The 110,007-nt window shown below is 43.3% G+C and overlaps 1 long non-coding RNA gene and 1 gene segment (V, D, J or C); one reads left to right on the top strand and one right to left on the bottom strand.

Moving 5' to 3' along the window:
* Window positions 1-33,285: 33,285 nt before the first annotated feature.
* Window positions 33,286-108,780, bottom strand: LOC125126689 (immunoglobulin kappa variable 2-28-like). The segment is given in 4 exon segments: window positions 33,286-33,807; window positions 37,609-37,643; window positions 107,971-108,280; window positions 108,665-108,780. Coding segments are annotated over 4 exon segments (723 nt in total).
* On the top strand, window positions 85,544-98,502 carry LOC125126699 (uncharacterized). The gene is made up of 2 exons (XR_007134755.1): window positions 85,544-85,653; window positions 98,172-98,502. It is a non-coding gene; the product is annotated as an uncharacterized LOC125126699 (long non-coding RNA).
* Window positions 108,781-110,007: the final 1,227 nt, after the last annotated feature.

The raw sequence follows: 110,007 nt of genomic DNA, 5'->3' as shown, positions 1-110,007 counted from the left end.
TTTAGGGATAAAGATAAACAACCAAGTTAAACTGGGTTTCTGAAAAACACCTGCACGCCCCACAGCACATGTAAATACTCAGCGGGTTTCATAGGCAGTCACTCCTGTGACCCAGTGCGGTTCCCTTAAGTGTGAATAGGAGGTTTTTCTTTTCTTGAAGAAAACAAAACACCTGCTGTGCTTTAGGCACACGTACAGCAGTTTGTTCTGGTGGTAAATTTTAAGTGTCCTCAATAAAACTTAGTAAATGTGATTTGTTGGAGGGACATAATTTATAGGCTTGTGGTCAGTCTGAGGGGCAGAGGGCAAGCTGCAATTTTGGTACTTGGAAAAGGTTTATAACCAAGTTAAGCTGCTACATTTCTGGGAGGCATTGAAGGGGAAAAATCACACGATTTGAATCATATCTTTTGAGTTTTGGTTTCAGCTAGAGCATGTCAAGGCTTGATACTCTTCTATCATCAAGTCTTTTCTGTGTCCCTATCATGTGCCAGTTCCTAGTAGGCTCTAGTGGAGGGGGCAGAGACAAGTAAGACACCTCCCATGCTCCAGATGCTTCCAGCCTTTTGGGCAAAACAGCGACCAAGATGTTGTCAGCACAGTGGGGGAGAGAGGCCACGAGGTGGGGAAAGTAGCAATCAGGTGACTGAGGACAGACCCTTACCTGTCATCACTTCTTGGGTGCCAGATGCCGTCCTGGGCCTTTGGCCAGTTATCTCACAGCAACTTTATGGCACCTACTCTCATCCTTTGCGAAGTGGGAGACAGGCTCAATTTAAGTTACTTGTTCAGGTCATACCCTGGAAAACAGGCCAGACTTCTCTGGTTTATTGAAATTCCAGGTGGTTGTAGGATTCTTGAAGGGTTTGTGTTTCTTAGTTGTATCCATCGTTTGTCACTTGAATTGCAAGTACCTGGTGTTTTGTTAAAGTACTGAGGTTAGAGGATTTATTGTTTGTGTGTGTTTGTGTATAGGCTCATGGGGAAATCCTGTAATGGGGAAATATTTATTTTCTAATGAGCTTTATTTTAGTGGGAGAAGGGAGCATTGGACAACCTAGGACTGGCCGGGGAAGGCCCTTGGTAGGGGTCTTACTGCCACCACTCATTTTCTCTCCTGTTCTTGTTTCTTTTCTCCCCTTCCCCAGCCCAGGGGTGTACCTGCAGTGGCAACCATAGGCACTGCTAGCCTGGGAAGGATGTTTATGGCTAAGGATTGTTAGTTCCCTGTAGCAGGAGACTCTTTAGAATACATAGTTGAACAGTTTTATTGATCCTTTGAATGAAGACGTCTCAGTCCAAGGCTGTTGGGACTTAGGCGATTTAGGCTTATGTCTGGGGCTTTGGAGGAAGGAAGGCTCAAGGAAGCAGGGCTCTGCTCTGGATTGGATGGGACCAGGAAGCAGGATTCTGTTATCAGGCATCTTACATTTTAACTGCGAAGAAGAATGGAGTGATGGAAGTTCCCATTGTGGCTCAAAAGGTTAAGAACACAACTAGTATCCATGAGAATGTGGGGTCGATCCCTGGCCTCACCGTGGGTTAAGGATCTGGCATTGTGAGCTATGGTGTAGGTCACAGATGTGGCTCAGATCTTGCATTGCTGTGGCTGTGCTGAGGCCCAGCAGCTGCAGCTCTGATTTGACCCCTAGCCTGGGAACTTCCATATGCCACACGTGAGGCTGTAAAATGCCAAAAGAAAAAGAAAAGAAAAAGCAAAAAAGAAGAATGGAGTGAGGCTAAAGCTGGGATTGGTGAGAAGCAGCCATCACCACTCAGTAGCTGGGGGATGGGGATAATCTGGTCCCATTTGTGGTTTGGACCATGTTCATGTTTTGTCTGTGTTTTATGGAGACAAAACAGGCATGGAGTCATCTGGTGTTTGTCATCGCAGTCACGGAGTGGCCTTGTCTGACTGTGTTCCATGAACTTGTTTATGATCCACAGGAGAACACAGCAGCCTCACTGTGGGTGCCAGGCCAGCTCGTGGCAACACCAAGACTGGGCTGTATAGACAGGCCAGTTCCTGGCTTGTCAGGGGCTGCATCTCTGATTTCTCAGGGTCTGCTGACCCCAGGACCCCGGGGACCTGAATGTTCTACGATCTACTCTTCTCTTCCCTTTGGTTAACAGGTATTGAGCACTTTCTGTGACCCGGGACTGGACTGGAAGAGTCAGATAGCCTATGCTGTGACTCCAGCCTTCAAAGACTTGACTGGTGCCATGACAACCACCTCTCAGGTCTTTCTTCTCAAATGCTTGAGTTCGCTCACTTCCTGTCCCACCTAGAAGCTGATGTGGCCAGATTTAGGATTGCATCAGCCTTCACCCTCCACTAACCCAGTAATCAGAGGATGTTTTTAACACAATTTCAGTGCCTTTGCTTTTTTAGTAACTGGGTTGTATTGCAAGACAGCAAAACACTCTAATATAGCCTCCCATTCAAATGTGCCCAAGTTGACTTCTGCGGAACAACATCTGTAATGATGCTTTGCGAGGGATGGATGTGCGATGGCTAACGTGGGCATGGGGTGGAACCCAGAGGGGCAGAGAAGGGTCTTCCCCGGAAAGTCTACCCCAGTCTTCTGCAGACAATGTGTTTTGCAGAGTGATGAATAAAATAAGTTGCGTGTTGAGAACTCCATTTTCTGGTTGGACCACTGAGCACACCTCTGCTCAGCTGCAAGATGGGAGAGGAAGTAGCATCTTCCCTGCATCTATGCATCTCTGTCAGCCTGGGACCCCCAGGCGGTAAGACCCCCTCACTTCTCCTGATGGCAGAAGGACACTGGAGAGGGTTCCCAGGCTCAGGGGTATTCCCAGCTGAGTTTCCAAGAGAGGTGCACTCATCTTAAAAGCTGTTCTTAGCGGAGCATTAGGCTGGTCTCTAGTGCCTGATGAGTTCCGAAGGTTCCAGAACTCTGACCTGAGGTTAGCTCTGCTTCGCCCATGTTCCTGTAGCAGTGGTGTTGCCTTGTGTTTTTTCAAGAACCCATGAGAAGTTTTCACAAGGAGAGAGTTCACAGGAGCTGGCACCCAGGGCAGCACTGCCCAATGGAAATGTGAGCCACATGTGTAGTTTTAAATGTTCTAGTAGCCATACAAAAAGGTAAAAAAAAACCTTTTTTTTTTCTTTTCTTTTTTAGGGCTGCACCTGTGGCTTATGGGAAGTTCCCAGGCTAAGGGGTGAATAGGAGCTACAGCTGCCAGCCTACACCACAGCCACAGCAGCGCTTAACCCACTGAGCGAGGCCAGGGATCGAACCAGCATCCTCATGGATACTAGTCAGGTTCATTAACCACTGAGCCACAATGGGAACTCTAAGAGCCAAATTAATTTGAATAAAGTATTTAACCCAACAGATCTAAAATATTACTATTTAAACATGTAGTTGATATTTTACATTTTTGGGGAGGTACTAAGTCTTTAAAATACAGTGTATATTTTATTTCAGTACATGTCATTTGGGACTACACACATTTCAAGTGCTCAATAGTGGCTATAGGATTAGAGAGCAAGATCCCAGAATTGAAGGGGAACTCTGGTGTTGTCCTTGCTCTGGCTTTTTTTTGGGGGGAGGGGGACGTGCTGTGCAGAAGTTTGCAGGCCAGGGATTGAATGCTTGCCACCACTGCAACCAGAGCCACAGCAATGACAGTGCCACATCCTTAACCCGCTGAGCCACTAGGAAACTCCATTCTGCTTTTTTAAAGGCCTGTTTGATTTCTTGGGGGAAGCCTGGGTTCTTTTTTGGCCCCACGGTGTTAAGTCAAATGAAGGCCTTCCCAGGATGGTGCACTCGGTTGCCTCAATTTGAACTGAGACCTTCTGCATCTCAAGCAGATGAACTTTTTGACCTAAGTGGCCTTCACTCCCGGTAAGAATACCATTCTTTTAGTGTCTAGGTTTGATGATCAATTGAGGTACACTATTTTTTTTCTGAGAGGAGTAAGTATGATTAAGATGGTAACCTTAGTTTGGGATTCCATTCTTTCGCTTACTAACTTTTGGACAAGTTATTTCACCTGTAAGCTTTGAGTTACAGAGTATAGAAAGGCTATGAAGGTGTTACCTTTTAGGGTAATTTTCAAGATTAAATAAACTAATTCATGCCACGTGCTTAGAGCAGTTACTGACACACAAAGCATTTAATAAGTGTTGTGTTTCTATTAGACTGCTGTAGACATATTTTCTAGATTCCTTGGGCCTCACAATGAAGAGCGTTGGGATGGGCAGAATAGCTTGCTGAAAAGAGTGTGGGGCGGTGGTAGATGGTGAGGCTTTGTGCTGAGTCCTAGCCTCACAGCTCTGAACTTTTGTGTATAGGATATTTCCTATAATAAAATTTTTCTTAAAATGACTTGCCAACATGTTTTTCCTGGAATTTGCGGAGAGAAATATTTGTAGCAATTATTTTAGATGCCCTTATGAAGTGCCATATAGGATTACTGAGATGTGTGCGTGCGTGCGTGCGTGCGTGTGTGTGTGTATTCTGCTTGGAGGAGTCATGAAAGCCTCATAGTGCAGGTGGTCATTTACCTGTATCTTAATTAATTTTTATGGCCGAACCTGAGGCAGACGAAGTTTCCAGGCTAGGGACTGAAGCTGAGCCACAGCTGTGACCTATGCCAAAGCTGTGGCAACGCTGGCTCCTTTAACCCACTGTGCCAGGCTGGGAGTTGAACCTACACCTCCATAGCAAACCTGAGCAGCTGTAGTCAGATTTTTAACCTGCTGCACCACAGCGGGAACTCCTGTGACTTTATTTTTTATGTATTTATGTTTATTTGTTTTTATTTTTTATGGCCATACCTGCGGCATATGGAAGTTCCAGGCCAGCTACGGCAACACCAGATCTGAACCACAGTTGTGAACTATGCCGCAGCTTGTTGCAACGATGAATCCTTAATCCACTGAGTGAGGCTAGGGAATCACACCCACATCGTTGGGACATCAGGTCCTTAACCCACTGAGCCACAATGGGAACTCCTAACTGTATCTTAAAAAAAAAGTTTTTTAATTTGTGTTTTTTTCAGCTTTACTGAGATATAATTCACATACCATACAATTCACTCACTTAAATTGTACAATTCAGTGGTTTTTAGATAATTCACAGAGTTGTGCAGCTGCTTTCACAGCTCTAACACATTTTCATCAATCCAAAGAGAAATCCTTTGTCCATTGGCATCTACTCCCCACTTGCCCCCAGTGCCTTCCACCCCCGTCCCCCAATCCTAGGCAACCGTGAATTCGCTTTTTGTCTCTAGATAGGCCTCTTCTGGAATTTCATATAAATGGAATCATACATATATGATCTCTTGTGTCTTATTTAGCATAATGATTTCAGTTTTCTTTCATTCTTGTAGCATGTATCAGTAAATCACTCTCTTTTATTGCTGAATAGTATTGTATAAATATGCCACATTTATTTACTCATCAGTTAATGGACATTTGAGTTGTTTACATTTTTATGAATAATGCTGCTATGAACACTGATGTACAAGTTTTTGTGTGGACATATATTTTCATTATCTTCTTGTCTGTTCCTCTTTTTTTTTTTTGTCTTTTTGTCTTTTTCAGGGCCGCACCTGTGACATGTGGAGGTTCCCAGGCTAGGAATCTATTCGGAACTACTGCTGCTGACCTATGCCAGAGCCACAGCAACGCCAAATTGGAGCTGCGTCTATGAGCTACACCACAGCTCATGGCAATGCCGGATCCTTAACCCACTGAGCGAGGCCAGAGATGGAACCCGAATCCTCATGGTTCCTAGTCAGATTTGTTTCCACTGCGCTATGACAGGAACTCCTCTTCTTTTGATTTAAATAAATTTTTTAATAGCATACTGTTCTAATTCCTGTTTTTTGTTTGTCTGTTTGTTTTGGATTTTTCTCTATTTTGGCCGCCCCATGGCATATAGAGTTCCCTGGCCAGGGATCAGATCCAAGCTGCAGTTGTAACCTACACTGCAGCTGCAGCAATGGCAGATCCTTTAACCCACTGTGGTAGGTTGGGGATCTAGCCTGTGTCCTGGCGCTGCAGAGATGCCACGGATCCCTTTATACCACTTTGGGAACTCCTGTTTTTTGTTTGTGTGTGGTTTTTTTTCCTAACTGTTCATATTTTAGTGACTTTTTAAAGTGGTTACTCTAGTTGCTGAATCTTGCAGGAAAAATAAAAGACCACCAGACAGGCAGTGGTGAGTGGGGGAGGCGTGATATAGAAAGAAGCAGTCCTCGGAGAGGGAAAAGGATGTGCAAAGGCAAAGGTTTGTGAGGACCTGGAGCTGCAGATAACCTCGAGGACCTGTGTATGGTGACCAGTAATGGTGACCTTGGGGAGGAGTTGAGAGAGGGCAAGGCAGGCAGCACTTACCAAAGGGCCATCCTACAGCTAAGGATTTAGCTTTTAATCCTGCCAGTGGGGGGTTTGGGCAGCAGAGAAGGATGAGTAGTCAGTGCTGGCTGCAGGGAGGAGGGTGGGAATGCCGAGTCTGGGCCAGGAAAACAGTTATGAGTTTATAGAAAAGGTTCACGAGGGCTTCGCGGTATATTTGAAGACTTTTTAACAAGGCTGGTAGGATGCTTTCTTTACAGTTTCAAGACACAGCAAGTCTGGGCTGTGTGAGATGCTTCCACTGCCAGGACACTCTCTCGTGTGGGCACTTATTTCTGAGGGTCACTGGTTATCCTGGGGGCAGCAACTTTGCAACTTACTAAATCCAGTTATATTTCTATTAAGATGATTTATTGTTTAGGAATCCCACAAACACAATAAGATATAAAGTGGAAGTAAGAAATAGAATTTGGGGGAGTTCCCCCATGGCACAATGGGTTAAGGATCTGGGCTGTCACTTCAGTGACTTGGGTCCCTGCTGTGGCATGGGTTCAATTCCTGGCCTGGGAACCTCATGCCTGTAGGTGTGGCCTTAAGAGAGAGAGAGAGAGAGAGAGAAATAGAATTCTTGGGAAGGAAACACAATTATCAGTATCTGTAGAATGAGATCGACATGAAAAAGGCAGGGAGTTCCCATTGTGGCACAGCAGGAATGAATCCGACTAGTAACCAGAGATTGCCAGTTCAATCCATGGACTTGCTCAGTGGGTTAAGCATCAGGTGTTGCCATGAGCTGTGGTGTATGTTGCAGATGCGGCTCAGATCCTACATTGCTGTGGCTGTGGCTGGCAGCTGTAGCTCCGATTTGACCCTAGCCTGGGAACCTCCATTTGTCACGGGTGTGGCCCCCAAAAGCAATATATGTATATATACATATATGGCAGATATATATATAGAGATACATAAAAGGCAGCTGCTGATTTTAACAGACTTTTTTTCCCCCCTTGCTCAGGGCATGTGGAAGTTCCAGGGCTAAGGATCAAACCCATACCGCAGCAGTGACCCAACTCACAGCTGCAACAATGCCAGATCCTTAACCCACTGAGCCACCAGGGAACTCTAACGGGCCTTGTCTTTTTCTTTTTTTTCTTCCTTCCTTTCTTTCTTTGGCTTCCTCTAGCATCTGAATCCCCTCCTACCTGGGGAATTCCTCACTGTGGGAACTTGCTGTGGGTGGGGTCAGTCTTTCTCTTTTCTACTGCAGCTAACATGTCCATTCTTCCTGCTTCCTGTCACCCAGGGCATGGACCTCCACTTGATCAGTTGGCAGTTCTTACTCAGGATCTGAACCTTAAGAGAGTATCCCAGTTATCTACTGCTGCACAGTAAACCACGTCAAAACACAGCAGCTTAAAATTAACCCCACCATTCCTTTGCTCACCGTCCTGCAAATTGAGCAGAGCTTGGTGGACGTGACTTGTCACTGTCGCACATGGCTTCCATGGGGGAAACTGGACGAGGCTGGAATGTCTGGAGGGGTCTGGGCCGCTCACTCTTCATGGGCCATCTTGGGCTTCCCCACAGCATGGCAGCTGGATTCTAAGAAGGAACATTTTGGTGGAAGCTGGTTGGAAGGAAATCTTTCTCAGAGATTATACAAGGACTCTCTCACTTACATTGCTCAAAGCAAGTCAAAATGCCAGCCCAGATTCAGAGATGGAGAAAGAGATACCATGTTCATGCTGCTGGTGGCATCCAGACTTCAGTGGTGGGTGGCAGCAATGCTGGAAATGACATTCAGAGTAGCAACATCAATACAGCATCTTATTCAGACCATTTTAGGGTGAGTCGTGGCCATCTTGCCAGTGTATCAGGCAACTTTGCTGTATTTTCTGAGCCCAATTTTTCAGCCTTCCCATCCATTTTGGAGCTGCTTTATATCCTTCAAATAAATACCATTTCAGCCTAATTTAGCCAGAACCAACTTCTCTTGTTTGCATCTAAGAAACCTGACTGATAGCCCAATCGATAAGAGAATCACAAAGGACTGTACAGTAAAATAGTAAAATAGATAATTGGCTGAAGTGGAAATACACATAGTTGGTCAACACCAGAGAAAGTTCTACCTCACTAACAATAAAACAAAACACATCCAATTTAAAACAATAATCACCAGATGCCTTTTTTTTTGGCCTATAAAATTAGCAAATAATGTAATCAGTGTTGCAGAGGGTAAGGTGAAACAAGCTCTCTTTAGATCTCTGGTAGAATTTGTACACTGATCTAATCTTTCTGGGGTTTGGGGGACAATATTTATCAAGAATGTTCAAATGAATCAATCCTTTTTAGTCACATCCAGGAATCTAGTCTGAGCAAATACTTAGAAGTCTAGGCAGAAATTTATGCACAGGAGTTCCTGTCGTGGCTCAGTGGTGAACAAACCCGACTAGTCTACTAGTATCCATAAGGATGCAGGTTTGATCCCTGGCCTCACTTAGTGGGTTAAGGATCCGGCGTTGCTGGGACTGTGGTGTAGCCAGCAGCTACAGCTCTGATTCAACCCCTAGCCTGGGAACCTCCCTATGCCACCCATGCAGCCCCAAAAAAGCACCCCCCTATGTGTATATTAAAACAATGTTAAACGTCATAGTTATTTTGCTGATGGAATTACATGACGTTTATTTTCCTGTATTTCTGGATTTACTAAAGGACCCAGACAATATTATTAAAACAGAAAGTAGCGAGTATGTGAGGGGGAGATGTCAAATAACATTTTTATGAAGATGATACGTATGTAAGGATGGATGTGATGCAACACACACGGAGTTTTAAGATCCTGGGTCTTTTTCATTAAGCCCTAGGCTTTAATGAGTGGCCCTCCAAGCGCTGAGTGTTCGCTCTTCACGGAGGCCAGCAGGGGGCGCTCCGGTCAAGCACTGGAGCCGCTGGGTTGCTCTAGGCAGCCTGTAACCCTACCTACAAGCTGGCAGATTAGGGTTTCCGGCAACCCATGGCGGGGAGATTGCCCTAGACGAGCCCTGGCCCCAAGAGATCTGTCCCTGTCAGTCTCCACCTCAGAGCTGCCCCTTACTACCATTTTGGACAAGCTATTGTCAGGTCTCATGGGAAAGTACCAGGGGAACTCGAGAGTCCTTCCTTGTCCCTCTGGGGTGTTTGGCGCATGTGTCCATTGAATCTTGAACTCCATGGTTCTGATGATGCTTGGCCTAAAGGAACTTGCCCAGAAGTGCCAGTGGTCACTGGTTACAGCATTCAGCCCTAGGTATCCTATAATAGTAAATGCCATTTAAATCCATCTTTGCTTTTTCCCTGAATAAGTACTTCAAATTGCTGTGTGCAAGGTTCCATATTTTGCAGCTTCTGCTGTTTCTGCAAACCATCTCACCTAAAGTGACTGATTCCAGTACATCAGCTTTTGGGCTAACTAACCAGCAAACATTAAGTAGATAGAGGTCTCTTTTTGCAGTCCAGACGTATACCTTGAGAATGAGGTACCTCTATTCACCCAACCCTTATAGTTGTCTGTCCCCCTGAATACACAAACCTTTTCCCATGGCTTAAAGTGCAGGCTGCTGGGCTGGGACTCCTGCCAGCCTGAAGCTTCTCCATGACTTCTTCAGGCAGATGATCTTCTGTGGATCCTCAGGGGTCACAGGAGATGATTCTAGGGAGAGGGGCAGTTTGCCATGGGGAGAAGATGTCAAACTCTCCATAGTGGACCTTGTGAAAATGTAGTGGGTCTCTGATCTTGAAGGCACCTGCAGCCCCATCAGGAGTGGCCCTGGGCTGCCTCTGGGGGTCCCACAGTGAGTACTGCCAGCCTGCTGCCTGTGCAAAAACTGTGGGGTGAGAGCTCTGTCCTGGCATCCCACCCAGGCTCTGTGTGTGTGTGTGTGTGTGTGTGTGTGTGTGTGTGTGTGTGTGTGTGTGTGTGTAAAATCCAAAGGGAGGTTCAGTGAGGTGGAAGCATAATTTCACGTAATTCTCCATTGTCTTTTCTAAGCATCCGCCTCTTTCCCTGCCCCAGCAAGTGGGTGTGCTTTCACTTGTGTGCCTTCCTTTCTCTCAATAAGTACAGAATGCTTTACAGCTTTATCTGTCTTGGGAAATGAGTTAAAACTTCTTTAAGGAAAAAGTTCTTGATGAAAGGTAAATAAAGAGAGTGTGTAAGCAACATACAATTAGCAAGGATGAAGAGGGTGATAGATGCAATTTTAATTGGGGGGAAAAAACACAGTTTCATCAAAGTAAACTGTCTTAGGCATGAAAAGTTGAGTTTCCAAATAAGCCTGAACCCAGGCTGAGAATACTTGTAAATGTCAATCTGGGGACATCTTGAGGTACTTGAAATAGCTGAGACCTGTGTCCTCTGGACTGACGGCTGAGATCAGCTTCTTTATCTTATGTACAATTTTCCTGTGTTTTATTTAATGCATTGCTTATTTTTTATTGAGGTATAATTCATATACAATAAAACTCACCACATGCATTCATATTCCTAAAATATTGATTGCTGTTACATAAGACGTGTGGTTGTAAGGAGTTTTACATTTACATTTAAAAGTTTTGCAGAGAGGAGTTCCTGTCATGAGCAGCGGAAATGAATCCGACCAGGAACCATGAGGGTTTGGGTTCTACCCCTGGCCTCGTTCAATGGGTTAAGAATCCAGCTTTCCCGTGAGCTGTGATGTAGGTCGCAGACTCGGTTTGGATCTGATGTTGCTGTGGCTCTGGGGTAGGCCAGCAGCTGTAGTTCCGATTAGAACCCTAGCCTGGGAACCTCCATATGCACGGCTGTGGCCCTAAAAAGCAAAAATAAATAAATAAATAAAAAATAAAAGTTTTGCAGAGAAAAGAGGAATGCTTCTTTCTCTAAGTCACTTTGTAATTTTTTTTTTGAATTATGACAAGAGCTTACTAATTATAAACTCATTTCATGGGACAAAATACATTTTATGCATGGCCTTTTCTAGAAATAATTTCTCATTTGGACTGTCTATCAGATATAAATAATGACAAAGAATAAATGACTGAATTCTGGAACTTATTTTTTAAAATACCTTTCTGTCATTAACATAATTGACACTTTGATAGCTTGAATTTTGTAATAAGGATAATTCTAAAAGAATTCCAAACGTTTGGGTTTCTCAAGTGGTTCAAGAATGACTTTGCTCTATACAGGGTATATCTCTTGAGTCTTGCTTCTTGTTATAGTTTTTGGTTTCACTTTTATTAAAACAACCAACTTTAGAACTACAATATTTTATTAAAAATTTCTCACTCTGGAGGACATGGCATAACAGAGAATTACTTCCCATGATTTTTCTTTTGTACTATTTGAATATTTAACCAAGTTCATGGATTACCTTTCTAAAAATTAAATGGAAACAATTTCAGTAGTCGAGCCAATAAAATATTTGATGCCCTTGAGTGTTTTTCATTAACCTATTTTTGCCTTTTTAAATACTTTCAAGAATAGAGAAATGGATGTGAGAAATTAGAAATGACTTAATTGACCAAGGCATACACCTCTCCCTAGACATACACTTGGTCATGTATTTTAGACAGTCGTCTAAATCTAAAGTCTTTTCAGTTCTTAATCCAGAATGGCTCAATTATTTTTATGGTTGGCTTGTCACTTGACAGTAAAAGATGATTTCTGATTCTGAAAAGCATTTTCTGTAACTCAGTGGAATTTAACCTTGCAAATCGCTTAGTTCAAACTATTAGGGAGCAGTAAGTGCTCACGTTTGTCTGGTTAAGTAACAGCACTTTATTTATTTTGGATGCTGGTGCAGGGTCTCCATGGCTGGGAAATGAACTCCCCAGGGCCTTCCACACAGCTTGTGTTCAGGAGGAATTCTCTCCAAATCTGAAAACAAGACATTGGTTTATTTCTGATTTCCATTATGCAATTTTGGCAATATTTTCCTGTTTCTGAATATTACTTTTGGAAAAACGATATCCTATTAACGTAGATTTCGAAGGATGAAAATTCACAATTTTGTACTTTAATGTTACAATCTTAGCATTTTGTCCATGTTTTCCTTCCAGCCTCTGTGCAGGCACATGCATTTTTCTGTAGAGCTAATTCTAAGGGAATTTGAATTAGAATTCCACTCTTTACAAATGCCTCATTAATTGAATTTTCCATGTTGCCACATAGACTTCAGAAGCCTCCTCTCAAATGACTGTAAGTCCATTGAATTGGCTTTCTGATATTTTCTTGACCACTTCTACTGTTGGGCATGTAAGATTTTTCTAATGCTTGATTTTGAGACTTCTTGAAATTATTGAGTTAAAGGGAATGAGATTTTAATGGGTTTTGATATATGTTACTAAATTTCTTTTCAATGATGATACTGATTTACAATGTCCAATAAGGATTTTACAAGTGCTATTTTTCAACCAAAATAAACAGAATTTTTTACAGCTCATTTATACACATCTATCTTTCTCTTCTACAGATAGCAACAAACTGGCTTGAGGGTGAAGTAGGACATACACGAATACCTGTATATTTCCTGAAAAGGTCTAAGCTTCCTAGTAAATTCTACAGATATTATCTCACTGAAAAATACAGAAACAACCCACTTGGCGCCAAGCCTCAAGCCTGGCGTTAGGTCCTTTTTTGATAGCCCAGTTCTGTAAGTTTTTTGGTTACAAACTCTGACCAGTTAAAAGTGGAAACTGAGTTTCTGTTTCTATGATAACGGGTGTCTCTCTAGAAAGGTCTTGAAGGAATTCGTTCCCACCAGTCTGGTTATGCAGGACTAAGTAATACTCAGCACGGAGGCAGTAAGGAGAGCAGACCTGTGAGCCTATCACATGTGGATAAGTCAGTTTCCTTTCATGTTGCTGGCAGAGCAGGAAATTGCGCCATGTTGCTTCTTATGAGCTGAGTTCTGTGTACCTCCCTGGGAGATGTTGTTCAGAGGGTTGTGTAAAATAAGCTTGCTAGGAGTTTTCTTGACTGTTTTCTTGACTATTGTTTGTATGACCATTATTCAGCATTGTTTAGGACATAGCAGGTGTTTTTTTTAAAATTATTCAATGAATTTTATTACATTTATAGGTGTGCAACAATCATCAAAACCCAATTTTATAGCATTTCCATCCCAAACCCTCAGTGCATCCCCCCACCCCCCAACCTGTCTCCTTTGGAAAACATAAGTTTTTTTTTTTGAAAGAGATTTATTTTTATTTTTATTTTTTTATTACTCAAATGAATTTATCATATCTGTAGTTGTATAATGATCCTAACAATCCAATTTCACAGGATTTCCATCCCACAGCCCAAGCACATCCCCCATCCCCAAACTGTCTTCTCCGGAGACTGTAAGTTTTTCAATGTCTGTGAGTCAGTATCTGTCCTGCAAAGAAGTTCATTGTGTCCTTTTTTTAGATTTCACATGTAAGTGATAGCATTTGATGCTGGTGTCTCATTTTCTGACTGACTTCACTTAGCATGATAATTTCTAAGTCCATCCATTTTGCTGCAACTGCTGTTATTTCTTTCCTTTTGATGGCTGAGTAATATTCTATTGTGTATATGTACCCCATCTTCTTGATCCACTCCTCTGTTGATGAGCATTTAGGTTGTTTCCATGTCTTAGCTATTGTGTATAGCATAAGCAGGTGTTTTTATCCTGAGGCTTATTTTATCTGGACTGAGTGATTCAGTCAGTATAACACAGGAGCAGAACCTGAGCCAAGTACAAGTCTGATTTCAAATCCTGTGCAGTTTTACTAGGTTTTATTTCCATCTTGAGTCAGTCATTTATACACATGCCATTTGAGGGTAGAAATCTCTCAGTCTGCACCTACAGCACACTAGGTCAGTTGCCTTGACAAGTTTGTCCAGTGTTGACTCATTGACAGGACACCCAAACCAGCATAGCCAGGGATTTCTAGATTTCATTTGTTTCCTTCTGACTGCATTGTTTGTATCATCTGGATAATCTCCTAATTTTAGTCTTGAGTTCTGTTGGCATATTCTCAGCATCCACGTGGGTGAACACATACTTGTGATGGTGAGCTCCTAAAGGTCTCTGGAGGCCTGGCACCAGGCCCACGCCTCAGGGGGTCCTTAGGTCAACCTCACGGTGGGCCCAGTCCATCCCTGGTGGAGCTGTTATCTTACCTTCTGTTTGGCCAGTTACCTTCCTCAGAGTGGTGCCTCTTTATATGCCTTTTTATCTGGCAATGCATAAAAAATCCTCTCTAAAAGGAATACTAAAAAACCTCTTTTTCATGTCAAAGTATTTATTTCTATTTTATACATAGCAGGTCAGGGTCAAAGAAAAGACCTTAAAAATTCTTCATATTGTCATGAAGGAGTCCTAGTATTTTACCATTAATTTTTTTTCTTTTTTGGCCTCTCCCTTGGCATATGGAATTCCTGGGCCAGGAATCAGATCTGAGCCGCAGTTATAGCCTACACTGCAGTTGCCACCTACCTGCAACTGTGGCAATGTGGGATCCTTTAACCCACTGTGCTGGGCTGGTGATGGAGTCCTGGTGCTGCAGAAATGCCTTTGATTCCGTTGTGCCCCAGCGGGAACTCCTGAATCATAGCATTTTAGAAGGAACCTTCACAGTCACCCAGTTCAACCCCCTCATCCCAAAGACTGGAAAACTAGGGCCTACTGACAGCTAGACTGTTGGCACAGTGGTGCCAAGGAGGGTCTCCAGCACATCTTTGGAGTCAGTCCACTGTTTTTAAAGACTTCATAGTGAGCACCAGATGTTTGCTCTTCTGCAGAATGAGAGCAGACCAAAAGAAAAAAAATGCCCTAGTTCAGAAATCAGAGGCATCCCATAGTCTCCATCACAGGAACCTCTTAAAACTGATGTCCTTTATTGTTTATAAAGCTCTTGCAACACTCAAGTATGACATTTATTTGATATTTTATGAAATAATTTCCTTCTTTTTTGGTCTTTTTGTCTTTTTAGGGCTGCAGCCATGGCATATGGAGGTTTCCAGGCTAGGGGTCTAATCGAAGCTGTTGCTGCTGGCCTATGCCACAGCTCACGGTAATGCTGGATCCTTAACCCACTGAGCAAGGCCAGGGATCGAACCTGCAACCTTGTGTTTCCTAGTCGGGTTCGTTAACCACTGAGCCACGACGGGAACTCCCGGTTTTGTGGATTTTGATAACTGCACACGACAGATTCTGAATCATCAAGTTTTGCTAGGACAAGGAGGTGTGATAACATGATTTACACTAACATTCAGAGAATCCTTTGACTCTGAATGTAGGTTCTTGGGAAGAGGAAGATGCTGAAGGGTGGCTGCTGTATCATTATCGGAGCTCTGAGGATGGGATTGATTGCTAATGTCCCAAAATGAAGAAACAGCAGTGAAGCATCTTGTCTAAGCTTGAAACTTGTAAATCCATACTTGCATGTAGGCTGATAAAAAGAGCAAGAGTAGTTGTTTTTACCTAGGCCCTCTGCTGGGTGCTTTCGTGGTGTCCCTGTCCTTAAGGTAACCTTCAAAGAGGAATTCTGTTATTATCTTAAAATTCCAGATGAGAAAACTAAGGTTTTGATAGTGTCATTCACTTGCTCAAGGCCAGTCACCCAAGTTACAAAGGAGCTACAGAGTCAGGTCTTTCTGTTCTAAAGTGTATAATTTTTTCATTGCACTGTTATTACTCTACTGAAGAAACTGTGATAAAAAAATATATATACACATATATTTTACTTTTCTTGGCAATTCCAAAGTTGAATGATTTCCTTTTTTTTTGGACATGTGTGGGGTCTTAACTCCTCTGCGTCTAACCTATGGCTGGGCCTTCTGTTTTCCATTCTTCCTGCTTAATCAGCACATTTAGGAGGGGTGCGTGTGGGGGACTCTGCATGAGACAGGGTTTTAGACAGTCCCTTTCTTGACTTGGCCTTGCTTTTCCCTTGGTGTTATGGGGACAAGCTCTGTAGTAGCTGAAATCAGGAATATTAGGAGGAAATATCCCACCCATGGGGGGAGCAACATCTGGCTCCTCTCTGGTGGCTTAAGCAACCTGTGACCTGGACCCTGATAGCAGCCCTGTAGTGAGAAAATTCTGTTTTCATTTCTTCTTTTGCCAAGCCCATCTGGATAGTGCAGGTGCAGGGCTGGGCTCTTAAAATAGCAACCTTTTTTCCTTGTGAGGTGGCTCTATGGAAACCCCCTTGCCTCTTCACCTGTTGTTCAGATGAAGGAAGTGATGAGGATCTGTTTTCCATCATGCTGTTTTCCCAACTTCTGGGGGACCTTTCCTCTGTCTGTTGACATTTCAGATTTCTTCCCTGGTAAAATACAGGACTGTTCTTGGTCACCTCAAGGATCCTTCCTATCTTTAATACTCTGTGTCCACGTTTCTGATTAAGGCTCAGAATGGTGAAACTCACCCTTGTTGAATTCTCCCTGCAATGTTATTCTAGCAGGAGTACCTGGGCCTAAAAGTGAGTCTTGATGGTTAGGGTATGACGTCCTACTAGTTCGATTTCCCATTTGCTCTGTATCAGCCACCCGCTCTAAAGTGAGTGTCAAGCACCGCTTAAACCCTTGAGTAAATCCCTGTGTATAAAATGAAAAAAGAAAAAAATCCCCATGTAAGGTGTCTGGCTAACTGGGACCAGCTGTATAGCACAGGGAACTCTACCCAATATTCTGTGATAAGCTATGTGGGAAACAAATCTGAAAGAGAATGGATGTGTGTACATGGATAACTGAATCACTTTGTTGTACAGCAGAAATGATCACAACCTTGTAAATCAACTCTACTTCAATAAAACTTTAAAAACAATAAAATCCCCAGGTATATGTGTGGGATCACAGAATACAATAGGTGATTTAATTTAACATCAGGGAGAGGCATTTCCAGGACAGCTGTTTTTCCTTTCTGGCTTAAGAATTAAGATTCCTCTCAAAAGTTCTAAGTTTTAAGATATTAGATTTCAAGAAATTGATTTTTTTTTTTGGTCTTTTTTGCCCTTTTAGGGCCGCACCCACAGCATATGGAGGTTTCCAGGCTAGGGCTCTAATCGGAGCTGTAGCCGCCGGCCTACACCACAGCCACAGCAACACCAGATCTGAGCCACGTCTGTGACCTACATCACAGCTCACGGCAACACCGGATCCTTAACCCACTGAGCAAGGCCAGAGATCGAACCCGCAACCTCATGGTTCCTAGTTGGATTTAGTTTCCACTGCGCCACGACGGGAACACCAGAAATCGATATTTATAAACTCCTCTGGCTTTGTTTTTTTCTCGTGATGATCAAAGCAATCTTTGAGTTTTATTCTCCTCTATTGTAAATTAGGAGTAGTAATACCTCCTTCATGGGGTTCTTCATGGGAATTAAATAAGAAAAAGAATGTGGCCTGCTTAACAAGTGTCTGACACATGTTAGGCACTCACTTGGTGTCAAATAATAAGTTCCATTTTTCTGCTCATGAGTGTTAGCTATTGGTTAGCTTTAGGGCTGAAAAAAATTAGCCCTGCGATCCCCCAAGAGTTTAATGAGACAACATAAACACACACTTGAAATAATTAGAGAACAGCTTAAGTTAGGACATGACCAGTTATTGTCCTGGGAACACGTTACCCCAAGCAAAGTAGGCAGACTCTTACAGTCATGGTGTCTGAGTCACATTTTCAAGGTGAGTAGTATGCCAGCATGGTGGACCATCCTCAGAGTCAAGACTACAGGTTACGTGTTCCAGCAATGAGGGAGAAGGCCAAGGAAAATGATGCCCTGTCCATAAGAGAAAATGACATGTATCTTTCAAAAAGATCAGTATAGTATCTAAGTCGAAAAGAGAAGTGCTGTGAGCAAACAGCAAGTGAAGGAAGTTGAACACAAAATTGTGGCGACTGTGTGAATTACCCCTGGGGCTATGAATGAAATACATAGGTAAACAGTAGGAAATAATATGGTGTGAGAAGTGGAAATAATTGCCATATTAGGGTTTTAGATTCATGGGTAATTTTTTTTTTTCCTTTTAGGATGTCAGTTCTCTCCAGATTTTTTCAATGAATTTTACTATATTTATAGTTGTACAACCATCATCACCACCTAATTTTACAGCGTTTCCATCCCACACCCCTAGTCCATCCCTGCCCCACACAACCTGTCTCCTTTGGTAATTGGTGGGTACATTTCTTTCTTTCTTTTTTTTTTTTTTGATGGGTACAGTTCAAAAACATTCTTTGTGGTAGACTTTCACTTTTGATAATCAACACAGACCAAATACTTTGAGTGATTTCATCCTGAATAATGACTTGGATTGAATATTATACCACTCTGTGGGTGAAGGTTCTATCCTTCTCTGGGGTAGGACTTCCTCTCTAATAGTCATTGACTGATTTTATTTTTTAAGAGAAAAAAGTACAAATCCAGTAGGTTATGGAGTCCTTTTCCATTTACATTCCTGTGGCTCTTCCTTCTCAAATTCTCAGCAACCTGATGATTGAATCCCAAGGAAAGGAGAGACCCTGGGGGCTCTGATTTTGAGTTTCAGGGATTTGTCCTGAACCAGAAGATGTCTGGTTCTCCTGAGGATCAATCAGCCCCAATAGAGGCTCATATCCCTTCAAGAAAAAAAATAGTCAACTTGGCAAATGAATAATTTATGTTTTATTTTGGAAGGCAGACCCTTCACTTTCAAAAAATTCCCCATTAATGTCCGTTAAAGAATATTGACTTTTGGGAGTTCCCATTGTTTTGGTGCATTGGAAGTGAATCTGACTAGTATCCATGAGGATGTGGGTTTTATCCCTGGTCTCGCTCAGTAGGCCAGGGGATCTGATGTTGCCATGAGCTGTGGTGTAGATCACAGATGAGGCTCGGATCCCATGTTGCTGTGGCTATGGTGTAGGCCGGCAGCTGCAGCTCCTATTCGAACCCTAGCCTGGGAACGTCCATACGCTGCGGGTATGGCCCTTAAGGGAAAAAAAAAAGGAATATTGACTTTTCAGGAACACATTGATTCCATGCAGTGACTTGCCTGGTAAGTCATGAATATATAGGGCTGGCTCTGCCATAGCTTGTTGGGTGGGTTCTTGTTAAAGGAAAGAAGCTGAGGAGAAACAATGCATCTGTGACCTTCAGTGGTCTTCCAGCTTTCAATTTGATTTAGGTCAAACTGATCCAACTCAGTGCAAGCTGGTCCAGTGCAAATGAGTCCAAGCTAACCAGTCCAATAACCACACGGGTGTTTGGGCCAGTGAATCTGAGGATCAGTCATTTCCCTTGTTAGAAGTTAACAAGGCAGCCTGGCCAGGGGCCCTCTGGTCTTTAATGCCATCAGGGAAATCCAGGGCTCTTTTTCACTCATTTCCCAAGGCCTGTGTTTGCTTGAGAACATAGGTTATAGGAAGGAGAAATGGACAGAGACTGGTTTCTAGTCTTGGCTCAACTTTAACTACTAATCTTTGGAGGTTAACAAGTTAACTACCTAGTCAACAACAAAGTGTTCAGTCAGTCAATCTCTTGAAGGCTTAGTCTCCTTATTTATTACAAAAAAGAGGCTAGGCTGACTTTTCTGGCCACTTCTCCTCAGCCCTCATAGTCTGTGAATTTTCACCTTCAGCTTGTATCCAACTTTTTCTTCTCCTTTTAATTAATTAATTAATTAATTAATTTTGGCTGCCCTGAGGCATATGGAACTCCTGGGCCAGGGATCATGTCCAAGCCACAACTGTGACGCACGCCACAGTTGCAACAATGCCAGACCCTTAACTCACTGTGCTGGCCAGGGATTGAACCTGCATCCCAGTGCACTGGAGACACCAGAGATCCCATTGCACCACAGTGGGAACTCTATCCAAACTTCTTGATTAATTCAGACCAAATCCCAATCCCACTGATACTTTTAGTTGACTCTTCCTGGGGTGATAGTGCCCACTTCAGCATTATTCTAATTTTCCCTTCTTTACACCCCCCTTTTGGGGGCAAGGATTATGTTTTATTTTCTGCACAGACTTCTTGAGGGTAGGGTCTGTGACTTCCATGTCCTTTTATCTCTTCCCAGTGACCTGAACTCTTAGGGCCATTGTCAAAGCAACATTTGATGATGCTAACCTTAACTTCTAGAGTCTCTCTCCTGTCTCTAAGACATTCTTAACAGCAAAAAGTTCTCAAAACTTTAAATGAATCCTGGAATTTTTATAGCTCCAGTATGTCTTTTTAGAATAAATGTTGGAAATAACTTAGTCACACACAAAATTTTTTAAAAGATTTATTAATATAACTAAATGAGATGATTTGGTAAATGTGTTTGGTGAGAAACACACATAAGCCTTTCCAGGTGTTGAAAGAGCAAAGCATCTCAGTCATTCTGTGCAAACAAGCAGGTCTTTCCTGTTGACTCTTCTTGCCTCTGGTCAAACCACATTACCCAAAGTGTATTTGTCCTTTCCACTCAGAGAGGAAGTGCCTATTGTGTGTGTACAGAGGTGGTGAGAATGGCCTTGGTGCTGGGTTGGGGGTGTTTTTGGTGGAGTTGGACTAGATTATCTGGGGTTGGGAGAAATGACACTTCATTGCTAGCTGGCTGGCTCCAAAAGGTGCCAATCTCCTACATGAACTGGAACTTACATTTGTTGGGATTGAAGGTAGCATATGCTGTACAAGGACAGAAAAGGAATAGGACAGAAAAGGAAGACCAATCCCTGAAGGTCACTTTTGTAAAGTGAATTCCAAGTGCAGCAGATTCTTTAGGAAGATCTGGATGATGATGTAACAGGGGTGGGGGCGGTTGTGTCGAACCGAAGGAGGAATCAGCTTGAAAACAGAGGGCAGGCATCTGAGAGCCGGCTTTTCCACTTGGGCAAGTCTCTTGATCTTTCTGGTTCTGTTTCTTCATCTGTAAACTGGGGTTTCCAAATAACAAACAAACACAACCATGCACACAGAAAAACAACCCCATAATAGTTCTACAAACATACATCAACCATCAACAATTCATTATTCATTCACTCATTTATTATTCAGCAAATGCTTGTACAACCGAGGCACTGTGCCTTGTGCTGAGCACTGCAAAAAGGGTAAAACTGAATAAAGGATTTGAACTAGATGCAAAAATTCTAGTTCAAATCCTTAATAAACCATAGATGAAGTATGAACTGAAGCATGGAAATAAAGTAACTCTCTGGTGGTTCACAGAACCAACAGGCTGGGTTATCACAGTGGATTTAGGAGACACTGTGTCTCCAAGCATTTACAGTCTTAAGAGAGTGGGGAGGGGGAAGGAATGTGAAGACAAACTCACACAAGGGCATGAAGCCTCAGACCCATCCAGCCCTTTGGCTGGGGTAGGGCTTTCTGCACTGTTGCTGCAATCTGGTCAGTAAAGTCAGTGGAGACCCTTTGCTCAATCACCATTGCTAGATTAAATTGCTAGATTGTCACCTAGCAGTGGAACCCTGGTACAGTGCGTGGCCTACCAGCTGACCCTCAGATCAATGCACAGCAGTTCGCAGAAGCCTCCAGCCTGGGCCGAGCCCTCAGAGGAAAGACCTGATTAGAACTCTCTGTACCTAGTTACTCTCTATTTCTTTGTCTTTTTATCTCTTTCCTTCTTGTTCCCATCTTTATTATCTTTTGTCTCTCTTCCAGCTCTCTTTATTTTCCTTTTCCCTCTAATCCTTTAAAAATTTACTTGAATTGAACACACTATGGAATTACTTTCTCTTTTTGATATTTCACTGTTAGTGTAAAGAAAGACAGCACATTTCTATACACTTATCTTGCATCCCGCCATCTTGCTGAATTCATTTAGACACTATGGAATTAAATTATAAACATTAGATTGCTAAATAAAATGCTACACACACACACATACACACAAAGTATTTTCTGTTTATTAAAACAGAATTTAAACAGCTCTATGGAATGTAAAAGTCTGGGGCAGATTATTTGTTTGGATTTGTGATTCTCAGTCTAGACTTTCCTCATGTCTAGGTTATTGTCTTTGGTCAACAGCAGAAGATAATATATATGGGAAGCCCAGTGGATCTTTGAGTCTGTGAAGAGAACAGAGAATTGAATGGAAGTAGGTAGGAGGTCCTCCTTTTATTCAGGTCCAGGGAACAGATTTCAGCTTCTGTTTAGTTACTGAGGATTTTAAAGGGCTCAAGATGAGGCTTTGTAGGTCGTGTTTCAGCCCCCCTCCAAGGACAGGGACTGCTGTGTCCTCCTCTTCACTGTGCATCTTCCCTCATCTACCTCTCAGCCCCCAGGGCACATGCTCCTCCATGTGCGTAGAATGAAAGAATCCAGGAGCAGGTGTTGGGGCAGAAGTTGTAAGAGAATGGGTTGAATATATGCTGATTCCCCAAGTCATTTCTCTGTTTATAGTCTTATTCTCTCTATCTGTGATGTTAGTTTTTTTCCTTGTTATGTGTCTCTTTCTAACAGGGATGGCCAAAAATCCATGTTCCAGTTGTCAGAGTTGTCAGAGAACTTCAGTAAAGGAACCATCGCTTCTCTGCCCATCAACCAAGTGGGTGGGCAGCCAGGTCTCAGCTGGCAGGTAGTCCAAGAAGAGTTCATGATGTCTTAGACTTGAGAGCTTCCTTTTCCACAAGGATGTAAGCACACTCTCAGCTCACCAACCTTCTGGCTAAGAAGACAGCTGAATGGTTGCACCACTTGAAACCACACACTCATGACTGGAGAGCCCATTTCTTTCTTTTTTTCCCCAGCATGAAATATTGGTGTTTTGGGAAATGCACCGTCCACCTTAATCCATCAACATTTTTATGTTCCATTATGGTGTCAGGCACTATGAATTGAGGGAAAATATGGCAAACTGAACTTGGTCCTCAGACCTGTGGGTGAGATACTGTAGTAAGAAATAGTTCCTTCACTTTGTGCCTAGTTCTCCATCTTTCAGATTGAGAGATTTGTCCTGCCTTTACATGTCAAATAAGTAAAGAAGACCAGAGGGACTGTGATATATTTCTGCAATTTGGGAGAAATTAAGGTTTCAGGCTAAACTTAAAAAAGCTTCCTAGTAGAATCACTGCAGGGAGATTGTCCACTGAGCTCAGCCTTGGAATCCAAGGTTATTATTACCTATTACAACATAGTATATTGGTAATTATTGTTATAATTATCATCTTATTATAATTTGTAATTATGAATTATCATAATTATTAAACCATTACTGTAAAATAATATTAATTATTACCTGTTACTAATTAAGGAGAAGAAGAGATCATAGGTGGATCACATACTCTGTGACTTGCCCTGTACTAAGTGGATTCTATATAATATTTCACTTGATACTGGGACAGAGTGATACTGGGACAGAGGTTTTATTTCTATATTCCATTATAGACAAAGCACTTAGAACCTAGAGTGGGTAAATGAGTTTGGAAGTGATGAGTTCCCGTGTCATAGCTTATTAACCTCTGGCTTCCCAGTCACAGGGCTGGAGCAATGGAGAGATCTATGAGGACACCCTTGGAGTCAGGCAAATCCCAGGTTGGCTAATGTTTGGGCAGTGGGGTGAAGGTCTGTCTCTCCCCAGACCTCCAACATATGTGCTGTTGCCCCTTCTGTGTGGTTTTATGGAGCTCTCTAGACACCCCACCCTCCGTCCCACTGCTCTGTGTGGAATTTCTGCTAACTCGTTTCTACACTAGGCTGGGAGCTCTTTGAGACTGAGAGCTCTGTCTTGTTCACTCTGTTATCTATGGAACGCAGTACGAGGCCAGGTACCGAAGATGCTCATCACAGTGTGTGGAAGGAATGAAGGTGGGTATCCACGTATCCCATCATACAAGCAGACATTTCCTATAGCAGTTAGGGTTGCTTGGTATAGAAGGGCAAACAACTAACCCTCTGAGTTGGGTAAGGGCTAATGCATGGCTGAATGGATGAGTGGATGGCTAGAGGCATGGATGGAAAGGGGAGATAGTAGCAGAGAAGGATTCTGACCTGGGTACTAGGAAATGTACTGAAATATGTTCTAAAATGTTGCTATGACTCCTCTCTATCCCTCCCAGCCATCTATCTCTGAGATGCCCAAACTATTTCACATGAATTGTATCTTGCTGCTCTCAAATACTTCCTGGACCTCCATGGGCCTATGAGGAACCTGATTGCTCACAACTTCTTTCTCATGTGCAGTGTCTTTGGGTTCTTTTATCACATCAGACCACTTGGAGGGTGCTTGACCATCTAGGTCATTGAGTTTTTCAAGTGGGAGAACTCTAAGACTGGAGATGGGGCAGTGAATTTAGATAGAACAGTATTAAACAAGGCCAGGGTCCATGTTACTTCCATCTCTGGGCTGGATGCTGACCTGGCCAGGTGCTGTGAGGTCCAGGTGCAGGGGGCCATGGAAACTACTGCAAGGGTGTGGAGAGCACCACCCAGCCTGCCAAAGGGGGATGGGGTGAAACTAGCAGATGTGCTCAAGGTTCTGTTTTCAGTTCCCCAAAAGGTCTGCTTCTTGACCAAAGCAGTGTGACCATTGCTATGACAGTTGCTATCTTGGTCCTTGGGGTAGTCCCCTGTAAGATGTCATTGCTTTTTTGATCTTCTCAGGCCAGTCATCATGAAACTTGGTAATAACCAGTCTGGGGCTGGGGTGATTGGGGCATGGTTGAGGCCTGAGCACTATGATGGTGGAAGACATTGGGGTGCTAAGAGGGGCATTTGGTTAGTGAGTTATTTTTCCAAATTAAACCAACACTCTTAGTTGTCTTAGATTTGTCTTTGGTTTTTGCTGAGGGTTGTGAATTCCTTCCCTGAGAGGTCTGTAATTAGCTCATTGATACATCTCGTAGAAACAAAACAGGTAGAAAGAACACTAGCCTTGAATCTCAATTCTGTCTTTAAGTGACCAGGCCATGCCCCGCTATTTAGTCTCCTCATCTATTACTGAGAGATTTGATATCTAAACTCATTCTATTGTAGGATTCAATGAGTCTTTGCCCCTGAAAGTGCAACTGTGAATAGTAGTTATTAAGGGACTGTGTTTTTAGAGTTTAGGCTCTTGATCAGGCTGCCTGAGTCTGAAAACTGATTTTGGCATTAACTCTGGGATCGTGGACAAAGTATTTATTCTAAGTCTTAGTTTCCTTATAATTCAAACTACCCATGAATTTTTGGAGGATTCAGTGACATGATCTCTGTCAGGGTTGAGACATTACTATCCATTCCTCTATCAAAGAATAAAAAGCTTTTACAACCTGGCCTGTGTTGGGCCACCCACAATATTATGGAGGGTCTTTACTGTGTATGTTTTGTTTCTTGCCTTCACTGACCATAAACATTTTGTTACGGTGTCATAGGTTGGAGGCTGTTTCTCATTTGCTCTTCAAGCCTATGATGAAATAAAAAGTTATGTATCTTCTTGAGAAAGATTCATAGAGAAAGAAGACCCTTTTTCACTGCCCAGTCTCACACTTTTGTTAGTATTAGAGGAGGTGATGGAGGCCTAACAAGTACTGTTACAAACCAATAATATTGAAAACCTACACAGTACCTGCCACGTGCCAGACTAGGAGAAAACCTGGTGGTTTGGGGTTGGTTACTGTGATTTTAGTCATGGTTCTACCTCTCTGCAATCCTTACCTTTCTTTTGCAGTCTTTCTTAGCCTCGGTTTCCTCTCCCATGAGGCAAGATGTCCATGGACACCCGCTTCTCTTCCTAGCTGAGGGTAACACCTCCACCTGTGTCCCCCCTTTCCCACCTCACCTACTCAGTGACATCTCTCCAGCGATTTTCTCTTCTATCTCCTGCAGCACCAGATCATTTTCCTCTACTGGGTGATTCTCATTTAGCATTTGTCAGGGTGGAAGAAATTTTCCTTCACTCTTCTAGGTTCTTTGGGCTGGTCTAAGAATGAAATGGGTGTGAATGAGACAGATGAACAGGAGAAAATCAAACACAGTCGAATAATGTGGATGAGGGGGAAAGACCCAGAACAACTGAGGAACTCGCCAAAGTGGCTGAAACTATCACCTTCAATACCATCTTCAGCTAAAGACAGAAGAGGATTTTGGGGGTGGTGGTTTGGGGCTTCAGAGGGGAAGAAGGCCATTCACGTGGAGATGGAAAAGTCAATGCTTGGTACATAAACATCCCTCTGATCTCTGAGGGTTTCCCCACCACACCTAGCCCTTAGCCTCTGTAGACAAGTCTGGCAATAGCTCTATTCTGGGAACAGGCCCTCAATCTAAATTTTTTAGCCTGTTGGGGGAAGGTCCACATTTTTTCTTGTGTTTTTTGGGCCTTAATTGTTTTCAACTCAAAATAATCCACATGCCTGAGAGACATTTCGGGGTGGCAAGTTTTGCTTCCTGGCACATTAAAAAATGCTGTCATTACTCAGGATTTCCCATTTTGGTTCAGTGGTAATGAACCCGACTAGTATCCATAAGGATATGGGTTCGATTTCTGGCCTCACTCAGTGGGTTAAGGATCCGGCGTTGCTGTGAGCTGTGGTGTAGGTCATGAACACAGCTTAGATCTGGCATTGCTATGGCTGTGGTGTAGGCTGGCAGCTATAGCTCTGATTAGACCCCTAACCTGGGAACCTCCATATGTTGCAGGGGCAGCCCTAAAAAGCAAAAATAAATAAAATAAAATAAAATAAAAAATTTCAAAAAATGCTGTCATTTCTCTCATGCTGTCGCGGCCTCATTTTCTTCCTTCCCTTTTCTACCTCTTTCCTTGAAAGGAATGGTCATGCACACTGTCTCAATTTTTTCCTCCCGTTTTCTTTAGAACCCATGCCAATCAGATGAGAATTTTGCCCCTGCCATTCTATAGAAGCTGCTCTTATCTATTCACCCATGACTCACTACATCCCTCTGTCCAATGGTCCATTTTCATCCCAATTGACGCAGTTGACAACTGATCAGTTTCTCCTCTTTGGAACATCTCTTCCCTTGGATTTCAGGACAGCACCATTTTCCTGATTTTCCTTCTTCTCTGATCAATCTTCTCAGTCCTTCATCTCACTAATCTCTTAATGTAGGAGCACCTCCCAGCTCAGTGCTTGGGTTTCTCTATCCATGCTCTCTAGCTTGGTACCCTCTCACAGTCTGTTGCAGTCTGATGGCTTTTAACACCATCCGCATGGTGATGGCACTACATGTATGTCTCTAGGACTGACCTTTCTTGTCTGAATTCCAGGCTCTCATATCTAGCTCTCTACGGGCCGTGTTTGCTTGGTTGGCTAATAGGCATCTCAGATTTACCATGTCCAAAACAGACATGATAACAGAGGCTTTAATCATCAAGGCAGTGTCTACTGGTGTAAAGATGGACAAATAGGTCATGGAATGGAATCAAGAGCTTAGAAATAGACCCAATTTTATGCTCAGTTGATCTTCAGTGAAGGTGCCAAAACAATCCAATAGGGGAAAGGAAAGTCTTTTAAAATAAATGGTGCTGGGACAGTTGGATAGCTACATGGAAAAAAAAAAAAAACAAATAATGTTAACCCCTATACCTCATACTTTATGCCAAAATTAATTCCAGATGGATCAAAACTGAGCTGCTGGTCTTTCCCCCCAGAGCGCTGCATCTTCTATAAGCTTCAACTTTATCTTTCTAATTCCTCAGGCAGAAAACCCTAGATGCACCCTCGTTTCCTCTATCTTTTTCTACATCCACACTGTCAGCAGGTCTTGTTAGTCCTGCTTTCAATGCAGCACCACCTCTCACTTGGATTATTGTCGTGGGCTCCCAGCCAAGGCTCCTATTGCCATATCTCTCCCTATCCCACCCCTGACAGATTATTCTCATCAGAGCACCCAGGGAAATCCTGTTATATATAAACCAGGCAGAATTATTCTTCTGCTCAAAATCCACCAACCTTCATCTCAGTGGGAGTAAAACAATTCTTCCTGTGACCATAAGAGCCTGCAAGACCTACCCCTCCCCACACAACTCCGTGCAGTAAACAACTCTGTGCAGTGAACACCCACCTCAGTGCTTTCATCGCTGTTCCTGCTGCCTAGAATGGTCTTACCCATTTAGGCACACGGTCCATTTCCTTACTACTTCGGTCTTTACCTAAATGTTATCTTCTTAGCAATAGTGTTCCTGATGAACTATCTGAACTTATAATCCTACCCTAGCAATTCCTGTCCCCTTTCTCCCCTGTAATTTTCTCCTTAGTATATATTATTATCTAAGATGATGTATTTGTATGTGTTTATCTTGCTTATGATATCTCCCCAGCTAGACTATAAGCTTCATGAGGGCAGGGAATTTTATCTGTGCTGTTTCTCTGGCCTCTAAAGTGGTGCCAGGGGAGTTCCTGTTGTGTCTCAGCAGGTTAAGAACCCAACATATTGTCCATGAGGATGCGTGTTTGATCCTCGATTAGTGGGTTAAGGATCCAGCATTTCCTCAAGCTGTGTTGCTGTGGCTTGGTGTAGGCTGGCAGCTGCAGCTCCAATTTGATGCCTGGCCTGGGAAATTCTGTATGCAAAAGGTACAGCTGTAAAAAGAAAAAATAAAGCAGTGAATTTACTCAATCCACACTGGGTGCAAGGATGATAAAAGGAGGTCTGTTAAGGAAAACTTAGCAGGTCCTCCACCTGCAGTGGGGTGGGTACCTTTCTCCCAGGCAGAGATAGCATCTCAGCACACTTAGAGGCTTGCCTAGCCATCACTCCTGAGTGAAAAGAACTGAGCATCCACTATTTGGAACAAAAATACCTGACTTAGAAGCAGCATATGGATTATATGTATAGACACAGTAAGAAAGTGAAAAGTTCCTCGTGGTCGGGAATGGGTTTAGATTAATAATAATCTTGTTAGTGTCACAAGATTGGGGCAGTCACACTGCTAACCCACAACCTCCACCACCCGCCACTCCTATGGTCACCCACCCCATCCCAAGCACCCTTGGGCATATCAGTTCCCTTCTGGGTCCTCTCTGTCTGATCTTAGGACAAAGGGCCAGATTGGAAACTTGGAGTCCTTTTCCAGATCTAATGTATATCATAGAGGCTTCAAAACTGGACTGCAACTTTCTATCAATTTTTTTTTTTAAAAGAAGAATTTCTCACAATTAACCATGTATCTTAGATTTGATGCTAACACATTCCCGCAGATCCCTAAGCAAGCTGACATGTAAACATATCCTTTTGGATAAAAAGGGGAAGGGAGAAGAGAGGACAGACCAATGAATAATTGGAAAAAAAATCAGGAAAGGAAGATGGAGAGAAAGAAATTGGCAAAGGGAAAGAAGATAGAGGAGGTGGGGAAGCAGCAGCAAAGGCTTGTTGATAGAGGCTAAGAAATGAAAGAGAAAGAGGAAGTGGAGACAGAGGTTTGTTTATTTGTTTGTTACACTGTGCCTGGTGCAGCCACTGACACGTCCAAGACTGAACTCTTCCATTGTGTCCCCAGCGTAAAAAGTCCCATTGTTCTTTCTTGAGACCCTAGACTCTAGTGAACTGAAGTGTGTGCCAGGCCCTTTCATCTTCCCACAGAAGGTGCCACAGGCCCACAGACTATTTGTCTTTTCCCATTTCCCTAAACCATCCTCTTCTCTGAGGCTGTTGTTTCATGGGGATGGTTCACTTTCCTTATGCATCACTTGACTGTCCTGATTTTTATTTTATTTTATTTTATTTCATTTTATTTTATTATTGTTAGGGCTGCACCTGCAGCATATGGAAGTTCCCAAGCTAGGGGTCAAACCTGAGCGCTAACTGCCAGCCTATGCCACAGTCACAGCAATGCAGGATTTGAACCGCATCTGTGACCCACACCACAGCTCACAGAAATGCTGGATCCTTAACCCACTGAGTGAGGCCAGGGATCCGGCCTGTATCCTCATGGACACTAGTCAGGTTCATTAACCATTGAGCCACGATGGGAACTCCCGACTGTCCTGTTAGATTGTAGGAACATTCATAGTTTACTAAGGCTGACTTGTCAGTACAGATAGAATTTGTTGAGGACTGAACTCTTATCCTTGTCATCCCCATTATATTAAGTAGCTTGGGCTGGTAAGAGTATCACAAGCTGGGGTGGGGGCTTAAAACAACAGGAAGTTAGTCTCTCTCAGTTCTGGAGGCCAGAAGCCTGAAATTAAGGTGGTTCCTCCTGAGGCTCTGAGGCAGAAGCCACGCCGAGCCTCTTTCCTGGCTCTGACGGCTCCCCAGCCATCTTTGATGTGCGTTAGCTCATTGCAGGTGCATCACTCCAGGCTCTGCCTCCATTGCCGCATGGCCTTCTCCCTGTGCATCCCTGCGTCCCTAATCTTCCTCTCCATGGCAGGACACCAGGCACTGGATTAGGGCCTGCCCTCACTTAAAATGACCTCCTCTTTTTAAAAAAATTTGTTTTATTTTTATTTTTTATTTTTTGTAATTATTATTTTAATAATTATTTCCCTAATACAATTTTTTTCTACTGTACAGCATGGTGACCCAGTTACACATAAATGTACACATTATATCTTCACACATTATCATGCTCCATCATAAGTGATTGGACATAGTTCCTAGTGCTACACAGCAGGATCTCACTGCTAATCCATTCCAAAGGCAATAATGTGTATCTGTTAACCCCAAGCTCCCCAACCACCCCACTCTCTCCCCCTCCCCCACTTGGCATTTTGAGATAAATTATAGATTAATAGGAAGTTGCAAAGATAGAACAGAGAAGTCTGGTGTACCCTTCACCCCACCCCCACATGGTTACTTCTTACATATGTGCAGCACAATATCAAACCCAGCAATAGGACATTGGTACAATGTGTGTGGGTATGTTATTTATGCCATTTTATCACATGCCTAGATGTATGTAACCACCACTTCAACCAAGAAACAGGGTTATTCTGGAGTTCCCTTTGTGGACCAGCAGGACCCAACTTTGTCTGTGTGAGGATACAGGTTCGATCCCTGGCCTTGCTCAGTGGGTTAAGGATCTGGTGTTGTTGCAAGCCGTGGAGTGGGTCATGGATGCCTGTGGCTGGGTCACAGGCCAGAGCTACAGCTCATAGTCAACCTCTGGCCTGGGAACTTACATAAGCCACAGGTGTGGCTGTAAAAAGAAAGAAGGGAAAATAAACAGGGCTATTCCATCACCACCACGATCTCCCTTTTTAGTCACATCCACTCTTCTTTCTGGCCCCCCACCCCACACTCCTGCCTGGCGATCAGTAATATGTTCTCCACCTCTATAATTTTGTCATTTCAAGAATGTTATGTAAAAAGAATCATATACCATGTGACTTGCTAAGACTGGGTTTGTTTTTTTTTTTCCCACTAAGTATAGTGAACTTCAGAATCATCCAAATTGCTGCATTTATTGGCACTTTGTTTCTTTTTCTTGCTGCATTGTGTCCATCATTGAACCTGTTGAAAGACGTGTTGAGGCATCTAGTGAGTTACCTGTTGAATCACCTGTTGAGGGACCTGTTGGCTGTTTCCAGTTTTTGGAAAGCTTTTCGTACAAAGCTGTTATGAATCATTATGTACACGTTTTTGTGCGGACATAATTTTTAATTTCTGGGGGATAAATAACCCAGAATGCAACTAAACTATTTTGTTTAGCTTTTCAAAAAACTGGCAAATTATTTTCTAGAGTGCCTGCAGCACTTTACATTTCCGCCAGCAATGTATGAAAGATCCTGTTTCACTGCATCCTCACTAGCCTTTCTGTATAATCTCTTTTTAACGTGGCTACATCTGCAAGGACTCTCTTCCCAAAGGGGGTTGTATTTACGGGGACTGGGAGTTGGAAATTGAGCATATTGAATTGAAGGATACAGTTCAACCAGTAACGCCTGTCTTTACTTCCTTGGGTCATGATGGATCTGGCTTCAGAGTTTTGCTTCATGAGAAGAGCCTTGCTTGGCACTAGAGATGCCATTGATTGTTGAGTTTTGCCCCCAGAGATGGGCAACAAAATTTATGTCATTTGAAGGGAGGAGTCCCTGGGAGGGTAGCATGTTTGACCCTCTGTTCTATGCAGTGTTGGAAACCCTAGAAGACAGAATTGTACAGGTGTCAAGATAGGCAGGTAGGGCTTTGATCCTGGGCCTGCCACCTTAGCTTCTCTCTTATCTATAAATTGGGTGTAAGATATTTCTTTTCTTTTTTTTTTCTTTTTAGGGCCTCACATGTAGCATATGGCAGTTCCCAGGCTAGGGGTCAAATTAGAGCTGCATGCAGCTACCAGCCTACACCATAGCCATAGCAACACTGGATCCTTAATCCACTGAGCGAGGCCGGGGACCAAACCCGAATCCTCCTGGATACCAGTCACATTCTTAACCTGCTGAGCCACAACGGGAACTCCTTGATCAACATTGTGTGAATGCTTTTAACCTTGTAGTGAGTGTGGAAGGCATTCAGGATGGTCTTTGGCAGATAGGAAGCTCTCCATGTGTATTGTATTTAAAATGTAACGAAGGCATCCTTTTCCCTTAAATTGAAGTGCCAGAATGGACTTCAACATTCCCTGTTGCCTGTTGACCTATGCTGTTATCATTACTTTGTTATTTTACATATATGTGTATATATATATATATATATTTTTTTTATACATATATATTTCTATGACTTGGTTTCTAGCCGTTCCCTTCTTTTGAGAGACTGGCTTTCAGTAAACTAGAGTCAATTGGATCACAGGATATGTGACTGTAAGAACTGTCACCCTCAAAATGGTTCTGAGGCCTTGCTGAAGAGGGGACATCAAAAGTCTCACACCACGGCCCAGGAGAGGGTGTAAAGAGAAGTGCTTATGGGTTTCACGGAGGCCTGTCTTACAGAGGACAGGAGGGGAGGGGAGAACTGAGAAGGGTGAATTTTATAAGTATGTAATTGTTGGGTGGGTTCTTGTTAAAGGAAAGAATTTTATAAGTATGTAGTTCCTTAAAAGATTAAGTGGATAATGGGGAAAACAACATTTTACAACCTTAAAATCAGACAGGAGAGAGAAATCACAGGTGCAAAGGTTCACTTTATTTATTCATTCCCCTCCCCCCAGTATTAACACGGTTAAAGCCAAAGAGGGGGAGGGGATGAGGAGGGAAGAGGGGCTGGGGGATTGCCAAGGATCTTCTGGGGAAAGGGCCTGAGGCCTGAGGTGGGGAGGGGGCTGGGGCTGGGGGCAGGCCAGGGGCCTGTGGGCCTCTAAGCCTCACACTCGTTCCTGTTGAAGCTTTTGACCAGAGGGGAGGCCAGGGTCTTGTGGGTGACCTCACAGGAATATATATTATGACTTAGGTACTGTGACGTGGGCAGCGAGAGGGTGCTGCTGAGGCTGTAGGTGTTGTCCTTGCTGTCCTGCTCTGTGACACTATCCAGGATGCCACTGCTTTGGACCGCCCCATCCACCTTCCACTTGACATTGACTTCTCTGGGGAAGAAGCTATTGACCAAGCACACCACAGAGGCAGTTTGGGTCTCTAACTGCTCCTTCGATGGCTGGAAGATGAAGACGGATGGCTTGGCATCAGCCCCTGAGGAAGCAAGCACAGAGAATGGTGTTTAAGTAACAGGGAAGTTCTCCACTGGGTGCGTTGTTTGTGGGCGATCGACGAGCTGGTAAGGAACCAACACAGAAGAACTAACTTCCCGAAGCCATCCTAAGGCCTTTTTTGCCTTGCATGCTTTGTTCAGCTCATCTTTTCTCTCCTTCCTCTGTGTTCCCCGCTTCTTGCAGGGAACACAATGCTTCAGGCCAAGAAAAAAAACCACTTCATCTGACCCCCTCGGAGTTTAGAAGCAAGAACGGGTCTTGCACAGATCATTTTCCCGGTGCCTCTCCTAGCTCTGGGCAGTGATACCAAGCTGCCTTTCCTTCCTGGGCGTCCTTTGGGTGTGTTGGGCCCAGACCCACCCTGCAGAGTCTGCACCCCGGTTGAGGAGTCATCCCCTTCCGCATCTGTGATCAGGCCAGCCACTCTCCCTCTCCTCCCAAAGGCTTCAGAGGGAGACCTGGGCCCTGGCCAGATGGCTGTCACCATATGGGGCAAGGTTCAGCCAGACCAGGAGGGGTCAACTGTAATTCTGGCCACCTGCCCAGGAGGAACTGGCTGGCTTCACTTCTGACGGTGAGCAGCTGCCAGATGGCCTCCTGGAAGTCCCCTTTGTGGGCATTCAGGCCCTTGGGTTGGAGAGTAAGAGTTAAAAAACAAATCAAGAATCTTTTGCTTGGAGAAATTAGCAGAAAAGGGAATAGATTTTTATAAAGATAGAAACCTTAATAAAATAAAAACCTCCATGTTAACCAAGCAGTTAGTAAAATACCGAATTCTTAATGTTCTGATATTTTCTTCTCTTTTAACCTTCATTACTATTTTTTTTTTCAGAGACTTATATAAAATAGCCTTGGTAGCAAAATCATATGAATTCTAGAAAAAAAGGAGGGGAAATATGCTATGAAGATACTCCTGTTTGGGTCAAGCCTTGATCACTTTAATTTTCTATCCTGCATTAATAGATTAAACTATTAGCATATTTGATATGGAAGTTCTTGCCAGACACCTTAATAACTTTTAATGGAGTTTGAAATTCATGAAAAGATTTTAAAAAGGCCCTAAATGGTTTAGAACAGTTTAAAATACTTAGTTTGAAAAGAGTTTTAAAATGGCCCTAAAATAGTCCTGCCAGGTGGTTGCAAACCAAAAATAATCTTTCTCAAGTATCACTTTTGAAATTAGCTGGAGTAAACAAACGATGACAAATAGCAAATTACTAAACTCTTTCAAAGGGTAGGTGATTAAAAGACCCAGATTAGAAAATTTCTGTCACAGAATGAAGGAATTTAAAAATATGTTTCTATTAAGTTTCCATTAATGGCATTTTTATCTGCTTAGATACTTTGTATACGTGAAATATAATCCTACTGAAGCCATTAAATTTCTGAAAATTAAAAACGTGTCACAACTGTATCTTTTTTTTTATCAGCAATTATACCTTCATGATATTTACTTCAAACTCAGTAAAACTGATCAAAATCTGAGTGGCCAGATGGCTGGCCGCTGTGTTCAATTTTTGCTCTTGTAGATTTTGCCTTGAAAGGGTTATGCGTCTATTTCTCTCATTTGGATTAAGCCTCTATTACTTAAATCCATTTGACAAGAGACTACTGAAAGAATTACACCCCACTTAAAAAAATAGCTTTAAATTCTTTATAATCTCCTAATAGAAATTTTTATTAAAAGGATATAATACTGTGAATTTTCTCTCTAGAATCTCTAATAAAAATCAGGCTTCTCCCTCTCTTCCCCATATGAGCGTGTGCCCGTCATATTTCTATTCTCCTCTGTTAGCGACGTTATCTGTATCACTGTGTCAGCACAGTTGAACGGGCGGTCGCGGGGTTGCCGTGGCCTTTAGCGGCAGCTTTTAGCGGCTTTTAGCGGCTGGTGCGCTGCCACCAGAGCCCTGGGGACCCACCGCCAAGGTCATTCAATCGCGAAAAAAGACCGCCATGGGGTCTATAGATCACACTGGAGGTGCCACGGCCTCCTTGGCGGTATAAAAACACCATCAAGTAATAACAGGAAAATAAAAGAATACACTTATTAAAATATTTCCTATTTTTCTACAAGTTCATGGGCCTTTAAAAAATGCAGTTCTTTTATTTTCTTTCACTTAAACAGATTTCTTTAAATCTGAGTTTTTGGGGTCAGTCCATCTTTCCCCTCCATTATGAGGAAGATCATTTCAAATTTAGTCTACTATAGAAATTGGATTTTTGAAAAAGGAGATATCTGTCAAGATATAGAATCTCTGCAGAATTTAAGTATTGACAGTTTCTCTCTCATTTTAGACTTTAAAAATAACATTGCTTCTGATTCTCAATTAAGTGGCAACTTTAACATAAACATATATTTTTCTAACTTCTGATTTTTTAGCGCATCCTATTAATTTTCATTTTTATCTCATATAATAATAATTTATCAGACAGAAGAGAGAAAACAGACCAAGAAATACATTTCTCTAACTTTTTTAAATTGTAAAGAACAAAAATCATTTACAAGATTTGGCAAAGTTCAAAGAAAATTAATTCGCTTTTGCTCTTTGGAGCTGTAAGAATTCCTTTTTCATCTACACTAATTTTTTTTTCCTTTGAATCATTCAATTTGGCTTAAATTAATCTTTTTGTCTACAAATTCATTTTTGGAGCTGAGTTTAACTTTTGAAACTGATAATAGATATGAAATGCTCTTGTTTACCCATTTTTCACAAAACTGACACTTAAGCCTCTAAAAGTCAACACTGGCATTTAGACTCAAATTTCAGAAGGTAGTAGATAAAAAATACTTACGTTTAATCTCCACGATGTCCCTTCACCAAAGGTGATCCACAATATTAACAATTTTACTTTCCCCTCAATGGAAATCTCTTTTTGCTGCTACATCTCATTAGATTGTTGGTTACAGACAAAGTCTGGCCATTTGGATCCCAAGTCAACTGACTCATTTAGCTGCCTCATCAACTAACTAGGTCTTTGTTCTTCCATGAGACAAACTCTGTTCTGACCCTTACTCCTCAGATTTTTGGGTGAGTCCCACTCTCTTCAGAACTGACCTCAACTCATACTCCAAACATGAAAAGTCCCCAATTTCGCAATCGTATAAGAAAAAGGAGTAGAAAAGTGCACTTACGTTTGATTTCCAGCTTGGTCCCGCTACCGAACACAACCCACAGTTAAGGCTCTAGAACACTTACCTCATCAAAACCCCCCTCTGAAGCCAGTCCCATGAGAAAGGCTAATTCAGAGAAAAAGCCAGCGGTCTCTTCCCCTTTCTCCCTACAAACCCTACTCTCCTCACAAACTCAACAATTCGGTCTGTCTGCTCAGCTTAAAAGTTGGCTCTTTTCTACTTTTTGGTCTTATCCTTTTGGGTCACTGGGAATGGTTCATTCAACCAAAATGTCAAAAACTTGCACAAATGACACAACAGGACAAAAATCTCACAAATAATTGAGTGAAAATGTACTCACTTTTGGGCTCCACTTTGGTCCCCGAGCCAAAAGTGAACCATAGCGATTTCCCCTTAACTTCCACTTCTATAAAAACCTACCCTCACAGGGCAGCAAGCCCCCTTCCCCAGTTATTTTGGCTTGGAAACCTTAAAAATTAGCCACCCTCTGGTCTCCCATGCAGCAATGTCCCCTCCCTGGTACCTAACCTGGGAAGGCAATTTGTTTGGTCCCTGACAACTAATTCATGAAAACACTGAAAAATGGACAAAAAGCCAACCAATCAATTAGAAACAGCAAAGAATCAGTCGGAAAAAGCCACTTACGTTTGAGCTCCAGCTTGGTCCCCGCGCCGAAACCATTCACACAGGGGTTCGTCTCAACTTCCCTCCTGTACAAAAACTGGTTCCCCTCCTGACCCTTGAGCAGAGCTCTGTTCAGAACATGGGCTTTGCTTCCCAGTAAGTTTCTGAAACTATCATTCTAACAAGTTTTTCCTCACCCAGTGCCTGACTCTTAGTTCTGCCCAGAAAATGTGCCATCAGTTTTCCAGTTTGATGACAGGCTTTAGTTTTGCCCTGGAGAATGTCAGTCTGGTTTCAGAGAGTCAGCACATGAATCATTTCAGAGCCACAGAGACCATAAGACACAGACAGCCAAGGAAGGAACGTTTGGATTGACTTACGTTTGAGTTCCAGCTTGGTTCCTTGGCGGAACATCCTCCACAGTGACAGCTGTCTGCTGTCTCACTGAACAAAAACCCTTTTCCCTGAAGAGGAACAGAGCCTTGGGTCAGCTACTGAAGCCTAACTCCCTTTGCAAGCAGCTGTGGAGGCCCTGGGCTTCTCTGGCAGAGCATGTTTGTCTTCTTTGGTATGTTTTAAAATACTAGAAGATGACATATTTCTGTCTAAGGCCTGATGGTCCCTTTCTTTAGAAATCAACCATGTCCATGATTTATTTGTTTATTTATTTATTTATTGGAAAGTAGGTTGAGTGTAAATTACAAAGAAAGACAAGCACATTTAAAAACTGCACTTTAGGAGTTTCTGTTGTGGCTCAGTAGTTAACGAATCTGACTAGGAACCATGAGGTTGCAAGTTCGATCCCTGGCCTTGCTTAGTGGGTTAAGGATCTGGCGTTGCAGTGAGCTGTGGTGTAGGTTGCAGACGCGGCTCAGATCCCGAGTTGCTGTGGCTCTGGCATAGGCCCGCATCTATAGCTCCGATTAGACCCCTAGCCTGGGAACCTCCATATGCCATGGGAACGGCCCTAGAAAAGGCAAAAAGACAAAAAAAAACAAAAAAAAAACCCAAAAAAACCCTGCATTTAAAAAAAATTGTAGTTGATTTACAATGGTATGTTTATTATTTATTTATGTATTTATTTATTTATTGGGAAGTAGGTTGAATATGAATTACAAAGAAAGACAAGCACATTACAAAAAACTGCACTTAGAGTTCCCATTGTAGTGCAGCAGAAATGAATCTGACTAGGAACCATGAGGTTGCGGGTACGATCCCTGGCCTTGCTCAGTGGGTTAAGGATCTGGTATTGCCATGAGCTGTGGTGTAGGTCGCAGGTGCGGCTCGGATCTGATGTTGCTGTGGCTGTGGTGCAGGCCGGCAGCTGTAGCTCTAATTAGACCCCTAGCCTGGGAACCCCCATATGTCTGGATGCGGCCCTAAAAAGCAAAAAACAAAAACAAAAACAAAAACGGAAAAAAAAAACCCAAAACCCTGCACTTAAAAAAAAAACTGTAGTTGATTTACAATGTTATGTTAGATTCAGATTACAGCAAAGTGATTCAGTTACACACACACGCATATATATATTCTTTTTCACATTCTTTTCCATTATAGGTTATTGTAAGCTGCTGCATATAGTTCCCTGTGCTATATAGTAGGTCCCTGTTGTTTATTTTGTGTATACTGGGGTGTATCCGCTAACCCCAGACTCCTTATTTATCCCTCCTACTCCCTTTCACCCTTGGTAACCATCTGTTCGTTTCCTATGTCTGTGAGTCTATTTCTGTTTTGTAAATAAGTTCATTTAAAAAATTGCACTTTTTTATAGTCTCCTGGGGGCGGGGAGGCTTTTGCAAATGATGAACTTCATTCAGTGTCATTATGGGACTCTTTAGCTTTTCTCAGTTAATCATAATTAGAGAGTATTTTCCTGTTTGAACCTCTTCCTTGCCACCATATTGTCTCAAAAAAGATAGACTACGTGTATATCAAACCAAGGCCCGCGTCTTACCTTGAACTCTATTTTGGCATGAAGCTATAGATGACGTATGAAACAAAAACAAGGATCAGCAGAGAAGAAAATCCAGACTTAACTTTGTTGGTTGTCAGTTGTCAGAGAACAGGTAGAGCTAGAGGGGTACCCACCACGTCACATTGAGCTGAATCAGCTGCCTGCTATTTTGGGAATCAAGGTGTGCCTTGGTGTTTCCATAGTAACCCCATCAAGGATGCTGAAGTCCTCACTTTGCTGTGAGTCCAGCTTCACTTACTATAGTTGTTTCCCTCTTAACCTTCCAGCCCCATCTCAGCGTATGTTGCTCCCACCATCCTAAACTCTTTAGAGTCCTTCTGTGACTTCCAGCTTTTTACCAAACTCTCCCTCTGCTTGGAAACACCTTCACTCACTTGCATTAGTTTGTGAATAACTAATGTCTTTCAGGACTCAACTCAAGAGAGACCTTCTCCCTCAGCAAGTGGCGTGACTGTGTAGAGCACAGAGGCAAGGTCACTGGACCTAGAACATTTAATCGCTCTTATCTGTTGCCAGATTCTTTCTACCCTACTGGATTGTTAGCTGTTTGATGTTTCATTGTCTTTTTCTTTCTTTCTTTTTTTTTTTTTTTTTTGCTTTTTAAGGGCTGCACTCGGGGCGCATGGAGTTTCCCAGGCTAGCGGTCGAATCAGAGCTAGAGCTGCCAGCCTATGCCGCAGCCACAGCAACGCAGGATCTGAGCCACGTCTGCAACCTACACCACAGCTCACGGCAACGCCGGATCGTTAACCCACTGAGCAAGGGCAGGGATCGAACCTGCAACCTCACAGTTCCTAGTTGGATTTGTTTCTGCTGCACCATGATGGGAACTCCCGATGTTTCATTGTCTTATATTTGGAAGGCCCAGTCCAGTATCTTCACTTGACAAATGCTCAGCAAACATTTGCAGAATGAACAGGGAGAAAAGAAAAAAACTCCAACAATAAATAGTTGAAAATCAGTAATAGATCAGAGCTGATAAGTTGTAAGGGACCAAGGAATAATACTAACCACTGAAATAGTAAGTTTTACAAGAGAACTTAAAATTGTAATTCTGAAGATTAGGGTAACTTTCTTTGATTTTGTCACTGAGCACTTTTCTAGTTGCCTTAAAGAGCAAAGTCAGCAGTGGATCTCACCAGAAGAGAGGAAAGAGAGTTGTCAAGTTGGAGATAGAAGAGAGTGGAAATTAAGTGTCCAAAATAGTTCACTGAGCAAACAGTCAACGAAGATATTAAAGAGTATAGAAAGTGACTTTCTTTGCAGTAATGCAAGCAGTACCAATCATAATAGTTAACATTTCTTTATTTTTAATTTAATTTAATTTTTTGTCTTTTTAGGGTGACACCCACGGCATATGGAGGTTCCCAGGCTAGGGGCTGAATGAGAGCTGTAGTTGCTGGCCTACACCACAGCCACAGCAATGCCCACTGAGCAAGGTCGGGGTCGGACCTGTGTCCTCATGGATGCTAATCAGATTCCCTTCCACTGAGCCATGATGGGAACTCCATAATAGTTGAAATTTGTTGAGCATTTACAAAATGCCAGACATTGTACATGGATCACTTTATTTAATTATCCCCCAAATCTAGAAACTAATGCTATCACCCCCTTTTTTTCTTTTTTGGTTGCCCTGAGGCATATGCAGTCCTTGCGCCAAGGATCAGATCTGAGGCACAATTGAAATCTATGCCTCAGCTGCAGAAATGCCAGATCCTTAACCCACTGTGCTGGGCCAGGGATGGAACCTGCGTCCTGGCACTGCAGAGATGCCACTGATCCCATTGGGCCACATCGGAAACTCCTATCCCTTTGAGTGGCAGAGTTGGGATTCAAACTCAGAGCTCATACACTTAGCTGCAGCATCCTGCAGATGAGATCCTGGGAGTGAAGTCACCCAGTGGAAGCAAACACACAGCAGAAAACATTGGGGTGGGGGGAGAAAAATGAAACTTTAAAAAAGTGTCCTAGGGGTGGAAATGATTAGAAAAGTAGGCTCAGGAGTTCCCATCATGGCTCAGTGGTTAACAAATCCAACTAGGAGCCATGAAGTTATGGGTCTGAGCCCTGGCCTGGCTCAGTGGTTTAAGGATCCACCGTTGCTGTGAGCTGTGGTGTAAGTTGCAGACATGGCTCAGATCTTGCATTGCTGTGGATGTGGTGTAGGCCAGCAGCTATAGCTCTGATTACACACCTAGCCTGGGAACCTCCATATGCAGCCTTAGAAAAGACAAAAATACCAAAAAAAAACCCAAAAAAAAGAAAGAAAAAGAAAAGTAGGCTCAAATGTGTATATAAGACTGTGCATTGAAATGTTGCTTGAAAGGTAGAAAATGGAAATCCTCATCATAACCTAATTATGATAGAGCTTTTTAATGGAGCACAAAGCAGCCAATAGGAGAATGCAGTAGGGTTTTTTTTTTTTAGGTAGGTTTTTATGTAGTCACGTGGAAGATGATTGTAAAAATCCCTATAGGCTGTATGGTATGTATTGCATGATATCATGATCTCATTTTAATTGAGTATGTATGGCTATGAATACAGGCTAATTGCTGAAAGAAGTACACTAAACCATGCTCAGTAGTTATTTCTTCAAATCAATTAAGGAGGCGTGCTGTCGTGGAAGAAAGAGAGGCAATGACATTTTCTCTTTCTATTGTCCTGTATATCATAAATTATTTAACCTTTTAAAATTATGTGAATACATTCATTTTGTGGTTTTCAGAAACAATAAGGCTGTACCAATTTTGACAAAAAGCAAACTCAGGAGTTCCCGTTATGGCTCAGCGGATGAGCCTGACTAGTATCCATGAGGATATGGGTTCGATCCCTGGCCTCGCTCATTGGGTTAAGGATCTGGCATTGCCATGAGCTGTAGTGTAGGTCACTGACATGGCTTGGATCCTGAGTTGCTATGGCTGTGGCATAGGCCAGCAGGTGTAGTTCTGATTTGACCCCTAGCCTGGGAAATTTCATATGCTGCACCTGCGGCACTAAAAAGCAAAAAAAGGAAAAAAAAAAGAAAAGAAAAGGAAGTGAAGCATGCAATTATTATAAAGCAGAACAACTATTATAAAACAACTTGCTGTTAATGAAAGATTTTTATCATAAGAACCATTGTGGCAAAAACTAATTTGTGGATCACTGAGATCCTTAGTATGTGTGCTGTTCATTCTTTGAAGGCAAAGGATGTCTCAGAAGCATCTGTGAGTCTCTGCCAGGACCTGTCATTCTACAAAGTGTCCATGATGGACGGAGATGAGATGGATTTATGGAGGAAAAGCAGTGTCAATAAACTAGTCTGAGAGGTTCTTGGATTTATGCTGGAAATAGAAAATTTAGAGAATCATTCCAACAAACTCTTCACTGAAGCTGATTCCCATGTAGCCCCCAGCAAACCTAGATTCTTAGAATAAATTCTAAACTGCTTGTCAGGTGCGGGCTGGAGAGACACTGACTAAGTGCGCATCTATAAATCATTCTGAAAATTATTGGTAAGTTATCAATGTTCCTTCCTCAGGTCTAACATTTCAAGAAACACCATTTTTGCCTTTAATTTGACATACTTACCCAGGCTATTTGAATGCTTTGCCTCCCACAGTAACATATAAATCACTCAGCAGGTTAAGAACCCAATGGCATGATTTTGCTCTTTGCAAGGCTTGAGGGTTTCCCTACCAGGCTCTGGAACTTTTGTCTCTGATGATCACCCTGAAGCTGTGGTTCAGGATATTTTCCAGGTCATCATTCACAGTAGAGTCCAAGGCAGTGATCCTTTGACTTCAGCTTGATTCCTCTCTTCTTAGGATTATGTTGTTTGTCACTTGTACTTGACTTAAGCTGATGTGCCACAAGGTGAGGAGAAATTTCCGGAGTCCACATTCAGGGGTGCTCAGAACCTGATCAATTGCTTGTCTTCGGGCCGGGTGCCACAATGGACATCTGCCCTTAATCCCCCAGGGGCAACGTGGCTTCATTAGCCTGGGAGGAGGGAGTCAGAGGAGATCACTTGAGAACTTGCCGCTTCTTTGCTGCTTTGGAGCTGAGTCTTGTTTCCACGGATCTCTGCAGAAAGATGTGCTGGGAGAAGCAAAGTCCTTTGCCTACCATGTGCAAATACACATGCCATAGACATGACCCAAGATTCTGGTCCCACTTTGGAAAATGTAGACACTTCTTGTTTCTATGAATACATAAAGGCTGCAGGTATTTTTGACTTTCTAGAGTGAAAGAGAAAATAGCAGCAATGTGTCAGAATTTATGAACCCTTGGAGAAGCTCGGCCAATGAGATTTGCATATTGAGTGTTGTGGTTTCTAGATAGTTTTGGCTTGTTTTACACTAGTGATGAGCCCTGAGCTCTGCCCTGGGGTTTCCTGGCCCCCTGTCTCCTTGGCATCCAGCCCTGGGTCCTTGTTCATCCTGAGGCAGAGAAACCCATCATGAACAACTACTGTGAATGGGCTAGCTCTGCGTGCTTCTGTGGAGTCCATGAATTCGGGCTTTGTTCTTCATACTTTTTGTCTTTATTGCCCAAATCTGCAAGTCCTCATGGACATTCTTCTCTGCTCCCTGTTGGCTCAGAACCCATCACTGAGTGCCTCCTATGCCTCTGACCACTGGACTTCCCTACCTCCAGTCTTGTTCATCTTGGGCAAGGGCATGGGTGCTGGATCTTTCCTGCCCATCACTCGACATTGTCTCAGTCCCTTGATATGCATCCTGAACCCATCTCCAAAGGATTCCAGTCTCTCTCTTTTCTAGTTCCACCAGCTCTTCGGATTACCTCTGTGGGTCAGTTAAGCTGGTTGCCCCTCAACCTAATATTTTGTTGCATGTCAGGGACTTAATGGTACAATTTTGCTCTTCGCAAGTTTTGAAAGACGGGGTACTTCTCTAACTGGTTCTGGAACATTTGTGTCTGATAATCCACCCTGAAATCTGTGCATCAGGATTTTTTTCCAGCTCATTATTCGTAGTTGAGTCCAAGGCAGGTGATTCTTTGACTTTAGCTTGATTCCTCCCTCCTTAGGATCATATTGTCTGTCACTTGTATTTGACTTAAGCTGATATCCCACAAGGTGAGGAGAAAATTCCGGAGTCCACATTCAGGAGTGCTCAGAACCTGATCAATTGCCTGTCTTCCAGTACTTGACTCTACTCTGTTCTTCTTGTCCTTGTGGGTTTTCTTTTCCTTTTTTCCTTCCTTCCTTCCTTCCTTCCTTCCTTCCTTCCTTCCTTCCTTCCTTCCTTCCTTCCTTCCTTCCTTCCTTCCTTTCTTCCTTTCTTTCTGTCTCTCTGTCTTTCTTTCTCTCTTTCTTTGCCATGGCATGCAGAGGTTCCCAGGCCAAGGATAAACCCCCTGACACAGCAGTGACAGCACTGGATCCTTAACACACTGAGCTGCCAGAGGACTCCAACTTGTGGGTTTATTTCTTTAAAATAATATTCTTAAAAAATCTTTTTTGCATTTTTGGGTTTGTTTTTGTTTAACAGGGAGGTGTTGTGAGTAAATGTGTGTTTAACCCATCAGCTTCACCTGTACCTTTATTAAATTGGTTCCTTTAGGTTCTATGTGGGGTTAAAACAAGGCTGGTGCCTGACTCTTCTTCCCGTACTACTCATCATACACATTTAAGCTATTCTTTTGGTGCTGGGGAAAGAGGAGCAGATCACTGTCTTCCCCTTAACCCCTCTGCCCCCTGAGCACTGTCCGCAAAGTGCCCTGATCATCGTGGCTGAGGCTAGCCTCTCAAACCTAGGAGGGCAGGATAGGAAGAGGGCAGGCTTGCAGGAAAAAGAACAGACAACAAAGTAAAACGAAAATCCAACAGATTGAAGCAAGAAATAATTTGGACTTCTTAAAATTTTATTTTGCTTTTTCGGGCCGCACTTGTGGCATACAGAGGTCCCCAGGCTAGGGGTCGAATCAGAGCTACAGCTGCCGGCCTACGCCACAGCCACAGCAATGCAGGATCTGAGCCTAGTCTGCAACCTACACCGTAGCTCCAGGCAATGCTGGATCCTTAATCCATTGATCGAGGTCAAGGATTGAATGCATATCCTCATGGTTACTAGTCAGGTTTGTTACCGCTGAGCCACAATGGGAACTTCCTGGACTTTTAAACTGAATGTAAAGGACCAGTCCACCACTCTTTCAAAATCCTCTTTGCAATGACAGAAGAAATAGAAAAATGGGAATAAATGTATTTCATGATTGGAGACCCTTAAAGGGTCATATTAGGAGGAAAAAAATGTGGAAAACTGCAAAGATTTAAATTATGTGATTCAATTGATGGGGAAACTAGAATCTAGAATCTTCCATTACATTACAAAAACAGGAGGGGGCCTTGAAGCAGCCAATACTGGTTTTCCCCACAAAGTCCTAGATGAAGCACCTGCACCTCAGGGTTGTAGGGAGCAGGCATTGGGACTGGGATGAGAGGCACTGGAAGATGGGGTCATGGTTGAGATGCCTGGCACTCACCCTTCAGGCTGTGTGAAGAGTGATGGAAATAAAAAGGGACAGGCATTCCATAGCAGTGGGATAAAAATCCTTAAGACACCAGAAGAAAAAAAAGTGTAAAAAACCCCCCTAAACTCATAGCAAAATTCAGAAAAGGAAATTTACAAATCAAGAGGAAAATATGATCAATAGAAATATAAAATAAGATGGGAGGACCAAGCCTCAACAGAACCAACATAATAAATGCTAAATTATCCAAAACTTGAAAATAGGCAGAAAGATGACTATTGAGAAAAATTCTTTCCTTGAACAAATTCTGCTCAGGCTCTTCTGAACTCTATTCTCAAGCAGGTCCTGAATTTTAGCCTTCTGTGTGTATCCCCACATTGCCTAGTTTTAGCAAGAATCTGGCTAAGTCAGTTTAACCAGAGTTCCCCATCTTTTTTTTTAAAACTAATTATATTTTAAATTAATGTATAGTTGATTTACAATGTCGTACCCATTTTTGCTGTACAGCAAAGTGACTTAGTTATACATATATGTACATTCTCTTTTTTAGAATATTCTTTTCCATCATGCTCTATTCCAAGAGCTTGGTTATAATTTCCTGTGTTATAGAGTAGGACCTCATGGCTTATGCATCTAAATGTAATAGGTTGCATCTACCAACCTCAAACTCCCAGTCCATTCCCCTCCCTCCCCCCTCCCCAATGGCAATAACATCTGTTCTCTATGTCTATGAATCTGTCTCTGTTTTGTAGATGGGCTCATTTGTGCCATATTTTAAATTCCACATATGAATGATATTTGGTATTTGTCTTTCTCTTTCTGACTTCATTTCGTATGATAATCTCTAGTTGCATCCATATTTCTGCAAGTGCCATTATTTCATTCTTTTTCATGGCTGAGTAGTATTCCTCTGCATGTGGGTACCATGTCTTCTTAATCCATTTCTCTGTTGATGGACATTTAGGTTGTTTCCATGTCTTGGCTATTCTGAATAGTGCTGCTGTGAACAGGTCATGCATATATCTTTCTGAATTATAATTTTGTCTGGATATATGCCTGGGAGTGGGATTGCTGGATCATATGGTACAGAATTCCCCATCCTTGATTCTCCTTGATATCTAATTAAATTCCTTATACTCTGTTATCTTCCAGGGATGTGTAAGGACCTTGGCCTGCCTTCAGCAAGACTTCACCAGGTCATTTTCAACTGAATCCCCCTTACCCTTGGTGCTTCCTCTTAGTGATTTCCTAGCTGCCCACCCCATCCTGTTCATTGGCTCTAAATTCCCTGTATTTGGAGTTGAGCTCAACCTCTCTCCTCTTCTGTATGATCCCTTTGCTGCATAGTGGTCCCTGCCCCAATGGTGATGGTCCTGAATAAAGTCTTCCTTACCATCTTTAACAACTGTCAAAGTAATTTTTTCTTCAACACTAGGTCTTTTCAGGGTCATTTGACCTTTATTTCAGAGAAATAAAGGTTGCTTGACTTCTATTTATTGCTGATTAAAAACTAGATTCCCCAAAGTTAGATGTTAACCTAGAAAAACTAATATTATGAAAATGATGCATGGTTTCTGTCTGTGAAGAAAACCCCTATGTTTACGGTTTTAGCTTTGTAGAACATTAATCAGTTTTGCATCTTGTTTAGCAATCTTATTCTAGGAATGATAGTTGTGTGTGCCTATGTGTGTGTTGTTATATAACCTCTTTGTAACCAGTTTTATCATCTGGTTCTGTCATTAATAAGTTAAATGAATCTTTGGCACTTGTTCACAATATTTATGAAAGATAACTTATTTTATTTTATTTAAAAAAATAACTCAGAGTTGAATCGGAGCTTCAGCTGCCAGTCTACACCAAAGCCACAGCAACATGTGATCTGAGCCACATTTGCGACCTACACCACAGCTCACAGCAATGCTGGATCCTTAACCCACTGAGCGAGGCAAGGGATTGAACCTGCATCCTCATGGATCCTAGTTGGTTTCATTTTTCATTGAGCTACAATGGTAACCACAGATAACTTATTTTAATTTTGGGGAAAACATTTACCTTGACAATATTCAAGCGGAAAATTTCACAATTGAAAGACCAAGAATAGTGAATACGACACTCAAATCCAGCCGTGTGTTGTTTATAAGAGATGCATTAAAGGAGTTCCTGTCATGGCTCAGTGGTTAACGAATCTGACGAGGAACCATGAGGTTTCTGGTTCGATCCCTGGCCTTGCTCAGTGGATGAAGGATCTGGCGTTGCCGTGAGCTATGGTGTAGGTTGCAGATGTGGCTCGGATCCCGCGTTGCTGTGGCTCTGGCATAGGCCAATGGCTTACAGCTCCTATTAGACCCCTAACCTGGGAACCTCCATATGCTGTAGGAGCAGCCCTAGAAAAGGCAAAAAGACAAAAAAAAAAGATGCATTAAAAACAAGTCTTTAAAATGATTTGGCCAACTAATGCAATGGATAGGGCTTGGTCAGGCAGCTGCTAACTGAAGGATGGACAATGTGTAATACTGGAAAAATAGAATTAGAGGGAAGAGAAACTTACAGGGATAAAATCAAATATAATAAATGTTATATAACAAGATGATTAATCATAAGACTGAAGAGCCCCGACTGGGAAATAAATTTATATCAGAGTGATTTGTTTTTTTGTGATTATCTTTTGGGAAATATGGGAGCAAGGCGGTTGGTATTGAGGCCACCAATCTTCCTGAGGTCGGGAGATGGGTGGGCCTTTGGGGCTCAGGAACCATTAGGGGCTGGGAGAGAGGCTGCTGGTGGTAGGGAAGGTGGGGAAGGTCACACCTCACTTGTCATGGAAGGTCAGTGCAGGTCAGTGCCTCCAAGTCTCGCATTTATGTTCACCCTTGCCTTCAACTGTTCTTATATCGGGAACAGTTTGGTCATATTGAGTGATTGGATGGAAGGCTGGGATCAAACCTGCAGCCTCATGGATACCAGTCAAATTGGTTTCTGCTGAGCCACAACAGGAACTCCCATTTTGGTAATATTTTCTTAACCACAATGCAATACAACTAGAATGTAGCCATAAAGTAGTCAACTAACAAATCACTGACTTGAAAAAGAATATATATATGAGACTGGGTTGCTTTGCTGTACAGTAGAAAATGGACAGAATACTATAAACCAACCATAATGGAAAAAATAAAAATCATTAAAATAAAAAAACCAAATCATTGACTTGGAAATTTAAAAATTGCCATTCTAAAAGTCTTAAAAAGGAAATCTATCAAATTACAGAGCATGGAATTATTGAAACATAAATAACAGTGAGAAAACTATATATCCAAATCCATGGAATAAAAGTGGCTTTCAAACAAAAATGTATTTCCTTTCCTGATTAAAGTGCCAAGAGGCCAAACATAATAAATTCAGCATTAAACTCAAGAAGCTAGCCACAGAACAAGATACACCAAAAGAAGGTAGAAGGAGGCAAATAGTAAAAATGAAAACAAGAACATAAAAAATAAAAAAGTTATTTTGGTGACTAAAACCAAGAAATGTTTATTTGAAAAGAGACACATTTCTGCAGAGTTTGGCAAAGGAAAAAGAGAGAAACACACATGGACATTAGGCATGAGGAAGAGATTATAATGACATACAAAAAACCTTTTAAGAATTAAAGCACCTGCTGCTAGGATTTATCCCATTTGACCACCCTTTGGGGGCCACTTTCTTTATTATTTTTTTTTCTTTTTCTTTTTCTGGTAGTGATCAGGGGTGACAGTGCTATCGAGATATAATTTTCATGACATACAATCCACCTATTTGTCTTTTTTTTTGTCTTTTTGTCTTTTCAGGGCCACACCTGAGGCATAGGGAAGTTCCCAGGCTAGAGGTCCAGTCAGAGATGTAGCCACTGGCCTACACCGCAGCCACAGCAACTCGGGATCTGAGCGGAATCTGTGACCTACACCATAGCTCACGGAAACACCGCATCCTTAACCCACTGAGAGAGGCCAGGGATCGAACCCAAAACCTCATGGTTCCTAGTCGGATTTGTTAACCACTGAGCCACAACGGGAACTCCCCAATCCACCTATTTGAAGAACATAGTTCAGGCATTCCTGCCACAGCACAGTGGGTTGAGAATCTGATTGCATTGACTTGGGTTGCTGCAGAAGCACAGGTTCAATCCCAAGCTTGGGGCAGTGGGTTAAAGGATCTGGCATTGCCACAACTGTGGTATAGGTCACACAGCTGCAGCTTGGATTCAGTTCCTGGCCTGGGAACCTCCTTATGCCATGGGTGTGGCCGTTAAAAAAATTTTTATTCTTTTAACAACATTCATATATAATGCACAGCAGTGTTAATTACATTTATCACGTTGTACCCAACCTCCCTGGTACTTATTTATCTTATACTGGAAATTTACAACTTTTGACTACATTCATCCACATCCTTCTCTCCTCAAGGAGGTTGTTGCTTTTTTTTTAAAAAAAAATTTTATTTTATTTATTTATTTTATTTTATTTTTTATTATTACTCGATGAATTTATTACATTTATAGTTGCACAATGATCACCACAATCTAATTTTATAGGATTTCCATCCCATACCCCCAACACATCCCCCAACTCCCTCAAACTGTCTCCTTTGGAAACCATAAGATTTTCAAAGTCTATGAGTCAGTATCTGTTCTGCAAAGAAGTTCATTGTGTCCTTTATTCAGATTCCACTTGTCAGTGGTGGCATTTAATGTTGGTGTCTCATTGTCTGACTGACTTCACTTAGCATGACAATTTCTAGGTCCATCCATGTTGCTGCAACTGCCGTTATTTCTTTCCTTTTAATGGCTGAGTAATATTCCATTGTGTATATGTACCCCATCTTCTTGATCCACTCCTCTGTCGATGGACATTTAGGTTGTTTCCATGTCTTGGCTATTGAAAAAAGTGCTGCAATGAACATTGGCGTACATGTGTTTTTTCTAGTCATGGTTTTCTCTGGATAGATGCCAAGGAGTGGGATTGCTGGATCAAGTGATAGTTCTATTTTTAGTTTTCTGAGGAATCTCCATATTGTTTTCCACAGTGAAGGGGGCTGTTGCTTTTTGAACATTTAAATGAAGTGCACAATTCCTTATCTCCCCAAATAAATGGAATAATTGGCTCCCAAAGAGATAGAAACTAATTTTAGAAGAAATTTAGGAGTTTGTCAAAGACTTACTTCCTCCAAAAGAACCTAATACAAGAAGATTTTCAAGCAGTTTCTTTATAATTTTTTGTAACTAGAAGTTCCTATGCCAAGAAGATGCACAGATACGGAATACTTTTGTATTTATTCTTTGCATTGGCATGACTGTGATACTGCAAGTGGACTGCTAGTGGTCCCTGGAAGGAACCTAGGACCCCTTCAGATTAGAAGTGCTCACCTCTATTCCTTGAACTCTAACAAAGTCTTTTAAAGTGAGGTGAAGAGAAAGGGTAAATATTTAGTCAGTCTTGTAATTGCCTGGCTGGGAGTTCAGAGAAGATGAAGGGTAGCTGCCAAAGTTAATCACAGAAACCAGGAAGAGTCCACCCAAATGTAAGACATATACATGAGGACGCATCAACCTAGGGGATCTGCAGGATCGCACAAATAACCACACATAGCACATCGTTGATGCTAGTCTTTACCCAGGATATCGTATCTTCTAATTCCATGAAAAAGAATATGCTTCACATTCCTTATTATTTCTTGCATTTCACAGGGCGTCTCACTCACCACTGCGCTCTCAGTGACTAACAAGTGTCTGGCATACAGCTGATGTTCAATGTACCTTTACTGAATGAATGAGTGAATGAAATGAACAAGGATGGTTCAACAGTCACATGGTACTTGGCCGACTTCTTGGTCTTCTCTTCTCTTGCTCTGGCGCCCTCTGGTGATCACTTTGGGTAGTTTCTGAAGCCCTGAAAACTGCTTCTGCTGGTGCTGCCTTAACCAAGATATCTGGGCTGCAGCTGAGTGTGGGACCACGTCTGACAGAATAGAAAACAGGCTGAATGTGTCCTTAGAGGGTCTTTGTAGATTTATGGGCCGTTTGACTTGGAAGAGCCAGGTGTCTTGCCTCCTAGCGAAAGCACTTCCATCACCTTTCCTGAGACACTCGGCAAAATCTTCACTAACCAGGAAAATTCTTGGCACAGGTGCCATCTGTTCCCCCTAAGTCAGAGGGGATATTTTAATGCATTTTCCAAAATCCAGTGAAAGAATGAAAAAATAAGCCTGTTCAGTGTGAAAATATATTTCTTCTGCGTGCCAGCTGCTCTGGAACTCAGAATAGGATACATCAAGTTTAATGTTGAAAAGGCCTTAACTATTTGACTTTACAACTAAGAAAATCAGGTCCCCTTAATGACACTGAGGATGTAGGCACATAATCAGGGTCTAAAAATTTGCCTTCCAAGAACCAACTCAGTGATTTCCAACTAAATGCTGCCAATTGGTACAGGAATAATGTTTATCCTGGTAAGTGTATAAATGAAGGACAATGATAGTTACTCTAATAGATATGATCCAAGCTTGAATGAGTTAATGCATTGGAAATTTATTTTTTGCTGTGTGAAGTTCGGGTTGGCAGTGGAGCGTGGGGTCTCTGAGGTCCCATGCTATCTTTGATGGACACAGGTTGACAAGGGCCTTCTTTAGCATAAAGCTCCTCTAATGAGTTTCAAGACTACTGAATACGAAAGAAAAATGGGTCAGAGTTACTACCACGCAGTGGGGCTGGGCTTCCAGATTAGAATGGAGGCTTTGGGGATGAGGAGCTTTATACATAATGAAGTTCTCCATTGATGCCTAAGAGATTTTGGCTATTTAAGGAGAAGGTGAATACTGAGTGACACAAACCTTCCAGGTAGGCCATGCCATCCCTTTGGTAATGTGGTATTTATCCTACTTCCCACATTCTGCCTTGCATCATGGAATTTTATAATCAGTTTGGAACAGCTTGGGGTGAGTGACCTCATCAGGGTACGTCTATATTCCTCATTGTGCCTTGATACTGAGTGCTCAGTGATTGCTCTTCAGAATGAATTTGGTAGATATGTGTACTTGGGAATTATATCACATGGAAGCTACATGGATATAAGTTCATTAGAAAAAATTAGAATTTTAATGACTCAATCAACAAATTCCCTTCCTTCCTCCCTCCCTCCCTTCTTTACTTCTTTCCTTTCTTCCTCTCTCTCTCCCTCCCTGGCTCCCTCCCTTTCTTCTCCACACTGGTATCTCTGGGGGCTCACTGCTGCGCAGACAGCAGAAACATAGTATCATGAGCACATGAGATATGACAAAAGATGTAAAGATCTCTGAGGAACATGGAGAACCGCATATCTTAGGAAATATTCTTTAGACTAATGCAGGGTCTCTCTGGCCTAGTGCCACCTGGGTTTCACCCCAAGGGGAGCAACATCCTGTTTATACCTCCCCGAGCAGTAAGCCAGTGCCTGAGGTGAGGAGACAGACTGAGATTTACATGGAATAATGTAAACAGGAAATGACAAGTACATAAAATTCCTACTTCTGGACCAATCTTTCCTATTCCAGCCTTAGAAAAATTATGTGGATTATCTTGTCTCTTTACGGCACTTGACTCCTTCTCATAGTCTTGGCAACAGAATGGAAGATTGGAGTACAAGGTGGTGGGCTAACTGGTTTGGAGGTGCTGCTCTAAGCAAGCCACGAGCTCCAGTTAGGTGATTTCTGCTCAAGCAGAGGGAGTAAAAGGTTGGAGGTTAAATATAAAGGACTGTCTCTAGGAACATAGCATCAGGCACTGGATAGCATAGAACAAAAATAAAAGTGCATATATTTCCTGTGTCAGCAATCATAGGAACTCAACAGAGAAAGGTTCAGGACCAGATGGCTCTGCTGGTAAATTCTACAAAACAATTAAAGAGTCAATATCTATTCTTCTCAAATTGTTCCAAAAAGTAGATGAGTATAGAATACTTCCAAATTCAGTTTATGAAGACAGCATTACCTTGATACCAAAACCAGACAAAAATACTACAATAAAAGAAAAAAAAATCACAGGATAATATCCCCAATAAACATAGATGCAAATATCCCCAACTAAATATTAGTAAAATAAATCCGGTCATACATTAGAATCACCATATACCATGTCCAAGTGAGGTTTATTCCAGGGATAGTTCAACATCTGCAAATCAATTGGTGGGATACACCAAATGGAGATGAAATCGTACAGTCATCTCAATAAATGCAGAGAAAGCATATGACTAAATCCAACATTTTCTCATGATAAAAACTCTCCACAAACTGGGTATGAAAGGAACATACCTCAATATGATAAAAGCCAAAGACGACAAGCCCACAACTGACATCATATGCAATGGTGAAAAGCTGAAAGCTTTTATTCTGAGATCAGGAACAAGATAGGGACGCCCACTCACACCACTTTTATTCAGTATAGTACTGGGAGTTCTAGCCAGAGCAATTAGGCAAGAAAAAAAAGTATTCTAATTGGGAACAAAGAAGTAAAATTATTTCCAAAATTATTTCCTCTATTTGCAGATGACACATGGAAAACTCTAAAGACTCCAAGAAAAAAACTGTTAGAAAAATTCAGTAAATCTTCAGGATACAAAATCAATATATAAAAATCAGTTGCATTTCTATACTGATCTATCTGAAAGTGATATAAAGAAAGCAATCTCGCTTACAATTGCATCAAAAAGAATGAAATACCTAGGCATAAATTTAACTAAGGAGGTGAAAGTTCTGTACACTGAAAAGCATAAGACCCTGATGAAAGAAATTGAAGAAGACACAAATAAATGGAAAGATATTCCTATTCCGTGTTTGTAGGTTTGAAGAATTAATATTGTTAAAATGCCCCTAAAAATGATCTACAGATGCGATACAATTCCTATCAAAATCCCAGTGGTATTTTTCATTATAAATATAAAAAACAATCCTAAAATTTATATGGAAACACAAAAACTCCAAATAGACAACACCATCTTGAGGAAGAGAAGAAAACTGAAGGCATCACACTTACTGATTTCAAATTATATTGCAAATTTATTAGTCAAACAGTAGGGTACTGGCATAAAAGACACGCATGCATATAAGCACACAAGCGTGCTGTGCACACATACACACACACAGAAAAGAAACTACATAAAATGAGAAATAGATTGTTTTATAGTTTCTGTATTTTAACTCATTCAATTCTTCAATTTTAAACTTAGGATATTTAAGTTACTGGACACCTTGGGGTCTTTTCTTTTTCTTTCTTTTTTTTTTTTTTTTTCTGGCTTTTTGCTTTTTAGGACCACACCCGCGGCATATGGAGATTCCCAGGCTAGGGGTCAAATCAGAGCTATATCCGCTGGCCTTCGCCACAGCCACAGCAATGCAGGATCTGAACCATGTCTGCGACCTACACCACAGCTCACAGCAAGGATCTGGTGGCTGGATCCTTAACCCACTGAGCAAGGACAGGGGTTGAACTGGCAACCTCATGGTTACTAGTTGGATGTGATTCCACTGTGCCACAACGGGAACTCCTGGACACCTTGTTATTTTTTAATGTAGTCAGCAATGCTATTTAATTATGAACACATTTTCTATTTTAGCAAACAATATTCAATTGTTAAGGAATTGATGATTCAGCTCCTAGAGCAGGAATCCTGTCCTGGGTGGATGGGCAAAGCTGCCCTCTCTACTTTGCCCTCCATTGACCTAGAAGCTCCAGTTCAGCTGCCGGGTCACCTTTGACAGGGAATGAGGTTTTGCTTTCTCATCAAGAACAAAATAGGTGCTTAGTAAATATGGCTTTGATTTTTACTATGTGAGTAATTATGCATATAAATTTATTAAAAGCCCTGAATGTTCAGTTGTTTTCACTATTTAACCAAACTTTGGATGTATACTTAGACCACCGACTTTTTCACCTAAAGCTAGTCCTCGTTTCTCTTGTTATTGTTGCTGCTATGTTTGTGTTTTATTTTTGAAAGTTTAAAAAATATATACAAGGTGACTTCCACTTCCCCAAAGAGGGAAGAGAAGCACTTTCCCGTATCCCTCCCACTAAGGACACGTAGAAAATTGAGGTATCATGTTAAAAAAAAAAGAGAATAACTCTAAAAGGTGATGTTATGGGTTGGATTGTGTTCCCCCCAAAAGGATGTCGAAGTTTTAATCCCCGGTACCTCAGAATGTAACTTAATTTGGAAACAAGGTTGTTACAGATAGAATTAAATTAAGATCCAGCCACATTTCAGTAGGGTCCCTAATCCAATATAACTGATGTCCTTATAAGCAGAGGGAAATATAAGAAACCAAAATAGGAGAATGCCACCAGATGACAGAGGAAGAAAGTGAGGTGATGCACCTGCAAACCCCAGGATGCTGAAGATTGACAGCTACCACCAGAAGCCAGGAAGACACAAGGGAAGATGGTCTCTGACAGGTTTCAGAGGGCCCATGGCCCTACCTACACCCTATTTGGAGCTTTTAGCCTCCAGAATTGTGAGAGAATAAATTTATCTTAGAAAGTCCACCCAGGGAGTTCCCATTGTGGCTCAACAGGTGAAGAACCTGACATAGTGTCTGTGAGGATGTGGGTTCTCTCCCTGGCCTCACTCAGTGGGTTAAGGATCCGGCCACAAGCTGTGGTGTAGGTCACAGATGTGGCTCACATCAGTATTGCTGAGGCTGGTGTGTAGGCCTGTGGCTGCAGCTCTGATTTAACCCCTAGTCCATGAATTTCCATATGCTGCAGGTGTGGCTGTTAAAAAAAAAAAGCCACCCAGTTTTTGGCACTTTGTTTTGGCAACCCTGGGAAAATAACACAGGTAGAGAGAATAAGGTAGACCATATAGGGGTCTTGGTACCTGAAAAATGACAGGAAAATGCCTGGACTTTCTTTTTGTGTCATATATCACAGACCAGGTCCTGGAGAAGTTAACACCCTGGGAATATGAATGGGCTGTGATAATAAAGAGCCCTAACAAATGCCAGCTCTTTCTTGCCAAAGGACTAGGAAAGGGGCAATCTAGAAAGATAAAAACTTTGAGACAATAACCACAGAGACAGCCAAGTGGCACAGAGAAGACCGTGGCCCCTCCCCCTACACCAGTAAAGTCCAAGTTGTTCTGTCTGGAACAGCAAAGAGCCTTCTTGCAATAATTAAAATGAAAGTCACACACCAGGGTGGTGTTCCATCCTCAACCCTCCTGCTCCAGGCTCTGTGAGAAAAAAACACTCCCTCCTGTCCTCAGGCTTCCCTGCTGAGATTCCAGCTATATGTGGCCAAGTGACATTCGGATACGACTTTCAAATATTTTCTCTTAGAGTTTTCACTGAGGATTACATGTGATTTTGGGCTCTTTCTTCATGTCCAGTCTTTGACTTTTGTTTCAGGATTATACCAGCCCCATGACATGTTTCATATATATATATATATATATTTTTTTTTTGGTCTTTTTTGTCTTTTTAGGGCCACACCTGAGGCATATGGAGGTTCCCAGGCTACGGGTCTAATCAGACCTGTAGGTGCCGGCCTGTGCCAGAGCCACAGCAATGTGTGTCAATTTCGGTTGTACAGCAAAGTGACCCAGTTATACATATATAAAATTTTCTTTTCTCATACTATCATCCTCCATCGTGTTCTATCCCAAGAGATTGGATATAGTTCCCTCTGCTGTACAGTAGGACCTCATTGCTTATCCATTCTAAATGGAATAGTCTGCATCTACTAATGACAAATTCCCAGTCCATTCCACTCCCTCCCCATCCCCTGGGCAACCAAAGGGGGGTTCTCTGTGAGTCTGTTTCTGTTCTGTAGATAGGTTCATTTGCACCATATTTTAGATTCCACATGTTAATGATATCATATGGTATTTTGTCTTTCTCTTTCTGACTTGCTTCACTTGGTCTGGTAATCTCTAGTTGCATCCATGTTGCTGCAAATGCCATGATTTCGTTCTTTTTTATGGCTGAGTAGTATTCCATCATATATATGTACCACAGCTTAATCCATTCATCTGTTAATGGGGACATTTAGGTTGTTTCCATGTCTTGGTTATTATGAGTAGTTGTAGCAACATATTTAGAGACAATCAAGGAGGTGAATAGATAATGTGAGAAAATATAATGTATACATGTATGTGTAAGTGAGTCACCATGGTGTACAGTAGAAAAAAAATTGTATTGGGAAAATAACAAAAAAAAAATTTCAATTAAAAAAATAAATAGAAACTGAATATTGGCTGTATTAGAGAATTACTCTTAATTCTCTATTATAGTGGCATGGTGGTTTTTTAGAAAAAAGTCCTCATCCATTAACAGTGTACTGAAATTCCTTTTTCTTCTTCTTTTTTCTTTTTAGGGCTGCACCCACGGCATATGGAGGTTCCCAGGATAGGAGTCCAATCGGAGCTGTAGCTGCCGGCCTATACCACAGCCACAGCAACACCAGATCCTCAACCCACTGAGCAAGGCCAGGGGTTGAACCCGCAACCTCATGGTTCCTAGTCAGATTTGTTTCACTGAGCCACCACGGGAACTCCTGTACTGAAATCTTAATGGATTGGCTTCAAAATACTCCAGTGTATGTGTTTTACATATCTTTGTATACGGTTAACCATTTCCATAAACATTACAAATGAAAATAATTAAAAAGAAACAGTGTCAGAGTTCCCCTCATGGCTCAGTGGTAATGGATCTGACAAATATCTATGTGGGTTCAATCCCTGGTCTTGCTCAGTGGGTTAAGGATACAGTGTTGCCAGGAGCTATGGCGTAGGTCTCAGCCGGGGTCCAATCTGGTGTGGCTGTGGCTGTGGCTGTGGCTGTGGCTGTGTGGCCGACAGGACCCCTAGCCAGGGAACTTCCATATGCTCATATGCCATGAGCGAGTGCGGCCCTAAAAAGACGGGGTGGGGGATGGGGTGTGGGGGTGTGTATGTGGGGGGTGTGAGGCGGGGGCATAACTGAGGTCAGGGTGCAGTTATGAACTTCTGTCACTAGATGGCAGTGCTATGCAAGCCAACAAGACCATGAATTCCTATTTGGGTCTCTCAGATATGACTAGGTGACAAAAGCAATGACGGCAAGCCACGTCTGACTTTATGGTTTTTAGTCAGAAAGTCATGGTAAGATTTGCAGAGCAAGAAAACAGACAGAGAGCAACTTAAATTATTTTAAAAAGCCATAAAAGTTTTATAAAAGATTTATAGAGAATTTAGGTAGAAATGTAAAATAAAACAAAACCTCTTGTAAACATATTACCCCATGTAAACATTTGAATTTCTCTATGTGTGTCGCTTTCTCTTCCTTTCTACTTCTACCTCTCTCTATCTTATCTCCCTATCTGTAGTTTAACATATGTATGCATATTTCAATTTAACATATAGTATTGTATACATATTTGTGTACTTTTCACAATGATTTTGAACTTTGATTTAAAAGATTGTATAATAATGACCAACACTTTTAGTTCAGACAGAGCTGCATATTTTAAGAGATTTTTCTGACTGTGATATAGGCTATATATCAAAGATGATTAAATATATTGTCAACTAATACAATTGTATTTCAACCTAGGTTACCTAAAATAGTTTTAAGGAGTGGCTGTGGAATATGACATATAGAAATAATATAGACCCTGTCACTAGGCAATGCTTTCTTGTGTAATTATGAACAAATGACTTACTGTTTTTGAGCCCCAAATTTATTATTAGAAAAATAATCCTGTAATATGAGAATCCTTATGAGGTAATGAAGTCTAAAATTAGATGAGTAATGTAAAAGAGCTAGATTCCATTCTTAGGATTTTCTTTTTGATTTCATCACTAGCCTTTTTTTTTTTTTTTAATAGCATGTTTTTTAGTCTTCATGTGATTTTTTTCCCCCGTTTTTCTTTCTGTGGGTAATTTCTAGTTTCATACCCTTGTGGTCAGAGAAGATGCTTGAAATAATTTCTATCCTCTTTAATTTGCTGAGGCATGTTTCGTGACATAGTACATGTGACCTTGTATTTTGTGATGGAGAGAATATTCCATGCATGCTTGAAAATAAAGTGTGTTCTGTTTTTTTTTGTTTGTTTGTTTTTTGGATGTAATGTCCTGAAGCTATCAATTAAATCCACCTGGTCTGTTGGGTCATTTAGGACCTATGTTGCCTTGTTGATATTCTATCTAGAAGATCTGTCCTTATTGATATTCTATCTAGAAGATCTGACGTCAGTGGGTTGTTAGTTTCCTACTGTTATTGTATTCCCAATTTCTCCCTTTTTACCTGTTAGTATTTGTTTTATAGATTTAAGTGCTCCTATATTGGATGCATATATGTTAACAAGTGTATATCTTCTTCTTATATTTATCCCTTTAACTTTGTTTTAAAGTCTATTTTGACTGGACTGAGCATTGCTACTTCTGCTTTCTTGTTATTTCCATCTGGATGAAATATCTTTTTCCATTCCCTCACTTTCAATCTGTGTGTGTCTTTTGTCCTGAAGTGAGTCTCTTGTAGGCAGAATATTGTAGGTTCTTGTTTTTTGTAATTTATGTATTTATTTTATCCAATCTGCCACTCTGTGTCTTTTGATTAGAGCATGTAGTTCATTGACATTTATTTTATTTGATTCTATTTTTCGGTTGCACTGATATCATAAGGAATTCCTGGGGCAGGGGATGGATCCCATGACACAGCCATAACCAGAGCCACTGCAGTGACAATACCAGATCCTTAACCCACTGAGCCACCAGGGAACTCCATTCCATTGACAGTCAAATTAATTATGGATAGATATGTACTTATTTCCATTTTAAACCTTGTTTTCCAGTTGATTTTGTAGTTTTTCTTTATTTCTTCTTTTTGTTTTTCTCTTTATGATTTGATGGTATTCTTTTGTATTATGCTTCCATTCCTTTCTTTTTAGGAACATTCCTAAAACGTTCCTTTGTTTTTGTGACTCTATTGTATGTTTTTGTTATTTTATTTCATACTTTTGTCTTTTTGAGGGCCGCACCCACGGCATATGGAGGTTCCCAGGCTAGGGTCTAATCCGGCTGTAGCCACTGGCCTACACCACAGCCACAGCAACACCAGATCCGAGCCACGTCTGTGACCTACACCACAGCTCACAGCAAGGATCTGGTGGCTGGATCCTTAACCCACTGAGCGGAGCTAGGGATTTAACCCACAACCTCATGTTTCCTAGTTGGATTTGTTTCCGCTGTGCCAGAACAGGAACTCCTATCATATGTTTTTGATTTGTGGTTAACCTGGTTTTCAAGTATGTCGACCCATAATTATAGCTATCTGATTTAGACTGATAGTCATACAAGCTCAAACACATTCTAAAAGACCTACATTTTTATACTCCTCTCCCCTATGCTTTGTGATTTTGATCTCCTTTTGCTGTTAATTTTAGCTATAATTGCTTCTACAAAAAGTTTTGATTGTTTTTAACCTATGTGCTGTCTTACTTAAGTAGTTGCCAATCCTTTTATATATTTGCCTTTCCTATTATGATTTTTCCTTCCATATAGAATCTTGCTTCATTTCCATTTAGAGAAGACCTTTCAAGATTTCTTTCAGGGTGGTTTTAGCATTGCTGTATTTTCTTCAGTTTTTGGTTGTCTGTGAAATTCTTTATCCCTCCTTCCATTCTAAATGATAGTCTTTCTGGGTAGAGTATCCTTGGTTGCAGGTTTTTCCCTTTCAGGACTTTGAGTGTATCAGGCTACTCCCTTCTGGCTTGCAAAGTTTCTGCAGAGAAACCAGCTGATAGGCTTCTGGGTGTTCCCTGGTAACTGACTCTTTAATTTTCTATTGCTGCTTTTAGAATCCTCTCTTTATTTTTTAACTTTTGCTATTTTAATTATTATGATATATCTTCATGAGGCTCTGTTTGGTTTCTCTTGATTGGAACCCTCTGTTCTTTCTCTACCTGGATATCTGTTCCCTTCTTCAGGTTTTGGAAGTTTTTAGGCTTCTCTGGTTAGATTCCACCTACATGTGGCCAGGTGAAATTCTGGTACAAATTTCTAATATAAGTTTTGTATTGAGGATTACACATGAGTTGGGCTCTTTCTTTATGTCCAGTCTTTGACTTTTGTTTCAAGTTCAAGAGAGGCTAGATGGTCTCTCTCATCAGTGCACAGGAGGCTGGTTCCAGGTCTCCAGATTGAGACTAAGTGAGAGTCTAATTGAGATGCTCTCTAGTCTCAGAGCATGTAATTATGGAGTATGAGTAAGAGGAATCTGCACTCACAGACAGAGACTGGGCCTCTAATGTTATGCAGCTTGTTTAGAAAGAAAAATGAAACAGAAAAGCTCATCTCTGTAGCATGAGAGCTGGAGAATTAAATAATGTGGCATTTAGTGCATATCACAGCTCAAAAACACATTTCCAATGAAATGCAACTAATATTGGAGGAAGCATTCATTGTATTTCTGTGATTTTGAACAATTTCACTCACCTAGAATACAGAGCAGCAGAGGACATAGGACTTAGGCCATGGACATCATCTTCTTGTCCAACTGTGTTGAGCTTGCTCCCCATCAAGATGCAATTAAAAGTCTCTGAGCTGGATGGCTGTGCCTGGAGACCTGGGTGGACATGCAAAGATTAAAGAAATGGAGAAGGTGATGCTTAAATGTCCAGAGGAGACTCAGAAGGAGACGTGGGGATGAGAGAGAGAGAGAACCTGTCTGTCTGTGGGTTCTTCTCTACCTTTTTTTGGTCTAGTTATGCCTATGTCTTTGAAGTTTCTTTTATGCAAAATACTTATACTTAAGACCACAGAGAGGAAGAAGGGGACAGAAGGCTCCAAGCAGTCTGTGCCCATGATACAGACTTGTTTTTCTCTTGTTTGTATTATTGCTTGGTTGTTTCTGTCAGAGGAGACCTCAGCAAGGATGGGGCAGCTAGGACCATAGGCTTGCCCTGGCAGGGAAGTTAATATTCGAGGCTCAACAACTGTGGGAAGACTCTTGAGGGTTTGAAGACAGAAATAGACTGCATAGTCCTCAGGCTCCAGGCTCTCGATGGTGAGAGTGAAGTCTGCCCCAGACCCACTGCCACTGAACCTGGCAGGCACTCCACTGACTCATGTGGAACCATGGTATATGGGGACCATAGGGGCCTGCCCAGGTTTGTGCTGATACCAGGATAAGTAGTGCTTCCCATCTGAGTAAAGCAGGCTCTGACTTGCTGTGCAGCTAATGGAGACTCTCTCCCAGGGAAGCAGGCAGGAATTTATCAGCCTGGGTGAGCACAATCTGCCCACTGGAACCTGCAATCAGAGGCACATAGGGACTGGTCCAGAAATGCTGTGACACTCTATTTTTAAAGCTGGAATGAACTTCCCAGCATGAGGCCAGATGCTAACCAGGTCTGTCCTCTTTTTATTCTCTTTTTGGGGAGTATGAGGATCACCCCTGAGCTGGGGCTGTATTCTTACCTGGAACACAGAGGAACATGAGCCCAAGGACCTGGAATAGTGGCACCATCTTGCTACCTCTCACCATCCTTAGGCTGTTCAGACCCTGTTCCAGAAAAGACCTGTTTATTAGCCTCTTACCACAGGGCTGGGCCAGTGATGAGGTTAGTGGGTTGGTTGATGCAAATGCCCATGGAGCGTGAAAGTGGAGCTGGTGGAACTGAGGGTTGTGGTCACACCTGGTGATTCTGCCTGCCCTTGCCCAGTCCTACCCCTGAGGATGGGCCCTGGGGGTGTCACAGATGGGCCAGTGTTTGTAGGTGAAGCCCCCTTTATGAAAACAGATGTCTGATACTGGGGGTTGTGGCTCATGTATTCATAATTTCTCTGATAGGGGTCTTAGGTTGCCTCTAAGGTACACTATAGAATCTCCTGTGAAAGAAGAAAAGCATTTTTCTGTGAGGTGGTAGATGGTGCTCTGCTGTCCTTGTCCATCTCCCCGATGGGCCCTATAGTTCTGGTGTTGCTTTGCCTGTTTGTCAGTGGATGTTTCTTTGGGTGTTAAGCTATGACCCAGGAACACAGTTTCTGAGTCAGTGGCTGAGTCTTCTCTCTCAGCTAATCCCCAGGGTAGGTTTAGCTCTTTTGTTGTTTAATTGTTCATTCAACAAGCTGGATCATCAGATTGAATTGACAAAAGTATTGCCCTTTTTACCCATGGTGGCAATTTTCCATGAAGGGACTGTTTTCCATCCTTTGAATAAAATCTCAGTCAAATCCCTCATCCTTTTTGGTAACTATTAAATAATAGCATCAAATGGACATTTTTTGTCAAAGTTGATTCTTCCTTGGGTCTCAGGAAGGTAGTCCTCTGAAGGGGTATTTGCTTTGTGTTTGTTTCCAAGTCATAGGCTTGAGAGATGAGAGCATCTTTAAAGGAAGATTTTCAAGTTCTTAAATTTACCTTACTCTTGACTGAGAGCACACAGTTGGCAAGGCGCTAAGCTGCTCTTATGTCATCTTCTCTGGATACCAGGTAAGAGGGAAGCACAAAGAAAAACTAGAAAAACACTTGACAAAGATTCTTTGCTTGATCAAACATGACTCATGTTCCTGAACTTTCTCTTTGGCCCATCTATGCACTTCTTTATAAAACCCAGTTTCAGGAAGAACTCTGCTAAGTCATTGTAACAAGAGTTCTTCATGTCTGATCACCCTTGATATCTCATTGGCTTACTCATCCTCCATCATCTTCCAGGTGACTTCTGATCACCCTGGCCTGTCTTCAGCAAAGACACTTTTAAGTCAGTTTAGCCATAACCTCCTTTACACCTGATGTTCTTCTTAGTAATTTTTCATTCTCAGACTCTCACCATTGGCTATCAATTCCCGTTTGCCCATAGTGTATTGGGAATTGAGCCTGGTCTGTATGGAGGCATCTTTTCCTCTGTTGCAATAGTTCTGAATAAAATCTGTCTTCATCACTTTAACTACTGCTAAACTCTGTCTTGTTGTTGTTGTTGTTGTTTGATGTACCTCACCATCAACATTTCCTAACCTCTTGACAACTGGAATTATGTGTGTGTGTGTGTGTGTGTGCGCGCGCACGTGCTCATTTGTGAGTGGGCACACTTCTTTCCTAAGCTGCTGGTTTGTCAGAGAGAGAACCCTTCCCAGTGTGTGTTTTTCATAAGCCATGTGGCTTTTCCTAGGCACAATTTCATTTGCCCTAGATCCTTGTGTAGACTGCGCTTTAGACACTAACTCAGATAATGGTCTTCCCTGTCTTCATTCTCATCATCTGTCCACAAGGTGGAGCCACTAACACACATCTGCCAAGTCAGATCTCTAGCAGTAGGTCCATAATCACTGTATGTAGCAACAAGAGAAACAAGTTCTTAAGCTCCTGATTCATTTGGCATCCAGTGTCTTTGGGATTTCTGTCATTTCTGTGAGAGGTGGTCTGAGACACATTTCATCCTCATAGTCAGACCCGGGGAGGGAGATGATGCTCAAATTCATTGTCATTTGCAGAGCATGAAAGCCTCTCTCGGGACTCTGGCCCCAGATAGCACATTTCTCTTTCCACTGTGGAGAAGGGAGTGGGCAGCCCAAGTCCTGTGGCTCCTCCCACACTTTCCACTCTGTTGCCGCACCAGCTTTTACAGCAGAATGCTCTTCTGTAACAATGATGTCTTCATAGCAGTCCATTCTCAAGAACTGATTATTTAGTAATGTTCATAAGACAGTCCTTCATTTAGCTTCTCTTCTCTTTTCCTGTAAGAGTGACAAGGAAGGAAAAGGGGAAAAGGGAAAGATGATCCCACGGTGTCCCCACTGAAGCCTTTCAAAGAAGTCTGAAGTCATTGTAAAAGGAGCAAGACCATTTGAATTCTACAGAAGTTGCCTAGACCTCAGAGGTGGGGTTGGAATTGCCTTTCTCATTCCGACAACCATAAAGAATTTAGGTTCCAGGATGTCTAAGGTATATCTATATATTTCTGTTTGTGCAGCATGAGACTACTTACATACTCTTCTATGCTGTTTGATTGGAATAGATCTTTCCTGCTTTCCTGGGCTCTATCATGAAGATTTACCCAGTCTTATTGCACAGATCTCTACCCATTAATGAGTATGGAAAGTGGCTGGTATGCTTTTAGCATGTAGATGCTTTTCTTCTTCTCAAGTAGCTTCACATTTTAGCTTTCCACCTTCATCATTTTCTTGGAATTCAGGGCAAACTGATATAGTCCTGAATTCAACTGATGGATCCTGACTAAACAACATCAGTATGTGCAATTATTGTTATTGCAGCAGCTACTGCTGTTGTTATGGGCTGCCCAATAGGACTGAAAGAAAGAATGCATAAATTGTATCCCTTACTTCAGGGAGAGGATAGTGTCCTTCTGCTGGTGGTGCAGAAAGTTGCCTGACCTGACTAACTTTGAAACCCACATTTTCTTTAACCTTCTGTTAATCATATATCATACGATTCTGTCAGAATTCTATGGGATACTTTGTGTTTGGTTCTCAATTATTAAGTTACCTGTGTGGGACAGTAGATTGTAGAAAAACTGGTGTCCTTGCTGTTTTTGGATTATTAGAGATGGACTCACTAGCATCAACTGAAGTGTGAAATTACATGCCTTATTCTATCCTGGGGATCAAGGGCAACGGCTTCTCTCTGTGGCAAACAGCTGCAAGCTGAGGCATGTCACCTTCCCTTGCATTTTACACAATTTTCGACAAGCTAGTATAGCTGCCTTCGGCACAGGCAAAGGGAAGGACTGGCACGATAAAGCCTCTTTGCCCAGATGGCCTGAGTTTGTGTTCAGGGTTGTGACTCTGCAGGGACCTGGGGACAGCTTTACAGGGCAGGAAAGTACAACATTGCCAGCCTCTTCATAGTTGATAAAGTATAGACATATGAGAACATCTGAACTTCTGCCCACAAACTGGGCTGGGATAGTTGGGTTGGAAGCTCATTTACAGGTGCTCTGAATCCAGTCCTGGCTGCTGTTGCTTCCATAGTGAGCAGACATTCTTCCGGTGTCCTTAGAGCTGGTGCTGATGACTTTCTTTAGAGATTTTGCCAAAGATTTGTCTTCTTGAGTAAAGATGAATCGTGTAGAATTTTTTAAAATGATTGAAGTATCTATTAATAAATCCACGAATTACTCTTTTACATGTAACAAAAAGGCACTTTTTCAGCTACAGTACTGAAGCAATTCAGAAAAGGCCAATGTAAGTATTTGCACATGAAGATATTAAACAGATACATTACTAGCCGATTCTCAGTTGCTTTCTTGGATACCTTTAACCTCCAAGAAATATTTTTAGATATCAATCTTTCTAGTCACTTCATGGTCTAAAATACATCTAATACCAATAATACATTCCCAGTGTCTCTGGGACACTATATCTTGCTGTCAGAGAACATGGGGTTCCCAGCTCTAGCTTCTAGTGGCAAGAAAGGTGGGTGAATGGAAAGTTAGGGACTGGTCTTTCTTTACCTTGAATAAGGAAGATGCCTCTCCCTCTGACGGCCTCAGGGGGATACAGCACTGCTTTTTTTTTTAACATGATTTTTATTTTTTCCATCATATCTGGTTTACAGTGTTCTGTCAATTTTCTACTGTACAGCAAGGTGACCCAGTCATACACACACACATATACATTCTTTTTCTCGCATTACCCTCCATCATGCTTCATCATAAGTGACTAGATTCAGTTCCCAGTGCTGTACAGCACAGCACTGGTTTTCAGGACTAAGCAGATGGAGAGTCCCTGTCTTGTTTACATGGAGGCAGTTCACTGATTAAATACTGAGCCTTCATTAAGTTTTGGTGCTTGCATTCCTAATTCATTTCAGTTCCTGACCCTGTTTCAGGACTTGGGTTAAAGGCCATTTACTCTGGGGGCCCATTTCTGTTCCCCAGCTGAACCAGGCCACCCTGTTTCACTCCACTATAACCCCACTCTTTTCATTTTCTTACAAAGGTCACAACTTGAAGTGTATTGTCATTTGTTCTTATACAAAATTTAAAATTTAGAGGTCAACGGTGTTCCTGAAACAACTTATGTCATTAAGACATGGCAGCCCAAGAACCATCCCCATGTGGCATTAAAGACACACTAGAAGGCAAAGATGCAACAGACTCGTCACAGAATCCCTTGAGAAGTGCTTGAGCTACACTTGGGTAATTTTGGTGACTCCACGTCTCACTGGGTGCAGTAAGAGCAGGTGTTCCCTTTGAGCACCAGCCCAAGCTCTTCTGAGCTGATTTGCATGTTGTGCCACTAGGCAATACTCCAGGCTGCTCACTGCATCTTTAAAGTCCTCTCGTCAGGACCTGAGGAGTAGCCTCTAGTCCAGCTCTCAGGGATGAGATCAGGGGCTCCCCTGTTGGGGATCCTGCTGCTCTGGATTCCAGCTGAGATGGAAGGAATACAGAGAACTGTTGGACAAACTCATTGTGGTTGTCATTCATTCTGTGTCTCTGAGTTCTTAGTCTCTTGAATAAAAGCATTTGTTTTTAAGTTTTAAGTTACCTAGTTCTGTGGTTAACCATAGTGACTGTGATTACAAGCCTCTCCAAGGCAGGGATCTACACTGGGACCATCTCAGTGCACATGCTAAGCTTACTGTTTATTGTTTACCATTCCAGGCTCCACTGGGGACATTGTGCTGACCCAGTCTCCAGCCTCCCGGATAGCATCTCCAGGGGAGCAGGTCACCATCTCCTGCAGGGCCAGGCAGAGTGTCTGTGGTACTTGGGGCATTATTAGCTGCGTTAACTGGTATCAGTAGAAACCAGGACAACCTCCTAAGCTCTTGGTCTAGGCAGCATCCAGCTGAGAGTCTGAAGTCCCAGCCAGGTTCAGTGGCAGTGAATCTGGGACTCATTTCACCCTCACAATTCATCCCATGGAGGCTGATGATGCTGCAAACTATTTCTGCCAGCAGCATCAGGAGAGTCCTCCCACAGTGCTCCAGGTCTCAAAAAACCTCCCCAGGCAGCTGCTAACTGAGCTCAGCCCTGTCAGATGCTCCTCTCCACCTACACACCTCGATCTGGTGTCTTTATTGATAAACGGGTCAAAATATGGAATAGAAAATCCTTGTAAGGATTGTGTGTGTGTCTCATATAACCTATTTTAAAATTTAATTACTTTCTTAGAGCTCACATAAAAGATCCCTATGATTCTTGAGAAACCTGAAATTGTGATGTGGTTATTTTTCCTTCTTTGGTTAAAAATTTTTTGGAAGACAGGTCCTCAGTTTTAGTTATTTTTACTTGTCCTTTTGTCTTCCTTCAATTTTCATGCCCATTTTCTAGAACACTGATTGTAGTAGACATGGCCAAGGTCTTCTCTCGTCTCCTCCCTTTTTCTTTTCTGATGTGTTCTGATATTACAGGTGGGATGGAGTCCAGAAGGCTGAGTGTGCACAGCACGGTTAAGGAAGGCCAGTCACCACCTCCCTTTCCATCCACACGTTGGCCTCTTGGGGGCTACATCCTCCCCAGAGGGAGCAAGAGAACAAAGCAGTCCCCTGTAACATGTCTATGGTCTCAGACTCCCCTTAGTTTCTAAATTTGTAGCCCTTTCTCATTACATAGGAAAGTTTATTGTTTTCCTAGTTTTCTATTGCATAACAACTTTCCACAAACAACACACCCTGATCATCACAGATTCTCAGAGTGAGGAGTCTGGGCAGCTTTAGCTGGGGCATCGCCTCGGGATCTCCCAGGCTGAAACCAAAGTGCCAACTGGGCTGTAATCTCATCTGGGGCATTGAAGTATCTGCTTCCAAGGCCATTCAGATTATTGGCAGAATTCTTTTCTTTGTGACTATCTTGACTAAGGGGCTTGACTTTGCTGGATACAGGCAGGAGGTCATTTAATGTTCCTGATATTCTGTTCCATGTTCCTTTTTAACCAAGCTAGCAAAGGGGAAATCCATCAACAGGGAGGGCTCCGTTCCTCTTTAAAGCATTTTGTTATCCTGTTTTAATCAGGTTCACCAAGGATAATCTCCATTTTGATTAACTGAACATAAACCGATTTGGGACTTTAATGATATCTTCAAAATCCCTTCCCTCTCTGCAAAATGGCATGGGCTAGATCGAAGCAAGTCACAGGAGCTGCCCACACTGAACCGTGGTGGGGAGGCAGGGATAATATGGGGTATGAACACCATGGGGTAGGCATCACACATAGGACCAACCTCAGGTCTGTCTGCTATAGCTGTCATACTATATACCGTTTTGTTTGTTTTCATTTCCTTGCTCACAAGTGGTCCCTCTGCCAAGGACATTAAGTATGGAAGCTTCCCCAAATCATGTCTGTGAACGGCATCAAACAGATCCCTCAAGGTGACGTTTTCATCCCAGCTCCTCATGTTTCTCCTGTTGCTTCTCAAGGGAGGAAATGATCAACGTTTTCCTCTGTCTAGTGCTCAATTTGCTATAAGTTGATAAACAGATAATATTAGAAATATAAGCCTAAAAATGCCTAAATTGGAAAAGAAAGAGGAAAGATCTCAAATCAATGACCTAAGCTTCTACCTTAAGAACTTAGAAAAAGAAGCACTAACAAAAGTCCAAGGATGTAGCAAGAAGGAATTTTTAATTTAATTTAGTAAAAATTAAAGTGGAAATCAATAAAATACACATTCTAGCTCCTGAAAGCCCAGGATCTTGTAATAGCAGCAGGGGGTCGAGTGTTCTATGCAAGTGGGGCTTACAAGCCAAGGCTGCTTCTGGTTTCACAGAGAAATGTTTACTTTGCTTTGCCTTACTGGTGGGTTCTTTTCTCTGGATGGAAACAGTGCCCACCCTGCTTAGAAATATCCCTGAGACTATCTATATTCTAGATTGCCTACTAGGGGATAATTTCTCCAGTGCTTTGGGAGTTCCTTGGCATTTATGGAGACCTGAGTGAATGTACAACGTCTCAGTGGAGGACCTGCCAGGGAAAGAGGAGGCAGAATTGTGGGCCTGGGATTTTCTTTCTTTCTTTTCTGTTTTTTTCTTTTTTGGGGGGAGGGTCTCTTTAGGGCCGCACCCACAGCATATGGAAGTTCCCAGGCTAGGGGTGAAATCGGAGCTACAGCTGCCGGCCTACACCACAGCCACAGCAACACGGGATCCAGGCTGCATCTGCAGCCTACACCACAGCTCGTGGCAATGCCAGATACTTAACCCACAGAGCGAAGCCAGGGATTGAACCCAGGTGCTCTTGGACTCTAGTCAGGTTCATTACTGCTGAGCCACAACAGGAACTCCCATGGCTGGTATATTCTGAAGGACATCACATGTAACATGTTCTCATCACAGAGTAAAGTCACTTCCCACACTGCCCGTAGAGCGTTCCTTGTTAACGAGATTAAATTAAGCCTTTCTGGACAGGAGCACAGAGGTGATGTCCTGGACCAGGTGTGTGCACTCCTTAGAAAAGCACCAAGAACCTCCCCTTCTCCTTATACAAGTAAATAGGACCACATGGACTTATAAATCAGGATCTCCTCACCCACATCCTGGCTGATTTGCACCTCTCTTCCTCTGAAACCACACAACTCTCAGGGTTTGTTTTTAAGGAGTGCTTTATAAGAAGCAGTGTGTTTAGCCTGTGACAGCCTCAGCCAACGTCATGGATTTTCAGGCTCAAATTCTCAGCATCCTGCTGCTCAGTGTCACAGGTAAGAAAGGGTGATAGCTCCAAACCCAGGATAATTTTTCCCATGGGAATTTGAATCTAAGATAACCCTTCCTCTCTTTCTTTCTTCCTTCCTTCCTTCCTCCTTCCCTCTTTCTTTCTTTCTTAGCTTGAATCTTAGTAAATGAGCATGTTTCATGGTACTAAGACATTCTTATATCTCTATTTCTTTTCATCTCTCCTAAATGATGATAGTATCCAGTGGAGAAATTGTGCTGACCCAGTCTCCAGCCTCCAAGGCTGTTTCCCAAGGGGAGAGTGTCATCATCACCTGCAATGGCAGCCCAAGTGTAAGCACCAACAAATTACACTGGTACCAACTGAAGACTGGAGCCCCTCCCAGGCTCCTTATTTATAGCACATCAAACTTGGCCTCCTGGGTCCCAACCCGCTTCAGTGGCAGTGGATCTGGGACCTCTTACTCTCACACCATCAGCAGCGTGGCAGCTCAAGATGCTGCAGACTATTACTGTCAGCAGTCTAGCAGCTTCCCACCCACAGTGGTACAGACAAGAACAAAAACCTCTTGTAGCAGTTTTTGCAGGGCCCAGCTACTTCATCCTCAGAGGCTGAGAGGTCTCTGCTTCCTATGTCTGGGAGGCTTCTGAGAGACCCTCTAGTGGCTCCTGGGCATAGTTGACTCTAGAACATGCTTGGCTATCAGAAGCAAGGACGAAAGAAAGTTTAGGGGACAGATAAATTCTCAGTGGGCTCCAGGTGGTGGCAGCCTGTGTAATAATAGAAAGGATGAAAAATAAAATCAGTCATCTAAATTACTACCTTAATGATGCAATTCCTCTAAATAGAGTGTTAAATCCTTAGGTAGATTCTTTCTTTCTTTCTCTCTCTCTTTTTTTTTTTTTGCCTTTTCTAGGGCCGCTCTCTCGGCATATGGAGGTTCCCAGGCTAGGGGTCTAATCAGAGCTATAGCCACTGGCCTACACAGCAACACAGGATCTGAGCCGCACCTGCAACCTACACCATAGCTCACGGCAATGCCAGATCCTTAACCCACTGAGCAAGGCCAGGGATCGAACCCGCAACCTCATGGTTCCTAGTCAGATTCATTAACCACTGAGCCATGGTGGGAACTCCTATATCTTAAGATTTTAGTTTACAAACAGGATCAGGAAGGGGTAACTAGAAGTAGAACTTCCCTCACATTAAAAGAATATGATCTGGTGCAACCACGACATAGGCCCTGGATCCTCTGGGTTATCTGATGGAAAGGATGTGTTAACCTGTAAGAAAGTCTGCTACATGAAAACCAATGCCTCTTCTTCTTCTCTTATGAATGCTAATACTATTTTTGTAGCATATTACTTTACTCTTTTATAGCATGTGGAATGGTGACCAATGAGTGTTGATTTAGACACCACTAAGTACTTGCACTAATATCCTCTTGTACCATGAACTTTGAAGTAACCCCACACTCTTTCTCTGTTCTGAGTATTAAATAATGTGATTTCACTTTTTCTTTCTTCTGTGAGTCTCAGTTATGGTTTCATATTCAGACATTTCCCACAATGTATTGGAGGACAACATAAAAACAGAGAAACCAAGAGCTTGCTTATTGCCTATATATATGAAAAAGATAAGAGGACGTTTATCAATTAGATTCTTTACTTAGGTTCTTGGGTCTGCTCCTAAAAAGGGGAAACAAATCTCTGAAATCCTCAAACTTTTGCTTTTCATCCATCTGCCCTGGCTTCCAGGGTTCTAGCCCAGTTTTATGGCAGTGGATTTGGGAACGAATTTGCTTTCATTCAGCAGGTCATTCTGATGTATATTATTCCTAGATATCATGTCCCTTGCTGGGCTTCAACACACAAGAACTATAAATGAAACAATCATGTCTATGATTTCATTATTCCCTTCCTTAAGAGTATTGTAGCCACTAGCTTTCCTTGTTCAGTGGTTATGAACCTGATAGCTCAGTGAAAGTCTCAGAGTCAGATATAACTTTAGCCAGACCTTGAAATTTTTAATTTTTTAATTTTTTGATTTATTTTTTTAATTGTTATTTCCCCAATACAAATTTTTTCTACTGTACAGCATGGTGACCCAGTTACACATACATGTACACATTCTATTTTCACACATTATCATGCTCCATCATAATTGACTAGACATACTTCCCAGTTCTACACAGCAGGATCTCATTGCTAATCCATTCCAAATGCAATAGTTTGCATCTATTAACCCTAAACTCCCAATCCACCCCACTCCTTCCCTCTCCCCCTCGGCAACCACAAGTCTATTCTCCAAGTCCATGATATTCTTTTCTGTGGAAAGGTTCATTTGTGCTGTATATTAGATTCCGGATATAAGTGATATCATATGGTATTTGTCTTTCTTTTTCTGACTTACTTCACTCAGTATGAGTCTCTAGTTCCATCCATGTTGCTGCAAATGGCATTATTTCATTCTTTTTTATGGCTGAGTAGTATTCCATTGTATATATATACCACATCTTCCTAATCCAATCATCTGTCGATGGAGGCAGAAGAAACTATAGAAAGAAATAGGAAAAGGAAGTGAGTTTGCATTTGCATGATGAAAACTTATAAATCCCAGTTGGTCACCTAGTTCCACATATTGAATATTTTCAGTAGCAGCTGAGGTCACCCCACTTAGGGCATTTGGAAGTTTTTGTAGGAGAAGATATCACTGTGAGAGGTACATTATCATCTTGTTGACAGAAATAATATGCAGCATCTTCAGATATCATGTTTCCAATTGTCAGAGTAAAATCTGTTCCATACCCACTGCCACTGAACCGGGTTGGAACCCCAGTGATGTGAATGGAAGCATATTTAATAAGGAGCTTAGGGGCTTCTCCTGGCTTCTGTTGATAGCACATGATATCATCATCAATGTCTTGGCTGGCTTTGCAGGTGATGTTAACTTTGTCTCCTGGGGTCGCTGACACAAATGCTGGAGATTGAGTGAGTGTTGTTTCTGCCCTGGTACTGTCTGAGGAAGGAAAACATAAAAGATAAATCCAAAGCATCCTGTTTGGAGAGAAATAACAGAAATCAATTTCTTATAGAAATGTAATTTTGGGGGGTCAAGATTCAGAGGATTTTTTTTTGGGTCTTTTTGTCTCTTTTAGGGCCTTACCCATGGCATATGGAGGTTCCCAGGCTAGGGATCCAATCAGAGCTGTAGCCACTGGCCTACACCACAGCCACAGCAATGTGGGATCCAAGCCACCACATCTGCAAGCTACACCACAGCTCACGACAATGCCGGATCCTTAACCCACTGAGCAAGGCCAGGGATTGAACCTGCATCCTCAAGGATACCAATCGGATTTGTTAACCACTGCACCACTACCGAAACTCCAAAGATTCAGAGGACTTTTGGGAAAAGAGCCAATATTTCTCTTACCAGAGATCCAGAGGAGCAGGAAGCAGAGGAGGTGAGGCTGGGAGCCCATAGTCTTGACCTGGCCTTTCTGGGTAGACGAGGTCTTCCCCCGTTGAAAAGCATGTGGCCTCAGAGATGTTGAGGGGCTTAGATACAGGAGACATATGCAAATTATGTGGTAGGTGGGGGTGGGGGTGGGGAGGAGGTGCTTAAATGACAGAGAGTGAAACTTCCTTCATGAGCAGCCATGGTGGTCACATGGTCATGACTTTGCTCACTCTCCAATGGGCTGTGACTGAACTCCAGTCTCCTGACAAATATCACCTTTCCTTTCCTTTGCTTTTCTGCAACCAGACTTTTTGTTATTCTACAGGATTCCGCATTCCAGCCTCTGCCACTCTGATGCTAAATAAACTGGGGTGACCAGCACCATAGCAATAATCCTGACACCACCAACCACTGCCCCTCTTTGGGTTATGCCCTCAGGACCATAATTACTTCACTGGCAGTTGAATACAGGATTTGGAGAAATGTCTCTTTAATGCTGTTTTCAACTGTACACTTGGGTCCATGAGGACTCAGCACTCTCTTCCAATATGTACACACGTATTAGTTCTACTAAACCGTCTTTTCTCACATTGGGGTTTTTTTTTTAAACATTAAAATCTTTTATTTTCTCTTGACTCAAGTGAGTTAATGTCTACTCAAAGGTACTGAGTAGAACCTACCATAAATTCCTTCATATACCTACCACACATCTATAATTAAGAACAACTACAAGCTGCATTTTGAAAGTGGAAAGTTGAGATTTACAGCTAAACAGCAAGGCAAAAAAGATGATGGGTGAGGAGTTCTCATCATGCCTTAGCAGTAAGGAACCCAACTAGTATCCATGAGGATGTGGGTTCGATCCCTGGCCTCACTCCGTGGTCTAAGGATATGGCATTGTCCTGAAAGTGGTATAGATTGCAGATGTGGCTCAGATCTGGTCTTGCCATGACTGTGGCACAGGCTGGCAGCTGCAGCTCCTATTCAACCACTAGCCTGGGAACCTCCATATGCCCTGTGTGCGGTCTTAAAAAGACACACATACACACAAGAAAAGAAAAAGATGAAGGGTGAGACATTAAACTGCTACTGTCAGTTCTAAAGGATAGTAAGATAACCCTCTTTCTTTCCCTTAATTGAATTCTGCTGGCCTGATTTCATTCCTCAAGGAAGGAATAAAATAATGGAGGTAGGGTATTCCTTGCTGATATAGCAGAACTCAGTCATAATATATTTTTTTTAGAATACATGTGAAATCGTTTGTTTTGTTCTTGTTGGCTTTCTTTTAAAAGATTTTATTGTAGTATATTTGACTTACAATGTTGTGCTAGGTTCAGGTGTATAGCAAATTGATTCAGTTATACATATACACATCATATTCATTTTTTTCTCAGATTCTTTCCCTATACAGGTTATTACAGACTATTGAGTAGATTTCCCTGTGTTGTACAGTATGTTCTTACTGGTTATTTATTTTATATAGAGTAGTGTGCATTTTTTTTTTTTGTCTTTTCACCATTTCTTGGGCTGCTCCCACGGCATATGGAGGTTCTCAGGCCAGGGGTCGAATTGGAGCTGTAGCCCCCAGCCTATGCCAGAGCCACAGCAACACGGGATCTGAGCCTCACCTGCAACCTACACCACAGCTCGCGGCAATGCCAGATCCTTAACCCACTGAGCAAGGCCAGGGATCGAACCTGCAACCTCATGGTTCCTAGTCGGATTTGTTAACCAGTGAGCCACTACGGGAACTCCATGTATATGCTAATCCCAAACTCCTAATTTATCCCTCCCTTTCATGATTCTCCTTTGGTAACTATAGGTTTGATTTCAAAATCTGAGTCTGTTTCTGTTTAGTAAATAAGTTCTTTTGTATTACATATTATGTGGTTCCACAAATAAATTCTATCATATAAAACTTGTCTTTCTCTGTCTGACTTATCTCACTTAATATGATAATTTCTAGGTATGCCCCATTCACAGGAAGTTTGGAAGCTTCAATCTGGCACATGTCTGTTATATATCCCAGGAGAACAGGGCCAGCTACATAATTTGCGTGTCCCAGTGAAAAATAACATGCAGTAGTTTGTCTCCTTGGAAATTAGGATACAAAAATCCATGCCTTCCATCTTGAATACCTTTACTCTCTGTTTTTTGAGGTCACTAGATCTGGGGCAAGCCAGCGGCCATGTGATGGGCTGCTCTCTGGTGAGGGAAGGATACCTGCCACGAACCATGTAAGTCAGATTGAGGTGGAGCTCTTCTGACTGGCACAGGCTGCAGATGAGATCACGGAGTTTGAGCCAGAGTCCCCCAGCTAATCTGTGTCAAGCTTCTTGTAGAAAGAGTGACATAACAAAGGTTTGTTGTTTTAAACTCCAGGTTTTGGTCCCCTGGTCACACCGCAGTTGAAACCGGGTGCAGATGTTGGTAACTGGAGGTGGGCTGCTGGGACTGAGAGGGGCAGAGGCATTACAGAGTGAAGAGAAGATTTGGAGTCCAGACTTGTGGAGGGTGGAAGCAGCCTGAAAATACTTCTCAGCCACCAATCCTTATTACTTTGTATAAAAAAGAAAAGTGACCTGGAGGGCAGAACTAAAAGCTGTGCCAGAACCCATGGTGAATTATTCCCAGGATTTGAGAGCTAATCAAGCAACTTCCAACATCTGTCCAGCTGGATTATGTTATCGATGTAGACCCAAGTCCTGTGTGCCAGCCCTCTGCCTTCTTTTTAAGCAGGAAGCAGGAATGACTATATTGCCTGTCTTACCACTGTATGTTGAGTGTATATAGAAAGGGATCTTGTGTCTTGTTTTTCACGTCTCTATAAACTGAGAAGAATTGAACTTGAGGACCTGTGCTTCAGGAAATACCAAGGAGCCTCGTCTGGACCTAGATCTAATTTAGATGACAAGATTCTGGCCTTTGAGCTGAGTTGTAATGAGAGGGTCTTTTGGGGTTCTTAGGAATGGGTGAGTGTATTTTTTATGCGAAAAGACATAAGTCAGTGGGAGGGGCTAGCTGCCGGAGTTATATTTGCTGCAGGCGAAATACTCACTAGCTTCAGAGTATGTATTATTTTAAAAAATATTTTCCAATGTTACTTTTGTAGCATATTAATTTACTCCTTTATAGCATGTAGAATGGCGACAAAAGAGTGTTGATTGAGACACCATTAAATACAGGCACTAATATCTGCTTATAACATGAACTTTGAAGTAACCCCACACTCCTCTGTTCTGGGCATTAAATAATGTGATTTCACTTTTTTTTTTTCTTCTGGGAATCTCAGTTATGTTTAGTATTCAGACATTTCCCACAATGTAATGGAGGATAGCATAAAAACATAAAAATAGAAATATCATAAGCTTGCATACTGCCTACATATATGAAAAAGCTAAGAGGATAATTTAAACTATTTTTGGCCTAAAATATCAAAACTGAGGGGGGAAAAGGATCTGTTAAAACACACATACGTGCATGCAAAATTTACCAAACTAGACACAAGAAAAATGAAAAGTACCCTCTGTCTATTAAAGAAAGACAGAGGGGCCTGAATTGCAGACTATACATTATATAGGATAGAAATATAGCAATGGGAGTCCACAGAGGCAAAAATGCATCAGAATTTCCTACCCTATAGTATGCAGGCTAAGAAGTGATGCTCATAATTAATAACCAGCTTTTTATCAAAGATGCTATCTGACAGATAGTAGGCAAACTTAGAGAACTTATACACTGCTCAAAAAATATGGATATTTTCTTTTCCCTAATTCACCATTGCCTGAGTCAATAACTCTGAGTTTTGTTAGGGAAGTATTGAAGTAAATATTCACCATACATCCTATAGGTACTTGGGTTTCATATGGATCCTTCTCATGCTCACTGATCTAAACAGTTCATGGCCTCATCAGAGGGTGAGAGATGTGCATACACATGTGGGCAAATACACATGAAAATCAGTGCTGCCCCCACAGTCCCCCCTTCCCTTTCAGATTTCCCCTCCATCCTCACCTGGGACCCAGATCAGGAGGAGCCCCAGGAGCTGAGCAGGGAACCTCATGGTCAGCTGTGCACGGATGAGCCCTGATCAGTCCAAGCCAGACTAGAGCTGCCCTTTTATGTCAGGCTGGCCTGGGCAGGTCCTCCCTAGGGGACAGCATGCAAATGCAAATCCCCTGGTGGGGGCAGCAGAGGGGAAAGAACCTGGGTGGGGTTGAGGGGTCGGGGGTGGAGGGACTCAGATTTGAGCAAAGAGAAATAACGGTCTTCTGTGTTTAGGATAAAATGGATACCTAAAATTCATAATTCTTGAGTTAGTGGGAAGAAGAATCTCACTGTGAAAGTCTGATATAATTTTAAGCACCCAGTGCCCATGGCTGGCTGGTGTAAGAAAGCATCAGAGACCCTGGTGCAGACGTGCGTGTCCAGGGTCAGTACCAGGAGGGCATGGCTGTCTGCCTCAGAGCCTCCCCAGGTGGTCCAGATGGGAGGACTGCTCTCTCCCTGTTAGTCCTGAACACCCATGTTTTCTCCCAGTAACAGCACGGAGTTGAGCTGGTGCAAGAGCTGCCATGTGCCAGCTCTTCCCGGGTTGACTGCTTATGGACCTTAGAGTCAGGTGTTAGAATCAGTTAGATTGGATCGTTTCCTGGTACCTTGTGAATTACATTTCAAAGAGCACTTAAGTCACAGGACTTAACTGAGGAAAAAAGATGCTATGTCTGCTGTGCAGAGAGCTCATAGTCCCATTTCAGGCAGTAAGAAAAGGCATAAGAATGTTATGTCTCAGGCACTAAAATGAAATATCTGAAACTGTTTAAATCTGGTGCATATTATTTTATACTTCTATGTTTCTCTCTGTCTCTGTCTCTCTCTGCCCTGTCTCTCCATCTATATATGGCGATCATGCCATGTACATGCCTACATGTACGTATGCACAGACACATGTGTATATAAGTGTTGTATATATGACAGGCTAATCAAAGAATTTATGAAGAAAACATCCACTTTTTATGAGGAAACATAATGAAAAAAGCATGATTTTATATGATTTTTGAGAGTGTTCCTAAGATATTATTTCCCAGGTTGACCCTTTCTCCTCAAAGCGAGAGTTGCCTGGTTCTTGACTGTTTGGTGTAAGAACCTCCTCCTCTCACTGATGTATGTTTATTCAGATCCCTGAGTCAATAATTCAAAAGGAGATGCTGTTTGCGAGGAGAATAATGACTGGGTCCTTATTTCCATGTCGCGGGATAATCTATGTCTGTTACAGACACGTTCCTGGGCTTTATCTTTGAATGGTCACTGTGGACCAGGGTTTCCAGCCAGCACTACTCAGGGATTCAGCCTGACACCCCCACCTGTCATGACATAGGACAACCACACGATTCCTCAAATGTTTCAGACTGAGGCAGGTCATGTTGAACTGAACAGCCCCTGAATAACAGTGACAATGTTCAATGGCTTTTATTCTGAAAATAAAGTCTTGGGGATTCGAAAAATTAGACTTTGCCCTCTTATTAAAGTCTGGATAATTTAACCCCAAGTCGAGACTTAATTGACCAAGACAAATTACCTAATACAATAGTATGGAGATTCCACAAGAAGCTTTTGTCTGAATGATCCCTGGGAAATGCTCAAGAATAGGATTTTGAAACAATGCTGAAAAGGTAACTGAGAAAACCTATGTTCACCTATAATGTGAACATGATGGCAACAATCTCATTTTGCCGCCATTCTCAGGGCCTAGAGGTAAATGTACAGTTACAAATGTGACACATTTCTCTGTCAAAATGTTGTTTTCCGCTTCATTGTATCTATTTCTGGAAGCATTTGCTTTTTTGGCTTTGTTTGTGGTGCTAGCCAAATGATTCTGGGTGTTGCTCCTGGCTTTGAAGTTACCAGGCAATGTCTGTGTTTCTACAACCAGATGCAGGGCTGCTTTCCTGAACATTCCAGCCAGTGCAGGACACTCATGGCTTGGCAAGACTGTCTTGTTCATGTTGGAGTTTATGTTCATGCTGGCATTTTTCTGTAGGATGGAGACTGTGACACACTCTGGGAACCGTGTTTTGTAGACTTTGTTACCCCACAGAGTTCCCACCTGGGCTGCTTCAATCAAGATGAGAGACAGAGGGAACTGTTCCCCGTCTGGATCCAGATGGAGGTTCCTTGTGTTGAGATCAGGCCCCCAGCAGAGGGGGCCCCAGGGGCAGGTGGGCTGGACCAGATCCTGAGCCCTGAGCACCTGGGATTGGAGCTGGCTGCCTGCCAAAACCAACAGCACACTGTCACTCACCAGAGGATCAAGTCCATGGCTTAAAGGGACGTTGGGTTATGGAAAGCCCAGGGAAGGCTCTGCGAATGCTTTGACCTCTGACTCTATCAGTTATTTCAAAACATGGAGAAACAAATGTTTCCACACATGACTCTTCTGGATCCTCAAGAACTTCCTCTCCATCTGCCTAACAGGCATCTGTATTTAATGTTTGACTCGTTGTTATTTCTTTTCTCATAGAATGAATTTAAAAATTCCTTAGACATAAAAAATGATCAATAGGATAAGTGGGAAATGACATGTTCATGATGAAGGCTTTTTGTCTAGAAACATTAAATGATGTGCTGAATCCTGCTCCCCGTGGAGTAATTGCACCAAGGAAGATGGTCATTGCATTGTATCATCTGCCTGAGCTTCCTCTGCTCTGTAGGTTCTTCACCTGTTCCAGGAGCTTCACTCTGAGCTGACCCTTAAAACCCAGTATTTGCACATGAAATAAAGTCTCCTTCAAAGCCATGGCTGTACAGGCTGCTTAGCAATCTTCTCCCTCGTGCACATGTGAGGTTCTCTTTGACCTTGTAAACATGTCAGGTCACTTGAGATGTGGGGAGTGAGGGCACAGGGAGGTTCTGGGACCCGCAAGGCAGACCCTGCCTGTGGAGGAGGATTTGTATGGTGCCCCGGGGTCAGCAAGACAGGATTTTCTCAGAATGTCATGGATAAGGTCATGCACATAAAGCCAAATGGGGCCTCTCACCTAAGGATTCTCAAGTTCAGTGCTTCTCTTTCATAGTCAGTGAATTCAGGAATCTAGCAATTCTTATGATTGTGAAAATGAGACACTGCAGACATTCTGGGAAAAAAACAACATTAAATTAAAACACTTAAAATGATTTTTTTTTTTTCTGTTGAGCCCATAGCATTTGGAAGATTCAGGCTCGGGATTGGACCCAAGTCACTGCAGTGACATTCCTGGATTTTTAAGCCATGGCAACATAAGGGAACTCTTAATTGATTTCCTAAAGCTCAATAACAATGCCTGTACATCACCAGTTTAATGCAAAAGGGAAGATCATATCAGGAAAGACACAAGAGATGAGTGAGTTTTTTAGTGCTCACTCCTCACCTTATAATACAAATCTATTAACCACCTCAGTAGTGACAACAGTGAATTCTGCCTCAGGGACCCACTAGCCTCACAGAAGTGACTTCTCATCCACTCATTCACTTTTCCCCAGAAGCAAAGGATAAGCCAGAGTTCAAATGCTCTTTGAAGCATTACTTGCACTCACTTTTCAGTGCTTCCAGAAATGTGTAGGTGGACTCTTCTAAAGCAACTGCTAGGCCAAGTTGATAAAAAGGAGCAAAAATTTTAAAAAAATAATGAAAGTAAAATAAAATGAGATACAATGTGTATTCCTGAAAGGAGGCATGGAGGTCTTATAAAGTTTACTGAGACCTACAGGCCATAATAAATTCTTAGAAACTTCCATGTGGGAATCTTCAATCCCATATTCTTATCCTGGGCAGTTGGGAGGCTCTTCCATCAAGAGATGGGCTCTTAATTCTGGGCCCTGACAGCCTCATGTGAAATCTAAAACCCATTATGAGACTGTCTATTAGTCTACAATTCTAGGTAAACTTACTGCATCAAAGTGATTTATTTAAGGCAATAGCAAGAGGAGAATTCTTGCTTGGATTCTATGGAAACATGAAAGCAAAGAACTCCTGGTCACAGAAATGCAGGCAATCCTACTAACCAGACAGGTAAACACCTATTGTTTTGGGGCTTAGTGGTAATATTTAAAGTAAAACTCAGTAAAAATCATTCGTCTTCATTGCAACATAAACCCGTGGTGTTGGTTATAACTGGAATTGAACTGACCTAAGAATATGTATTAAAAAAAAGATAACAAAAAAACATGCTATAGAACTTGTCTGAATGTAAATATTTGCTGAGAGGAAGAGTGAAGAGGGAGGCAGAAGAGGCGTTGTAATCCTCACAGTGGTAGGCAGATAAAGAAAAGCTTTGGACCAGAAGGACCAAAACTTGCAAGAGGATAGACATGTGCGGTAAGAATTGGACTTGACTGCCCCCTAGTGTGCTGTTGACAGAGGCTCAGGGACAGTGTCCTGACTTGAAAGGTGCAGGACACTTATATATTCAGATATATATTTAAAGCCTTTAAAAAAGGAGACATTTCAGTTATTCATTTAATTATATCTATACCCAGAAACTGTGAGTGAGATTTGTATGTACAAAATGAGTCACTTTATTTATGTTTGACATTTTTTCTTTTTATGACAATATACCATCAAGCTTGTAATCTCCACAAAATTATTTAAGTTGAAAAAAGACAAGAAAATCCAGAGCAAGGGAGAATGTCAGAGGGTTTGGAAAATCAACATTGAAAAATCCACAAGAAATAGAAGGGTGAAATAGATGTGATATTTTCATTGCATGAGAGAGCCATGAGATTACATTGGAAAATAGAATCACACAGGCTTAAATTGCAGCTAAAAAGATCCTTTTCTAGGAGTGCGATTGTTTCTAACCTGATGTTATGCTCTCCTCTATGGTTATCAATACACACCAGGATAAAAGTTCTGATTGGCCCAGGCAGAAAACAAAGGCTGAACAAATGGACTTCAGCTAAGCTTTGGGTGACCTGCAGGCCAGCTCCTATCACTGGCCTGTTTCTAAAGGAGTATCTCACCAAAGCCAGGCAGCTGACAGGTCTGAACATGTGGTGTCCGAGGAGGAGCTGAGGCTCTGCTGGTCCACAGGCCTCAGCTGCACCCTCTGCCCCTGGTTCTCCCACCTCTTCCTCTTACACAGCCTCAGAGCATCTGCCCCTCTGCTCCCCCAGACAACACACACCCATGTGTGCAGCTGGGCCCCCAGGAGAGGGGTTTGTGTCAAGGGCTGTATCACTGTGGGAGGAGACTCTTTATATTGCTGGCAGTAATAAACGCCTGCATCCTCAGCCTCCACCCTGCTGATTTTCAGGGTGAAATCTGTGCCTGACCCACTGCCACTGAACCTGTCTGGGACCCCAGAGGCCCTGTTGGTAGCACTATAGATCAGGAGCCTTGGCGACTGGCCTGGTTTCTGCTGGTACCAACTCAACCAATTGTTTCCATAACTCTCAAGGCTCTGACTGGACCTGCAGGAGATGGAGGCTGGCTCTCCAGGGCTGACTGACAGGGAGAGTGGAGTCTGGGTCAGCACGATGGCCCCACTGGATCCTGAAATAATGAGAGAAAAGAAGAGCATTTTGAGCAAATATCATGAGTAATTTTCACAATTCTCTACTTGTTATTTACTTCATGCTAGATTAGTTTTTGATTGTGAGTTGTCCCCAAAACATTCACCTTGAGAAAACCCCAGGACTTACACCATCAAAGATCTCTAGAGGTCATGTGTCCACTTGCCCACAATTTCACCAGAGGATGGGTACTTATTTCATCTGGTTTTATCCTCATTCTCCGTTTGTTAAACATCTGCCCTTGGCAGAGGGTGGGAGATGTGCACATGCATGTTGGCACATGCCCACAAAAAGCAGCCCTGCCCCCACAGCACCCCCTTCCCCTTCTCCTCTCCCCTCCATCCTCACCTGGGACCCAGAGCAGGAGGAGCCCCAGGAGCTGAGCAGGGAACCACATGGTCAGCTGTGTCCAGATGAGCCCTGATCAGTCCAAGCCAGACTAGAGCTGCCCTTTTATGTCAGGCTGGCCTGGGCAGGTCCTCCCTAGGGGACAGCACACAAATGCAAATCCCCTGGTGGGGGCAGCAGAGGGGGAAGAGCAGGTGGGTGGAGGCACTCACATTTGAACCAAGAGAAATCACGGTCTCATTTTTCTCATCATTTTCACCCGTTATCTTGACATTCATGGGAGCAGCTGTCACTTCTCTTTACTCCCTTACAGTCTCAGGAAGATCTCTCACTGCTCCCCTGCTTGTGCTCACAGGTCCTCCTTTTGAATGTACTGAGTCTTTCTAGTCCTAGTTTAGCAAGTCATTTTAAAATTAAAAATAGCAATGAATGCTACTTAAAAATTTGTCAAACATTTAAATCATCAGTCGATGTGATCAAAATGTTTTCTTCTGGAAAACACTCTTCTTCAGCTACGTTAGTAAACCGGCTGGACTCACTGGACCTCAGGAGGATCCTCGTCACCGTGATGACGCATATGAGCCCCCAGAGCTGCTCTTCTTAGTAGAAACCTGGAGAGCTGCCCACGTGGGAAAAAGCTTGACTGTAAGTCCTTCAACCCTGAGGTCCAGACCTAGGTTTCTTTGCTTGTTTGTTTGTTGTTTGTTGTTTTTTTGTCTTTTTTCCTTTTCTAGGGCTGCTGCCATGGCATGTGGAGGTTCCCGGGCTGGGGGTCTAATCGGAGTTGTAGCCACCAGCCTACACTACAGCCACAGCAATGCGGGATCCTTCACCCACCGAGTAAGGCCAGGGATCAAAACCACACCCTCATGGTTCCTAGTCGGATTCATTAACCACTGAGCCACGACGGGAACTCCCAGACGGAGTGATTTTATATTAGAGCCTTATAGTCATAAAACCTGCATATCTTGGGGTGTGTTCTCTCTTTTCTTCTTAGATAAAAGAGCCTGAAGCCTCACCTCACATGCCTCCTCTCTCTAGTGGCAGGTCCATGGGCTGCACCATTGTTCCTCTTTCAGCCACTAGGAGGTGGCTGTCTTTCTCCCTGAGGTCCAGACACAGCTCTGAAGTGTCTTCAGTCACACCAGAGAACTGGCATGTTGACACGGACCTATAGCCGTGAAACACTCATTTGTATTTTATTTTTACGATTTTTCCTTTTTAGGGCCACACCTGAGGCATAGGGAAGTTCCCAGGCTAGGGGTCAAATGGGACCTACAGCTGCCAGCCTACCCCACAGCCACAGCAATGCCAGGTGCTTCACCCACTGAGCGAGGCCGGGTTCCTAGTTGGATTTTTTTCCACTGTGCCATGACAGGAACTCCAAAACACTCATTTTTAAATAGTAACTAATTTTTCATTGGTTAAGAAACAGGTTGGATTTCTGGCTGTTGGATAGTGGGTTAAGAATCCGACAGCCATGCCTTGGGTCGCTTTGGGGGTACATGTTCCATCCCTGGCCCAGGAATTTCCAAGTGCTGTTGCTGCGGCCATAAAAAAACATTTAAAAAGGAATATGTAACAAATCACAGAGTCTTAGTTCATTTATTAAAGTCTTTGTTTTTGCTCCATTTAACTTGCATTTCATAGCAAAACTTAATAGTGTGGTGAGGTGTAAATTAAGATATACGAAATGTGTACCTCTCATTTACAATGTCAGTGTGAAAATATAGATATTTAAACTTTCTAGACAGTTAAAGCGTATCCTAGAGATTTTAGTTTAATGTTCCTCCGGGTCCAATAAAATAAAGAACCTCTAATTCAGTCATTGAAAAGCAGATCTAGTTTAAAACAGAATTTATACCAATTGAAAAAGTACATGAACACACATGTCAATGAATTTTGTTGATTTTACGTTTCAGACTCAGACTTCGTAGCTCTAATTCCGAATAGCATTTATACATCACAATGTGACCACGTTCTTTGTGTAAATTCTTAAAGAACATTTTCACTTTTTTCTCTACTTCCTAACACACAGCGTGCTAGTTTCTAAGGGAAAATCGTAATGAGTAGAAAGAAAAACAGAACATAAAAGCATGCACATATGCTTTGTATGATGCTGTCAAATCCAACTGACTTTTCTTGAACATTTAGTGTCGTATATTTTGGGACTATTTTATCTTTATACTCTAATGCTTTAAATGTCAAGGAGAGTGTATAGAAGTACAGCCTAAGGAGAGGTCCTGTCTGTTCCATGAGACTATCTAGGAATGCTGCGCTGCCCACTCCTGCCGTCTGCATTATTCCTTTTTTGTTGTTGTTGTTGTTGTTGCTATTTCTTGGGCTGATCCCACGGCATATGGAGGTTCCCAGGCTAGGGGTTGAATCGGAGCTGTAGCCACTGGCCTACGCCAGAGCCACAGCAACGCGGGATCCGAGCTGCGTCTGCAACCTACACCACAGCTCACGGCAACACCGGATCGTTAACCCACTGAGCAAGGGCAGGGACCGAACCCCCAACCTCATGGTTCCTAGTCGGATTCGTTAACCACTGCGCCACGACGGGAACTCCCTTGTTTTTTTTTTTTTTTTTTTCCATTTCTTGTGCCGCTCCCGTGGCACATGGAGGTTCCCAGGCTAGGGGTCTAATCGGAGCTGTAGCCAATGGCCTACACCACAGCCACAGCAACGTGGATTCTGAGTGCATTATTCTTCATGGCACAAGATCTCACCTTACCTCCTGGATGTGAAGGACCCTGGCTCTCTTCCTCCCAACCATTCTTGCATCCTCTTCCCTCAGTCATTTCTATTCTCCTTGGGCACCTCCTCATTTTGTCTACACTTCCAGGGTGGCATTTTCACTTTATTTATTTCTTTTTTTTTGCGTTTGTGTTGCTGCCATTCTCCACATGCTACACTTCTTTGACCATGTCCATTCTGAACATGCAGATTTTGTATTTTTGGTGTTATTTCATGTCTTCACTTACTTGGGTAATCATTCCATATTCATTCTGAAGGAATGGTGGGACCTTTTCTTCTTTTTCGCAACATTTTAAAATTTCCCTTCTTCAGGCTCCTCAGTGGCATATGGAAGTTCCCAGTTTTATCCCACTGATAAAGTCGGAGCCAGAGCAACTCAGGACCATTAACCCACTGCATCAGGCAGGGGATTGAACCATCAGCTTCACAGAGACAAGCCTGATTTTTAAGCCACTGAGCCACAATGGGAAGTCCTCCGTAGCATTTTAAAAGTATGGCTTCGGAGGATTAAGATGGCAGAATAGGAGGACTGGAGCTCAACTTCTCTCCTAAAAACAGCAAAATTCACAACCAGAAGCTGAGCAATCTCCACCCGAATGGACCGGAAACCTTAAAAAAGATACCCTACTCCAGAAGAAAAAGAGGAGGACTCATCAAGAAGTAGGAAGGGTGACTTTGTGATATAAACAACCCCATACCTCCCGGGTGGGACGCTCCTCAGACTGAAAACTAACTGGTTCACAGAGACTCACCTACAGGAGTGAGAGTTCTGAGCTCCACATCAAACTCTCAGGTGCTGGGATCTGGTAGTGGGAGAAAGAGCCCCTGGAGCATCTGGCATTGAAGGCCAGTGGGGCTTGTGCGCAGGAACTCCATGGGACTGGGCGGAAACGGAGACCCCATTCTTAAAAGGCACACACGGACTTTCAGGTGCACTGGATCCCAGGGCAGAGCAAGGTCTCCATAGGAATCTGGGTCAAACCTGACTGCAGTTCTTGGAGGTCATCCTGGGAAAACAGGCGTGAATGTGGCTTGTTGTGAGGGAGGGCCATTGAAGGCAAAGCTCTGGGAAGATTCAGCAGTTGCCTTTCTCTGGAGGTGGGCTTTTTGGGGAAATCTGGCCCCACCCATCTGTCAGCACTGAGAAGCCCCAGGGCAAACAACAATCCAGGTGGGATCACAGCCCCACCCCTCAGTAAACAGGCTGCCTAAAGACCCATCAAAGGGCACACAACTGCCTCTAATCCCATCCAGAGACTCAGCCCCACCCACCAGAGGGATGAGAGGGATTAGAATCAGCTCCACCTGCCAGGGGGCAGGCATCAGCCCCTCCCATCAGGAAGCCTACAGCAAGCCCCCCCATACCGACTTCAGCCACAAGGGGGGCAGACACCAGAGGTAAGAGAGGCTACAACCCTTGTATCTGTAAAAAGGGCACCACGCCAAACACCTATAAAAATGAAAAGACAGAGAACTATAACTCAGACGAGGGAGAAAGGAGAAACCCCAGAAAATCAGCTAAGTGATCAGGAGATTGTCAGCCTCCAGGAAAAAGACTTTTAGACTGTTGATGCTAAAGATGATGCAAGACATTGGAAATAAACTGGAGGCAAAGATGGATAACTTACAGGAAACACTGAGCAACGAGATACAAGATATCAAACTTAAACAAGAAGAGATGCAAAATACAATAACGGAAATAAAAAAGGCACTAGAAGCAGCTAACAGCAGAATGCAGGAGGCAGAAGATCGAATAAGCGAGGTGGAGGACAGAGTAGTGGAAATTAGGGATGCGGGACAGAAAAGATAAAAAAGACTGAAAACAAATGAAGAGAGTCTCAGAGAACTCTGGGACAACGATCAACGCACCAACATCCGTATTATAGGGGTGCCAGAAGGAGAAGAGAGAGAGAAGGGGACAGAAAAAATATTTCAAGAGATAATAGCCGAAAACTCCCCTAACATGGGAAAGGAACCACTCACTCAAATCCGGCAAGCACAACGAGTACCACATAAAATAAACCCAAGGAGGAATATCAACCCAACTGACCAAAATTAAAGACAAAGAGAACATCTTGAGAGCAGCTAGGGAAAAGAAACAAGTAACACACAAGGGAACCCCAATAAGGTTATTGGCAGATTTTTCACCTGAAACTCGGCAGGCCAGAAGGGAGTGGCATGATATACTTCACGTGATGAAAGGAAAGAGCCTCCAACCAAGATGACTTTACCCAGCAAGGCTCTCATTCAGATTTGAAGGAGAAATCAAAGCCTTCACAGGTAAGCAAAAGTTGAGAGGATTCAGCAACACTAAACCAGCCTTACAACAAATCCTAAAGGAACTTCTCTAGGCAGAAAAGAAAAGGCAGCAACAGGAAACAAAAATGCCACAAGTGACAAGGCTCACCAGTAAAGGTATATATACAGGAAAGACATGAAATCATCCATGCACAATTATACCACCAAAATCAGAAATCATGAGAAGAGGTGGGTACAAATGCAGGACTCTGGAGATGAACTTGCAAGTAAGAGAACAACAAAACAATCTCATATCCATGTCGACTCTTACCTCAAACCAAAACTCTGCAACTGATACACAAACAAGGAATCTCTGGAGAAGAAATATATCTCATAGTAAACCAGTGCATAATCCACCATGAAGGGGGTTATTTGACATCATTCTTGGAATGCTGACGTCTTCTTAGATCTGACTCTGGTTTCCTCTCCATCAAAGAATTTATGATAATTACAATTAAATAATGCAACTGTACAATTAAATAAAACAGTTCTGCAATCGTGTTATTAATAACCGTTTCTCTCCATGGTACGATGTAAGGTCTATAATGTCTTGTTTATCACATCACCTAGAATGGTGTAATGCCTTTATTGAAGAATCAATGAGGTGTAACAACTTGTGAGGACATATTTATATAGTTACCCTGTTTTTTAACCCATTTACGCATTTTATATTTTACTTCTTTTCAGAGGGTGTATTATTTTTGTTATTCTTACCAGTTAAGGTATTCTTTTTACTATGCTATATAAAATATTTAATGGTATATAAGGCTTTCTTCTTTATACATTTTAGTTGCATAATAGACACAATGTTAATATAATGCCAGTTTTTAAAGAAAAATTGAAACGTAATAGATAATACTAAATAGTAAAGAGGAAGCCATACAAAATGGGATAAAGCCTAGAATGAATTTCCTATTTCTCTCAGCATATTTTCCATTCCATTTCTGCAGAGGGAGACACTTTATCTGTTTCTTAAGATCCATGATATAAGAATCTGTCTGAATGTAATTGTGTTTAAATATATGTATTTTATTCTGTTAAAAAAATAATGTTCTGTGATAATCCACGTGGGAAAAGAATGTGAAAGGGAATAGATATACGTACATGTATAACTGAATGTCTTTGTTGTACAGCAGAAATTATCACAACTTTGTGAATCAACTATACTTCAATAAATTAAAAAAAATAAAAAAATAAAAAGAGATAAAACAAGAACAAACAAACAAACCAACAAAAGGATTGCTGCCTCCCAAAGGATTTCGGTTTTCAACATTCCTATCTCCGTATTGGAGCCTACCCTTGAGAACCGTGTTCCCTCAAGGATGTGTTGGAGTAGCTATTTCCTGATCCGCAAGACATGTTTCTTTAGGAGCAGGAGGAACTTTCTTTAGGTGGCTGAGGTGGTTGCTTTACACCAACACCTCGTCTGTATCCACTACAAGAAAGTGCATCCTTTAAACCCTTTGGTGCTGTGTCTTCTGACTCTTTGGTGCTCTATGGTTGCCAGAGGATGCATATCTGGAGCTGATTTCCACAACTTCACTCTCCGGAGGCCCCTGTTTCCCCAGGCCCCGGCTGTCCTTTCTCTGGGGGACTGCATGCAGGGTTTCGTGTGTGTCCTTGGTGCTTCCCTCTGGGAAGTGACCATTGCCTCCTAGGGTGCAGCCTATTGCTCCCCCTCCTGGCTCCACAGCCTTCTCTGTCACTGCTGGGATGAACTCTCTTCCCATACTCCCCCAGGATGCTCCCTTCCTCTGAGTCGGGCTGTCCACATTGTCAATCTGGGTTGTTCTTGTCTCCATTGACACAGAGCATGAGGTCAGAGTATGCTCTGCTTCTAGTGCTTGAGTAAGTCTGGGCTTTGAGGATTTTCCTTTACCTTATTGTCCGTTTGTACTGTCTCCTGAGGCTCTTTTATGAACTCCCCTTTATCAAGCTCTTGTTCTCCTATGGGAACTTAGGCCTGCGTGAACACGGTAAGCGTGAGAACGTATTTCCATCCATTCCCTTGAGGAGCATGAGGATTAGTGTGGGTTTTTCTACATCGTATATGAAGTTGTGCACTACCTCTTACTCCACTCTTTCCAAGTACTTTTATCACCAGTAGGTACTGACTTCTATGTGTACTTTTTAAAGTATCTATGGAGGTGCTCATTATTTATCTTTTAATCTTTTAATTTGGGAAATGACAAACTCTGGTTTCCCTTCAGATCACATAAATCTTTCACCTTTAATTTGGGAAATGACATAAACAGGTTTTAAAACCCCACTTGAGTTTTTTAATCAGAGCTGTGGATGCTCATAATGTCTTACTTCACTTGTATATTTCCAGTTTGGGTTTGCCAGCATTTTCTTTCAGATGTCCACACCTAAGTTCAAAGGCCGATGGGAGCATCCTTCTCCCACTTTGCTCGGTCCTTGTCTGATTTTGCAGTTGAGGTTCATGCAACAAATGAAGGATCATTTTCTGCTCTTGTAGTTTCTCAAATTTGGCCTACTTCGGAAGAGGCATGACTTTTCCTAGAAGCTAGTGTCCATCTCTTAGACTGTCTGACTCCAGAAGTTCCTTTGGGGGAATATTTGCAAGGACGCCATCCAATTATTTCCTGGTCATCCTGACGGGCAAGTTTCCTAATGTTTGTCAGTTTGGGGAAGTGATATATCTTTCTTAGAATTTGTCTCTTAACCACTTGCAAATTTTGAGGCATAATGTTTATGGTTTTTCACAAGGTTCTCCTATGGCTTCTACTTGTGCTGCACGCATGGTCCAAATGCTTTGTTATGTGGAATCTCCAAGACTATTTCTGGCCAGCAAGTAAGGAAAAGGCAAATACAAGGAACAATCAGTGCCTTCCCCATGGTGGAACAGGTCGTTGTCATCCACAGTCCCCCAGGGAGTCTGACCCACTGGTGTCCGATACAGTGTAAGGAGGCAAAGGCAGCCATTATTCAGGGTGAGGAGAGTGGGCAGAAGTGGAGGCAGACAGCACCTGCAGTCAGACATGCTCTGGCTTTTGGGGGAGGGCAGAGAGGGCCTCATGTATAGCCTCTGCTTCCCAGATGAACTTACCCCGAGGCGGATTAAACACTTCTTCCCTGTATTAAAACAAGACCTGGCAAGAAACATCGAGAGAAACAAATCTCAAAATCCACATGGGATAAAAGATGGATAATCCAGAACTCACACACAAAAGGCAAGAACTTATAAACACTGAATGATATGGGAATGAACAACTGGTCCATAATTGAGGCAAAGACCATACTAGACAGTTCATGGAAGAGACAGCCCGATGACAAGTAAGCACACGAAAAGTTATTCCACACTCTGTGTCACCGGAAGATGCAAATTAAAACAATAGACACCCTGTACACCTGTCAGGATGGCCTAAAGCCATAACAGTGACGACACTCAATGCTGGCTAGGATGTGGAGCAATAGAAACTCTTATTCATTGCTGGTGGGGATGCAACGTGGTACAGCCACTGGGGAGACAGGCTGGTGGTTTCTGACAGAAAACAGTCCTATCATGTTTTCCTCCCAATCTTGAAAACCATATCCGCATGAATTCAGCACACAATGCTCCCTGGCCCTTCTAGCAAAAACTTGCCATGACCTTCAACGTGTGGTCTGAGAAATGCTCTCAGCAGATGGAGGCACCAGGGGCAGCTGGGGCAGCCCAGCCTCACACATCTTCTTCCCGGGCGGTGGGGGGTGGGGGGTGGGGGTGGGGGTGGGGGTTAGGTGCTGGCCTGTCACACTCTGGGAGGTGCATTGTTAAGCTGCTGAGAATAATAAGTTGCAACATCTTCAGCCTGCAGGCCGCTGATGGTGAGGGTGAATCGGGTGCCAGATCCACTGCCCTTGAACCCGCATGGGACCCCTCTTTGCAAAGTGCATGCATCCCATATAAGGAGTTTAGGAGGCTTCCCTGGTTGTTGTTGATACCAGGCTAAATAACTGCTAATGCTCTGATGGGCCCGGCAAGTGATGGAGACTGTGTCTCCTAGAGATGCAGCCAGGGAGGCTGGAGACTGGGTCAGCTGGATGGCACTCCTGGCACCTGAGAGGGCAAACAAAAAAACCACACATATTCCTGTTGTCAGAGGACTTCCTTGAAGAGCCCAGAGGTACTGAGCCCAGAGTCCGAGGGGATGCTCCCATGTCCCAGACACACAGAGACACTCAGGGGTCTGACAGGGAGCAGGGATGAGGGGCAGGTGTCAGCCGTGGGAGTCATTCAGGGGGTCTCCCTCCTCCCCTGGGAGCCAGAGCAGCAGGAGGCCGAGGAGCTGCACGGGGGCCCTCATGTCCACACTGGCTCCTGACCACCCCTGCCTCCTGCCCAGGGTGGGCCCAGACTCTTAGTAAGTGTCCAGGGTGGTGGGCTGTGCTCTGGGAACAAGCAGATCAGCCGGGGGAGGGGAGGGCTGGGCACAGCTGCAGGGCTGGCTGGTCTCAGTGACAGCCCAGGGGCTGTGCCCTGGGGACTCCGGTCAGAGCAGGCAGCACACCCTTGCTGCCCAAAACACCTTTCTCCCTGGAGACCCTAGGACGGACTCAGCACACCGTCCTGTTGGGAGAGTGTTTGGTTTCCTCCATTCAAGGCTCCCCATTGTCTTTCTTGCTCCATCTCCATCTAAGAGCAGGAATATCAGGGATGAAATCCTTCAAAATACTGCAGGGAATTATATAATACCACTTCATTGTGTACCTGGAGCTATTCTTGAAGCTGGAGAATTTCCCATTATGGTCTGCTTCTCAGACGTCTTGGGTGAGATACATTCTTTGATCCTCCTCAGACCAACCACCCACTGTGTCTCCCTGAACTAACTGTGTTTCCTGCACCTGCATCGGATTCCTGCATCACCAGATCTCCTAAGAGATGCCAGTTCTCAGGGGTGGGTGGCAGGGAGCTGGGGCTCAAGCGGGGGAGGTGCGGACCATGGAGGCAGGTGAGGTTAGGAGCCCGTAGCTGGGCTGCAGCCCACACGGTGTGGACAGGGCACCAGCACAGACAGGAAGGGAGCCCAGCCTGTGGTATGGAAGCCACAGGGGAGACAGGAGGGTGTCCCCTCAAGGGGGTGCTGCCGCTGCTGGCACAGTGCCAGGAGTGGAGCTGGAGGGAGATGAGGAAGGCATTGGTGTACCCATCGTGGCCAGTGCTGGTCATCTCCCCAACCACCACTGCTTCTTCGTCCAGTCAGAGAGGAAGGCCCTGGACTTGGAGAAAATGAAGCCAGCCCCAATCCAGTCTGATCCTTTCTCTCTGAAGCAGGGTGAGGACCGAGACCACAGCCTGTGGAGTTGCTGTGAGCTGCAGAGAGGCCAGGGAGGAGGAGCCATGGGGCTGGAGAGAAAGCCGGCCTGCTGTCAGTGTCACCAGACCAGGGAGCCCCAGGCCTTCAGGGTGTGGCTGCAAAGGAGAGAAGCTGCATCCCCACACACAGTGGGAAAGCCTGTGTGCACCCAGGGGTCCCTGTGTCATCCTTGTCCGTGAGGACTCCTGGAGCAGCGGTTATCTAGGCAAGTGCTAGCTGAGTCTTACTGCATTTGTGTGTATGTGTGTGTGTGTGTGTGTGTGTGTGGGTGTGTGGGTGTGTGGGTGTGTGTTTGTGTGTGTGTGTGTGTGTGCAGTAGTTTTAGAATTTTTTCTTTTGTTTCATTTTTTAGGCCTCCACCCATGGCATATGGAGGTTCTCAGGCTAGGGGTCAAATGGGACCTACAGCTGCCTGCCTACACCACTGCTCACAGCAGTGCCAGATGCTTAACCCACTGAGCACGGCCAGGGCTCAAACCGGCAAGCTCCTGGTTCCTAGTCAGCTTCATTTCCACTGTGCCACAATGGGGACTATTATTATCCTTTTCTGTTTCTTTTTAGGCCCATACCCACAGCCTATGGAAATTCCCAGGATAGCAGTCAAATCAGTGTTGTAGCCAGTAGCCTACACAACAGCCACAGCAACACCAGATCCAAGCTGCATCTGCAGCCTGCGCCATAGCTCATGGCAACACCGGATCCTTATCCCACTGATCGAGGCCAGGGATCAAACCTGTGACCTCATGGTTACTAGATTAGTTTCCACTGTGCTATAACAGAAACGCCTATTTTTAAAAAATGTTTAGATGATTTTATTTTTTCCGTTATACTTGGTTTACAGCATTCTGTCATGTTCTACTGAACAGCCAAGTGACCCAGTCACACATGAATAGCCTTTCTTCTTCTCAAGTTATCCTCCATCTCGCTCCATCCCAAGTGATTAGATATAGTCCCCTGTGCTACTCAGCAGGATCTCACTGCATGTGTTTTCATATATACTTTTCCTTGAAGTGTGCATGTGTGTGTAAGTGTGTTTACCTATGTGTGTTTTCTGATCACTTTCTTCTTCTGTCCCTATTCATCAAGATCATGTTCTATCTGAAGCTCATTACAAAGGTTTTTCTGAAATTAAATTTATACCTCAGCATATGGCTTTTCAAAGGATCAATTTAAAGATATTTTTTCCACATGTTATGAAATAATGCATGTTCAGGACAGAATAGCACTGACATATACAATTTGAGGCCTAAAAGTTTTAAGTTTACCCAAAAAATAAAATGAGAGTTCCGTCGTGGTGCAGTGGAAATGAATCTGACTAGGAAGCATGAGGTTGTGGGCTCAATCCCCGGCCTTGCTCAGTGCTTAAGGATGTGGCTTTGCCGAGAACTGTGGTGTAGGTCGCAGACACAGCTTGGGTCAGGCACTGCTGTGGCTGTGGTGTAGGCCGGTGGCTACAGCTCCGATTTGACACCTAGCCTGGGAACCTCCACATGTGGCGGGTGAGGCCCTAAACAGAAAAATGACAAAAATAAATAAAAATAAACAAAATAAAAACAAAACAAAACCAAACAAAATGTGAAATGGCTTAGGAAGAGATTTATTCTAAACTGTGGTTCTTTTATATTTCGTGTAATTTGAAAGTTTAGGATGAAAAATAAACTGTTTCCAAATCCACCACCAATACAAGGTCATTCAAGGTTATAGAAGCATTTGGTAAAGTTTAAGGTCAGATGACCAGAAACCTCAATTTCCATTGCATTAAAGAGTGACTAGAAATAGTCCCACTAAATCGCATTATCGCCCTGAGTAGAGGAAGAGGCCAGAGTGTGGGCTCAAGGAAACTTTCACACCGCCACCCACACACCGAGCACATGCAGGGCACAATGCACACCAGGGCAGAGCTGGGGTCTCGAACCCTGAGCAGAAGGGGAAGGCCTGCTGTGCCCATGGCTCAGAGATTCTTCCACATGTTGGATTTTGCTGTGCATGGACGTTAAGGTGGAGGGCAAGGGGAGTCCCCAAAGGGACCTTTGCAAGGCGGTAGTGACCTAAGAGGGCCTGAGGATGCCAATGACATCAGGTCTCTAATCTTTGAGCTGACGGTGTCAGCTTCAGCAGGTGGGGAAGGGTGGCCGCCTGAGATGGATCCTGCTCAGCAAGGGTAGAGACGGGCTGTGTGGACACAGCCATGTCAGAGAGGAGGGGGGCAGGCCAGGCTTCCAGCCCCAGAGCCCAGGACCCAGAGAGGGTTTCTCCACTATTCACCCTGACGGCAGCTCCTTCTCCAGTGTCCTCACCACACCTGAGACCTTAAATTCGAAGGGGCTCCCTCTTGAAAATGGGACAGTCTCCCTCCTACTTCCCCAGAACTTCCAAGATCAGGTCTAGGACCTTTGTGGATGGTGGTGTTTGTCTGCCATCTAATGGCAGTTTGGTGGCAAGGAAACTTATAGGATGTTGGATGCTGTGGCCCAAGAGTCTAGACCTTGAGGTTTTCGTTGTCAGTCATGAATTCAACTGATAGGATTCCATCCACCCCAGGTCATATTGTGTGGGGAACACAGCTTCACCGATATCTAAGGCAGGGCACGTATATGATACATACAGTGAGGTGAGGCTGGCCATATGTGTACATCAGGGAGTCAATCAACAATCAAGAGGATTTGACATTTCCTTTTCTTTCAGAGTACTATGCCTCACATTAAGGTCCTCCATCCATATTGAGTTTATTTTTCACATGGTGTGTGAAAATGTTCCATTTTCATTCTTTTACGTGTATCTCTCCAGGTTTCCCCATTGGTCGAGACAACTATTTCACCACCGTGTACACGACACCCTCACATCAGTGTAATATATGATAGGAGTCAGTCAGCTGCTTTGGATCTTGGCTACATCTGTGAAGACTCAGGGAAGGAGAGGACTCTGCCTCCAGTTCAAGGAGCAAGAGGACTGGCTCCTCTACTTGGGCCATGTGATCAGCACAGCACATGGTGCTGGTTACAGCTGGATGACATAGGATTCTGTGTGCACGCTCTGAAAAGCTCAGATATAAAGGCACTTCCTAGATTTCTAGGCTTGTGGTGGAAAGCCACGCCTTTCTCAATAAACAAACAAAAACTATACGTTGTTAAATAAAAAAGCAATCTCCCCGAAGGTCAAGGACCGCTGCTAGATTTGTCTGTAGGACAAGAAGCAGCTATGTGGCTGAACTGCCCAGTGGGATCTGTTCATTTTAAAGCCGGCAAGTTATCAGTAGGTCTGGGTCTCAGCGGCAGTGAGTCTTAGCAGAGCGGTGGCTCTTTGAGGACTGGGTCTAAACAAATCCAGCAGGCAGACTCCTTCTCCACGGGAAGGACCTCAGTCCCCACAGCAGTCACCCCCCTGGGCCTAACATCTCTTCCTCAGCTTAGAGATTGGCATCCGAGGGGCGCTCAAGCAGGTGACTTGGGAGAGAAGACTTCAGGTTTGTCCTGGGCACACCAGCATCATACGTGGATGCGAGTAAGAACGCCGCACTCCCGCCCTACAGCCCAGCTCTTGCTGGGCTCTGAAATGAACTGCTGAGTCAGCAGATGCTGGAGCAGCGCACATGGTCACCACCACCTTGGTCTTAGCAGGGACGTGACTAGAGACCAGGATGTTCAGAGATTTCTGGAGAGCTGGTTCCTCAAGGGCCTGGAACGACATAATTAGGAGGTGAAAGGTTAGGAGTTCTGGGGAAAGGGCTCTGGGAATACCTAAGATTTGTGTCCAAGGTGAGGAGAAAAGGCTACCAGGTACAAGTTCCAACTCAGTTTTATCGCCTTTGAACCAGAGCCTCGGCCCAGAAATTGTCGGGATTGAAAAGAAACCAACGGCAAAGGACCCAGGACCTCCTTCTGGGCTGCCTGGTGACGTCCTGGTGGTTGTCAGGTGGCCGATGTCCCTTGGATGGAGTGCTGTCCACATTCTATTCCCAGGCACCCAACGGCTGGCAGCAACGGACCAAGAAAATGCTCCCCAAGGGCAAGTGAGCTCTCAAGTGTGCCCCCCACACAGGTTGAGATTTCCATTCCCATCCAGAGTGTTGAATGTGTCTTTTCCTTAAAGAAAGGGATCACGTGACAGCTTCTCTGCCTTCTGGAGACCACACCTTCCACCAGCAGGAGGGAGGGTCTGGCTCAGGGATCAGGGGCTGTGGAATCTGCCAGACGCGAGAGGGGCCAGAAAGCCAAGGGGCCTGTGTGAGGGGCTGTGACTCTGTGTCGGGTCCAGGGAGCGTCCTGCTCACAGGAGGACAAGCAGCATCCCCTGGCTCCACACTGGGCATCGGAGCAACCCGCCATGTGCATTTTGGATGAAACGGTGCCCACTGGGAATTTGTGTAGAAACACCCTCTGAAAACTTCTTCTCTGGGCTCTAAGCTTCTTAGTAGAAGCCGTTATTTTTTAATTTAATTTGTCTTTATGAACTTGTTCATCCAAGTTCGACTGCACACTTGCCATGCAAAATGTACTTTGAATCCCTTAATCACAACCAGGATTATATCATCCTAGTGATCTGAAGTTATTTACTCTTTTCTTCTTTTTATGGCCACACCTGTGATGTATGCAAGTTCCCAGGTCAGGGAAGTCCACCACAGCCCCTGCAAAGGCAGATCCATGCCGTACCTGTGAGCTACGTAGCTTGTGGCAATGCCAGATCCTTATCCCACTTAGTGAGACCAGGGATCAAACCCTCATCCTCATGGGTCCTAGTTGGGTGCATAACCCACTGAGCCACAACAGGAACTGCCTGGAAGTATTTCACCGTGAATCACATCATGCCACAACATGAACCCAGCATGCCCATTATTTCTTCAGACGTAGTTTTAAAAGCTTTTAAAAACTGGGGTCAGGGGTTCCTGTTGGGGCTCAGCGGGTTACGAACCTGACTAGTATCCATGAGGATGTGGACTGGATCCCTGGCCTCGCTCCGTGGGTTAGGGAGCTGGTGTCGCCGTGAGCTGTGGTGTGGGTCGCAGACACAGCTCCGATGCCGCGATGCTGTGGCTGTGAAAAAGGCCAGTGGCTGCAGCTCCGTTTGACCCCTAGCCTGGGAAAGCCAAAAGCTTCAGGTGAAGCCCTAAGAAAAGCAAAACAAATACATAAGAATTTTGAAAAAGGGGATCTAGTCAATGTATCCACTGTCTACACTTAGATCTAGAAAATAGGATCCAGATTTAGACTCATGACATGAGCATGCCATGTGAAACACTACGTTTGTTTATTGTCTGATTGGTTGGCTTTTAGGACAATTGATGTCCCAAAGCATAATCTCCAAAACATTACTTAAGTTGAAAAAAGACAAGAATATCCATTTCACGGGATTGTGTTAGAGGGCTTGGAAAACCAATGTTGCAAAAGACAAAATAAAATAAAATAAAATAAAAGGGTAAATTGGAGACACTGTATTCTCATTGCATTAGAGTTTAATGGAAAATATAATAATAGAGCCTAAAATTCTGTAATTAAAGGTCCACTTTTTGTTGTACTATCTTTTGTTTTCACCTGACCGTCAGCTATTCTTTACCATTTCCAAAGCTGCATCTGATAAAGTTCTCACTCGGTCCAGGCCGAAAACCTGAGCTGTAAAAGGGGAACTCAGCTGAGCTGTGGTTGTCCCGGAGGCCAACTTCGCTCACTGGCCTGTTTCGAAGGGGGCATCACGCCAAGGCCATGAAGCTGAGGGGCCTTGACATGTGGTGTCTGAGGAGGAGCTGAGGCTCTGCTGGTCCACAGGCCTCAGCTGCACCCTCTGCCCCTGGTTCTCCCACCTCTTCCTCTTACACAGCCTCAGAGCATCTGCCCCTCTGCTCCCCCAGACAACACACACCCATGTGTGCAGCTGGGCCCCCAGGAGAGGGGTTTGTGTCAAGGGCTGTATCACTGTGGGAGGAGGTTCTTTATATTGCTGGCAGTAATAAACGCCTGCATCCTCAGCCTCCACCCTGCTGATTTTCAGGGTGAAATCTGTGCCTGACCCACTGCCACTGAACCTGTCTGGGACCCCAGAGGCCCTGTTGGTAGCCTCATAGATCAGGAGCCTTGGCGACTGGCCTGGTTTCTGCTGGTACCAACTCAACAAATTGTATCCAAAACTCTCAAGGCTCTCACTGGACCTGCAGGAGATGGAGGCCGGCTCTCCAGGGCTGACTGACAGGGAGAGTGGCGTCTGGGTCAGCACGATGGCCCCACTGGATCCTGAAATAATGAGAGAAAAGAAGAGCATTTTGAGCAAATATCATGAGTAATTTTCACAATTCTCTACTTGTTATTTACTTCATGCTAGGTTATTTTTTGATTCTGATTTATACACAAAATACTCAATTTCGCAAGAACCAGAGATGTTCAATGTATAAGGAGCCCTCTAGAGGTCAAGTCCACTTCCTACACTTCCTATGCCTCCCTCTTCACCACAGGATGGATATTTCTTCTTCCATATTTTTCCTTATTCCTATTTTGTTAAACATCACATTCCCTTTGCTGAGGCTAAGGTGTGAAGCTAACTTGTGGGCAATTACACATGAAAAGCAGCCCTGCCCCCACAGCACCCCCTTCCCCTTCTCATCTCCCCTCCATCCTCACCTGGGACCCAGAGCAGGAGGAGCCCCAGGAGCTGAGCAGGGAACCTCATGGTCAGCTGTGGACAGATGAGCCCTGATCAGTCCAAGCCAGACTAGAGCTGCCCTTTTATGTCAGGCTGGCCAGGGCAGGTCCTCCCTAGGGGACAGCACACAAATGCAAATCCCCTGGTGGGGGCAGCAGAGGGGAAGTAGCTTGTGGGGGGAAGGGGGAGGAACTCAACTTCGAGCCAAGAGAAATCACGGTCTCATTTTTCTCATCATTTTCACCCGTTATCTTGACATTCATGGGAGCAGCTGTCACTTCTCCTTACTCCCTTACAGTCTCAGGAAGATCTCTCATTGCTCCCCTGCTTGTGCTCACACATAATCCTTTTGAATGAGAAGCTCTAGGACATCTTATGTACTGAATCTTTCTAGTCCTAGTTTAGTAAGACTTTTTAGAATTAAAAATAGTAACAAATGCTACTTAGAATTTATCAAACCCTGAAACCATCAATCAACGTGACCAAAAAGGTTTTCTTCTGGAAATCACTTCTGTTCAGCTACGTTAGTAAACCGGCTGGACTCACTGGACCTCATGAGGATCAGCGTCACCATGATTACCACACGATCCCCCAGAGCTGCTCTTCTTGGAAGAAATGTGGAGAGGTGCCCACGTGGGAAGCAGCTTGACTGTAAGTCCTTCATCCCTGAGGAACAGACCTAGCGATTTTGATTTAATTTAATTTAACTTAATTTTATTTTATTTTAATTTATTTTATTTTTCTTTGTCTTTTTGCCTTTTCTAGGGCTGCTCCCACAGCATATGGGGGTTCCCAGGCTAGGGGTCTAATCGGAGCTGTAGGCACCGGCCTACACTATAGCCACAGCAACGCGGGATCCGAGCCACATCTGCAACCTACACCACAGCTCACGGCAGTGCCAGATCCTGCATCCACTGAGCAAGGCCAGGGATCAAAACCACACCCTCATGGTTCCTAGTCGGATTCATTTCCACTGTGCTACGACAGAAAATAAAATGATTTTATTTTTTCCGTTATAGTTGGTTTACAGCGTTCTGTCATGTTCTACTGAACAGCCAAGTGACCCAGTCACACACGAGTAGCCTTTCTTTTTCTCACGTTATCCTCCATCTCGCTCCATCCCAAGTGATTAGATACAGTCCCCTGTGCTACTCAGCAGGATCTCACTGCATGTGTTTTCATATATACTTTTCCTTGAAGTGTGCATGTGTGTGTAAGTGTGTTTACCTATGTGTATTTTCTGATCACTTTCTTCTTCTGTCCCTATTCCTGATCAACATCATGTTCTATCTCAAGCTCTATACAAAGCTTTTTACGAAATTAAATTTATACCTCAGCATATGGCTTTTCAAAGGATCAATTTAAAGATTGTTTCTCCACATGTTAGGAAATAATGCATGTTCAGGCGAGAATTGCACTGACATATATAACTTGAGGCCTACAAGTTTTAAGTTTACCCAAAAAATAAAATGAGAGTTCCCGTCATGGTGCAGTGGAAATGAATCTGACTAGGAAGCATGAGGTTGTGGGCTAGATCCCTGGCCTTGCTCAGTGGGTTAAGGATCCGGCATTGCCGTGAGCTGTGGTGTAGGTCGCAGACACGGCTTGGGTCAGGCACTGCTGTGGCTGTGGTGTAGGCCGGTGGCTACAGCTCCGATTTGACACCTAGCCTGGGAACCTCCACATGTGGCAGGTGAGGCCCTAAAAAGACAAATGACAAAAATAAATAAATAAATAAATAAATAAATAAATAAATAAATAAAGTAAATGAAACAAAACCAAACAAAAAGTGAAATGGCGTAGAAAGACATTTATTCTAAACTGTGGTTCTTTTATATTTCGTGTAATTTGAAAGTTTAGGATGAAAAATACACTGTTTCCAAATCCACCACCAATACAAGGTCATTCAGGGTTATAGAAGCATTTGGTAAAGTTTAAGGTCAGATGACCAGAAACCTCAATTTCCATTGCATTAAAGAGTGACTAGAAATAGTCCCACTAAATCGCATTATCTCCCTGAGTAGAGGAAGAGTCCAGAGTGTGGGCTCAAGGAAAGCTTTCACACCGCCACCCACACCCCAAGCACATGCAGGGCACAATGCACACCGGGGCAGAGCTGGGGTCTCGAACCCTGAGCAGAAGGGGAAGGCCTGCTGTGCCCATGGCTCAGAGATTCTTCCACATGTTGGATTTTGCTGTGCATGGACGTTAAGGTGGAGGGCAAGGGGAGTCCCCAAAGGGACCTTTGCAAGGCGGTGGTGACCTAAGAGGGCCTGAGGATGCCAATGACATCAGGTCTCTAATCTTTGAGCTGACGGTGTCAGCTTCAGCAGGTGGGGAAGGGTGGCCGCCTGAGATGGATCCTGCTCAGCAAGGGTAGAGACGGGCTGTGTGGACACAGCCATGTCAGAGAGGAGCGGGGCAGGCCAGGCTTCCAGCCCCAGAGCCCAGGACCCAGAGAGGGTTTCTCCACCACCCACCCTGACGGCAGCTCCTTCTCCAGTGTCCTCACCACACCTGAGACCTTAAATTCAAAGGGGGTCCCTCTTGAAAATGGGACAGTCTCCCTCCTACTTCCCCAGAATTTCCAAGATCAGGCCTAGGACCTTTGTGGATGGTGGTGTTTGTCTGCCATCTAATGGCAGTTTGGTGACAAGGAAACTTACAGGATGTTGGATGCTGTGGCCCAAGAGTCTAGACCTTGAGGTTTTCGTGGTCAGTCATGAATTCAACTGATAGGATTCCATCCACCCCAGGTCATATTGTGTGGGGAACACAGCTTCACTGATATCTAAGGCAGGGCACATGTATAATACATACAGTGAGATGAGGCTGGCCATAAGTATTCATCTGGGAGTCAATCAACAATCAAAAGGATTTGACATTTCCTTTTCTTTCAGAGTACTATGCCTCACATTAAGGTCCTCCATCCATATTGAGTTTATTTTTTATATTGTGTGTGAGAATCTTCCATTTTCATTCTTTTCGTGGATCTCTCCAGGTTTCCCCATTTGTCGAGACAACTATTTCACCACTGTGTATATGACACCCTCACATCAGTGTAATATATGATAGGAGTCAGTCAGCTGCTTTGGATGTTGGCTACATCTGTGAAGACTCAGGGAAGGAGAGGACTCTGCCTCCAGTTCAAGGAGCAAGAGGAGTGGCTCCTATACTTGGGTCATGTGATCAGTACAGCATACGGTGCTGGTTACAGCTGGATTAGATAGGATTCTGTGTGCACACTCTGAAAAGCTCGGATGTAAAGTCACTTCCTAGATTTCTAGGCTTGTAGTGGAAAGCCACGCCATGCTTAAAAACAAACCAAAACTATACTTTGTTAAAAGAAGTAATCTCCCCGAAGGTCAAGGACCACTGCTAGATTTGTCTGTAGGACAAGAAGCAGCTGTGTGATTGAACTGCCCATTGTAATCTGTTACTTAAACCCAGCAAGTTATCAGTACATCTGGGTCTCAGCAACAGTGAATCTTAGCAGAGCACTGGGTCTTTGAGGACTGGGTCTAAGCAAATTCAGCAGGCAGACTCCATCTCCATGGGAAGGACCTCAGTCCCCACAGCTGTCACCCCCCTGGGCCTAACATGTCTTCATCAGCTTAGAGCTTGGCATCAGAGGGGTGCTCAAGCAGCTGACTTGAGAGAGAAGAGTTCAGGTTTGTCCTGGACACACTGTCATCATATGTTGGTGCGAGTAAGAATGCAGAGCTCCTGCCCTACAGCCCCACTCCTGTAAAGAACTGCTGAGCAGCACACATGGTCACCAACTTTGTCCAGAGTCATGACTACAGACAAGAATGTTTACAGATTTCTGGAGATCTTGTTCCTCAAGGGCTTGGAAATACATGATTGGAAGAGGAAGCATGAGGAGTTCTGGGGAAACGGGGTATGGGAATTCCTAAGAATTGTGTCCAAGGTGGGGAGGAAATAGTACAACATGAAAATGACAACTCAATTTTATAATTTGGAACTTGAGCCCCAGCCCAGAAATTGTCTGAATTGAAAGGAAACCAGCTGAAACTGACCCAGGACCTCCTTCTATGCTGCCTGGTAACTTCCTGGTGGTTGTCGGCTGGCTGAAGTCCCTTAGAAGGAGTGCCATCCACATTCTATTCCCAGGCACCCAACAGCTGGCAGCAACTTCTGAAGAAAATGTTCCCCCAAAGGCAAGTGAGCTCTCAAGTGTGCCTCCCCCGCCACAGGTTGAGATTTCCATTCCCATCCAGAGTGTTGAATGTGTGTCTTTTCCTTAAAGAAACAGATCAGCTGACAGCTTCTCTGATTCTGGAGACCACACATTCCACCAACAGGAGGGCTGGTCTGGCTCAGGAACCAGGGGCCATGGAATCTGCCAGATGGAAGAGGGACCACAAAATGGATCTGTGAGGGCACAGGGGACTTGCTCAAAGACATTGGCCCTCTGGACCCAACTGACATAGAGTGACCACTGGGCTGAAGGATAATGAGCCTAGTGGCTGCTCCTGGGAGGCCCTGGCAGCCATTCCCTGGATGAGGTATGGGAGGAGCCCCCTGTGTGGGGAGGAGGGAAGAGGCTCTGGGAGGTTGTCCTGGTGGGTCCATACCCCCTGTCTACACAGAAGGGGACCCAGGCTGGGACTGAAGCCTCCAGGCCTCTCCCTCCAGGCTCTCCAGACATTTCCCCAGAGCCCTGGTTGGAAGCTCTGCATCCTCTGGGCCCCATAGCTGCTCCTGTGCCCTGAGGATGGAGCCCCCTTGGGAGGCCTGTGTTAGGACCTGTGACTCTGTGCAGGGTCCAGGGAGCGTCCTGCTCACAGGAGGATGTGCAGTGTCCCCAGGCTCCACACTGGGCATCAGAGCAGCAAGCCATTTGCATTTTGGATCAAATTGTGCCCACTGTGATTATGTGTAGAAACACGCTCTGAAGACCTGTCATTCTTTGTGTGTGTTCTAAACTTCCTACCATAAGCCGCTTTCTTTTTCTTCTTTTTACTTTCTAGTAAATCCAAGTTTACCTGCACTTGCTATGGAATCTCTTCTGCTGGATATGAAATAACCTCTCATTGGATTTATTGATCAAAAACTGGATTCTATTATCCTGGACATCTTAAATTATTTTCCTCTGATCATACCATGTCATTGCATGCAACCAGCATGCCCATTTTTGTTCAGACGTATTTTTAGGGCATTTTAACAAATGGGATCTATTTGATGTGTCCATTTTCTAAAATTATAACTAGAAACTTAGTGTCTAATATAAACATGAAATAAACATGTCATATGAAAAGCCACATGTATTCTTTTCTGATTGTTTTCTTTTTATGACAATATGCTATCATGATTGTATCTCAAATAATTTTTTTTTAAGTTGCCAAAAGGCAATTAACATTCATCTCGAGGTACAACATTAAAGGGTTTGGAAAGTCAACATTGCAACAAGTCCAAAACATAAAAGGGTAAATTGGAGACATTGTATTTTCATTAGATGAGAGTGTGATGGAAAATGGAATAATACAAACTAAAATGCCAACTACATGTATCCCTATCCAGTGGCACCAATTATTAGTATTTTTAACCAGATATTATGCTTTTCTATATCACTCCCAAGACTGCATCTGGAAAAAAGCTCAGAAGAGTTTCAAGCAGAAAACCTGAACTGAAAAAAGGGAATTCAGCTGAGCTGTGGTTGTCCCACAGGCCAACTTCTCTCACTGGCCTGTTTCGAAGGGGGCATCACACCAAGGCCGGGCAGCTCTCAGGCCTTAACATCTGGTGTCTGAGGAGGCGCTGAGGCTCTGCTGGTCCACAGGCCTCAGCTGCGCCCTCTGCTCCTGATTCTCCCACTTCTTCCTCTTACACAGCCTCAGAGCATCTGCCCCTCTGCTCCCCACACAACATGCACACCCATGTGTGCAGCTGGGCCCCCAGGAGAGGGGTTTGTGTTAAGGGCTGTATCACTGTGGGAGGAGATTCTTTATATTGCTGGCAGTAATAAACGCCTGCATCCTCAGCCTCCACCCTGCTGATTTTCAGGGTGAAATCTGTGCCTGACCCACTGCCACTGAACCTGTCTGGGACCCCAGAGGCCCTGTTGATAGCATAATATATCAGGAGCTGTGGAGACTGGCCTGGTTTCTGAAGGTACCAATTCAAATAATTCTTTCCATCACTGTGTAGGAGGCTCTGACTGGACCTGCAGGAGATGGAGGCCGGCTCTCCAGGGCTGACTGACAGGGAGAGTGGAGTCTGGGTCAGCACGATGGCCCCATCGGATCCTAAAGGAAAGAGTGAAGTCAAAGATTCTCAACAATTGATAAGCCAATTCTCGAAGTTCCCTTTACCTTATCTCAATCTACGTCATTTTTTATTTCAATTGACATCCTAAAGAATCAACTTCTAAAAGAACCCAGGATTTCTGAAGCACAAAGTGTGTCTGAAATCTGCCTACACTTCACCCCCATTCTGCATCACCACCTTCAGCAGAGGACAGGGACTTGGAGTTCATATGGATCGATCGTCCTCATGCTCACAGATCCAAACATCTCCTGCCCTTGGCAGAGGGTGAGAGATGTGCACATCCATGTGGGCCAATACACATGAAAAGCAGTGCTGCTCCCCACAGCCCCCCCTTGCCCTTCCCATCTCCCCTCCATCCTCACCTGGGACCCAGAGCAGGAGGAGCCCCAGGAGCTGGGCAGGGAACCTCATGGTCAGCTGTGAACGGAGGAGCCCTGATCAGTCCAAGCCAGGCTAGAGCTGCCCTTTTATGTCGGACTGGCCAGGGAAGGTCCTCCTTAGGGGACAGCATGCAAATCTCCTGGTGGGGGCAGCAGAGGGGAAAGAGCCAGTGGGGGAGGTTGGGTGGGACTCAGCTTTGAGCCAAGAGATATCATGGTCTCATTTTTCTCATCATTTTCACTCATTATCCTGACATTCATGAGAGCAGCTGTCACTTCTCTTTACTCCCTTACAGTCTCAGGAAGATCTTTCATTGCTCCCCTGCTTGTGTTCACAGGTAATCCTTTTTGAATGAGAAGCTCTATTACATCTTATTCACTGAATCTTTCTAGTCTTAAGTAAGATTTTTAACATTAGAAATAGTAATGAATGATACTTAAATAATGTATAAAACATTTAAATCAGCCATCAATGTGATCAAAAAGCTTTTCTTCTGGAAATCATTTCTAATCAGCTACATTAATAAACCCTCTGGACTCACTGGACCTCATGAGGATCATTGTCAGCGTGATGACACATATGAGCCCCCAGAGCTGCTCTTAGTAGAAATCTGGAGAGCTGCCCATGGGGGAAGCAGCTTGACTGTAAATTACCATCAACCCTGAGGACCAGACCTAGTGATTTTTTTTAAATTTAAGGCATAGAGTTATGACATCTTCCTATTTTGGAATGTGTCCTCTCTTTCTCTTCTTAGATAATAGAGCATAAGCCCTCATCTCGCATCCCTCCTCTTCCTATTGGCAGGTCCAGAGGCTGCTCTGTTGTTCCTCTTTTAGCCACTAGGAGGTGTCTGTCTTTGTCCTTAAGGTCCAGACACAGCTCTTAAGGGAATCCAGTCATACCAGAGAACTGGCATTTTGATACAGACCTATAGCCATGAAACACTCATTTTAAAGTCATAACTCATTATTCATTAGATTAGAAATACGTAGGATTTCTGGCTGTGGGTTAGTGGGTTAAGAATCTGGCTGCACTGGGTCCCTGTGGAGGCATGGGTTCCATCCCTGGCCCAAGCATTTCCATGTGCTCCAGGTGGGGCCATAAACTATGAATAAAAAGAAATATGTAACACATATCAGAGTCTTATTTTCCTTATTAAACTCTTTTTTTGTTTCTTTAACTTTTCATTTCAATAATGACAGCATAATAGCGTGGGGATAAATTGAGGTATACAAAATATATACATAGGATTGAAAATATAGATTTTAGAGTGTCCTAAAAAGTTAGAAGCTATACCAGATGTTTTTATTTAATTTTCATCTGG

The sequence above is a fragment of the Phacochoerus africanus genome, chromosome 5, assembly GCF_016906955.1.
Source record: "Phacochoerus africanus isolate WHEZ1 chromosome 5, ROS_Pafr_v1, whole genome shotgun sequence".
NCBI lineage: Eukaryota > Metazoa > Chordata > Mammalia > Artiodactyla > Suidae > Phacochoerus > Phacochoerus africanus.
Note: the sequence above shows the minus strand (reverse complement) of the source record. Positions and strands in the feature narration are given on the sequence as shown.